This window comes from Prionailurus viverrinus, chromosome A3, assembly GCF_022837055.1.
Source record: "Prionailurus viverrinus isolate Anna chromosome A3, UM_Priviv_1.0, whole genome shotgun sequence".
Lineage (NCBI taxonomy): Eukaryota > Metazoa > Chordata > Mammalia > Carnivora > Felidae > Prionailurus > Prionailurus viverrinus.
Window position 1 is genome coordinate 57,917,916 of NC_062563.1, and position 126,773 is coordinate 58,044,688.

General features: G+C 41.9%; 2 protein-coding genes across 4 annotated transcripts; both read right to left on the reverse strand.

Annotated features, from left to right (window-relative positions):
- Positions 1–1,077: 1,077 nt before the first annotated feature.
- On the reverse strand, positions 1,078–68,242 carry SLC9A4 (solute carrier family 9 member A4). The gene is made up of 12 exons (XM_047851147.1): positions 67,509–68,242; positions 61,862–62,325; positions 33,970–34,229; positions 32,576–32,793; positions 29,415–29,617; positions 28,722–28,808; positions 25,185–25,255; positions 21,015–21,176; positions 15,464–15,560; positions 10,042–10,173; positions 8,225–8,312; positions 1,078–1,711 (listed from the first exon to the last, which is right to left on the reverse strand). The coding sequence occupies exons 1-12, from the start codon at positions 67,792–67,794 to the stop codon at positions 1,356–1,358; spliced, it is 2,424 nt and encodes an 807-aa protein (XP_047707103.1). The 5' UTR covers positions 67,795–68,242; the 3' UTR covers positions 1,078–1,355.
- A 23,692-nt stretch (positions 68,243–91,934) lies between these two features.
- Positions 91,935–125,670, reverse strand: IL18RAP (interleukin 18 receptor accessory protein). Of its 3 annotated transcripts, XM_047853923.1 has the most exons (13): positions 125,621–125,667; positions 125,328–125,529; positions 123,720–123,823; positions 117,432–117,601; positions 114,816–115,134; positions 114,530–114,719; positions 106,887–107,037; positions 102,580–102,645; positions 100,998–101,121; positions 98,347–98,498; positions 97,064–97,201; positions 94,288–94,461; positions 91,935–92,712 (listed from the first exon to the last, which is right to left on the reverse strand). In XM_047853923.1, the coding sequence occupies exons 4-13, from the start codon at positions 117,502–117,504 to the stop codon at positions 92,339–92,341; spliced, it is 1,761 nt and encodes a 586-aa protein (XP_047709879.1). In that variant the 5' UTR covers positions 117,505–117,601; positions 123,720–123,823; positions 125,328–125,529; positions 125,621–125,667; the 3' UTR covers positions 91,935–92,338. The 3 variants fall into 3 exon arrangements, with proteins under 3 accessions (XP_047709879.1, XP_047709881.1, XP_047709880.1); XM_047853925.1 differs by lacking the exon at positions 97,064–97,201 and having other exon boundaries at positions 125,621–125,670; XM_047853924.1 differs by lacking the exon at positions 102,580–102,645 and having other exon boundaries at positions 125,621–125,668.
- Positions 125,671–126,773: the final 1,103 nt, after the last annotated feature.

Below are 126,773 nucleotides of genomic sequence, written 5' to 3' on the forward strand. Positions count from 1 at the left end.
AAAAAAAACTGCAAAAAAACAAAAAACAAAACTTGAAAAAGGGTAAGGCCAAGAGCTAAGAAACACAACTGATGAATGGATAAAGTTTAAAATGGACAGACTATCCTCCCTGTCCTGCAGACCTGGGTAGTTACACACACGTGTATAAGTGTAATTACCAGATAAGTTCTGTGACACACCCAGTGCGGTGTGGGCACAGCCAGGAGGAAGGGGATCACTTCATTGCTTCTGATTAAGGGGATCAAAGCCGGTCTAGGCAGCCAGGTGCATTGGAAAACAACCTTTAAAGATGCATGGGATTGAATCAGTTGGGGATGGCTAGAGAAGTCAAAAATAGTAATGATAAAGGATATTATGGTTAATTGTTATAGATCAGCCATTTGGCATAATAAATAGCACTTAATAAATATGTGTTCATCTATAGGTGGCCACCAGAGAGAAAAGAGGAAGAGAGGGCAAGAAGGGAAGAAAGATAAAGTCATCTAGCAAAGTCAGTGAGCTGGAGTGTGAGAGGTTCAAGGTCAAGTCTGGGGGAATGATTTAATTTCCTGATGGAAATTAAACTGGGAAAGAGTTTCAAACTCTAGGGCACAGTACCGCAGCCTACAAATGCACATTTAATAAATACCTGTTGTTCGTGTCGTTGCTATTACATCCTGTTTATGGCTATTTTGTTTTTAAAATAAATATTCCAGTTATAAAATAGATTACAAGCCCATTGTTCACAAATTAATCCACTACTACATATCACATCTATTAGTTCTACTGATTAAATATAGCATTGTTATGGCAAATTTTACCTTTCCCCAGAAAAATAATTATCGCATAGTGCATATCAAAATCAAAACTGCATACATTCTCTTGGGAGGGAGGACAACCAGCTTGTGAAAGCAGCAACTCACCACATGACCTTGGGAAGGGTGTCCTTAGGTCCTTATTTGTAAACACGGAGGGTTGGGCCAGATGATTTCCCAGGCATTTCCCAGTTATAACTTTGATTATAAGCTGCACAGGCATACAGTTAAGGTGAATTACTGACCAATCATGCTTTTATCACAATACAGTTCATGGATCACAGACTTTTAGGAATTTTAGTAATAATTCCTGTGATGATTAACATTTATCACCCTTGGGGACTTCATCTACAAAGTACACCAGCTAAGAATACAGCAGAGCCTGCAAGTTTGTTCCACGTTTTTCTCCAAAAAAATATCCGTGCCTCTTACAGATGTATGGCTCACAGGCTCCAAAAAATAAACTCAGTAGCTCTCTTCATAACTCTGAAACTCCTTCTTCCACAACAATAGGAAAATGGACTCTTGAAATACATGGAGACTACTGTGTGGATATTGAAACTATTTTCTTTGGAGTAAAGGACTGTGGGACCTGTGATGTTGCCTAGTGGGTCTGTGCTCCCCTGACCATCTGGATCTGATTGCTGAGGTCTCCTCTCCACTCTCCTCTCCAGATTCAAACTCCTCATCTACCGCGTGGAACAGCGGTTTGGGCCGTAGCGCCTCCCTTCTGCCCCTGCCATCATGCTCTTCTTGGCTGGTGTTTCTCTGATAACCGAAGTGGGATGGTTTCCCTCCTCTAGGTAAGCTCTTCATTGGGATTATCTCTTGCGTCAGCCGTCTTTCCTGAAGTATCCCTGCTCGAGAGTGTGCTTTGAACATGATGGATGGGAGTTCTGAATCGCTGCTGTCATTGTCTAGGAAAATATGACAAGAGGAGGAAAGAACACAACTTAAGATCAGAGAGAAGACTTCATATCTGCATGGCAAGAACTCAGAGTGAAGAAGAGTCCTTCTTGATGTTCTAACTCTTACATTCACCTGGCTGATTTTCTCTGCCCCAAGGAGGGCAGCCACTAGAAGCCCTGTTATGGGCCGTGTTATAAATAAATAGAAATGCCTGGAAACCTGTGTATTGGGCTAGACTCCTGCAGGTAAGTAAGAGAGGTTTTTTTTTGTTTTGTTTTGTTTTGTTTTACAAAAGCAGATCAAGTGGCCAGTAGGCGCAAAGATGCATTGCACTGTCAAAGACCAACACTAAACCGAAGGTTCCATGGTTAACAATGATATGAAAATTTTTTTAAGTTTATTTATTTATTTCTAGAGAGAGAGAGAGAGAGAGTGAGAGATCGAGCAGGGGCAGGGGCAGGGAGAGAGAGAATCCCAACCAGGCTCTGCACTGTCAGCACGGAGGCTCAAACTCATGAACCATGAGATCATGATCTGAGCCCAAACCAAGAGACAGCCACCTAACCGAGTCACCCATGAGCTTCTAAACGGTTGGTTTGTTTTTTAATCAGTGCTTACCAGAAAGCATGAGATCTGAGTTTCATCCCTTTGACCTTGAAGTAGCCAGTCATGGAACAGGGAGAGGAGAGAGCCGCAGCAGAGAGTCATGTGTGGCAAAACAAGAGTGATTACATGTCCTCCTTTCAAGGGAGGTAAAAGGGTGCACAGATTTCCACTGGCACGTGACAGCAACGACAGTGGTAGAAATGTCCATGTATTGAGAACTCACCATGCACCTGTCATTGTGCTAACCACTTTATATCTGTTGTGCCATTTAGTCCTTATCGTATTCGTTGGAGATGAGTGAAATTAGCATCCTTATTTCAGAGGTAAAGCGGCTGAGGTTTCGAGATGTTAAATGACTTTCAGTATCACACAGTGAAGAAGATGGGACTGCAGTGTGCACAGAGTCTGTCCCACTGTGCATCTGCTCTCTGCCAGGCTGTGCCTGGCTCCCTGATACATGCCCTATGTGGGTCGGAAGGGTACACCAAGAGCGGAGGGAAACCATTGGGTATCTACATGACATCCCCTCTCAGATGACCTTCCGAAGGGCCTCCTTGATGCCTAGGACATTGCCTTTTTCCTATTTCCCTGTGCACCCATCTTCAAGGGAGTATTTTTCACAAATCTCGTTGATTCTCATTTCCTCAAGTTGTAACCTTATAAACTTGTCTTTCCTTTAAATATTCTCTCGAGACTCTAAGTATTTTAAGAACTTTAAATCTGAAAGCAGGGCTCTTTGTCCCACTCTCCATTCCCTCCTAAAAAACAAAACACAACACAAAAGAAGAACCCCACAGTAATACGCTCAGAGGTTTACACATGACAAAAGGTATTTAGTCATCAGAAAAATTTTAAAAAACCTGTTCAATGATGCTTTTCTAAATGTGATCGAATTATCCTGAGAAGGTAGCCTGGAAGTTGAGGGGGATAGGGGACAGGAATCAACTGCTTTGAATTAAAAAAAAAAATAGTTAAGTGTATTTGTCCATTTTTTTTATTACTTCCCTTTAATTTGTGCTCTACCATCTGGCCTGGAACACGAGTTCCTCTTGATTCTTTGCTGCTTGGAATATTACTTAAGAAAACAATGGCCTGGATGCTTCTGCCCTCAAGAGCAGTCCTTTGGCTCACTTTCCTCTGCCCTGTCCTGGTTTCCAACCCCTCCTTCTGAGTGTATGCTCCCCTCAGCCCAAAGATCATAGCCGATGTTTCCTAACCACCTCTGCTTATTGAAAAGTGGGTTCCAAGAACTCAGAAGGGTCTTGAGCAGGTGACTTGCAAGATTCCACTCATCTCAAGTCAGTAGATCTGTCCAAAAGGGGAGGAAGAGGGCAGCTGAAAGTGGAAGAGGAAGGAGGAAGAGTGGGGGCTGGGCTCTGTCCCAACTGCACAACCTCCCGCAGGTCAGCACTCAGGCTGGCAGTTCCAGGGAGAGATCAATGGAGACCTTGCAGCAAAATCTGAATATCTGTTATTTTATCTTGCATTTTAACACTTGGACTTGGGCACCCGGGGGCAAGGTGAAGGAGAAGCAGAACAGTGCTTCTGCATAGGGCAAGGCAGAGCCTGATACCCAGGGGTTGACAATGGACTACCTCATACATTGTGTGCTCTTTAGAGACCCAGATCTGGGGTATAGCCCCCTCTTTTGCCTCTCCTCATGGTTTTGTTTTAATTCTGTTTAATTAATAATGGTACTTTACAATTTACCATTTTAATCTTTTCCCCCCATTGTAACCATTTTGAAGCATCCAGTTCTGTGGCATTAAGTATATTCACAGAGTTATGCAGTCAATACCACCGTCTTCATTTTTTCCCAATCCACATGGATTGTAAGCCGTCTCAGAGCAGAGGAGGGGTGTCTAGGAAGGCCATCTCTGCTTATAACACCAAGTGAGCCCCGGCTCCTTGAAAAAGAGCATTGAAAGAGTATTTGGAGCCCCCAGACATTTAGAGTAAGGAATGCTCCAACACTAGAGAGCAGGGGACAGTGAGGAAGGCAAATGCTCCCCAAGTCACAACCTGGTTAGTCAGGGACTGCCTGCTGGATGCCAACACTCCCTCCGTGTTCTCCCCTAGAGGCCCTCTGGCCATTCCTTGGCTTGTCCAGGTGCAGAAAGACTTCAAATTTGGGGAGAATGTGGATTCAAGTAATTGTGCCCGGAGACACATTGAGAACTATCTCAGTCTAACCCTGATTATTATAATTCTTGAAAACTTATTAGGGATAAGTGATCAAATAAGTGCCACTTTTAAAGGATGTACGCACCCCTATGTTTACTGCAACATTGTTTACAATAGCCAAACTACGGAAGCAGCCCAAGTGACCATCGATTGATGAATGGATAAAGAAGATGTGGTGTATATACACGCAATGGACTATTCAAATCCTTTATGATTCATTCGTATGTGGAAACTGAGAAAAAAACAAATTAACAAAGGAAAAAAAGAGAGAGAAACCAAGAAGCAGACTCTTAGTTATAGAGAACAAACTGATGGGTACCAGAAGGGAGGTGGGTGGAAGAATGGGTGAAAAAGGTGAAAAGGATTAAGAGTACACATATCTTAAAGAGCACTGAGTCATGTATAGACTTATTGAATCACTATATCATGCACTTGAAACTAATAATAGTGTATGTTAGTTATACTGGAATTAAAATTAAAAACTTAATGACATAAAAAAATAAGTTTGACTTCATTACTTACCCTTCTCATATCTCTAGGTGAACAACTATTTAAAAAAAATTTTTTTTAATCTTTATTATTTATTTTTGAGAGAGAGACAGCGTGTGAGAGAGGGAGACACAGAATCTGAAGCAGGCTCCAGGCTCCAAGATGTCAGCACAGATCCCGACGCGGGGCCCGAACCCATGAACCGTGAGATCATGACCTGAGCTGAAGTCGGATGCTTAACCGACTGAGCCACCCAGGCACCCCTGTTAACGACTATTTTTTGATAACCTAATAAAATTTTGAACCAGTTATGCACATTTGAAAGAAAAAACGTGCATTGAGGACTAAGACTTCATTCCATGCCTAGTTTAATTCATGTAGAACCAGCATTTCAGAAGTGTTGTCTTTTCTTTCCAAGAACACCTCTATCTACCCATGTCAAGCCTTCTTTGATGTTCTTCAATAGTATTAATTGTCAATGGCTAATATTTCTTGCATATTTACTTGGTTCCAGGCACTGTTCTAAGAGTTTTGGATGCATTGCCTGGCTTCAGCTTGAAACAGAACTGTTGTATGTGGGAGGTACCAATATTCACCCCTTTACAGAGAGGAAATGGAGAAGTGGACTTTTATGTTTTCTTCATATAAGTCCTATATATATTTTCCTAGGGTTTTATTATGTTTACAGAAAATAAGAGTGAGATGCCTTTTAAGGCATATATCTGAAGAATACAATCCTTTGCCCTAGTCATTTGATGAGTAACGTAAACACATTTCCAAATGTTAGACAACCTCCACTTCTGGAATAAATCCCACTTTGTAAGGTGTAGTATTTCTTTAATGTCCTGCCATATTTTATTTATAATGCTTTATTTAAGATTTGCACATGTGTGCTCTTGTGAGTTTGCTATGTGGTAATCTCCTGCTACGGGAGCATGTGATATTGAAACGACACCATAAGAAATGACCATGAGAATTTCACATTTTATATTCATTCAAACAATGTAAATAGCAACAGATTACTTGTAGCAGGAAGGTTTTTAGAAATTAATTATTATAAACCCTACAACGGTGCTCTTTTGTTTGTTCATTTGCTTTGGTTTGTGGATTAGCTCTTTTATGACATAAAATGACACTAGTTCCAAGAGTGTGATCTAGGAATAGATGGCTAGATCAATGAAACACAACTGAGAGTCCAAAACTCTCTCAAGATAAATGACTGTAGCACAGCAAAGGTAGCATCTCCTCTTGGAGGAAAAGATGGGTTTGGGAGAGGTGCATGGCCATTGAAAAACAATCTGAAGTGTGTGTGTGTCTAAATCTATGCAAAGAGAAGTCTCAGGGGGTTTGAGATATAAAGGGGGATAATTAAACTATTAAAGTTCTAGGGAAAAACATTGGGTAAATCATATTCTAATTTTTCTGTGGAAGACTGAGCAGACTTGACTAATCAGAATGTATATCTGATGGCAAGTATATCTGAAAACTAAAAGATAAATGTGAAACTGGAAGAGAAACCATTAGCAACAAATATGAGACAATGGATGATATCCTTGTTATACAGTGTTCTTCCAGTTCATTGTAAGAAAACAAACAACGGAATAGACCAAAAAAAAAAAAAAAAAAGTGGCCAAAGGCAGAAACAGAAACTTCCCAAGAAGTAATAGTTGCTTCCAAGAATGTGAAAGATGTTCAACCTCACTAAAAATCAGACTCAGATTAAAATTAATATGATATAAAAATGTTATCTTATTCCATCATAGATTACTCAAAAGTTTAACAATAGCCCAGTGATGGTTAAAATGATTGAAAGCAACCTTTCTCAGAGACTGTTGTGAGAGTAAATTTAAATGTATTTCATTTTTGACCCCCAAATCTTGGTTCCAAGAAAACACACTAAGGGAATAATTATTTGTGCAAAAATCACAAAGTGATTCACAAGTGAGCCAAGGTGCTTCTTAAATAAATATCATTGCTTACATTCTATAAAAAGTCATAATACCTTAATATTTGTCAATAAGCAGTTAGCAAAATAAGCTAGGATTATTTTATATAATTAGCTATTATTCAACCATAAAAGTGATTATTAACATTATATATATTGACATGGAAATATGTCCACAGTAGATGGTTGAATAAACTAGACAATTTATAAAAATTCCAAAACAATGATGATACTATGATTTTGATGATGCTGGTTTTTTTTTTCTTTCTTATATCAGATACAGGTGGGATAGGGATTAGGATAGTGCAGAGAGAATTATAGAAGAATGTTTACCAAAATGTTCTATGGTAATTATATCTTGGTATTGGGGTTTCACGTGCTTTTAAACTTTCTTATTTTATGCTTTTTATCTTCTGATTAGTTTTTATTTTATATCTAATATTAGTTTTTATTTTATTTTATTTTATATCTACTGATTTAGTTTTTATTTTATTTTATTAGTTTTTATTTTATTTTATTTTTACATTTTTAAATCAGAAGTAAATAAAGTTCCATTTTAAAGAATAATTATAGTCACTCTCCAAAGATTTAATTCCAAAATCCTGAGTTTAGTTTATTTGAATTTCCAATGTGTTTTTGTCTTAAAAATTTGAAAAAAATTAAAATAGATAATATGGCATAGTATATATTACATATCACCTTTTGCTAATAGAAAAATTATTTTGTATATACATTTGAAAAATAATAATGGCTTTTACTAGAACAAAAGGCAGTTTCAATAAATCTAAGAATTCTACTTAAGAATTAGATATTAAATTGGAAACATTTAATCAGTAAATTTGGTAAATCATTTTATTTATTTATTTATTTATGAAATCATTTTAGTAAAATCTAACCAACTTTGGAGAATCTTGCTAACTTTTAAACCTTGGGTGAACCCCAAATATTGCAAAAAAGTGCCCATTTTACATCAGCAAATTATGATCCCTAAGCTATACCCAGCCTGTGCCTCTTTTCCTATAGCCTGTGAGCTAAGAATAGTTGCTACATTTTTAAATGGCTGAAAAAAAATTAAAAGAATATATTATGTCAGGGAAAAATTACGTGAAATTCAAATTTCAAAGTTCATACATCAAGTTCTGAATTAGATTTAATGAAAACGTTGTTTTCTCTTTTTCTTGTCATGTAAGTACCTACATGATATTCTCGGGTTTGCCTTTTGGCCCACAAGCCCCCAAATATCTGCCCTCTGACCCTTTACAGGAAAAGAGGAAGAAGAGCCAGGCAGGCAGATTACCTGTGACATCAGCAACCCTCGTGTCTCTTCCTGCCGGCTGAGGGTGGCCATAGGGAAAGGAGAGGTAACGAATGTTTTTGGTACCAGCCTGTGGGCAGCAAGTGGAAAGAAAAAGCAGAATTAGGCCTGTGGTCCCGAGTGTCACGTGGAAAACAAAGTAATGGGTGCAGATTCACACCGGGCACCTCATTTGGATCACAGGTTCTCCTGTACTCCTATTACTCTGGTTTAAACAACGTAGAATGCTATAGCCTTCAATATGTGTTTCCTTCACCTCTCATGATCAAAGAGACCATTATGAACCCCTCAAAGTGACTTTTTGTTTTGAGAAAAGCATTTGGTTTTTTTCTTTTTTTCTTTTTTAGTTTACATGTTTATTTTTTTATTTTATTTTATTTTATTTTTTTTTTAATTTTTTTTTTCAACGTTTATTTATTTTTGGGACAGAGAGAGACAGAGCATGAACGGGGGAGGGGCAGAGAGAGAGGGAGACACAGAATCGGAAACAGGCTCCAGGCTCTGAGCCATCAGCCCAGAGCCCGACGCGGGGCTCGAACTCCCGGACCGCGAGATCGTGACCTGGCTGAAGTCGGACGCTTAACCGACTACGCCACCCAGGCGCCCCTACATGTTTATTTTTTTAGGGCAAGAGAGAGAGAGGGAGAGACAGAATTCCAAGCAGGCTCTGCCCCATCAATGCAGAGCCCGATGTGGAGCTTGAACCCACAGACCACGAGATCACGACCGGAGCCGAAAAGACGCTTAATCGACTGAGCCACCCAGGCCCCTAAGCATTTGTTTTTTAATAAGGAATCCAGAAATATGGATTGTTGACATATATATTTTTACAGGAAAAAAAAAAGTCCATGGTCAGGAGATGGTCTGCGTTCTATTCACTGATAACGGGGATAATTATAATTAAGGGGGATAAGCCAATTAGCCTTTTTGTGTGAGTTTCACTGTCTAGAAAAAGGGGATAAAATGCCTGTGCTACACTGTTCACAGGAATAGTTTGAGGACAAAGTAAAACACTAGAGAGCACTTTTATTCTTTGAAAACACGATATGAATGCTATGCCATGATATTGTTAATAATTTCCCAGGTACCTTTTAATGTGACCCAGTCAGATGCATACCTGAGGTGAAGTGAGGTAGGCTTCACTACAAGATCACAGGTCGACTATTTAGTTTGATTTTATTTTGAAAATAACAAATCGCAAAACTAAAATGTTTGAACAAGTTCACTTAACCCATCTCCTCAGGTGGTTGTTTACTATTATTACTATCGGCATCGTTATTATTACATTTGAGCCACTGAGGTTAGGGTAGAAATTAGAATCTGCTCCAGACCTACCCTTCGTCCAGACGTTCCAGTGAGATTGGTGGGATATGGCCTCAAAGAGAATAGTTCAGATGCACAGTGGGTGATATGAAAGATGAGGCCCACGCGTCTTGGCAAGAACATATTCTTCCCTACATCTTCCTGGGAGAGAGGTAAGCTTCCTAGAGCCCGGTGTCCCAGTCCAGGGAGGTTTCCCCTGGACTGCTCAGTACCTGGCCGCCATGGCATCTGGTCTAGACGCACAGTCCAGTGAGCGTGTTCCAGTCACTGACCCATCCTGGAGGCTCAACCTGACCAACCGACCCCGAGGCTCTGGCCCCAGAGTCAGGTTGTCTAGTGTCCGACAGCCTCTTAGTTTTGTATTCCTCTGGCCACAAGGTGGTGGTTTTGTCTCACTGCCGCTGGCAGTCACCCGAGGAGGAGGCCCTGTGAGGGGCTGGCCCAGCTCCCAGAGCGATTCTACAGACCCCACTTACCGGCTTTCCCCATGGCAGGCTGTGGCCTTTCCTCATGCTCTCCCTTAAGGTATTCTGGCGGCGGATCAGAATCTCTTTAGCTTGCTTCTCGCTCGTTTGGGGTTTGAGGTTGTATTTGTTGTAGGACAAGGTCTGCAGAGAGAAGGGCATGTCAAATACACAAGGACATCTGCGCACAACCTTCAGCTTTAGGAGGCCATGGAAATATTGCAGAATGAGATGACCCAAAAAAGAAGACACCGAAGATGCCACCTGAGCATCCGCCTCAATTACAGAGGAGCGAGCTGTGGCCCCGAGAAGAAAGGTCTGTGACCAAGGCCACCCCCATCAGGACGGAACTGTGGTTGGAGCCTGTGCTTTCCCAGCTCGCGGAGCATTGTCCACCTGCACTGCCCCTCTGGTGTCCTTGCAGGAGTCCCGCCCCGACGGGCTCATGGACTTTGGCTGCTCCATACCCACCCTCTTTCACAGGTTGTGTTCTTTATGCTCGGGCGGTGGTGTCTGCGTGTTTGGATCGAAGGGATCAGAAAAATGTCAAAACTCCATTGGAAATCTCATTAAGGTTGCTATTCTTAAATTTTGCCGATGGAAGATACATTCAAGATGTCAGCCAATGACTATCACCATTACCAGTTCAGAAAGGAAGAGGTCTTTTAACCAAACTGTAGGAAGGACATAATCCATAAGCTCCGATAAAGAGCAGTCCTTTAAATGGAATCAATTATCTTTATAAAAAATTTCTTCCTTATTGCTTTTTTTTTTTCGAGAAAGAGAGAGAGCTCTCTCAAGTGAGTGAGTGAGAGGCAGAGAGAGAGAGAGAGAGAGAGAATCCTATGAGGGGGAGAGAGAGAGAGAGAAGAGAAGCAGGGCTCACCCGTAACAGGGATCCTGTTTTTAACCTAAGCGGGGCCCATGTTCAACTGAAGAGGGGCTCGAGCTCACCCCAAGCAGGGCATGAGCTCCCCCAAAGCAGAGCATGAGCTCACCCAAAGTGGGCCTGTGCTCACCAGACGCAGGGCTCGAACTCACCAACCTTGAGATCATGACCTGAGCCAAAGTCAGATGCTTAACCGACCCAGCCACCCAGACACCTCATCTTCTTTACTGTTATCAGGCCACTGAAAACCTGTCTTGAACCACAGACCAACCTTGGTCCTCAGATGTTTACAAAGTGCTTTGCTGGAGTTTCGTCTCTCCTTTCTTTTCAGTCAAAGTGCAGCAGTGAATATACTGTTTCCCTTGGGTCAGTGGGTCCCACTGGATAACAGAGTCAGGACTACAGGCATTACCACTCCCAGTTAATGGATGCTGTAATAAGCATTTTCAGTTCAACAGCAAAACAGCAGATGCTCTACGTGCCAGGTGCCATGGTAGGTGCAGGGTTTTAAAAAAAATGGATACATTTGAATTATGGTCTTCAAAAGGCTCATGGTCTACTTGGGGAGTCCGACAAGCATATACTGTTTTGTGCTCAGGAAGTAAGATTTTGGAGTCTGCGGGGACTTAAAGAGTATAGGCAAAGGACACTCATCCAGTCTTGGGGGGGGGAAGGTGCATTGCACTGAGCTGTGTCTTGAAAGACGAGTGGATGTTTCCTCCAAGAAGAGGGAACACATGAAACAATACATAGCTATAAAAAATATGTGACGGGAGGTAGGAGGACTTGCTGGAGACAAGCTGGGAATTTATTTTCTACCTCAAGAGAATTTAGTATTTTATTCAAAGTATGGTGAGAAGTGAGACAGGTACAGGAAGGGGCTGGGGACAATTTGCCAAGGAAGGAGATTCTGTCCTCTAGGCCAAAGGTCCCTTAGGTTAGGTGCATCCATTCCAAGAGTTACAACAAGATGATCCCCAGTGTGAGAAAAAACAAGGAAACAAATAAAACAAACAAACAAAAAAACCCTAATACTTATGTTTCCACTCATTTTTATAAAAAATACAAAAGAAATTAAGCCTTATTAGTGCTTTTCACGCAGGTTTATAACAGATCCCTGCATGGTCAGTACATGAGATGGTCCGCTTTCCTGTTACAACAGAAGGGGGTGTTTGTAACAAGGAGGGGTTGACAACAGTGTCCTCATTGGTTCACTGGCTTTTAGTTTATTGTTTGTGTTTTAGTGTATATACAGCCAGTGAAGTAGATTTGTGGCTGTCATTATCTACTAACTAATCCTCACAAAATAGACACTTGTCTAAAAGTAGATTTGCAAAGAAGGCATAGGTTGGAGGCCAAGGGAACAATGAGGAATCAGCAAAGCCAGCTTTCACTGTCTCCTTTTTTTTTTTTTTTAATATTTTAATGCTTTTTATTTATTTTTGAGAGAGAGAGAGAACACAAGCGGGGAAGGGGCAGAGAGAGAGGGAGACACAGAATCCAAAGCAGGCTCCAGGCTCCGAGCTGTCATCACAGAGCCAACGTGGGGCTGGAACCCAACAATCATGAGATCATGACCTGAGCCGAAGTAGGACACTTCGGCTGAAGTGAGCCTGAGCCACCCAGACACCCTTCACCATCTGCTGATAGGAGATCTTCACCAGCCACTCTTGACAAATTAACCAACCTGATAAACACTTGGCTTAAAAAATTAAGTTTTGAAGACAGTTTGAAATACGGACTCTTATCCACTATCACTAATGATGGACCTCAACCTAAGTGCTATTTATACACGGAGATATTAAAGAATGACATACGACACTATCAAAACATATTTTAAAATTAGACATCTAGAACACCAAGACAGACTTACAATTTTTCATCAATGTTAACTTTATGCAAAAGTGAATTCGGGATGCATGGATGTTTGTATACACACACTCATATACATGTATCTGTACATATATATGTATATGTATACGTTGCTGTTAGGAATTTCCCACACCTTGACTTGAGGGCTGTACTTTAAGGAACATTTGGACACTTTTTGTTCTATTTTGTCTCATATCACATCACCCATGTGCTTATTCTTGCCTATCTGCAGGGAGCGTAGTTGGTCCTATGCATATAATGTATATGCAAGCTTCTTCCCTCTGTTCCTTCCATTTCAGCCTTTTAATGAAGGAGTTGGTGATTGTTTAAAGACCGTATTTCCCTCTAAAACTTGAGCTCTATGGGACAAAGTGCTAGAAGTGCATTAAATATTTGCGGAAGGGAACTCAAGTTGCATAAATGGTTTTCCTCCTTTGAAAGTGTGTGGGAATTCTGCGTGTGACCTGATCATTTAGGCCACATCAGGGGACTGCCCATCAATCTCTAAGTTATCTTTAGAGTCTGAGCTGAGGTCAGTCTCTTCCCTTGTAGGTTTAAAGAGAACTTTTCTCAATTCCCATCCCCACTGTGTTCCAGAGAACTTCTGTGTCCCAGAGGGCTGTCTCACTGGAAACCTCTAGAAGCTAGTTCTTCAGCTTGCTCAGCAGTGACAATCTGCTGAGGGGAGTGGCTTCAAACAGGAGTGGCCGGAGCCCTCCCAGGTGCAATAGACCCGGCAGGACCAGCTCAGCTTCAGATCAACTATATATCAGGATCCCCCTAGAGTCAAAATGTGCACTCATTCTAGCCTTGCTCTGAAATGACTCCTGACTCCCAAGATGGCCTCTTTTGAGGTGTGGACTGTGAGAAATGTTCCAGCCACCAGCCCCACACCACATGAGGCCCACTGACCTATCACCCAGGCTAGAGACTACAGCCGTCGCCTTTTGTGACAATCTTCAAAACCGTAGATTGCCCACTAGAAACAAAGGAGACAGACAGCTGTCCTGCATTGCATCTCTAGACCAGTTTTTCCTTCAAGAGGGCAAGAGGACCACAGGGAAAAGAGGAGTCACATGACCTACGTAAAAGATGGTGAAGAAAGGAGACAGGAAGGGGAAGGACTGGTGAATTTCCCTCTCTCAAAGGAACAAAAGTGGAGGCAAAAGCCATCTCAGGAGCTTGAAACTCCCTTCCATTTATTATTTACATTCTCCCCATGTAACCTTCATGACCTATCTGCTTATTTTGGGGCAACAAGAAAGGAGGATGCTACGTGGCTTAGAAGGGAGAAGCCTGAAGACAGACTGAAGAAGCACCGTTATAAAAGAAGAAAGGTGGCTATCTGGGAACCTGCATAAAAGGGAATAAAGACAGAATGGGTATTTGGCCTCATTTTAAGCTGGGTTGGAGTCCCAGGATCTCCATCTCCATTTCTGGGCCTTTCCTTAAATCCAACCTTCATAAACACGGAGAAAAGGCTATGCTTTCGTCAGCCTTCATCGAGCTCTGGCCCTCACTAAGCTAGCCGACCTTCTTCAAACCAGGAAGTTCTTAACAATTTATCTAACTATTTATCAGAATGTGATAGTCTTACTGAAACAGTTTCACTTGGAATGATTTGAAAGCTCTTGCATTTACTCTAAGCTTGCTATGATTGATGCTGACCTATATTCCTTCAGCAGGTGCAGAGTCTTTGCTGACACATTCCCCTTAATCACTGACCTTTCCAAAACGGGAAGCCAGAAAACATTCCCTTTAACTGGATCGCATAAGTCAGGAGTCATGGAAAGAGCACTGGGTAGACTGCTGGAAGACCTAGCTTCTTAACTCGGATTTTGTGTGTGTGACCTTCAACAGGTCAGATAAACAACTCTCCTAACCTCAGCATCTTCTACTTGAAAACGAGGGGCTTTCACCTGATGGCTTTTTTGGTCCCATCAAGACTATGATCTATAACCAAGGGCCTCACAATGAATTTACTTATAATCATATCGTAAGAATTGGGATAGTCAAACTTAAAAAAAAATTAAAAACAAACAAACAACAACAACAACTCCTAAGTAGAGTTCACAGGCTTAAATGTCATTTGACTAAATCAAAATTTCAGAAGGACTCACCCACCGCCCCCGGGAATGTTCTGACTATACACTTGGCACCAGTTCCCAAGTGGTAGTATAGACTCCATACCTTTATCCAGAATTGAAAAATAATATGCCGAGTACATCTCCTTTGATGTAGGCGTTCAGCATTGTAGTTGCAACAACCACCTCAATTTTCTAAGCTCTATTACAGTCAATCACATCAGGACAACTTGACTGCCATTGGCATCCCGCTGCCATCTTTCTCTGTGAGGTGGTGAGTGAGAGCCACTGCTTGTTCATCTCCGGAGGCAGAGGGAGGCCTGTTGCTTCTGGAAAGTACCAGGCTGCAGGGCTAGGGCAGCCTGACCCCTAGGGCCAGCAATTGGATTTGCATTCTTTTCTACACCACACGTGCCAATTTTTTTTTTTAGCAGAAAAGTAACAATTAACTTTCTGTTCTTGCAATTAAGCAGAAAGAAGTCGTTTAGCAAGAAGGCTGCTGCAGAGGAGATAATGTGAATAAGAACTGATTCTTGAATGACCGGTTCCAAGGACAGGCCCGGGAACAAGGCAGATAGTTTATACACACCCTTTGTCGAACTTGGTACATATTGCGTGTCAGGATGCCCCTCATGGATTCCACGTCTTCAGGGGAAAGCCTTTTGATTCTGTGTATCCTCTGGGCCCTGCAAACATCATTGGAGGGAAGCCAAGCATTATTCTTGCATCTTGGCAAGAGTGCCACAGAAGTATCAACATACGTGTGGGCATTCTAAGTTCCAGAACCCCTATTTTTACATCATTTTTTTCTGTTGTTTTAGTCAATTCATGTGAAATGTCGGTACGTGTGTCATGACTTACATTTTGAAGATAAGGTTTCCTCCCTATAGCTTTTATGTGGGAATTATTCTAATCCCTTTATTTAAAAGGGGTTTAAGGTGGTTACAAATCTGTTATTTTTTCCTCCATATTCATTACAAAGAGATATGTTGGTTAAATACAACAGTCAATTGTTAGAATATAAATTTTTAAAAAGATACTATAAAATTAAAATCGAATGTTTTACGGTTAGAGTCCACGGCAATAAGATTACTCAGTCAAGGCTGTACTTCTCTCATTTCAAACAGGTGACAAACAGCTCACGGACATCATCTGCCCACCACGTTTTGGATAGCTCTGATCTAAGGGAGTGTTAAAATTTTGGAATTGGCCCTTCAGAGATTTTATATTTGGTTAAAGAACAGTTGTAAGAAACTAGAATCATATTTAGGCCATTTATATTCTGAAAGCCAGGCGAGCTCTGAGACACTGGGCACTCTGTGAGACTCTAGAAGCAGTTGACCGCTCCCGGCCTCCGCATGAACAGCTCCCCAGGGCTTCCTTCACCATGAGCCCTCCCCCTGCCGCACCCCCGAAAGGATTTAAAAATCAAGTCATGTCCAGGTTATCAGTCAATGCACAATTGTCTTCTGAGGATGTCAAAGGCATGACATCGCTATGTGCGGAATTCTCATGTGACAAATATATTTGATTTCAATCATTTCAATCCGCTGGCAGGAATTTCTAAAAAATGTTTCAGCGAATAAATAATGTATGTTCACTATAGAAAGTAAGAACAAAAAAGAGAAAACTGAGGAAAATTAAATCTGTCTTTTAATACTATCCCTTCCATTAATATCTTGGTATAAAACCTTACAGACTATTGATTTCTTTTTCGTTCCTTACCGCAGCTCTTCTCAGTGCATAAGGGCGCTGAGATGCCACTATCACCATGCAGAGGTCTTAGGATAATTGATCATGAAGATAAGTAGTTATTGGTTATAATACAAGCCACTTTTAAAGTATTTTTTCCCAAACGTTAGTAGCAATAGAGCCATAAATAGCAAGGACATTTTGCAAGTAAGTATTTTGGTACACTTTGTAAGTACATTTTGTAAGAACATTTTAAAAGTACAATTGGTAAAATGTCTTTAAGGACTTGGATACCAGATATCACAGTATGCCAGAATTTATTTAGCAATACTATTTGTAGACTGACTAATGCCCTTTCTACAAAATCCTTGAAATCAGAGTTTCTGTATCTCAGAGCTGCAAATGTCAACACTATTGATATTCGGTTACCACCCTTGGTGATCTAAACAGTCTTATCAGGGCATTTCAACCTAACTGTTTAAAAGTCCTTGAAATAAAATCTATTCTGATTGAGGTACACCTACACATTCCCACAATCTGAGCACATTCTTTTGTTATAATGGAAGCAATCTCTTGCCAAGCAGAAACAACAGCTAATCAAAAAGTTACATTCCTATGTTCATAATGAGATTCACAACCAACTAGGAAAAAGTCATAAGATGGTCAAATTAAATTTGAGATAGCAGGAGATCTAACTTGGCACTCTCCCCAGTTTGTAATTGCCCACTTTGGGAAAGACCAGACTTAATTAAGGTCCATTCAGGCTGTTGGCTGGATGTGTAATACAGGTATCCCAAAACCACTATCTTTCATTGACCCACACTGGGAAGCTACAGATATGAAATTATACAGAGGAATTATTAATTTAGGCAAGGGGATACCTGGAGTTTTCTACATGCCACTCATTAGCAAAATCATCCCTGAAATGATCTTATTATCCGGAAAGGTACAATCCTTAGAAAAACAGAATGTTAATAATCTCTAGATCAAATAAGTTAAATTGTAAGTTGAAAGACTTGTCACTGGAACATTTATTCATTATCCATAAAGGAAATTTCCATCACCTTAAATGAAAGCCCCGTGGTAATTTCATAGCTATTGAATCAAACTGGGAAAATCTGAACCTAAGTGTATTTCAATAAAAGCTTCATAATTCTCTTAACTTTTAAGTTTATTTATTTATTTTGAGAAAGAGTGTATGTGCGCATGCAGGAGAGGGGCAGAGAGAGAGAGAGAGAGGGAGAGCGAGAATCCCAGGCAGGCTCTACGCTCAGCTTGGAGCCTGACACGGGGCTAAATCCCATGACCATGAGATCACGACGTGGGCCAAAATCAGAGTCGGACGCTCAACCAACTGGGCCACCCAGGCACCCTTCTCTTAACTTTTCTAAATCAGATGCTATAATAATGTAAAAAGAGGCTTCAGTTCTAAACACAGCAATATAGATATGAACTTGTAGATGTTTTTATTCATGCCATAATATGAATTCGTAAAAGATCAAATATTATCCCCTGATTCATTTGTAAGAACCCATTCTCTTGTGATAGCTTTACACGTGAAATCCATGAGAAACATATGCTAAGGTGACTGGAGAATGTGCCCACTGATCAACTAATGGCACCTAACTGCTCTTCTCTAGTGTGGGTTCCTTGTGTCTTTGTAGAAAGGTCACGAAGATGACCAACATTTAGAATGAGTGAAGAGTGGCACAGAGGAGGGCCCAGCTCTGCACAACACCATGTTCCATTATGGAGGTGAAAATGGCACCATTATCGTCATCCCAGAATCTTTGGTATAAGAACGCAGAAATGCAAACCTACACCTGTCAGCGTGTGATCGATTCAAAAATCCTTAAACTACAATAAATTAATTTGTGCTTTTTTGCAAACGACATGTTAGAATTATTTGGGAGTTTTTAAGTATGATGTTTTGAAGTTGTACAGTTGTAGTTTGCTATGCCTATAAATGTATTTACTTTAATATCTCTTTAATATTGACCACATATTTTTGAAAGCTTTGACACTTTCAAGAGGTTGAGCCTTTATCGTCTGATATTTCTAAAAGCTTACCACTCCTTGGTAAAACGAGGTGCCTTGTATTGAAGCCAATAATCCCAGTACATACTCTACCAATCCCGTGGGGTTGTTTTGAGGGTCAAATAACATAATGCACGTAAAAGTAAGGGCATTTCGTAGAGTTAACACCATCTGCACCATGCTATTGACAGCTTCTGGTGGCGGTGTTCTCCTGAAGACTTTGCAAAGCTAAACCTCTTGCAGAACAATTGCTTCAACTTCTAAAGACACAAATGTATCTGCATTTTGTTGTTATCGTCTCATACAGAATAATAAAAAGTGAGCTGGGTACACACTTCTTTTTCCTATTATTGTACGAAGGTTTGTTTTGAAGAAATTGGCTGCTTTGATCTCAGGAGAGGAATTCCTTCTGCTTGATGTCGTCCAGATTTCTGATGAGATCAAATAAATGCGATTTAAATACAGTTTAACTTGCATTAAATATCAGTTAAAAGAATCTCCTCTCCTATCCTAGTTTACTAACTGGTTTGGGCTACAGGAGGAAAAAAAAAGTCTCTAACTTATAAGTCTCTCTTACTAATCTTGAATCAGTGTCTAAAAAATAAGTGACTCGACAGACAGGATCCCTCCCAATAAAACTGGCTTGAAAACTGTCTTGAGGTTAGAAACAGGGGCAATTGCTTGCAACCGGTGCAGTGTAATACAGAGATTCAAAATATGGTTTAACACATGATAGATTGCATTTGAGATAAGTGCCCCTACATTCTTAGACCGAGAGCTCACATAACTAGTAAGCAAACCAACTGAGGAAGTTCCTAATGGTCTAAAGCACCTGAACTTATCCAGGCCTCCTGCAATGCATTAACTCCCATTAGAGCAAGCCAAATGCCTGGACACCAGAGGGTCACCTCTTATACTCTCATAGCTTCCTAGATTTTATGATTATGTGTTTGTAAGGCCTTTAAAAGAAAAAAAGTTTATTTATTTATTTTGAGAGAGAGAGAAAGCACACTCGGGGGAGGGGCAGAGAGCAAGACGGACAGAGGACCCTATGTAAGGCTGCCAAGAGATGTCATGACCTGTGAAATCATGACCTGGGCCCAAATCAAGAATCGGATGCTTAACCAACTGAGCTACCCAGGTGGCCCAGACCTTTTTTTATTAATGCCATGACCCTGCTAGGGTATGAGCTCGTGACGTGTTTGTTTTACAGTCCCTGGCCCATAATAAGTGCCCAAGGAACAGGTTTGGGCCTAAGGTGATGCCAAAAATGTTCAGTCAAGTTAAGTAGGATTCAAATGCAATAATTTAGAAAACAAAGGTCAATGCAGAGAAGAAAAAAGCCACGATGAATTAAATATCAGCACTTTAAATAAAGACAGAATCAATATTCCTGATTTTTTCCTCTGCCTTAGGCTCTAATATGGCTCCGCATAGCATTGCCGATAAATATTTGTTAGCTCACTGCCGTTTTAATATCAGAAGTTTCCTTAAAGCAAGCCATGCAGTGGGCAGCACCGAAACCAACCAACCAACCATAAAAAGTCTCACTGAGAAATAAGGCAGAAAGCTTTCTGTTCATACCAAGATGCCCTCTAGGATGCTACTTTAGATTTTTTCCAGGCCATGGAAGAAAGGTGAGGGTGTTTCTGATTCATTAGCAAGTAAGGGATGTGAGATAACACTCAGGCATGAGTGAAAATTTTATTGCTACCTGTTCTTCACCTGCTTTTCAAACATGAAGATACAGTTGAAGCTCACGATCAAGTGACTTTACCTACAGAAGATGACAGAATGCAGGTGTTCCTTATCTTAAATATGTTGTGAGTAGTTTGCTCAATTCATAAACTGCTTCTTGGAAGAAACCTGGAGATCCTTGATGGGGTGAGGGAGGGTGGTAAATTTAAGTAGCCCACCAACCACCACACCTCCGGTTTCCACCACTCATCCCTGAATCCCAGCTAGCGTCACAAGGTGCTGACCAGGTCTCTCCTCATATGAGGATGGAAGAGAAATGACTTATGGGAGAAATGCATATAATTTTTACTATAGGATTAGCAGAATCAAAAGAACAGCGGTTAAAGGGTAGCAATTAATCAAAAAGAGAAAGAAAGAGTCTTGTAAACCATGCCATAATTCTGTAAGTTCACTTGCCCCTCCTTCCCAAAGAAAGGTGTCATACAACTGTCGCACACAACTTTTGCTAGAAAGTACTTTTCAAAAACTGGGTGACGTAGGTTGAGCGTGGGCCAGACTACAAGCTGCCAAGACTCAGGTCATCCCTTTTTCACAATTCCTTTCTTTCAATATCTGCCTCTCTGATCCTAGTATTATCTCTCAGTTGAACAATGAATGTGTGCCCTTGGAATTCTGACATGTAAAGTCCAGATCAAAGGGCATAGAGAACTTACTGGCACGGTACGGAAAAGGCTGCGGTACTGAGGATCCCAGTTTCTACCATCTCAATAGCTTGCTTCATTTCCAGCTTCTTGTACAAAGAGACAATGCTTGACTTGGGCTGGTTCTTTCGGATTAGGATTTTCCGTAAATATCTGTGATCAAACTTCTTAAACCTAAAAACAAAGACCAACGGTTTGACAATCTTTGATCTCTGTATGTGTTATGGAAGTATATATTTTTCTTAAAACAGACTAACTGTATTCTGAACTCGAGGACAGGGCTGAGAATTCAGTCTTTGGACACATTAAAAAAAATCATAGAATATATATATATGTATATATATATATATATATATTTTTTTTTTTTTTTAAGTAAAGGAAGAATAGCCTACTGGCCTGAATACATTGAAAATCAACTAAACAAAAGGAGGGGACAAGCTGCAATCAGGGCAGAAAAGTATGCATAAGTGGGGAGCGGGGGAGGCCCAGCCCAGCCCAGCTCCAATTGTAAAAGAAGAAATGAGGGGTTGAGGCTTTTGAACAAATGTTTCATTCTAATAGCCTCCTAACAGTGGCAGCTGCTCTTACAGTAATACTGGCCTATTCAACCAGAACCCAATAAATTTAAATGGCCTGGTAGTTACAGTAGTTTTGCCCATTATGCTGCAGATCATTTTGAATCCTGACAATTAAGGAGGGGCTGGGGGGAGACCCCACATCTATCCTGACAGTCTGAATGATGGAGAATCTGAATAGGCTAGGCGCTGATGGCCGCCGACTATTGTAGCAAACCTCTGGCTGGCCCATTAGACTGAGCTGCACGTATGCATATGGTGCCTTCAGAGTTGGCCATTTGTTTGGGGTAGACATTGTCAACACTTCCAATCATTTTACATTCAAAGAGTAATTTGTCTGCCTGCTTTATTTTCTGGAGGGGAACATAACTCCCTGAGCTGCTGGCTTATTATCTGGTGATTGGTTTCCTGGCCTGTGAGGCGGATGGATGCTTTATCACTCAAGTCTCCTCCGGGGTTAGCAGGCTGTGATACCTTATGATCTGTGTTTAGCTCGTGCCTGCTCTTGCTCCAAATGGGTCAAACCCTCAGCCTTCTTGTTTTCTCTCTTTCTTCACAAGAGGCTGTTGTTCCTATTTATTGCTCAATCTACCGACATTGCTCGCCACCCATCAGGACTTCTCTGACACTCTTCACACTGAGCTCACCTTGACCTTTACAGTTCAATGCTAGTGATGTGCCACGGGGTCATTTCCTCTGTGCCTTCCACTTCCTGATTCACACATGCTTCCCTTCCAGCCTCCCTAAAGACTTCTTCCAAATCTCTTCCTCTTCCTTACCTGCTCCAGAGGAATGGAAACTTCTCAGAGTCCTGTCCTCAGCTTCCCCTCTTCACACCCATGTCGTTACCTCACCTAGCTATTATTTAATTAAACATTCTTCTATAGTCTATACATTTAACCATGGCATTGTTAGTCCCCTAGACTCGCTATCTGGAAATCTGAAAGTCATTATTATTGCCTCTTTCTTAGCCCTCCTGGTTATGTCCATAGCCAGTCACCATTTCCACCTCAGAAATATTTCAGTGCTCTTTCTGCTAATTCCTCATCCTTATGATTCTGAAAGCTCTATGGTTCATTGAAATCAGAAGAGGTCCTAAAGCCAGACCTGAATTCAATCAAGGTTCCACTGTAGAATAGGTTAGTTGATCTCTTGGAGTTGGTTTCTTTATCTTCAAGGAGAAAAATAGCGCTAACTCAGGAGATTCAGGATGTCAGGTAAGATACCATATATGAAACAGATAGCACAGTACCTGAGGCTTATTTTATGCTTGCAAGATGAAACTCTTACATCCATGTGAACATCCCTTACAGGTCTCCCTCCCCACAGTATCTGTTTCAAACCCAGCTTCCATATCTCTGTTGTTGTTTGCCTCCCCAAAGCCAAGTATGGTCATGTTATTCTCATATTTAAAAGCCTTTTGATCTGACTATTAAAGGTCAAATGGAATTTTATAGGATTAATGGCTCTCTAGGACTCCTTAGCATTGTGCCACAGAAGCGTATCTCTGCCTTTCCAAACTCTTGTCTTACTATGTTCCTTTTTCGGACTGTGTCCAAACCATGCTATGCTCTTTGTTGCCTTTACATTTGGAAATACTCTGCTGTTACTGCTATTGCTTGGCATGTTTTCCATTCTTCTTTGCCTGTAGAACACCTCATTTATTTTCAAAATGCACTCTTGTTTCTGTATTATAGCAGTTCCGTGCATTTACCTCCGTTATAGTGTTTCTTATACAGATCATCAGTATCTGTTGGAGCTCTTTCTCTCTTTGTTCCCCCAGAATCCTGTCTACCAAATTGTGAGAATCTTGAGTGCATTGGGTGCATCTTACTGCTCTCAATATCTGCCTTGGGGTCTAGAAAATTTGGTACCGATTTGGCTAAATAGAATAATATTAAATGATTTTTCACTGGAAGAACTATAGGATTTAAACTTAAAAAATCCATGACCTAGGTTCTAGATTGGTGAACATTCCCATGACTTAAGTTCTATTTTAACACTAGGAGGACTGCTAAAACTATAGTTTTTATCTCATAAAGAAAGCCCACTCAGAATGCAAACTGGTGCAGCCACTGTGGAAAACAGCATGGAGGTTCCTTTAAAAGTTAAAAATAGAACTATGCTCTGATCGCAGAATTGCACTACCTTACCCCCAAAACACAAAAACACTAATTCAAAGGGATACATGCACTCTGGTTTATAGCAGCATTATTTGCAATAGTCAAACTATAGAAGCAGCCCCAGTGTCTATCGAATGATGAATGGATAAAGAAGGTGTGGCATATATACGTGTATATATAATGGAATATTCGTCAGCCATAAAAAAGAAAGAAATCTTTCCATTTGAAACAACATCGATGGAGCTAGAGAGTATAATGCTAAGCGAAATAAAAAAGAGAAAGACAAATATCCTATGATTTCACTCATATGTGGAATTTAAGAAACAAAACAAATGAGCAAAGGAAAAAAAAAAGAGAAAGAGAGACAAACCAAGAGACTCTTAACTATAGAGAACTAACAGATGGTTACCAGAGAGTTGTGGGGGGGGGGGGAATGGGCGAAATTGGTGATGGTCATTAAGGAGTATACTTGTGATGAGCACAGGGTATTATTGTATGGAAGTGTTGAAATCACTATATTGTGCACCTGAAACTAATAATAACACTGTATGCTAACTAACTGGAATTAAAATTAAAAAGTAGATTAACCACACACACACACACACATACATACACACACACACACACATACACACACACACACACACACACACACACAATAAATAAATAAATAAATAAATAATAAAATAAAATGTAAAAAGCCCACCCATAAGCTCCCAGTTTCTCATGTAGGTGCCACTACTCCTTGACAGCCAGAACTTTCAAGGTCTAGTTTCTCTTGGAATCACCAACATTAATATGTTGGCAATCCCTAGAAAGAAGACATCTACCATTCGGTTAATTCAACTACTGCTAACTCCTACGTTTGCTAAATAGCTATGTTTAACTTACAAACTCTTATCTTCCTTATCCTTAGTGAAATTCTCCTCGGGGCCACAGAAGAAATACGCTGTAGACTAAATCCAGGGAGAGAATGTGTTCTGAAATGTGAGATGGTGGCAGAGGAGAGGGACATTTAACATTCTTACGGAATCATATGTGGAAAGGACCCTTGAAGGTCTTCCTCCACAACCTCCCTCCCCAGGGGAGGACTCTCCTTCCCAGGATCCTAACGATTCACCAAACTCCCTTTATAGCCTTATGAAGTCATGGTTGAGCTTCTCTTCTCACTGGGGAACTTCTTGTTTTAAAGTTAGATTCGACTTGTCTCCTTTCAATCTGAAAGTTGTTCTCTAGTCTAGTTCTGACACAGCCTCAGCTAAGTCAGCAGCCCCTTCCCCCTGAGCGCTCTCCTTTTTACAGGCTGGGCATTCCCAGTGCTCCCACCTGCCCCTTCCGTGCCATGGCTCCCAGGCCCTTCATATTCTTGGTCCCGTTCCTCTGGATTCTTTCTAGTCAACTGCTCAGTTTTCAGTGTAACGTTTTGAGGTTCCCCAGGCCACAAATAATCTTTCCTAAGTCAGCGAAACTGTCAGCCTCCTTACTTGTCTCTCACTTGGTAGTGGCTCCAGTGCCCACACACATCTTCAATTCCAGCTTTCAGGTGATCCATCAGCTGCCAAGCCAAATACAGGAAAATGATTGCTAGTGAAACGTTAACCCTAAAAGACACACAAGGAAAGCTAATACACTTTGGAAAACAAAGGAGGCTTTAATTTCCTGGAGTGTAGCCTCTTTTCTATCACCCCATTCATGTAACTGAAACTTATAGTGCCTTCCATCGTAATTCAACTGAGTTTCAGGATTCACAGATCCCGTCGATAAGCTCCTTAATAATGTGCCTAACTTTCAATGAAAACAGGATACCTGCCATTTGCTTTGAATAATATTTTTCTAGAATGATTTAGAAAATGTCTCATTACTGAAATCAAATGGATGTCATAACTAATTGTTCCTTTTAATTTCACTGCAAACATTGTCAGTATCCAATTTATAGTTTCTGAAGATATAATTCTACAGATATCTTATAATAATAAAAATAATAATAATAATATATAACAACAAAATTTATCTATCTGCCTCATTTTTACCTGATTATTTTGTCTCAGTATTTATATTTCACCATGCAAGCCAATTGTACTAAATTTGCTTTACCCAAATTGCTTATAGGAATTTCATAAAAAAACGATAATCTCTGGGGCGCCTGGGTGGCGCAGTCGGTTAAGCGTCCGACTTCAGCCAGGTCACGATCTCGCGGTCCCGGAGTTCGAGCCCCGCGTCAGGCTCTGGGCTGATGGCTCAGAGCCTGGAGCCTGTTTCCGATTCTGTGTCTCCCTCTCTCTCTGCCCCTCCCCCGTTCATGCTCTGTCTCTCTCTGTCCCAAAAATAAATAAACGTTGAAAAAAAAATTTTTAAAAAAAACGATAATCTCTTCAAAACTTATGAATTAGTCTTTATAATTTAAATTTGCAATCAATGAAATTTATGCTGACTTCTAAAATTTGTTTTGCAAAGTACATTAAAATACTAAATTAATTCTGAAATACTTAATTGATGTATTCTCAACCAATGATTGTAACTTTATTTGAGAAAAAATAAGAAAAGAGGGAATATCTATGTTCTATTGTCTTAGGTATACTATTTAATTTCTAAAAATAATGAACAGAGGGGATAAAGACAGAAACAAAAATCTTCAATCAAGTTAAATCATTTCTTATTTTTAAACACTCACTCCCTATCCCTTCTGTCGAGTATTTTCAAATGGTCTTGAAAATTTTGGGTTTAGATTTGGATGACTTTGGCCATAAAATTCAGGGCTGATTTTGAAAGGCTTCATCAGTTTCTCCAGCGTTAGAACCATGAACTTTCAGGGATAAAAGAAACCTAAAGATTATCTGGGTCAATAATCCCCCAAAAGCCTGAATCTCCTGTTCAGCAGCTATGCCAAGCGTTCCCAGTCATCGTTTGTACACATCCATTTCACCTTTGGGTACGCCATAGTTATTTCCAGAATGCTCTTCATTAACTGAGCTGAAGTCTCTTTCCTTCTGTCTTCCATGTATTCGCTCTCATTTTTATTCCCTGGAGCCATACAAAATGGCATCCCTCCAACATTGTGTTGAACTTAAACCAACAGGTAGAAGCCGTGCCCAACTTCATTTTCATCTTTGTCAGGGTTGAATGTTTTCACTGAAAACTGCCACTAGGCTGTTCCTGCAGAAGTAGTAGAAGCCTTTACCCTTTCGTAATTAAAAATTCCGAAAGAGCAGAGGATCCCATATTCCATTGGAACAATTATTTCAGAAGTACATAGGACAATTCATAATATTAGTCACCATGATAGTTTTTTGAGGTGTCACTTTGGCAAGGCTTGTCCCCAAGTATTATTAACAGTAATCTAGATGTTGGTGTAACAGTATTTAGTAGATATGATTAAAGTCCATAATCAGTTATCTAAAAGTGAGGAAGGGTGGGTCTAATTTGCTCAGTTATAGGGCCTGAAGAGTAGAGCTGAAGCTTCTCCGATAAAGAACATTCACAACTGCATAGCAGTTGTGGCTCATGCCTGAAGGTTCTGGTCTACCCTCCTTGAAGACTTGTCCTACAGATTCTGGACTTGCCTAGTGAGCCAATTCCTTACAACAAAGCTCTTAATATCTATATCTATATCTATATCTATATCTATATCTATGTATATGTATATTGATATCTATATCTATATAATCTATCTACATCTACATGTATGTGTATATGTATATGTATATGTATATGTATATGTGTATCTATATCTATATCTATATCTATATCTATATCTATATCTATCTCCTACTTGTTCTGCTTCCCTGTTGAAACCGGACAGAAACACCGCTAACTTGGACAAAAAGGGACAGAGAAAAGACAAAATGAAAGGGGATGGTTGGACCCCAACATTCTGCAGGCAAGAAACAAGCTGATCAAAGGAATGAGCTGAAAACATAGGCTACAGGCTATAGGGTGGAAGCTGAGAACCCAAAGAGTGGAACCCAGATTGGACTTCTAATCTGGTGGAACAGAGGTTATTCCTAGCCCTTGAAACCAAGTGGACTTAGAAATTTGGATATGAATCCTTTTTCCCTTTTATTTCCCCCTTTTTTTGAAAAGGAATATCTATAACCATTACCCTGTGAGTGCTCAACCAGTGTATTTTGGGAGCAGACAACTTGTTTCTCGAGTTCCACAGGTTTGGCATTAAAGAGGAGCTGTGCTTCCGGATGGATTATACCCAGAGGATCACTCCTCTTCCCTCATTTAGATGACTGGGATGCTGAGATTTGGGGCTTTTGAACCTGATAAAATTTAGATGAGATTGTGGCCTTTGAGTTGACACTATAATGGGTTGAGACTTTGGGGATGTCAGGATAGAGTTCATGTATTTTGCATGTGGAATAGATGTGAATCTTTGAGGGGCAGCAGATGTGATAGGCAGAATAATGGTTCCCAAAGATGTCCATGTTCTAATCCCCAGAACCTGTGAATATGTTAGTTTATATGCAAAGAAAAATTAAGATAGTAGGTGGATTAAGGGTTGCTAACCTTAAGACAGAAAGAATATCCTAAATTATCCACATGGGCCTAATATAATCATAAAGGTCTTTAATGTGGGTATGGAAGGCAGAAAAGTCAGTATCAGAGTGATGCAGCATGAAAAAAGACCTGACCAGCCATTGCTAGCTTTGAAGATGGAAGGAGTCCACAAACCAAGGAATTCTAGAAGCTTCTAGAAGCTGGAAGATGCAAGAAAACAGATTCTTGCCTAAGACTTCCAGAAAGACATGCAGCCCTGCAACATCTTGATTTTAGCCTACTGAGACCATTTTGAACTTGTGATCTCCAGAACTATAAGATAATAACTTTGTGGGGTTTTTTTAAGCCACTAAATTTATGGTAATTTCCTACAGCAGCAATCAGAAACTAGCACAAGCAAGGAAAGAGGCTATGTTCAGCGACATGGACACACAAAACTGCACCAAAGCTCTAGATTACTCCTACCAGTGGCAAAGGAAAACATCCTATTAACTTGCTAATTATGATAGAAAACTTACGCGAATATGAAGCTCTTCGTTGATGGATTCTTTTTTATTGGTCTTTTTAACATCCAGGTACCTGACCAGTGGGCCAATTGTAATTCCCTAGATCACAAATGGCAAAATAAACAATATTATTGTAGTGAAGATTCTCATTAAAGAGAGCAAATCTATTAGCAAAACTATTAGAGCTTCTAATGTTCATCTTTGTTTTGTACTACCTGCTACTAGATAAATGCTCCACTGTTTACTTTAATTCTTATTTAATTAGTTCTGATTTAATTTTTTCAGTGAAGCAATAAAAAAAGCAATGAAAATGGGCATTGCTTTAAAACAGGAATTTAGTGCCATCCCTTAAAATAACCTCTCGCTAGTTTACTCAGAGATATCTCCACCTAAAACAAAAACTTGTACTATCTAGTACTAATTGGAATCTTATTTCCAGCAAAATACAGTAGAATAACTATCATTTGCCCATTACCCAGGAATACTTTGATTAATATGTTTTATTGATTAAAAAGAAACATATTTTAGAGGTTAAAAGATGAACAAACATGATCTAGAAATATTTAAGAATTTAGCTGGAGTAATTGAGCACACGTTGAAAAATCAGAGTGTCCCTTTTTTGGGACACTATACTATTACTATACTAATTTAATGCATAATCCTGAAAGAATCTACTTATTTCAAATATGAAAGAAGTCTACCAACCTGAATAAATACAGTAAAATATATAACTACAAGAGTAGCAGTGACAAACATTTTCTTCCTAGGAAAAAGAGACAGAGGCAGCAAAAATGCAAGTGAAAAACTTCCAGCTCCTCGGACACCACTGTAGAAAATTATGCACTGGTCCTTGATGGAGAAGGGGAAAGTCCGAAACTGGTTACTGACATAGAAGAGAGCAAATACGCCTAGAAAGGGAGAAATATATATTAGAGCAGAAGGTTATGAATACATAGATATTCAGTACTAGGGAACCCAAGTCTTGCACGTGCGCCCACAAAACAAGGCAACCTAATTCCATCATACCCATGACTGTCCATCCCAAATAGAATATCTTACAAAAGTTTTCACTTTTTGAGTAGTTGTGAACAATAGTGCTTCAGATTGTTACTTTCCTACCTTGTGTGTGTGTGTGTGTGTGTGTGTGTGTGTGTTTAACGAAATAAAATCTTGATACTTTCTCATATAAGAAATATCATATATTTTCTAATCTATACTCATAGATTTTGCTCTGCCTTTCAAAACTAGGTAAAGCAAGGGTATTGCTTTGGGGAAAGAAACATTTTTATCATCTCGTGTTCTCAATGAGTAACCAAAGGAGGTGTATAATTTTAAACATAAGAGGACTCTCTTAGTGATTGTGGTCTCTTCCGGGTAAGCAAAACTTTTGTGGTTGGTTTGGTTCTTCCTGAGGTTCAGTGCAAACAAGAAAGTTGGCAAGGGCTGAAAGGGGGGTTCTCACTGTCATTAAGTGGAAGGTGGAGGATGGCAGAGCTTGTTTAAAACACAGAGGTGTTTTCTACCACACTGACTTTCCATCCCCTTGTGGCCACATGTCCTAGCTTCCCACCAACACAGCGCTTCCTGGTGGGAAAGGTCCCTTCACTAAAGCTCTGGCTAAAGAGGAGGTTTTACTGTGGAACAAAGCTCTTGGCATCCTCCCATGACTTCTAATCACACATGCCTCACAGCAAGCAAAACTTTTTGAATTTTTTAAAAAATTCATTTATTATTTGAGAGAGAGAATGAGCAGGGGAAGGGCTGGGGAGGGGGGCAGGGGCGAAGGGGAGAGAGAGAATCCCAAGCAGCCTCCTTGCTGTCAGCATGGAGCCCAACGGGGGCTCAATCTCACGAACCCTGAGATCATGACCAGAGCCGAAATCAAGAGTCAGACGCTTAAGTGACTGAGCCACCCAGGTGCCCCACAACAAGCAACCTGTGATACCCAGCACTTGGACAGTGTGAGAGACAGTAGAATTTAACATCTTTCACTGTGTTTTGTTTGTCCAAGCTCCTCCACAGACTTACTAGTCATGTGACCTTGGCTAAGGTTCTTATCTTTTGATGTGCTGAGTGTCTTTATCTGCTCAATGGAGGTAATGGTAGTATTCCTCTCAGAAGATAGATGGAAGATTTAGATAAATTTACTATCTGTAAACCATAGAAAACAGGGACTTACAATGTTATAAGCTTTCCTGAGTGTGAACTACTATTAGCCACAAGGAGTCAGGCTGGGATGCTGGGAGGGGGAACTAGGTTCTGACAGCTGGCTTTGTCCCTCACTATGTCATGGCCAAGTCAGCCATTCTCTCGATGACTCTTCCACCAGCTAGAACATGAAGGAATTGGGTTGGATTGTCACCAATGGCCAACAATATTGAGGTATCCATAATATGAACACTCTCTCAGATGGTTTATATTCCTGTAGGCTGGGCTGAAGCTTGGTGGTGTTACTTCTCTTGACATTAGAGAGTATTAGAGTATTAGAACTGAAGGGAACTCAAGAAATTTGTTCATGCCTACCATTTTTGTGGCTGAGGAGGAAGATTTGGAGCAGTTAAATGTCCATCCAAGGTCAAATAGCTAGTTAGTAACAGTGCCATGATTTGATTTGAAATTATAAGTTTACCTAATTACATAACATAGTTTTCTTAATTCTTTCTCCCCTGGCACCCTAACAGGCATATATATTCAGAGTAAGTTTTATGACTATTTTAATATTTCTTCATTCTTGTTATTCTTTCCTAGATTCTAAAACCCACTTGGGATTAATTTAAAATTGACATGTTCAAGGTAAGTTCTCAGTCATTTCCCATAATTTATCTTTCATTATAATTGGTTTGAAAATGTTAGTCAAAGTCAATTAAGAAAATGCTTCAAATCCTGGTCAAAATCATTTTAAAATCAAACTGCTTCTAATCAAAAGGCAGCACATATAATGTGGTCCCATACTTAATGTTCTTGCTAGCCCCAGAAACATGAATGTTCAAGGTAAATAAGTAGCTTTTGGTCAAGATATCTCATTTTGGGGGGCACCTGGGTGGCTCAGTTGGTTAAGCATCTCATTTTGGCTCAGGTCATTATCTCATGGGTGGTGAGTTCGAGCCCCACATCAGGCTCCACACTGACAGCACAGAGACTGCTTGGGATTCTCTCCCTCCCCCTTTTTCTCTGCCTCTCCCCACTCATGCTTTCTTTCTCTCTCAAAATAAATAAATAAACTTAAAAAAAGATATCTCATTTTTTTAAATTAGGCATATTTCATAGGGGTGATGCCAGTTACATGATAGAGTTGCCTTCATTAGTTAAAGTAAGCACTTTTAAAAATAAAGATTTACTTTCTGATCCTTGTGTTTTTCTACATCAAACACAACCTTCAACCAAAACCACCTGTATTATTTAGGGGAAGGTTTCCTAACAGTACCTGCCTTCCATAAAATACACGTAGTGAGATTCCACTTTTCCTGTAATAAAAGTGTAAATGCTCACAGTTTATAATCTATATCTGATTGAAGGTGCAAGAGGGGAAAATTGACAAAGCAGTGAAGAGCAAGGGAGAAATTCATTGAGTTATATTTAAACGTGTAGATGTGAAAGTTCTCTCCTCAAATAAGCAAGAAAAACAAACTCCTTGCTCCAGCCTTGCTGCAGTGAACAACCTTATCAGCCACTAATTGCTCTAAACTGATTGAGGGAGCAAACAGACACCATTCCAGGTCCCTACAAGGTGCCTATACTCCCTTAACCAGTAAAACCAGTTCGCTTCACCTCACTCCTTAGGCCATTCATTACACTGCATAAAGGAAGAAGAGAAATAAACAAAAAGCAGCAGGCAGGAGCCCCTTGGGGGCCCTATTGCCTCTTACTAATGGCTCTCCAGATCTGGCAGAAGACCAGGGTGAAACAGATGAAGGCCCAGTTCCACTCGTGGTTCTTTCCAACGGTGGATACGCCCATGAAGATGAAGATCAGGGTCTCGCTGACGCTGCTCAGCATCTTCATGAAATACTTGATGGTCGTGTAGGACGTCTGAGACACGTTTTCCTCTACATACTTCTTCATTGTTACCGCGCAGGCCGTGATCCTGCAGAAGGAGCAGAGTCTTAGGAGCAGCCACAAGATTTTGCCCCTCCACGAATAACTCCCTACTGGTAATGCCACAGATACACTCTTCCCGTTTTTACCCAGAGAAAGCATCTTCTCCATTCCCCTTTCTGGGTGCATTTTCCCCATGGGGTTTTCTTTCTTACTCTTCTCCCTCCCCAAGGGGCTTGCGCAAGTGAGGGGTGTTGGGGAAGGTGGGCGTGGCACGACTTCCTCACAAGAACACGGCATCAACCATGCACCAACCCGAAGCAGAACTGTTTCTGGTATAAGAAATGATCCAGCGAGGCTCTCGTTTCCTCCACCTGAGCAACGTTTCTTACAAGAATTTAATGAGAAATTTTTCATTTAAAATGTTTTTGTTCTAGAGCCACTAAGAAGTCCGGGGTGGGCGGCAGTTGGGGGCGGGAGAGGAGATACAACTTTGCCTTGTCTAAGTAGTAGGTGGGACAATAGTGAATCTAGATTTTACACTATTATATTTAATTGAAATAGATATTTCTATACACTAAAATTAAATATTTCTGCCTGAGTAGCTGGGTATGAGGATAATGCCATAGAGAAAACAACATGACCAGATGTGGTGAGCCAAGTTAAGAAGCCTCATTCCGACATCTACGGAAGGATAAACATTTACAAATATTTTCATTAGGAAAAAGAAATCTGGACTTCTGGTCTTATCCCATCTACCTAGTTTCATTCCACACTGATAAGTCCTGGAGCTGTGGTGTGATTTAAGGGAAATAGCAGAAGGCAGAGCTCAGGAATGACAGTCCTTCATGGCATGCTTCCCTCTACCCTTTAAAATAATGAAATTTTCAAGGAAAAAAATAAAGAACTATTGAAATAAGACTTTAACCTTGAACTTCTAGTTGTTCCCTGGATCAGCTCTTCTGAGCCTTTGAAATTGACCTTATAATTGCCATGCTCTGCTATGCTAAGGTAATTCAGGAAAAGAGCAAGTACAAATGCTCAGAGAACATATTTGTTTGGCAAAGGACCTGAATCCAATTGTACAAAAGCTAAGAAAGCCTGAATCCAGCAATACCTTTAAGGATTGGTGCCCAAAGCCCTGCCTTTTCAGATGCAAGTGCACACAATGTGGTCCTAAATTCTCTTTTATTGCTGTGAGAGTTGGTCCTTGGTTTATACTCACGCCAGGATGCCAGAGAGGTAGAGTGTCTCGGCGGCTAAGTAAGACAGGTAGCTGAACATGAAGACGATGAGTGGTTCGATTGCAGAGATATTCTGAGTGAAACGTGTGATAAACGCAGAAATGAACCCAAAAATGACGCCAAAAAAGACTCCCCCAACCCCCACAATAACGAATCGGGCACATCCAGCCAAAATGTCGACAGGCTCAATGTCTTCAAATTTATGCATCTTTGTGAAGGCAATTAATATATTGTATAAGACCTAGGCAAAAAGAAAATTAAAGAAAAGAAACAAATTAGAAATGAGAAATACTTGACACAGATTCTTAACTTCGTGTCTACTTAAATAACACATAGCAATGAGTTACACAGCCATGAATATTAACAGGACTAAAAGCTAACTTTTAAATGTATTCCAAATAATTTAAATGTATTCGGTGACACTGGATAATTGTCTAACACAGCTTTCAATCACTGAACACCCACTCTGTGCCAGTCTCTTGGCTCAACACTCTGTGTCAGTTACCAGTTTATTCCCTCCCCGCTCCGAGGGCACCTTTCTATACGGGCTCTGTTACAAACAATGGAATTCCTTCAGCAAAATTTCTTTCTCCTTTCAAGAGAGCACCATGTCACAGGTTTCTCAGTAGAGGGCGCTGAAGAGACCCTGCAGGAGGTAGGAGCTTCCAGCAACTTCCGGTGGGAGGGCCAAGAGTCCATCATGTGACTGGGAGGACTTCCTGTGGGTCCTGTCGGGGCCAAAGGGCATGGAAGCGGCTCCTCTGTCATCTTACGCCGCTGGCTGAAGACAATCTGGCATGGCCCTCCTGCGGCATGGCTGTGGTCACGGGTCCGTGTGAGCAGCCCTCTGTCTGTAAACCCTCTCCCGTTTCCCTGTCCACACAGACTGCTCCTCTGACCTCCCTGTGCCCTGGCCTGAGCCCAGCTCGCACTGCATGCCGTGCACCACCCACTGCTGATGCCTGCTCCCTGCCTGCCCTCCTGATGGTGACTTGTTGTTTGCCCAGCAGCTCCATACCACCTCCTCTGGCAAAACCAGCCAGCTTCTCTGCTGCCCAGTGGCCCATCCACACCTTCCCCGGTGAGAACTGAACCCCTTCCGAGTCTGTCCTTCTTTAGGGGAGCCATCTCTCAGTCCTAGCATGCCAGGGAGCGTCCCCTTATATCTTACAGCTATTCCTTTATTAGCGTTAACAATTTGGAGGATTCAGTGAGATATTAAAATCTCTGTCTAACCTACTGTGTGGTTTCTATTTCTCAGTCGCCCCTCACCTGCTACACTTTCCGTACATGGCGTCTCACTGAATCCTCCAAAGGACTTGAGCCCCCATGTGATACACGCTTCCAGTTTGCCTGCTAGGTCTCTACTCACGTCAACACTTATTTGAAATTACAGTGATCTAGGGATCACTAATTCATGTACTTGACAGCCCAGAAGTTAGACTGAGCTTCTGAAAAGAGGTGGCTGCCACACAGTTAATGAAACACACAGAACAGGTAAAGTAAGATCTCTGCAGAAAACGAAGGCCTTTGAGACTATCAGGCCCTGAAGAGTCCTGATAAACCATAGCACCTACCTACACTAGAAAAAAAAAATATATATATATACGTGTATATATATATATATATACATGTATATATATGTATATATATATACATGTATATATATATATGTGTATATATATATATATGTATATCAGAGCAGGAGCAGAAGCTATAACTCCAGGAAACAGGGTCAGTGATTATATTCTGTGTGCAGAATCACAGGAGTGGGCAGTCCCTCAGTCTATATCCCATTCATTTCCCCAGCTCACACTCTGTTCTAGCCTGACCTCTGGAATGATCCCCCACTCTGCAAATTGCAAGACTTGCCCAAGCCTGTGCCTTCCGCTTCACTCTGACCTGTTCATCCCCCCAATTGGTCTTGGTCTGTCCTTACTAAAACACTCAGTGTCCTTCAAGATTCCCCGACAGCTTTTGCATTCTGGCTTTGGCTTCACCCACAGGGCTTACCAGAACTCCTGGCTGCTTTGTGTACACGCTGACCCCCTGCCCGTGGTCTTCAATCTGCCATTCCTTCCCCAGCCCTTTTCCCAGTCCCGGCCCTTCCAGGTCTGCTTTGCCCCCCACCCCAGTGACATCACCTTTATGATAAAAGATTGTTGTTATCTGACAGAGATGGGCAATGAAGAAGCCTAGGCTGGCTTCTTGTTAGGTTCAAAATCATAAACCATCAAGATATATTTAAAGCAAAGCCCCATTTCATCTTATTTGCATTTTTTTTTTCTAAGGAGTGCCTCACATTTGTTTGAGTGAGGTCATTCTCCAGTAGCAGAAACAGAACGAGCGGCTGGACTATAACGAGTATCTCTGTCCATGGGCACCCTAGGGTCACCATGTAAACTGTTAATACATTTTGTTGTCCATTTCTGTGTGGAGATAAAACATCTTATCCAGATTTACTTGACGGTATATGTCAATTATATCTCAATAAAGTTGGAAGGAGAAAGAAAAAATATGGGATCGACAAACAGGTTTTTTTTTCAATTTTTTTTTTTAACATTTATTTATTTTTGAGAGAGAGAGAGACAGAGCATGAACAGGGGAGGGGCAGAGAGAGAGGGAGACACAGAAGCTGAAACAGGCTCCAGGCTGTCAGTACAGAGCTGTCAGTACAGAGCCCGACTCGGGGCTCGAACTCACCGACCGTGAGATCATGACCTGAGCTGAAGTCAGACACTTAACCGACCAAGCCACCCAGGCACCCCGACAAACAGGTTTTAAATTTCGGTTGATATATCTGAAAACTTTTGCAGCAGAATTGTTTAAAAATGTGTGGCCTGTGGGGCACCTGGGTGGCTCAGTCGGTTAAGCATCCGACTCAGTTTTTGGCTCAGGTCATGATTTCACGGTTCGTGGGTTTCGGCCCTGAGTCGGGCTCTGCAATGGCAGCACAGAGCCTGCTTGGGATTCTCTCTCTCTCCCTCTCTCTCTGCCCCTCCCCAGTTTGCATACATGCTCTCTCTTTCTTTCTTTTTTTTTTTTTTAAATTTTTTCAACGTTTATTTATTTTTGGGACAGAGAGAGACAGAGCATGAACGGGGTAGGGGCAGAGAGAGAGGGAGACACAGAATCGGAAACAGGCTCCAGGCTCTGAGCCATCAGCCCAGAGCCCGACGCGGGGCTCGAACTCCCGGACCGCGAGATCGTGACCTGGCTGAAGTCGGACGCTTAACCGACTGCGCCACCCAGGCGCCCCGTTGCTCTCTCTTCCAAAATGGTGTAGACACTATTCTTCTCTGGAGTCCAGTTGTTAACAAGTAATTTCTCCTACTTTTATACTTAAGTCTATTTCTTGAGATAAGAGGTAGGAGTTGGGGCAGGAGCCAGTGACACCTGGGGTAGGGTGGGTCCTTATGCCCATATCATGTCCTTTCCTGGCAGTCTATAAAATGTACCATTGTACTACATCTCTGAATGGTGAATTGGTGTTCTTTATCTAGGAAGAGTTTATTCCATTCTTTCAAGTTTTACATATTTAGCTGATTACTGCGATAACTATGGGCATTCCACAGAACACCACACAACTTGCTTATGCTGTAACCAGTACTTAAATACTGTTCTCTGGATGCTGCCCATCCCCCCTTCCAGGTCCTCTCCCCTGACAAAAAAAAAAAAACCACACACAGGGTGCACCTCATTGGGCCAAGTGTGGAGAGATTCCTTCCTACAATGATACCTCAGATCTTACTCCCAGCCTACTTCTCTTGGAAATCCATTCCATTCTTCCTTAACCTGGTTTGGATCTTTGGGTGCCAAATATAGCTGTTCACTGGGAAAATGCTCTTGTCTGGCCCTACTTTTTCCCTACAGAATCTCTGGACTTGAATTTCCTTTCTGAACCACAGACTGTATATTACCTTCTTTAAGATAAGAGGGTTTTGCTACAAGATATTGCAGGAGTGGTGACTTTACACATTTAGTCTTTGTATACTGAGTTATGAAGAAGGAGAGTTAAACAGAAAAAAAATCAATTCAAAAGATAATAAATGGAAAAAACCCACAAGTAGTTCTCTGTTTTTTCTGGAAATTTGTGAGTTGAAAGCTGAAAGTCATTTGTTGTTTTGGGGTTTTCCTAATAATGGGTCTTAAAATATGATGGTACTTTTGTGTATAAGGAATTCTCATGCACTCTGCCATTTTACAGCCTCCAATTTTGTTCCATTTAATCTTCCCTTAAAGATCCTTTTGGACCTTTTTTTTTTTTTTTTTTTTGACTCTTTTATACTGCCCTGATGTTACGGAAATGACAATGGGTTGTGTGGTTTCCTGTTCCTGCATGGCCCTCACAGCTGTGAGCACTTACCTTTAAATAGAAATTTCAGCCTCGACATCCTCTAGCCCTGGGAACAATAATACCTTTAATAAAGAGAATTTCAAGAAGAAAACAATATTATCCAGTACAGAATGGCTTTTGGCTTTGGAATGTGAGTTGGCAGAGAGGACAGTCCTCAAAGTAGCTCTGTCGTCACTAATCCTCACATAGGGTGCTAGATATAGCACTAATGGACTTCGTTGAATGGGGACAAGGGACACGAGGAGGGTGTGCAGTGTCCCCTCTGCTCACAGGTTCACAGGCACCTTCCCTTCCCAGTACAGCTTTGACATATCCCCCCGAGTAAGAGTTTCCTAGAGTGGCTGCACCAAAATACCACAAGCTTGGATGGCTTCCGTCAACAGAAACTTATTCTGTTGAATAAGATTAAGTGCCCCGGAGGCCAGAAGTCTGCCGTCAAGGTGTTGACAGGGCCACACTCCTTGTCAAGGCTCTAGGAGAAGATATGTCTTTGCTTCTTCTTGGTTTCTGGTGGGTTGTTGGCAAGCTCGGTGTTCCTTGACTTGTGGAAACACCATTCCAGTCTCTGCCATTGTCTACCTATGGCCTTCCCTTCTCCTCCATGCCTTCACATTGTCTTCTTATGAGGAGACTAGTCACTGGACTTAGGGCCTCCCTTAGCCCAGTGTAGCTCATCTTTACTAATTGTATCTGCAAAGAACTATTTCCAGATAAGATCCCATCTTGGGATTCTGGGTGGAACATGAATTTTGGGGGGGCACTATTCAATCCAGTACAGCTTCTATAAGCAAAATGACCTTCCAATGAAATTAACTTGTGTTATGGACTAGCAGATTTTCATTGTAAATCTCTCAGGGCGCAACTTCATTTTGAATTTCATGAGGTCTTAATCTGTGGCCTGTCTTCTCTTGATCCACTCTATTTCTTTAGAGAGCTTAGGGCACACGTTTTCAGGGTCTGGATTAGTTCCTGCCTTTTAATGCAATTAGTAGCCAGTAACCGACAAGCTTGCTTAGATATTGGAGTGTGGGCAGAAGATTATAAATAGGCTTGCTTCCTCTCCCAAAGAGATGCTTCTAGTGTATCATCTGCTAGAAGAGAAGAAGATGGGGAAGGTGAAAGAGAAGAAGCAAAAAGCTTGGTGCAAATTGGCTCAAGCGAGGACACACATACCCACCACGAGCCCTGTACATCTCTGCAATTAGGAAAGGAATTGCCTTAAAAAGAGAGAGGGAGAGTCTTGCTCAAATTTCAAACTAGATTTGCTTAAGAATACGCATGCTGCTGGGGCACCTGGGTAGTGCAGTCAGTTAAGCATCTGACTCTTGATCTCAGCTCAGGTCATGATCTCGAGGTTTGTTAGTTCGAGCCTCACATCGCGCTCTGCACTGATGGTGCAGAGCCTACTTGGGGTTCTGTCTCTCTTTCTCTCTGCCCCTCCCCCGCTTGTGCATGTGCACTTTCTCTCTCTCTGTCTCAAAATAAATAAATAAACTTAAAAAAAAAGAATATGCATGCTGATGTGCAGAAATTTTAGAAAATATAAAAGTTCAGAGGAAAATCCCCACAAACCCAGTCCTTCCCAGAGAAAGCCACTCTAAATATTACATATATATATTATAGTGTATATGTAAATATATTTATAAATACATATGTAAATGTGTAACATTATATAAACACACATGTATATATCCTTTCTAATCCTGCTTGTCTGTCTGCCTATCTATCTATCTATCATCTGTCTATCCATCCAACCATCTGTCCATCCATTCATCCATCCATCTATCCATCCATCGTCTATCTGTCTGCCTGGCATCTACCATCTACTTCTCTATTTTGGGCAGTCAGGACCCCTCAGGTGTCTGACTTCAGGGAATGAAACTGAGCAACCAGCCACTGTACCTTGATTTCCCCTGCTGCCCTTAGCCAAGGACCTGGCGTGGCAGGGCACTGTGGCAGACTTAATCTTGGAAGGTGCAGGATTCCTCTGATGGGTGTTCTTAGCCCTGAAGACTCCCACTGGGCTTGATAAACTCTCTCAGAAATACAGTCAGATATTCCCACCCGGTTTCCTGGGGTCATTCTGCACGGTGGTCTGAGGCTCCCTGTCTCTCCAAGCTCTGTCCCCATCTTCTCTTACGGGAGTTTCCCCTATAAATCTTTTGTGCATCTAATGCCCTTTGAATGTCCGGTATGTGGCTGACCTGGACAATATCTAGCGATCTGTTTGTGTAACCACCATGTTTTTACCAAACAGTTATAATATTGGTCTCTTTTATTTAAGCGAAGGGAAGCCAGGTTCTAAGAAAAATCCTGGCTGAGTGAAAGAAAATTGTAACTTAAGTTCTCAAAATGCATGCAAAAGAAGCTTAGTGGTTGTATCCCAACTCAGTGAGTTTATTTAGTCCAGCTTTACCTTCTGTTTGACCTTGGAGCAACCCACGTGCAGGTCCTAGAAGCCCTGCATGTTGCACTTTGGAAATGTGCTCACATCCCAAGAAGTGGAGCCAAGATGAGGAACCAGACATTCCACAAGGCCCCCAAAAGGCAGGTTTGAATGCGTGTTAGTGGGACTTGGGAGTTAATTTGACTCTCAAATCCAGAGGAAACACAGGGGATATGATTAAGACTCAAAGATTTGCATGTTGTTGCCACAAACAAAACTCCTCTGCATAGCTCTCCAGGTTATAAGTAGCTACCCAGTCTGTTGCAAGGGTCTGGGAAAGTCAGTTGGGCCAGCCCTGTCTCTGGACACCAGTATGCCCTGCCAGAAAGATGCCATGGTAGTTTCAGAAGCTAAAGTAGTACATATAATTTAAGAAGACTACATTTACAGACACAATCCATATGACTACATGAAAAACAATTCTTATCTTTCAAATTACACGGCTCTGGATGTCATTACAGTCGTAAAAGATTGTCTTTGGACTCATTTCAATCACAGTCGTGTGTGTATTTTTCACATGTTGGAGAGGAAATCTCGGCCAATGCTAAATCTCAAACGTGCCCATGGCATTCATGGAAACAAGATTAGATTTACCCTCTTCACTCAGGGTGGAGGTGCAATATTGTGATATAACAGGAAAAAAAATATATATATACACATATATATACATGTGTATATATATATATACATATATATATATATATACATGTATATATATACCTATGTATATATGTTTTTGTCCCCAGTACTTGGTACAGAATTCCTAAAAAATCTTGTCATTTTCTTTTTTTTTTTTTTTTAATTTTTTTTTTCAACGTTTATTTATTTTTGGGACAGAGAGAGACAGAGCATGAATGGGGGAGGGGCAGAGAGAGAGGGAGACACAGAATCAGAAACAGGCTCCAGGCTCTGAGCCATCAGCCCAGAGCCTGACGCGGGGCTCGAACTCACGGACCGCGAGATCGTGACCTGGCTGAAGTCGGACGCTTAACCGACTGCGCCACCCAGGCGCCCCTAAAAATCTTGTCATTTTCTGAGTGAGCGGAACATCCTTTGTTATTCATAGTGGACCATTTTCAACGACAGCTGAGTTTATGCTAATGAAGTAACTCTTGCCTGGGTCCCAGATAGGTTCTGGAGGTGGACTGGTTGCCAGAAGAACCAAGCAAGTGTTTAGAAGGCTGTACCTTCCATCCCCACCCCATGACTTACAGGGAGAGGAGAGGGGTTAGTGACTGAGTTCAATAACCAAAGGCCAGTGATTTAATCAACCACGCCTATGTAACGGAACCTCTGGAAAACCCTAAACAACCAGGGTGAGAAAGCGTCCAGGTGGGTCCTGGGAGGGTGGCATGCCTGGAGAGGACATGGAAGCCCTGCACCCCTCCCCCCGTGCTTTGCTCTCTGTCTCTCTTCCATTTGGCTCTCCCTCAGTTACATCCGTTATAATGAACTGGTAACCAAACAAACTGCTTTTCTGAGTTCTGTGAGCTATTCTAGCAAATTACCAAACCTGAGAAGAAGGTTGTGGGAACCCCAATTTTACAGCCAGTCAGAAGTATGGGTGGCCCAGACTTGCAATTGATGTCTGTAATGGGGACAGACATCAATTAGGGGACCGTTGTACGGGACTGAGCCCTTAACCTGTAGGGTCTGTGTTAATTCAGAATTAGTGTCAGAATTGAATTAAATTGTAGAAAACCAGGTTGGTGTCTGGAGAGTTGGAGAATTGACTGGAAGAGGGAAATGCACCCATACATTTGGTGTCAGAAACGATGTTGTAAAACGAAACAGAGAAGGTGGCTCAGGAAATGGTCCTTCTATGTTGCCTTTAAGGAGTTCACCAAACCTCCCAAGGTCATAATTATGACGACCCTTTAACAAATACCACTGCGTAAGTTTGCAAAACCCTTTCAACACACAAAATAATGGCTAAAAGCACGAGCCCACCAACCAAGTCTTAGCAGAGATGGAGAACTATTTTCAAATGTGCTGATGTTTTTTTTTTCTTTGTCAGATTTAATGAGGAGTAATTTATGTATGGTAAATTTCATCTAAAATGAATATATTCTGACCATTGCATATACCTATAACATCACCACCGCGGTCAAGAAATGGAAACAATTCCACGAACCCAGAGAGGTTCTTTATTACTCTTTTGAAGTCCTTCCTTCCCTCTATCCCTGACCCCAGGAAACCACTGATACACTATTGCCACTATAGATTAATTTGCATTTGATATAAATTGAATAACAAAGTATGGTCTCTTATGTGGCTTCTTTAGCTCAGCAAAATGTTTTGGGGAGGTTGTTAGAGGTTTCAGGGGCTCATTCCTTTTTAGTACTGAGAAGTATTCCATTAGATGGTTAAAGTACATTTTGCTCTCCCATTCACCTGTTGAAGGACATTTGTTCCCTGCTTCTCCCACCACCCAGTTCCTACTAATGGAATATATATTGCTGCTATGAACATTTACCTACAAGTCTTTTGTGTAGACTTATGTTTCCATTTCTCTTTGATATATACCTAAGAGTCAAATGACTAGGGAGTGTGGTACATACAAGTTACAATTTTAAGAAACTGCTTAGTCCATACAGTCTGCTGTAATAGAATATCATAATCCGGTGGCTTATAAACAACAGAAGTTTTTTTCTCACAGTTCTGGAGAAATTGGTGAGTCGAAGATCAACGCCCTGGTGTCTTGCAAGAGCTCATTTCCTGGTTCTTACACAGCTTTTCTTCCCTGTGCCCTCACATGGCAGAAAGGACAAGTTAGCTCTCTGGTGTCTCTTTTATAAAGGGCATTAACCCCATTCATGAGGACTCCACACTCATGACCTTGTCACTTTCCAAAGGTCCCACTTTCTAATACTATCAACTTGGGAATTAAATTTCAACATATGAATTTGGGGGAGGGGCATGAACATCCAGTCTAGAGCTACTGCCAAATTGTTTTTCAAAGTCATTGGATCATTTTCCATTCCCACCAGAAATGTATGAGATTTCCAGTTGTTCCATATCCTTGTCAACACTTGATATTGTCAATCTTTATAATTCTAGAGACTCTAATGGGTGTGTAGTATCATTTCATTGTGATTGTAATTTGCATTTTCTTGAGTATGAAAGATGTTGAACAAATTATGTACTTATTGACCACTTATATTTTATGCTTTATGATATATCTTTTCAAATCTTTTACCATTTTTGAGTTATTTATATTCTTACTATTAAGTTAGAAAATTATTTATCTTGGATGTAAGTCTTTTCTGAGATATATGCATAGTGAACACTGACTCCTATTCTGTGGCTTACGTTTTTGTTTACCGAACTGTGTATTTTGAGTATCAAAAATTTTTTTTTTACAAAATCCAATTTATTATCTTTTTACTTCTGTTACTTGTGTTTTTTTCTGCCTTTGTCTACTCCAAGATCATGAAGATTTTTTTTCTTCCATGACATTTATAATTTCAAATTGTACATTTAGTCTACAATACAGTTTGTGCTAATTTTTGAATTTGGTTTGAGGTACAGGGTAATTCTCATATTTTTCTACCTGGATGCCCATAGTATCGGCACAATGTCTTTCTTTTTCATTGGTTCGTTTGCCAAAAATTAATTGATCATATATGTGCAAGTCTATTTCAGGACTCTCTATTTTCCCCCATGATGTCATATCTATTGTTTGATCAATATTGTGATTTTATTGCTTTATTATTATTGTGGCATTATAGTAAACTTCAAATAAATCTTTTGTCTTTGTTCTTCTTTTTAAAAATTGCTTTGTGCATTTAATATCATTTGAACTTGCAGTCAGATTTTAAGATCAGCTTGTCAATTTCTACAAAAAAAATTTTTGGGATTTTGATTGGATTTTATTGAATTTACAGGTCAGTTAAGAGAAAGCTGTCCTCTCTAATAATATTGAATATTCCATTAACAAATATGATATTATTTAGGTCTTCTAAATCGTGCCAGCAATGTTCTATAATATTCAGTGAAAAGTTCTTGTCTTGCACATCTTTGTTGAATCTGCTTCTATGAATTTTCATTTTGACAGTACTTATAAGTGGAATTTTGAAATATCCTTTTGCTGCTAGTATTTAAAGTCATTTGCCACTACTATATTAAAGTGCTGTTGATTTCTGTACATTAGCCCTATGTCCTGTGACCTTGCTAAATTTACCTATTAATTCTAGTAGTTGCTTTCATCTTGAGGATTTCCTACATAAGTCAGCATGTCTGCCACAAATAAAGAAATAACAGTATTCCACAAATACTGCTTCCTTAGTGATCTTGTATTAATGCTTTTTTATTTCTTGCTTAATAAATAGAAGTGTTGAGAGTGAATACCCTTAAGTATGAGGTTAACTCTGGTTTTTCATAAATATGCTTTGTCAGATCGAAGAAGTTACTTACTCTTTCTATCTTGCTAGGAGTTTCTTATCATAAATGGGTGCTGAATTTTTGTCCAGTGGTTTTCTTCATCTAATGATACAATAATTAATCCTGTTTACAGTGTGGATTACATTCATAGATTTTTTTCCAATGTTAAACTTGCATTTTCTGGTCTGGTACATTTGGTCGTCTGGATTTACTATTCTTGTTATATATTGCTGAATTTGATTTGCTAATTTTTTCCTTAAGTATTTTTGGACTATATTCATGATGGATATGGGTGTGTAGTTTCTTTGCATTATCTTTGCCTCATTTTTGTATTAGGGTGGAATCGACCTTGCAATGTGAGTTAGAAAGTGATCACTCCTTGTGATATCTATTTTAGCTGATATTAACATGGCCACACCAGCATTCTTATGCTTACTATTTGCCTGGTGCATCTTTTTCATTCATCTACTTTCAACTTATTTGCATCTTTATAATTATGTTGTGTTTCTTATAAATAGAATACATTTGAATCTTGTTTTATAATCAATTCTGGTAATCTCAGTTTTTCGCTGGAGCATTGGTCCATTAATATTTAATGTAATTATTGTGATGAGAGGAAAAACTCTCTAAAAGCCTGATATACAAGGGAAACCATTTTAGATTTCTTTCTAATTAGTGTAAGCATGACTGTACATAAGCTTTGTTCAAACCAAAAGCCTGATTTATGGCTGGCCATACATGCACTATACACTGGCTTTGTGAATGAGCAGCCTAAAGGAAAACCATCTTGTCTTGAGATATCTGTCAATGTTCTTACTCCCTGCATTCCTTTATGATAAAAAGTGTGATTCTCACTTATATGTTAATCTGTAATCTTTTGAGCTTTTACAAGATGTAAAAAAGTACATAACTCTGTAAAAATGGTTCATTCTCCAGAGTACTTTCTTCCCTGTGAAGAGAGTGTTTCCTGGGCAGCTGTCCTAACTTGGGCTTCAATAAAATTCTTTCTTTTAGAGATTCTAAAAGATTCAGTCAATTTGCATCCACCATTGTTATGATTAGATTTAAATCAACCACTTTATTACTTATTCTCTCTTTCCTTCCTGTTTTTCCCCTTTCCTGCATTCATTTTATTTGAATATTTTCTAGAATTCTATTTTAATTTTATTCTTGTCCATACTTCTTTGCATTATGTTTACTGCTCTACAACATAAATTTCTCACTCTTTTACATGATGCTTTGCATTAACATTATACCACTTCACATAAAATACAAAAATCTTATAACCATGTAGGTCCATTAAATGTACCAACTTTTAACCATCCTTGAGAACGAAAGTGAGAAAGCTATTTGTTTCCACAATAAATCTCTGGATTCCTCTGATGCTGATAGTTGAGGCCTTAATGATCAGTTATTGCATATTTTGTGACTATGAACCCTCCTGGACATGAGAACCATACTCCCGACCATGCTTATGGCTCCTTGTTAGGGTAACTTCTATGACATTGCATCTGAAGAAGAGGTAGCTTCATGTGACTTTCAGCATGAGACTTCCCATTCAAGAACAGGAGTAGACAGACCCCAGAGAAGCCCATTTATAGATGGGGACTGCCAGTGAAACCCTCTCCTAGTTATGAGCTACAGCAACTGCATTTTCTGAGATGTACAGGGAGACTTGACTAGGTGTTGATGAATAGATACCATGAAACTAATTAAGAGATGATAAAGGGCCACAAAGAAGTATGGGTTATGAGGGCCAGAAACTGAATAATGAACACTAAGGATTAGAGTTTGGAGTGAAACTGGAATGATCTATAAAAAGCAGCAGATTCTGAGCAACTGACCGAAGCTGCATTGGTGGTGGGGCTCTGGAATGACAACGTGATAGTTATCAGCACCCCATATTTCTTTTTCTTTTAGGCACCTGATAGGATTGCACTTCCAGCTCCACCATGTGTCTATGCCTGGCCAAGTTTTGAGTTTGAATAAGTTTGGGGAAGAAGTGATTTATATTATTTATGAGATGGGGCACTTGCTTGCCTAGCTGAGATTCCATAAATCTTTTTTGCCTCTGGTGCAGTGCCCAGCAATGCTCAATATGGTGCCTGCTCTTTAAGCCCAAGGTCTTGAGCAACCATGATGCACAGAGCCTTCTTCTGGCAAGTAGTGTAAACAAGAAATACGTCTGTTGTTTTAGGCCAACAAAGGTTTAGAAGGATGTTTATTACCACAGCATAACCTGGCCCTTCCTGACTATCAGAAAAGATCTATGAACTCTTGCTTCTGTTAAAATCAAACACAAATGAAAACCAGACTTGAAAATTTCCTAAGCAGACAAAACCAGTCTAGTCATACTAGCAACACTTAATTTAGCTTATTTTGTAATACTTTCCTGGCTAAACTGACCTGGGTCCCTTTTTGCTTATGCCTCTGAAAATCATTAGCAAAATTTAAATAATTCCCTAAAATTGATATGAAGTAACCACTAACCAATTTCCTTTCAATTTAAGAAAATTCTAATACTGTAACCAATCACTATAAAGAAAAGTATCTGCCTTTATGCTATATAAGCTGCTTTCTAACAACATACTTATGATCTTCATTCCATGTTTTGATTTGGGTGCTCCTGGTTTGCGAACTGTATTTTTGGGTGTATGCACAATAAACTTTTACTAATTACTAATTCAGTGATTCATTGGTTTTATTTCTGATTTTCCCCTCAACTTTGGTGCTTCTGAAATCCTTAAAATGAGCTTGGTTCTAGTTATGGCTTTTATGAGACCTGGTTGTAAAGTAACCAAATTTATGTGTTGAAGTCTTAACTTCCAGTACTGGAGAATGTGACTAGATAAGAAGAGATAGGGTCTGTAAAGAGGGAATTAAGTTAAAATGAGGTCTTAAGAGTGGGGTTCTAATCCATTAGGACTGCTGTCCTTATAAGAAAAGGAAGGGACACCAAGAGGGTGCACAGAGGAGAGACCACCGAAGACACAGCAAGATGGCAGCCAGTTGCTAGTCAGGAGGAGAGGTCTCACCACAAACCAACCCTGCTGCACCTGGACCTCAGACTTCTCCAGGACTGTGAGAAAATACATTTCTTTTGTTTAAGTCTCCCAGTTTGTGCTATTTGTTATCGCAGCCCTAATGGACTAATATGGGATCCGTGTCTCCCTGATTGCCTCGTGTATCTTTTTAATTCATCCTCATTACCTGAGCTTGCTGTAAACTCAGTTTCGTAAAAACAAAAGCCTAACCAATTACTCATTCTACACACATGTGAAAAGCACAGAAAGTTCAGAGCACAACACCGTACAGTAAAAATGATCCTTACTATATGTCAGATACTGGAAAGGTATGGAGAATATCATAAGGAAACGTATCCATTGACCTTAGAGGAAATTAAATAATGAATCCAGCTAACTTTCTATTTTGTTTGAATAATGAATCCAGCTAATTTTCTATTTTGTTTGAAGGGCCATGGGCACATTAAACTCTATCATAGAGCATTTCCTTGACAACCACTTGCTCTGACTGGCAAAGGAAATCAACTAAGAAAACCAGCAATTACCTAGCAGGCACTGCATAATGACAGAAAAGACAGAAAGGAAGCTTTAACGTCACTCCTAAAGAAAAGAAATAGAAGATCTGCAACCATGGACAGGAGATTTAACATGAGATTTACCAACCCTCCTAGGGTTGATATCCCTGAATGTTTGTTACTTAGAACCTCAGAGAACAGAGACCAGGAAGTTGACCTGAATAGACGTCAGAAAATTTAATAGAGAGAAGTACAAGTGGCAGGATTTTACTGATTAAATTAAATTATTATTAAATTAAAAAATGCTTTTCAATGGTTTCTAGGTATCTCAAACTCAGAAGGTCAAAACTAACTTAATAGTAATCACCCAGGCCCCAGCGACACCTGTTCCTCATCCATAATCCCATCGAAGGAAATCCCCAGCCTAGTACCCCTGAGTCAATGTCATCTTGTCTCCCTCACCCTCCCATCAACTTAGAGCAAATGCCCACAGGACTATCTTTCACCAACATTGCAGGAAAAGCAATTTAAAGGCGATTTAGCCTCAAGACTTTTTTTTTTTTAACTATAAATGCAAACATCAGCCTGGCCCAGTAGATTGAATAAGCTGAAGACTAGCTTAGAGACACCGAACTTTCAGAAACTGAAAAATGGTTGCTCAATAATATTTTTTTATGAATGAATGAATGAGTGATGAATAAATGAATGGTTCAGATTCAGGTGAACTCTGGGTCAATCAAATAGGACTGAACTTTTACCTTTAACTTAAAGGAGCTGGATTTTTTTGATCTCTGTTTATTCTCAGGCTCAGTCTCATACTCACTAATGACCAAAGCTGATCCTGGGTGTTAAGGGGTGAAATCTGAATAACCTTCGCCCAGAAACAGAATCACTGGCCTCGTCTCTCCGACCCATCGCCTGGATATAACGTTACAGAGAGGGCCTGTACAACAGGTTCTGCTGGCTACTGTTCACTTTACATAATCATTGAGGAAGCTATAGGGAAACTATTTGCCAACTCATGGGGATTTTCACATGATACTGAGCATATTTTTTCCATACCACAGCCCAACACACCCAACTCGCCCTTGAGAATGCATGCATGCATGCGGTTGAGGAGGGTGGGATCTCTTGAAAACCACCGAGCTAGGAAACTCTCTTGGCTCTTTGTAATTCCAGGATTTTCTCCCAAGTCAGTGATTTCTATTAATGTATTATGTAATCGCCTAAGAAATCTTTGTGGCTTGAAAGGGCAATAAGAAAACACAGAGGAATAGGCAGATCCGTTCTTGTAGGGTAAGAAGAATAATTTACAGACAAAAAGAAATAAGGCCAATGTTGCCGGCTTGGGGCTCCTCAAAGGCAGGGACAAGACTTGTTTGTTTCCGCATCCCCGCATTTAGCACAGTTGGTGCGTGTGGTGCGTGGTTGTTAAGGTTTTGAAAGAACTGCTTTCACATGCTTTTCTGCGATCACTCTGTTCTCTAAAGACTTAGAGTTTGCTTTTCCCCTAAGTGTTTCTTTTCCAAATCCATTTCCATAGCTTCTCAGCCCTACCTCCAGACAAAGGAAAGACAACTTGATAACCAGTGAGGCTTTGTTCTTTTTTTTCCTACCCTTGTGAACTGCAGGGAGTTCTAACCACCCACAAATGGCTCACAGCATAGGCAGGTTGAAAATAAATTTATACAATCCAAACTTCAGTCGTCGTTTCTTCAACCCAAAGAAAATGAACTAAACAGGTGTTTATGAATCGAATTTGAGGAATTCCAATGAAATAATGGTTGAAGTTTCCTTCTCTGACCCTGTCCTGCCTAAGCTACTGAGTTAACACATGGGTCCAGGGAACAGGTTTTTTGTTTTTAAGTTTATTTATTTTTGAGAGAGACAGTGACAGCATGAATGAGGGAGGAGAAGAGAGAGAGGGAGAGAGAGAATCCCAGGCAGGCTCTGTACTGCCAGCACTGAGCCTGATGCAGGGCTTGAACTCACAAAACCATGAGATCATGACCTGATCCGAAACCAAGAGTCAGACACTTAACCAACTGAACCACCCAGGTGCCCTTGGGGGACAGATGTTTCGGGCTGCTTGTTAACAGGAGTCTACAGCTTGGACCCTGGACACGTAGGAGGCAAAGGTATCATCCCTTGGGGGAAACATAGAAGTCTGATTTGCCTCTTTCAGGTTGGTGAATCTCTGACCTCTCCAACATCCTGTTTGCATTGGAGTGTCCTCTGCCCTTCTTTTTTTCCAGTTCTTTCCATCTCCCCAGCCTGGTCAAGCATTATCCCAAGCTATTTGTGTGGTTGCATCACATATTCACATGCGCACACACGCGTACCCTGAAAAAGCCCCCCTGGGTGAGTCCTGGGCTGGGGGAGCACCAGACACTTGCTGTCCCCCTATGGTGCGTTAGAAGCAGTTCTGGGGGGATCTTCCTTATAGCTCAGGTGCACTTGCTGAACGACTGTGGGGAGTGAAGTTCACTCCCCAGGCAACTAAAGCCAACCAGCCTAGTTTGTCTGAGACTTGGGGCTTATCCCCATTTCTATGCCAACAGATGCCAAACAGGTTGCCTTTCCTGTGTGGAACCTCCTCTTGAATACAGGAAGGTCAATAGGAACTTTACTCATCACCTACTATGTGCCAGGCATCTATGTGTATTTTTTCACATCCTCCTCAAAACCACTGTCTGAGGTCAGATTAATCATCCCATTTTATACCTGAGAAAATGGAGACACAAATGGATTGAGTCACTTGCTCAAAAATTGTACAGCTTGTAAGGTTCACCTCCCCCTTACACACAGAGCTCCCTACATTCTTGGCCAGAGGAAACTGTCTACTTGTATCTGAAGCCTCTCACCTCCTATCCTAGGAAGCTGAATGAAATGAAAGGAAATAAAGAGCTCAAAAGAGGACAAGAAAAAGTTGCCTATCGCCGCTCCCCCTGCCCCCAAGAGTTTGTTTAAGTTTGTGCACAGCACTTCTCTGGGAAAAGCTGAGCCTACCAAGTCCAGCCCGATGGACTGCATGATGTGGCATCCCTTAGGATGTGAAGAGAGCTCTGTGGCTCAGAAGCGCTCATGTACGTGGACTTCTATTAATAACACCCGACTCTGATGTGTGTGATTTATCCCACAATACCAAGCAATGAACTCCACTGGAGATAGCGTAAGATCCCATAGATTAAGGACTCAGCCCACAAGAATGTCCTCCCCACCCTCGCTTCAGATGCCAACTACACGTCCTGGTTGTCACCTCTGCCTCCCACAAATAGGCTACAGATCGGAGGTCCTGACACCCCCTCCTCAGATTCTATTAATTTGCTAGAGTGGTTCCCAAAATGCAGAGGAACATTTTACCGACTAGATTACCATCTTGTTACAGAAGGATATAACTCAGGAATAACCAGATGTAAGAGATGCGTAGGTAAGATATGGAGACAGGATATGGAGCTTCCATAAAAATTAAAAATTTATTTTGAGAGAGAGAGAGAGAGACCAAACCCATGAAGGTGCACACATGTGGGGGAGGGGCAGAGACAGAATCTCAAGCAGGCTCCGTGCTCAGTGCAGAACCCAACATGGGGCTTGATCTTACAACTGTGAGATCATGACCTGGGTCAAAACCAAGAGTCTGATGCTCAACCAGCTGGGCCACCCAAGTGCCCCAGTCCTTTTGGTTTTTCATGGAGGGTTCGTCACATAGGCATGCATAATTAAATGATTGGCCATTGGTGGTTGAACTCAATTTCCAGCCCTTCTCTGCTCCCTGGAGGTCTAGGGGTAAGGACTAAGTTTTAACCCTCTAATCACATGGTTGGCTCCCCAGGAGACCAACCCCCAACATTAGGTGAGTAGGGGGTTCCCAAATTTACCTCTTTAACATAAAAAGGCATACCCTGTTGCAAGTGCCATCAATGGAAATTCTAAGGGTTTTATGAACTCCGTGCCCTGAGTGGGGATGGAGACCAAATACATATTTATCATAAGTCACAATATCACACACACCAAACATCCTTTACTTATTCCGTGACAGACCATTTTCATGGTTAGGTGTGTTAACTCACTTTAATTCCCGCACACAACCTGATCTCCATTTTACAGAAAGGAAACTAAGGCCCAGAGGATAACTCACCTAAAGTCACACCGATGCAAGCTGTGCAGCCAGCAACTGAACTAAGGCATATGGCCTTGCTGTCCGTGCTCTTGGCCACACTTTACTGCCTCTTGAATGATGTTATTGGAGCTAAGACCCCTTTAAGGGAGGAAAGTCATAAACCAGAGAGAATCATGAAGGAAAATCCAACCCCACACAAATGTTTTCTCTCAGATCCAATGCAGCTTCCTCTGTCAAGCTGCTCCCTATTGTCCTAGTTTGGTTTAAACCTGTCATCTCGTCCTCACAACCAGCAAGGCTAATGGCTGTCCCTCCTCCATCAAGTGACTGCCCTAAGGGTTACAGGCCCACTGTTCATCTTCTCGTGCCCTGTGCCTAGGCAGCCCCAGCATGGACAGGTGCTCCCTGAAGGTGTGAGAAGGAAGGACACTGGGACTCCTCTTTCCCACTGGTTTCATCCAACCTCTAGCATTTAGGGTCAAGGAGAAATTCTACTGTTAGGTGGTGGCAGCGTGTCAGGAGAACACCCCTGTTTGCTCACAGCTTCTTTGACAAATTGGAATTCAAACTGAGTGTCACTAGGGAGTCAGGGAGGGAGAGCTGTGGTCTCCGGAGATGGCCAGAGCTGCAGGTCCCAGGGCAAGCACAGCCTTTGCACAGTCTCTCCTAGTCCCCATCCTCCATTCATTTATTCACTCTTTGTGCAGCATTCATTCCTGCGCATGACTCAGCACGCCTGCGAGGCTCAGTGCTACATGCTGGTCCTATGATGACTGCAGACGCTGCTAGGAAAGAAATCATGGGGGTCACCCGGCAACTGTTTGGCAAAGTTAGGCTGGCAATGGTGTGACAAGATGAGATGAGATCAGAGGAGGGCAAGGAATTCCAGCATACAGTGTCTGGAAATTTGGGATATAAGGCTAGCAACAAGCATTCGTAATAAATAGAGGGGCTAACTGCATGAAAGGTAAAAGCTCTCCGTGAAAAACTGTTGCTGGGGATGGCTGGCTTGCAAAAACAGCGGGAGGGGAACTTTTCACTCTACCTTTTGGATGCTGAGCCACATAAAATAAGTTGTATTCAGGGGCACCTGGGTGGCTCAGTGGGTTAAGCACCTGACTTGGGCTCAGGTCATGATCTCGCAGACTGCGGGTTCGAGCCCCACGTCGGGCTCTGTGCTGCCAGCTCGGAGCCTGGAGCCTGTTTCTGATTCTGTGTCTCCCTACCTCTCTGCTCCTCCCCTGTTCATGCTGTCTCCCTCAAAAATAAATAAACATTAAAAAAAAAACCTACACCATTCTGAAGGTTGTCCTCAAAACAAGTAACTAAAAAAAAAAAAGGTTGTATTCAATAAATGACTTCCTGACAATCTGTATCTTTGTAATAAAAATGACAATGAAGAACATTAAGCATGTGGAGATCTGATAACTCACCTACAAGTCTCAAAGGAGCAAGAAGAGTCAGTAGGAGATGTGAACCCAGATGTCTGGGTCTGGGGTGTGGCTATCCCTGCTTTTATTTAAATTTTTTGTTTAATGTTTATTTATTTTTGAGACAGAGAGAGACAGAGCATGAACGGGGGAGGGGCAGAGAGAGAGGGAGACACAGAATCGGAAGCAGGCTCCAAGCCATCAGCCCAGAGCCCGATGCGGGGCTCAAACTCACGGACCGCAAGATCGTGACCTGAGCTGAAGTCGGACGCTCAACCGACTGAACCACCCAGGTGCCCCTGCTTTTAAACACTACATACAGCCCTTTCACACCATGAGTGATGACGGAGCATAAGGTAAGCTGAGAGCAAAGTACAAGCTATCCCTCCCCACCCCACCCCCCACCCCCGCCTCCTCAGGTGGGATATGTGTGACATTCCTCAGGCACTCCCGGTTGCCCAAGAAGGAAGGAAAAGACAAAAAACAAATGGCTAAGCTGAGAGTCTCCATCAGTTTGTAAATACCTTGGTAATATTCCAAGAAAAATGCATTCTTATCAATAGCCTAAAGTCCAAGAACTCCTTACTGTCTTAATGTTAATGCTTTGCTAGAAGGAAAAACAACCTTAGCTCGACAATAGCTAGACCTCCAGTGTCCTGTGAGTCTTCTTTAGCATATGAAAACCTCTTTGGAAACTTCCCGTTTGACTTTACCTCCCCCACCCCTGTAATATATAACCAGTCATTCTTCACAACCCCAGTTCAGCTCTTTCTGCCCACAGGTACTGTCCCCGTACTTTAATAAAATCACCTTTTTGTACCAAAGATGTCTTCAAGATTTATTTCTAGGCTGTCACCTCCGAACAACCCCACCTCTCCAAAATCTCATCAACGGGGACAACAACCCCCCTCCACACTAGGCTGTTACGAAGCTTTAATAAGGAAAAGTATGTAAAGCACCATCAATGTGAATGGCCCAAGGTCTGGGCTCAGACATTTTCATTTGCCCCCCTTTACCACTCTCTCATTCACTGTGGTCCTAGAGGACAGACTCTAGCACAGCAAGATGCCAAATGAAGATACCACTAGGGAAAGGAAAGGCAGAGGGAAAGAAAGCTGGAGGGAGAGAGGGAGAGGTGAGGGACAACTTGGAGTAGCAGTCAGGAGCAGACATGCTCTGGGGCCATCTGCCTGGGTTCAGGTCTCAGGCCTGGCTTGTACTAGCCTTTTGGACCTCTCAGATGAGTTGGAGGAGGGGGCCGATGGGGAAAGATGGGACACAAAAGAAACCTTGGCAATATCGCCTTGTTGCTTAGTCAGCAAATCGACCCAGGAGAACCAGGGAGGAACAATCGGCTTGCAGTAAGAACCATCTGCCTACAATAAATGAAGCAGTGCCATGTTTAAAACCAGGTACGTACGAACAGGGAGCCAACTACCATGCCGTGTCCATGAGCTGATATGATATAACAATAACAGCCAGGACTCACGGGGCACTCACTATACAAAAAGCTTAATATGAATTTTCCAGTGACCCTATGAGCTAAGTAATATTATCATCCCAATTTTACAGAAATGAGGCCCAGAGATGATCAGAATCTTTCCTGGAGCCACACCTTGGATTCGGCCAAATAAGGCAATTCTGTTTAGGAGGAAGAATGCTGGCTTCACTGCCAACTGGACCTGAGCCCAGAGTACTCATCGGTAACACATGGATTCTCTCCTATCCCTTCTGGCTCCCTAAGTTGAAAACTCAGAAGGATGGGGCGCCTGGCTGGTTCAGTCCAGTCAGTAGAGCAGGCAGCTCTTGACCTTGGTGTCATGAGTTTGAGCCCCATGTTGGGTGTAGAGATTACTTAAAAACAAAATTGAAAGAAAGAAAGAAAGAAAGAAAGAAAGAAAGAAAGAAAGAAAAAAGGAAGGAAGGAAGGAAGGAAGGAAGGAAGGAAACAAGAAAACTCAAGAGGCAAGAATAAAAAGAAAAAGGTTGGAATGAGACAGTCCTGTGTGTCCATGTCCAGACTGTCCTTGGCCTGGCAGCATGCCCTTGTTCAATTTATTTTAACTTCCTTTGCTTTGTTTTCTTCATCCGTGAAATGTGTTTGTTAATTCATGCCTCATAGTAAAAAGCAACACTTTAATAAAATAGTAAGTGTCAAAGTGACCCCATGCAGGGCCTGGATATAATAGCTGCACCTCTCTTCCTGCTATGGCTTTGGCCCTGAGATTCAACTGGGGATACTAGTTATCATTTTAGAGCTATTTGGGTTTTGGCTCTGCTCCCTTTGCCTATCACGAAGGGTGTGCTCTGGTGAAATATTCAACAAGAGGGAGAAACACATGGGGCAAGAGACCTGGAGAATCAGATTCTTTGGTATTTTGACAGTTCTGGAACAGCTTCTCTTTAGTAAGAAAGCAATTCTTTAGTGAATAAAGATCTGGAGAGTTGTCATATGTAACCCACAAATCACAGATCGTTTTCCAGATGACTCAGACTTTCTGCTGAAAGAGCATGCTTGTGACTGCTGCCCTCAGGAAGGCCCCTTCCTCAATGAAAGGGTGAGTTCAAGGCCCTTAGCTCAAAATACAACTGGACTGCATTAAATACCAGTTGCTTTCAAACTGCTTTCTAAATCTGGCCCTGGAGCTTCTCTGGTTTCACGTAGGGGCACAGAAGTGCCCGAGCACACACTTAATACTCACTGTGCTTTGGGTGACCACAGAGTGACCCAGGAGTGACGTGTGGGCAACCCCCCTGGAGCCAACACAACAGCAGCTTTGCCCATTGGAGGTCACAACAGTGCCCTCAGCAGATACTCTGGTCGGTTGAAAATTATAATTTTATTTTGAAATGATCATTTAAAAAAAAAATGTCCAAGTGGAAACAATTTAACTTTGGGAAAATCAAACAACTGTCGCTGGCCAAGAAACCCCAACCAGAAACCGAGCTGTGATTGGCTTTAGATATAAATTCTAGAGAAATTTCAGGGTGAAGTCAGATTCTCAAGTTCAGAGGCAACACCAAAGAAGCAACAGAGTCCAATGTTAGAAAAGGGTGTCCTGTGAAAATTACAAGAGGTGGGATTTAGAAAGTCATTTGTGGAGGAAAGTTTCCCCGGAATGGACAGTCAAGAGGTAGCTTTGATGTTATTACAGATAAGCGCTCTCAGTGGCTCAGCCAGTGATGGGGGTTACAGTAAGCAAGTAATACCAAATAACTTAGATTTAAATGAAATCAGATGATCTTTAGGAGATGAAGTGTGAAATTAACACATCATGGTTCAGAGGGGCCACCTAGGAGTGGAATAGGGCCACTAACTCCATTATAACAAAACCAGAGGTATGAAAATATCTAAAGACCAAATGGTGGCGAAAGGTGATCTCAGAGCTTCATCCAGCCCAGTCTGAGAAGAGAACCACCCTTGTTCCAAACGTATTATTGTTTTAGGTCAAGATACATCAGCTGCTCTCAACGTAAAGGTGAGAAACCATTAGTTCTCAAACGTTGGTAATCACCTGAGGTGTCTGTTAAAGTACAGATTCCCAAGCTCCATTCCCAGAGAGTCTGAGATGGGGTTTGGACATCTGAATATTCATCAGTCCCACCTAAGTGATTCTGAAGCACATGGCAGGAGGTCATTCCCGTGGCAGTTCCATGGGCAGTCCCAGTCTCTCCTCCCAGTTTCAGACAACTTGGCTTCCTGTGGAACTTGTCCAGAAGGAAAGAATGTGTAGCCCTGATGAGTCTAGCATCTTGCTGAACAGTTAGAGATTCTCATTATGAATAAGTTAATTGATGTCTGACTTCGTGTATGGTTTTTTTCTCCTTCACTTGGTGAACCCATCCTAGATATCTTGGGTTACATTTTAAGAGACTTTTGCTCCCTGCACTATCTATTTTTTGCATAAAGTCCTCACCATAAAATATTGTGTGCCTGATGAATTAAATAACTAATGGTAAAAGGGAAAAAATTTAAAAAAAACAATGTTTGCATGATCTCTGGTTGGGCATAATCTCTGAAAGCAAGATATGAAACCCACAGTCAATAAAAGAGTACATTAGGTTTAAGCTCATAAAAATTTATAACTTTTATAGGATAAAAGATACCATAATCTAAGAAAAAAAAAATTTTAAGTTTATTTATTTTGAGAGAGAGAGAGAGAATGAGTGGAGGATGGGCAGAGACAGAGGGGACAGAGGTTCTGAAGCTGGCCCCATGCTGACAGCAGATAGCCCAATGTGGGGCTTGAACCCACAAACCAGATTGTGATCTGAGCTAAAGTCGAATGTTTAACCCATTGAGCCACCCAGGTGCCCCTAAAAACATTTAAGTGACACAATAAGAGAAAACAGTTGATTTGTATGTAATATTCAAAAGTTTAAAATTTAGGTAATTCAATGAGTTTCTACAAATCACTTGAAAATTAAAAAACAGCAAAGAAAAATGGATGAGATGTGATACTTGCATACAATAACGGGGACATATAAAAAATTCATTATTTAAAAAAAAATTTTTTTTAACGTTTATTTTTGAGACAGGGAGAGACAGAGCATGAACAGGGGAGGGTCAGAGAGAGAGGGAGATGCAGAATCTGAAACAGGCTCCAGTCTCTGAGCTGTCAGCACAGAGCCCGACACAGGGCTCGAACTCATGGACCGCGAGATCATGACCTGAGCTGAAGTCGGATGCTTAACCTACTGAGCCATGAGCCACCCAGGCGCCCCCAAAAATTCATTGTTTATAAGAAATTTCAGTTTAACTGAGCGTCCTTCATGTTTTTAAAGTCTGGCCACCCTAAGAGATTATGAACTTCCAACTTACAGAATGAGAAACACTAATGATCCAAGATCGTTGCAAAGATGCTTCATATCATCATACAAATTAAAACAAACAAGATTAACCCTTTTGTGCTCATTCAATTGGAAAACATTAAGAAGAAATAACTCTTGTAGACATCGATAAAAGAAAACGTGCATTTAATGTACTATGGAAATGTAAGACCATATAGAGTTTCTGGAAAATTCTAGCAGCTATGGTATAACAACTAAAATTAAGGTCCAATATTGTGTACTACCTTGACATTTGGTAAAACGGGGAGGATCCTGAGTGGCATAACTCCAGGTTCTGCTCCTCAGCCTGACCGCTCACTGGCCAAATAGCCCTTCCTATCAATGGGATCAGGCCCTATACTTGCTCATTCCTGAGTATCAGGCATCAGTCTCCTGACAACCTGTGGAATGATTTGAAACAAGCCAATCACATCATCCTGGGGGAACCAGGAGGTACCTCTCTTCTTGTTACCACAAAGCCTTACTCCCATATCCCTGATTGTTCTCTCTGTTCCCAAGTGCAGCACCCACATGGCCTTGCATGGTGTGCAATGTCCTCCTCCCCTGGGCTATGAATGTATGTATCTAACTGTTGTCATCTGTTTATTGTTGGGTGTCACTCCTTATCCCTGGGGGAAGAATCCTTCCCTCACCAACTGGATGAGCAGCATCTTTTAAATTTTTTAAGGTACCCACTTTTTAACCCAGGAATTTCATTTCCAAGAATGTACCCTATAAAAATACTCACGCAGAAACAATAATATTCATCGCAATGTTGTAGTTTTCAAAAGTGAAAACTGGGTCACAACCTGAATTTCTATCATCAGGAAATGGTTAAATAACTTACCATTAATATAATCTGGGAAATACTCCATAATAAACGATATAGAATGAATTGTTATATTTAAGCAATGCATATAATATAACCTCACCCAGTTTATGCAAAATAATATATATCTAGACACACACACATGCACGCATGCACTCACATATGCATATAATAAAGACAGGGAGGGTGCCTGGGTGACTTAGTTGGTTAAGCATCTGTCTCTTGATTTTGGCTCAGGTCACGATCTCACCATTCCTGAGACACGGCATAGGGTTCTGCTCTGACAGCATGGAGACTGCTTGGGATTCTCTCTCTCCTTCTCTTCCTGCCCCTCCCCCCCACCTTGCATCCCATGTGCTTTCTCTCTCAAGATAAATAAGTAAACATTAAAAAAAAGAAAAGACAGGGAAGGAAAATGCCAAACTGATCAAAGGGCTTGCTTAGAGAGTGAAGAGAGGGGAAAGTGGAAGCTTTTGTGTTTTAATGCTGTGTAATTTTGTACTGTCTGGAACTTCTACGATAAAAATGCATTCCTGTATCACTTATGTGGTGTGATGTAAATTTAAAGATAAGAAAAGTCGGGGAGCCTCAGTGGCTCAGTCAGTTGAGCTTCCGACTCTTGATATCTGCTCAGGACATGATCTCAGGGTCTGGCATCAAGCCCCCCATTAGTGCAAAGCCTGCTTAAGATTCTCTCCCTCTGCTCCTCTCCCCCACTCATACAGTCTCTCTAAAATAAGTTTTGGGGCACCTGGGTGGCTCAGTCGGTTGGACGTCCGACTTCTGCTCAGGTCATGATCTCGGGGTTTGTGAGTTCAAGCCCCGCGTCGGGCTCTGTGCTGACAGCTCAGAGCCTGGAGCCTGTTTCAGATTCTGTGTCTCCCTCTCTCTCTGACCCTCCCCGGTTCATGCTCTGACTCTCTCTGTCTCAAAAACAAATAAATGTTAAAAAAAAATTTAAAAAAATAAGTTTTTAAAAAAGATAAGAAAAGCAAATCAAACTATATATAAAAGTTTCACAGTCTAGGGGAACCTGGGTGACTCAGTCGGTTAAGCATCCAACTTCGGCTCAGGTCATGATCTCACAGTTTGTGAGTTCGAGCCCCGCGTCGGGTTCTGTGCTGACAGCTCGGTGCCTGGAGCCTCCTTCAGATTCTGTCTCCCCTTCTCTCTGTCCCTCCCCTGCTCATGCTGTGTCTCTCAAAAATAAATAAACGATTTAAAAAAAGGTTTCACAGTCTAACACCTGGTAAAGGTTTGAGGTAATGTAATGAAACTAAGCAATGGGCTGACTTGCCTGAATATTTCAGCACCAAAGATGTCTTCTGGGCCTCAATGCCCTGTGTTGACAGCCTGTGAAGTTTTTCTCAGCTTCTCCCCAGAAGGAGTCCTTACGCAAAAATGCCTCATTCACATATTCTGTAGGAGTCATGCAATCAAGGCTGCTAACACAATTTTGCAAATCCTTTTCAACTCCCTTCCTACCTCATCTTTTATTTAAATTCATTATTGCATGCAACATGTTAAACACAAAACAAACAAAAAGCATATGAAAGGAATGAGGGTGAGGTCCAGTGAATGAGAGAAAAGAAAAATGGTAAAGTACCGATTATCCTAGTGAAAAGACCAGAAGAACCTTTGACAACAGTTTCTTCTGAGAACCTGATTTTAACTAAAAAATGATCTGTCCTCTCCTTTTCCTCTGTTTAAAGAAGCTATTTGGTTACTGAATGACAAGCAGCATTAGTGAGCAATTATTTATTTGTAGCAGATCCTAAGAGAAGTCACCAGAACTTGGCTATACTCTATTGACCAAAGCCTATTCCTGTCCTGCCCTGACGCAGTCATGCTCAGCCTTCTCCATTTGCCCAGAGGATGGACTGCTGTCTCCAGCTTCACCTGACTCCTCATCTCCCCGGGGACATGCTTTGACATCTCACCACACTAATGCCGTCATTGAGAAGGGCCTCCCCGAAGATCATCATGTAGAGCGGCTCGTTCACACGCGCCTCCTCGAACACAGCCAGCACGGCCACAGGGTCCACAGCCGAGATCAGGCTACCAAACAGCAGGTTCTGAAGCAAGTTGACATCACTGAGGCCAAAGGCTTTGATCTGGCAGATGAGGTAGAGGGAGAGGCCAATGCCAAAAGCATTGATCAGGGCCCCCAGGCCTGCCCACCACAAAATGGAGCCAATGTTCTCAAAGAAGGGCCGGGTGGGCATGAAGTAACCACCCTCCAGGACAATGGGTGGAAGGAGATACAGGAAGTAGATGCTTGAATCCATGACAGGAGGAGATTTATGGTCAGTGCCAAAGATGATGGCGCCCACCAGAGCCCCAACGATGATGAGGAGGCAGCTTTCTGGCATAAGGCCTGGCAGTCTGTGGTAAAGATGGAAGCCTAGGGAAAAGCAGAGAACCACATTTAGATGTTTGCAAATAAGATGGCTCTGGCCACTAAGCTACCAGGAGACTGGTATACAAGAGGCCATCTAAAACCAAGCAGAGGGGACCTTGGGTAGGCTGCTGTGCATCCCTGAGCCTCAGGTCCCCATGCATAGCAGGGACTGGAAGTGTTGTGGGGGCTTTAAACAAGATCCAGTACTTAACATGCCAGGCCCAGAGCAGGTCCCAGAGTGGTCCTCAGCCAGTCGTCCCCTCTCCTGCCCCTCCCTGCTTCCCCACCTTACAGGATCTGGGAGGCCAGTGGGGGAAGAGGAGAGAAGAGAGTGGAGTTCCTTTGCATTCCTGCAAAACCCACCTTCAGGGCTCAGGCAGTCAATCACAGTCACCTAAACATCAGCTTCTTCTGAGCCTCCCTTCCCCAAACCAATAAACAAAAATTCAGTCCTTTATTTTATTTTCCTTATTTAACCTATGACACTGCCAGCCGGTCAGCCACTTAAGTAGGAAATGGAGTCACAATCCCTGAAGCCCTGTCAACTTTGCCCCTCCTACAACCAGCTCCCTATTTCATCAGCTATGTCTCTCAGTCATGCCCCTAAAGACCAGCTCTTCCTCCCCATTTGTACAACCACCGCTTTTTTTTAAAGCCTCCTCATTTCCCATCCTGACTACTGCATTAGCTTCTTCTCCTAGCTCACCCTCGAGTCCCCAGTCCACTCTATTTCCTGCTGCCAGGTGACTTTTCCAAACCACATGTATCTGATCATCTCAGTCCCCACCTAAGTCTCTGAAGGCACATAAAGCAACTCACAGATTTTTAAACTGAGGGCATTTGGGAAGCATCCCGGGGCCAAGACCAACCCACTGGGAAGCACTGTGTATAAAGTGGAGAACCAAACATGTTTATTACGATTCCAGCTGTTGGTGGAATTTCAGAAATAAGACATTAACAAATAAGAAGACAAAAGCAAGGCAATGCATAAGTATACAGCGAAGTGTACATTGACTATTTCCACAAATATAAGAAGAGATCAGGGCACAGCAGTTCACTCTGGGGTTCTCTCCAAGTCAATATCCCTCCCACCCAACGCTATCCTTATATATCCATCCTACATCACAGCCAACTACACATCTTTTCCCTGCGGTACACCTTTCTAGTTTTCGTTTACCATTAATGCTGCCTGGGTTGTCTTTTCTTCAACCTGTTTAGGTCCATCACAGTCTTCAAACCTTTTCCAACCACTTCCCAAGGAAATCATATGTCTTCCTCTGAATTACTGTATTATTTTATCAGTATCTAACAACAATGTTCTCTATCATTTTTTGTGCATGACTTATCTCCCCTGCTCACCTCCAGACTCTTCCAACTCAGACAGAATGACATACATTTCTATATCTCCCCAACGTGCTTAGCAAGGTGTCTTGCCCACAGCAGCTGGTCTATTTGCTGAAAGAATCTACAAGTGTGTAAATGAATGATTGATCAGGTTAAATGTTCACCAAAGAAGCTTTTATATGGGAAGCAGAAGTTGAACAGGCTGTTGGGGTATGACAAGGAGTTACATAGCTGGACAAAAGAATGGGAGAGATTTTAGGTGGGGAGAATTCCAGTGGAAAAGGAACAGAGGTGGGAATGGCCCAGTCAGATATGTCTAACATTTATCGAGGAGGTCACCTGGCTGGAGGAAATTATGAATTGGATGAATATTGGAAGAAGAGTTGGAAGATGATTTTGAGCCATATAATAGGGGGTCTTGAGTTCAAGGCTAAAGAGTGAATATTTCTCCCATAGGCCACAGAGAGCCATTGAATGTCTCCTTAGGAATTTTAAGTCCAGCCATCCAAAGAGCATGTGGGTTTCCTTGATCACAGTTTGAATTTCATTTATTATCAGCAGGCAGGTTATTATGATAGAATGTAATTAGTATCAAGGGACAATCCAAAACCACAAGCCTATCCACTGGCTTCAAGCCAGTGGCTTGAAGTAGGCTTTAAGGCCTCCTTCAAGAGTTTGAGAGTCCTGCTCTCTCCATTTCCTAATGATAACTTTCTCTTCCTCCTTCCCACCCTCCTCCTCCCTGTATTCTTCTTCTCCTTCTCTTTCTCCTCTTCCTCCTTCTTCTCTTCTTCCTCCCCCCTCCCCCTCCTTCCTCCTTCTTCTTGTCCTCCTTCTCTTCCTTCTCCTCTTACCCCTCTTCGTCTCCCTTCTTCTCCTTCCTCTTCTTCTTCATCTTCTTCAGTTAGTGCTTATTTTAACTACACTGAACTTTTTAATATGTAAAAGAGGTGGAAGAGTCTATAGTGTGCTTTTCTCAGTCCCCGTGTCTTCCCAGTTTGGTCTTGCTTCCAGGAATTGAGTTTCCTGAAATGGATCCCACATGCAACTGCCTTAAGCTACACCTACGCAGTGGTAGCAGGAAGAGGTGCCATGCACTGTAAAGTAAGGCATTGTAAAGAGAACCATCATGTGCATTGCACACTGTACAACTCTCCTCCCTTTCATGATGGACAATAGAGTCAGTCACTTTGAGAGAGTTTACAGTTCCAGGGCCCTAAATTTAAATGGCCACAAATAACAAAGTCCTGCCTGAAAGTCAAAGATGGCGCTACAATTCCATTCTGCCCAATGACTCAAGGAACACCCTTCTATAGTGTTCCAAGAGGTGGATCTAAAATAAAAGACAAACAAAAAGTCTGAGGTGATTCTGTATTATCTTTGTTCTCTAATTTTGTTCTTCTATAACACACATAGTTGGATGTTTTAAAAAAGACTGGGGGAGAGCTGTGATATTCTTCTGTCAGAGTGCCTATCAGGCAGTGCTAAATTCATCTGTTTTCCCCATTCAACTAGTCCCTTGAGGCCACGGACCATGGTCATTTCCACATATGGTATGGGCATTTAATAAATGTGTCTTGATAGAATGACTGAATGAAAGAATAAATGATAAATATAATAATTATCAATTATATTTTGATTCTAGTTTTGTAATATAGAATCTAAGAAAATCTATATAGATTTCTTGCATGTTATAGTTCTATGTCATATTTTTTTGCCCCAGACACATGAGCCACCATATATAAAACTACAAGTCCAGTACTTGACATGTAAGAAATAAAAATCAATAAATGTGACCTTCTTTTCTTGTACAGTATAGAAATAGTCTGAATCCTTAAAGACTAACAAGTTTGACATTGAACTTGAATCAGCATGATCCAACTGATAACCTACTGAAGTTATTTTTTTTCCTAAAGTATGTTGCATTCCATCAACATGAAAATCAAGATCATTTAAGCCAGTGAACAATACTGTCTTACCATCCTCTGAACTTCTAGGCATAGTGAGTGTGGACACATGAGATACTCTAAAAAACAATCTATGTTTTATGACAACATAAAACCAAGGTCAAATATATCCTTTCTGCATTGCCCTGTTTAGAGAATGTAAACCTCTTTGCCACTAGAAAATCCTTATTTGCACCCAAAGAGGTCTTAGAAATAATCTCACAGCTGGGCACACAGAGACCTAGAAAGTCAAGGTGACTAGCTGGTCAGTGTCAGCTGTCATTCCTTGATTCCCAGACCGACTTCACCCATTACTGTGAAGAGGAAAGGAGTTGGGGGAGGAGGTGGGGCAGAATCTACAGCATTGTTCACAAAGGAAAACTCAAGATCCACATAAGGTCACTTTGGTTTTTTTTTAATTTTTTTTTTTTTTAACGTTTCATTTATTTTTGAGACATGGAGAGACAGAGCATGAACAGGGGAGGGTCAGAGAGAAGGAGACACAGAATCTGAAACAGGCTCCAGGCTCTGTACTGTCAGCACAGAGCCCGACACGGGGCTCGAACCCACGGACTGCGAGCTCATGACCTGAGCCGAAGTCAGTCGCTTAACCGACTGAGCCACCCAGGCGCCCCAAGGTCACTTTGAATGATCTCAGCGCCCATGTGGTTGCATGAAAGGTAGTAGAACCCTAGCTCTGAACTGAGAATGTTACCCTGTTAGAAAGCCGGTTTTACTTGAGCACTTTTTAGAAATAACATGAGACCCTTTGTGTAAGTTAATGATTTGACAAATCACACAAGAGTTCTTCACACTAGCAATTTCCATTCACTCTTCAGGCTTTACTAGCTCATAATGATAAGCAGTTGTGAAGGAGCATCGAGTGAATACACCAGTACCCCCGTCATCCCCAGGGAGGAAGTTAGATGAATAGATGGAACCCACAGTCCTGATCCCAAGGAGTTAACTGCCAGATCCGGTGGTTCAACCCATATTTCATACCCATGCTAGAAGAAAAGAGTAAATAAGCATCAAAATGTTTCATGGATTCTATCCCAGTAGGACAATGTATCTACCCAAATAACAAAGTTCATAACTGAGGCAAAGGAGATGCTATGCTTAATAAGTGAGATAACTGCATCGGTTTTCCACTTTGGCATAAGCTGGTATTAAGGAGACAAGGGGGTGGAGTTAAGGATTAAATGGTCACAGAGTGTAAAAGATCACTTTGGTTTTTGACACAGATAACCCTGATTAGAAATTAATCCATGAATTCGAATTCCTTTATTTCACAAAGGAAACCAGAGGTGCCCCACCGCCTCCATTTGGCTCAGGCATAAACTTATATCTTGCTGACATGTCATCTTCTATGCCCCCATATCCCACCACGGAGTGTGGTTGTCTTGCTCCTTGCTTTCTGTCAATCTGCAAGGAGCACATGTCACGCTTTAAAGAATAAACAATGGGAGTCATTTATGAAGCCCACAGTTACATGGCCAAGAATGAAGGAAGAGTATTTCACAGAAGAATCATTATGTGCTCCTAAAATTTCTAAGGAGCATCATTCCGAGACCTACAGGCCTTGCTCTATTTTTTAATGCACAGAACTTGAGATTTTCATGTGCCAAATAGTCACATGGTTGTCATCCTGAAACAAGAAGAAATCAAAACAACCCGGAACCCAGAAGTATGCTCAAATTTCAAAGCACAGTCCCGAAGGATGAAATGGCTTTACACAAAGCAGTTATGGCTTCCCCTTGACTCGAAGGAACAGATTTTTTTGATGCAATAGCAGTTAACAGTTAAAATCCACGTAGTTCACCAGGGGCAAGACATTTTCACATACATTATCTCATGGGGAGAACAACTCTCACAGCCAGGTGTGCGGGGACTTACCTATTTTTGCAAGGGATGCTAGAAGTATCCAGAGGGTGACCTCATAAGGAATTTGCACATAGTCATAATCCAGTGCAAAAACAGATATCTTCTCATCTGGCTCTGAGCCTGCAGCAGCAAACCGAACGTTAGGTTCATGCTGGGCCGTGGAATTTGTGGATTCGTTCAAATCAGAAGATGCTTCAGGACACTTGAAGGCCACCAGCAATAGCAACCAGCTCCAGGGATTGAAAGGCACAAACACTTGAAAACCCATGCTGTGGGCTTCCCTGACCCTGTACGTCATGGTGTGCCACACATCTGCAGTGAGGAGGGTTTCTGGAGAGCAGGGGCATCCACCTGGGTCAAGGGTAATATACGTACAGTCCGTGAGTCATTCCAAGAAGAGTCCGAGCATGTCATTGAGTTCTGAGTCCCTTAAAGGATTCGTGTTCAGATAACTCAGCTTCTGGCTCAAGTGTGTCAGTCATTCGGTAGACTCCTTAAAGCCCAGGTCGCCTATGTGACCTTCGTCCGATCATGATCTGAAGAGCAGCTTAGGAAGGGGAAAAACATGTCTTCATTCAAAGCTGTTTCTTCACGTCACTGCACACTGGCTTCATCTTGTGAGTGAAAATTAAAAAAAGACACCAGGGTGTCCATTCCAGATATCACTGGAGCCCTTTGGCTAAGAAAGGAGTCCTTCCCTCTCCACCAGATCCCAGTAAGGAGCTACCTGTCTGTCCTGCACCTGATCCCGCTCTCCTCCCCGAGCTCTCTCACTTGTTTTGAATGGACAGGCTGCAGGTAGCTCCTGCACTACACTTAATTATTTGCTCTGATATGACTTTTGTAATGAAATGCTTTCCTTGAGTGTTTTCCGGGGGTTACACTACTGACACCTAGTGGGCAGCCTCAATATGACACCTCGGAGTGTTTAATGATGAATGTTTAATAAAGGTGGTGGTGAAATTGTCATCCACACCAGGGCATTTCTGAGAATAAAGAAGAGCTATTAATAATTATGCCAGACCATAGACGTCAGCCTGGATTGTCCTGGAGTCATATGGTCTCTATAAATTAGCAATGAGGAAGAGGAGAAGGCAGCATACACATTACTGAACGGATGAGCAGTAATCCAAAAAAAGACAGAAGTTCCAGCTTTCCATGAATTGTATGCAGAAAAAAAAATGAACAGAAGAACAAGTTTCATGAAATACATCTAAAACCTAGTTTTAAAAAACTCCATGGCACATCCAAATTTTTCATTTTAAAGGATTTTTTTTAATGGCCCCCTGGTTCAAAAAAAAGAGATACAACAGACTGTTTGACATTAACCTAATTAGTTACCTCTCAAAGCATCCTTTTCTGAAAATGAGCAAGACAAAAATATCTAACTCATTGATTTCCTAGAACCATTAAATAAGAGAGAACAAGCAAAGTATCTGGCATATTACGGGCACTTAATAAATGTTGGTTTTTATTATTTTTAATCACATTTCTTATTCTATATGGAAGTAAGAACTCTGTTGCAATGAGGAATAGCATTCAATAGAAAATGAGAATTATTGTTCATAAACAGTCTCAACGTGTCTTCCGTATCAGACTGCAGGATGAGTTATATATATTTTTAGTTCATGTTAGTGAGTGTCGATGACTCCCATCCCCCGCCCCATACTCAGCAAAGATCACTGGAAAACGGAGATAGGACATGTCGAGGAAGGCTGGCATCTAGATGCAACATCTCAAGAACGCACATATGTATTTTTTTTTCTCTTTCCTTTGCAGTTTGGCTCTAAAAGAGATCAGATTTAGTCACTAAACTGAGACCATCATGTTGACCACAAGCAGGTCACCATATCGGGTCAATATTTTTTTTCAGAAAAGATGATATGCATAGCCTTGTAACGAAAAACTTCCTTGGAATAGACACCTTATCTTCTTATTCACACTTCTACTTTTGTTTTCTAAAAAAGAAATGGGAGAGGGTTTCCCATGGTGCTCCCTGCCAAGACTGAAACTAAGACTCGAAACACCTCTGTTCCTATTACCTGCTCCACTCTAGGAAAGTCACTGTACTTATTTGAGCCTCAGGTTTTTGTTTTTTTTTCTCATCTATAAGATGAAGATGCACAGGGCACCTGGGTGGCTCAGCCGGTTAAGTGTCCAACTCTTGGTTTGGGCTCAGGTCATGATCTTACAGTTTTTGAGATCGACTCTCTCTCTCTCTCTCTCTCTCTCTTTCTCTCTGTCTGCCCCTCCCCTACTTGCTCTCTCTCTGTCTCACAATAAATAAATAAATAATTTAAAAAATAAAAATAATACATGAAGATGCTGTCCGTATGAGGTGTTTTTTCCTGCTTTTCCTTTCAAGTCTTTGTGAATGTATTAGCACATGTTTAGCCTTACATAGTAGTGGAGAGTGCAAGTACTGTCAGAGAAGTAAGGCCAATGTAGGGGACAGTGAGGGGAAATCTTGAGTCCTAGAGCAGCTGACCACTTTGCCTTCCAGGTCAAGGTTTACTGTCTGCCTTGTCAATCCTTGGCACCACTTCCACCTGTTCAACAGCACTTTCACACAGCGCCCTGGATATTCTTTCTAAAACGCCCTCTTCATCCCGGTCCTCTAGAAAACAGTGTGAGACAAAGCTTGCGTGAGTGGTGCAAACCAAAGGCAGCAAAAGTGCAAGGAAGAGGGACACAAGAGAGAAACGTTTCCAGAATGGCAGTGTGGGGGACTCTCCAGACCCTCTCCCTAGTGGCAGGGAGACGACCATAACTGGGAACAACCAGTGAAAATAAAAATAACAGCCATTCGGGGGTGCCTGGGCGGCAATAGGCTATGCAGCAATAGACTATGCATCCAACCCTTGATTTCAGCTCAGGTCAGATCTCACAGGTTGGGAGATCAAGCCCCACATCCAACTCTGCACTGACAGCGTGGAGCCTGCTTGGGATTCTCTCTCTCCCTCTCTCTCTCTGCCCCTCTCCTGCTCGTGTGTGTGCAAGCACTCTCTCTCTCTCTCTCAAAATAAAGAAATAGACATGAGAAAAAAAAAAAAGAACAACCATTCAGTCTGTGGAAATGGCCTGTGGGCATACAGAAATTAAAGACAACCTTCTAAATATTGGTAAAACCTGGGAGAGTCTGTGGCATGACCTGGTTCCGGCCCCCATTTCCCAGCCGAGTGTCAAGAAAACTCTACTCTGCGTGGGCACAGCCAAGAGGATGGGACTCCCTCTAACCTCAGCTCCCAGTCTAGGGCTACAATTTCTACTCAGAAAGTCAGGCTGTCAGTGTTTGTCATCAGTCTCCAACCTCCACCCCAACGCCCCACGTCTTGTGTTGCACAAGCTGTGTTGCAGGCAAGCGTGCCTGAGAGATCCCTTTTTCTGTACAGGTCCACTCACTTACAGGCTTGAAATTCTACCACAAGTGAGGCAGGCCGCGAGTACTGGCCCCCAGTCACTCTCGCCCTTGCTTACTCAGAGGGCTGAGTTTCCACACCAGGGAAGACAAGCCAAGAAGACTAAGAGCTACTGTCCCTGTCCAGCACCTCCTTTATAAAGCAGGAGTGTCACTCGAAGAGAAGCCGAGTGCTGTCTCCGTGTCCCTTCCCAGAGTATTGGAGCTGAGTTTCTATTAAGGGGGGAGGCAGGCCATAGTAACAAAGAACTCCCTGAGAATCGCTAAGGGAACTGACTACTTGGAACAGAACGTAGGGAAGTTCAAGCCTAAGGGCATGGTCAACAACAATGGAGATGTAGATAGAATGAGTAAGAAGAGCTGGGAGCTCCATGATATCAACATATGAAAAGTAGACGACTTAAAAGATAAGAGAAGAACTCTGGAGGGAAACAGATCAGAAGGCTCATCATAGGGTCAAAGGTCATCATGAGGTCAAAGAAGTGTCAAAGACTGGCTTCAAAGATGATCCTGCAAAGGGACCTGACTTTAATTGGATCCCACTGTGGAGCTAGTTAAGCCATGTTGAACACAATGTTGAACTCACTTGCAATTACAGGGGGCTAGAAGCTAGGTGCAATGTTAATAGAGACAACAGACCAGGTGAAAGCTGAACAGGGAGATCAGCAAAAGAGTCAAAGAGGACCCTCTTCAAGCCACTGTCATCCTGGGTGAGAGAGGAAGAGGTCAGGGGAATTATGAGTATGCCCAAGACCGTATAGACTGAAGGGCGATGTTAAAGTCTGCATAGGGAAATAGACTTTATTGAAATAGTCCAGCGAAGTCGCTAAACAAATAAACAGAAAACCAAACCACAGTAACACCTGGAGTTAGGGGAGGGGGCAGAATCAGTATCAAGTATCACTGTAAGATGTTAAAATGCCCAGTTTTTAACAACAAAAATGTAAGACTCTATGCTGTCCCCAGAAGATCCACCCTTAGATTCGAAGATACAAGCAGATTGAAAGTAAAGGGATGGAAAAAATATACCATATGGCAGTACGGTAAGAAAGCTGGAGTGGCTATACAAATAACAAAACAAAACAGATGTTAAGACACAAAATTTTACTAGAGAGGAAGAGGGATATTTTATAAAAATAAAAGGGCCAGTTTACCAAGAAGACATAACAATTATAAACATATCTAAACCAAGTGGGATTTGTTCCAGGAATTGAAGGCCAGTTAACTATCCAAATGTCATTTAATATAACATCATATCAAAAGAATAAAGGACAAAACCACATGACCTTTTCAGTAGACTGAGAAGAAACATTTAACACAATGTAATACCCCGTCATTTTAAGAACACGCAACAGAGTAGGAATGGACAGGAACTTCCTCAACATGCTGTAGCCCATCTATAAAAGACCTACCGCCACTATCATGCCCAATGGTGAAAGTTAAATGCATTCCCATAAGATCGGGAGCAAGACGAGGATGTTCACTATCGCCATTTCCATTCGACATTTTACTGGAGGTTCTAGTAATGGACAAGAAAATGGACAAGAAAAATAGCAATGGACAAGAAAAATAGAATAAAAGATACATAGATTGGAAGGGGAAAGTAGAACCGTCTGTATTTATGCATGACATGTTCTTTTATGTAGAAAATTCTAAATAATTGAATAAAATACTTTTAGATCTAATAATTTCATCAAATTTGCAGGATATGACACCAACATATACTGACAAATTGTATTTTACTGTAACAACGAATCAACCAAAATGAAATTAATAGCATCAAAAGCTAAATTTCTCAGGAATAAATTGAACCAAGCGGTGTAAAACTTGCATTCTGAAAAACGCAATGTTGAAAGTAGTTAAAGAAGACTTAAATAAATGGAAAGATATCTCTGTTCGTGGATCAAAAGACTTAATACTGTTAAGATGGAAATACTTCCCCAAAATTATCTATAGGTTCAACACAATCTCTATCAAAATCCTGTGCCTTTTTTCTTTTCAGAAATTGACAAACTGGTCCTGAGATTTATATGGAATGTGCCCAGAAATGCCCCTGTCCAAAAATGAACAAACCAAACAAACACATCAATTAATTTATTTATTAATTTATTTATTTGTTTTAGAGAGAGACCGTGTGGGTGTGTGAGCAAGTTGGGGAGGGGCAAAGAGAGACAGAGAGAATCTTATGTGGCCTTGATTTCAAGCCTCTGAGATGATCTGAGCAGAAATCAAGAGTCAGACACCTAACTGATTGAGCCACCCAGGCACCCCACTCAAAAAAAAATCTTGAAACAAGAGAAACAAAGCTGGAAAACTTACACTTCCCAATTTCAAAACTTACTAAAAAGCTATAGTAATCAAACTAATGTAATCCTGGCATCTGAATGGGCATATAGATAAATACAACAGAATTGAGAAATCAGAAATAAACCTTTTCATTTATCATCAATTGATTTCTGACAAGTGTTCCAACTCAATTAATTCAATAGGTGAACAATAACCATTTCAACACATGGTGCTAGGAAATCTGAATATCCACATGCAGAAGAATGAAAATGTACCCATCTTTATACCATACATAAAAGTTAATTCAAAATGGAGGCATCTGGGTGGCTCAGTCGGTTGAGTGTCCAATGTCAGCTCAGGTCATGATCTCACAGCTTATGAGTTCTAGCCCCGCGTTGGGCTCTATGCTGAAAGCTCAGAGCATGGAGCCCACTTCAACGTTTATTTATTTTTGGGACAGAGAGAGACAGAGCATGAACCGGGGAGGGGCAGAGAGAGAGGGAGACACAGAATCGGAAACAGGCTCCAGGCTCTGAGCCATCAGCCCAGAGCCCGACGCGGGGCTCGAACTCGCGGACCGCGAGATCGTGACCTGGCTGAAGTCGGACGCTTAACCGACTGCGCCACCCAGGCGCCCCCATGGAGCCCACTTCAGATTCTATGTCTCCCTCTCTCTCTGCCCCTCCCCTGCTCACACTCTCTCTTTCCTTCAAAAATAAATAAGCATGTAAAAAAAAAGTTAATTCAAAATAGAGTATGCATTAATGTAAGAGCTAAACACCAAAAGTTACCAAAAAAACAGGAGTAAGTTTGGGTGACCTTGAGTTAGGCAAAAATGTTATTACATACACACCCCAAAACCACACCAACAAAAGAAAAAAAAACCCAACAGATTAAACTTCATCAAAATAAAAACGTTGTGCTCCAAACTATTCTATCAAGGAAGTGTAAAAGACCATTCACAGAATGGAAAAAAAATACTTGTAAATCACATATCTGATAAGGGACTTGTATCCTGAATATAAAAAGAGCTCTTACAACTCAATAATAAAAAGATAACTAACCCAATTACAAAATGGGCAAAGGGATCTGAAAAGACATTTCTCCAAAAAAGATATGTAAATGGACAATAAGCACATGAAAAGAGTCCCAATACCATTATTCAAAAGGAAGATACAAATCAAAACCACAATGAGATATCATTTCATACTCACTAGAATGCTAGAATGTCTAAATAATAATAATAATAATAATAATAATAAATAATAATAATTTAACACGTGATAACCAATGCTGCCAAAGCTAGCAAGGATGTGGTGGGAAGGTAAAATGCTAATGGAAATAAAAAATGGGGCTGTTTGGCTGTTTTTCAAAATGTTAAACCCAGGGTTACCACACAACTCAGCAAATGAAAACATATATCCACTCAAAACCTTGTCCATGAATATTTTTAGCAGCATCACTCACAAAAGCCAATAGGTGGAAACACCCCATGTGTCTATCAATTGTTTGAATGGATAAATGAAATGGAGAATATCTATACAAGGGCATGAAGTTCTGACATGTGCTACAAAATGAATGACATCAGAAAAACTATGCTAAGTGAGAGAAGCCAGTCACAAAAGACCACGTATCACAAGGCTCTGTTTATATGATGTGTCCAAGATAGACAAGTCTTTTGGATGCACAGCCAGCACTTAGCTGGATGTGGGGCTCAGGCCCACAAACTGTGGGATCATGACCTCAGCTAAAATCAAGAGTTGGACACTTAACTGACTGAGCCACCCAGGCACCTGAAATTGTACACCTTAAATGGGTGAATTGTACAAAATCTGAATTACATCTCCAAAAACCTGTTTAAAAATCTAGGAAATGAGACAGGGAAGGGAGCTCATTTGTTATTACTCAGCAGCTATAGCATCATAAGAAAACATGATCAGTTGTTTAGTCACATGAGATATCTGCCAGGACCCTTGTGGAATCACCATGCTTTGGAAAAGTCTATGGGACTGGAGGAAATAAGAAAGGATTTATCTGGAGTGTTCTTTTTATCCCCTATCTCTTATCGGTCCACACTTGCCCCATTGGGTATCAATTCCTTATACGTTAGGATGTATTTACAGAGCACCCGTGAGAAAGCCAGACAATACACTTTGTACTGCAGGGCTTCATATTGGCTTGGGATAGGAAAGGGCAAGGTCTGGAGGGTGAGCTACAGGTCATCGTAGCTGCTCATCCCTGGTTGTGAAAGCTGACCTCAAAGCACATAGAAAAGTTTCGGGCATCCTAGCTTCCTGAGACTATGATCCATCTGCTGGGTGAGAAGCTACCATTCCGACAACAACTGCTCATGCACGGGCTCAAAGGGCATCCGCCCAACAAGACCAATCTGATGTGGGACCAGGAGAGCAAATGAGGTTACTGCAGCCAGAACAAGTGGTCGAGACTCATACAGATGGAGCCCAGGAAATCCTGGGGGGTGGGGGGGGGGGGGGAGGAAGGGGGTAGAGGTCGTGGGACATAAACTGGCTCTGGTAAAAAGAAAAAAAAAGCCTCTGTGGTCCATCTATTCCTTAGCATAATGTAAGTGGTTTGCAGGTTCTAACCCATGAGAACATCTCCAGCTCCTCTTATCCGAATTTCTTGCAGTTCCTTGGAGACAAAGCCCTACACTCGCCCTTCACACCTGCATAATTGAAAATGCCCTTTGACTGGGATACCTCAGTTCTACATCCCATCACTGCCCTTAATCTGAACGATGCATTCTGGTCCTTCGGGATTCAAGCCAGGAGCATCTCACTTTCTTCTACTCTGGAAGAGGTTTCTCTTGCGACTTCGTGAACCTGTCTCCTCCCACCAGATGATGAGCTCATCAGAGCAAGTACCTCCGTGTTTATCTTTGAGAGTTTGCGGTGCCCAGTGCCTTGTCTGGCACAAAGGGGCTGCACTTGGTTGACAGATGTTAAAAATCCATGTTGCAATGAAAAGTTTTCCCCACTAATCTCAGTTATTCCACACTCTGATTTTCTCGATAAGGAAAAACTAAACTCTTCCGTCAAAGTTTCAGAGCAAACCCATTTCCTTCTAAAAGTCGCAACTAAGGAAGACAACACTAAGAGGCCTTGCTGGAAAAGCTGCACACTGAGAAAACTTCTTAGCGAAGCAGTACCGTGGGGTGGTTAAGAACACGGGTTCTAGAGTAGATGATTTCAAATCCCAGCTCTCCTCCTTACTGGCTTGGAAAAGTGACCTGGGAAAGTTGCTTCACCATTTTTGTGCCTTGATTTCCTCATCTATAATGTAAGGAGAATACTAAACATAACAGTGGTTTTTTTTTTTTTAAGTTTATTTATTTATTTTGGGAGAGAGAGAGAGAGAACAGGGGAAGGGCAGAGAAAGGGAGAGAGAGAGAATCTGAAGCAGGCTCTGTACTGTCAGAACTCATGAACTGTGAGATCATGACCTGAGCCAAAACCAAGAATCTGATGCTTAACCAACTGGGTCACCCAGGTGCCCCTAAACATAAAAGTGTTTGAGTATTGGAGTGCCTGGGGAGCTCAGTCGGTTAAGCGTCAGACTCTTGGTTTTGGCTCAGGTCATGATCTCACAATTCATGCCGTGAGCACAAAGCCTGCTTGGAATTCTCTCTTTCTTTCTGCCCTTCAGCTGCTTGTGTGCTATCTCTCCCTCTCTCTCTCTCTGTCTCCAAAATAAATAAATAAACTTAAAAAGCGTTTGAGTATTATGTGGGTTGATATTTATAAAGTGCTTAGCACAGTGCTTGGCACATAAGAAACAGTAAGTAAGCTTTGCTTAAGAAAAGGGCAAGAAGAGGAAAGGAGGAGGAGGGCGTTTCTTCATTCAACAAGCATGATGAATTTGTTGTCATATGTCCTGAGGATAAGGGGAAGGAAAAGACGCTGTTTAGGGGAAAGAATATGCGATGTGTCAAGAAACACATTTTGCATTGTGCAGGTTTCTCCAACTAGAACCAAGAGGATGCGGTCATTTAGGAAGGGTCCAGGCAATTGATAAGAAGGAGACTTCAGTTAGATCTGCATTGTTTAGCTGAAACAAATTCTTCTTTAGGAGTCTACATTGTAATGAGATCTACGTGAAAATTACCAGTTAATTTAATTCCTTGAGAAAGATCAATTGAGAAGGCTCAGGGCACTGTAGGGTGCTAGGCACCTATCCATCTTTCCATATATGGAAAGAGAAATTTTAAAGGGAAAGAGAAAAGGACCAGCTTTAACCTGCCAGACAGAGAATTGAAGGAATTATTCTGGAATTTTAGGTCAGCAGCAAGCTACTGAATTATCCGATGCCTTTGGTCTGATTACCCAGATAATTGGATTGGCGGTAGAAACCGGGCCTGCTCTGACCTTCGGTGCCAGGTCCCAAGAATCCCTGTGATCCTTGTCATCTGCTCTTGGAAACCCATCTACTCATATGGCCCAGTGGTAGGGAAGGAATGACCTGATGTCCTCTCCCCAGTGGATCCCTTATAATTTAAGTGACCATATCCGGTCCACCCTCATGGGACTAATTAAGGGTGGTGCACCCAGAAGAAGGATTGCCCTTCACCCAGGGCTCCAGCTGCACACAGCTGGAAGCAGAGTTTTGGGAGTTTGGTCTTCTTCCCTTTTCACCCTCACTTTCCCCAAGGCAACCTTTGTTTTAGGAGAAGATCCAAAAGAAACAAGGGTAAGACTGACACCATATTCTGTGCCTGCACACGATGAGTTAGAAAATCCCTTCTCTCCAAGAGCAGTTTTAAACGAAATGATCAGCACATCTTTTCTTCCTTCCCAGTGTCTGGCAGTAATTGACTTTACCAGAAAGTATTTGTGCAGCACTTTTGGGACTGAAGGATATGTTGCTTGCTCCTGATCTCTTATTACCTTCTTATGGCTAAACTTTGTATTTTTTTTTTAAGAGAAGAAGAAGAAGAAAGCAGTGATAGACAACTGGTCAGTGCTGTCCAGAAACATGATTTTCTTTCCAAGCCCCTAGCTAGCAATTAAGCTGGATGGCCTTGGCTGGAGTTCTGGCGTGTCATACCCCTAAATTGAAAGCCTGCATCCCACACTGGAGTGAAGTCAAGAGCTTTGACCCTGCTTTCAGGACAAGAGAGCTGAGCTCTGTCCCTGCTCACCAAAGTCGACCTACGACTGCTCAGAGAAACAGAGGGGGCTGCCTAAAGGTTTAATCAACTCTGGGAGATTCCCAAACACAATTCCCTCTTGAAAGCTGTAAGACAGGACCGTGTTTCTGGGATATTTATGAAACACCTAGCTCAGGTATAAGAGAAAGGCTCTTACAGCTTTTTGATAATTGAAGCAATTTGAATGGTGTTACGTCTTTTTTTAAAAATTTATTTTGTTTTGGGGCGCCTGGGTGGCGCAGTCGGTTAAGCGTCCGACTTCAGCCAGGTCACGATCTCGAGGTCCGTGAGTTCGAGCCCCGCGTCGGGCTCTGGGCTGATGGCTCAGAGCCTGGAGCCTGTTTCCTATTCTGTGTCTCCCTCTCTCTCTGCCCCTCCCCCGTTCATGCTCTATCTCTCTCTGTCCCAAAAAATAAATAAACGTTGAAAAAAAAATTTAAAAATTTATTTTGTTTTATTGAGATATAATGAATGTATAATTAATTAAACATTATATTATTTCAGGTGTATAATGTAATGATCGAGATTTGTGTATATTGCAAATGATCACCACGATGTCTAGTTAGTATCCATCCATACATATAATTACAATTTTTTTCTTGTGATGATAATTTTTAAGATTTCCTTTTTTAGCAACTTTCACATATATAATACAGTATTATTAACTACAGTCACTGGGATGTACATCACATCCCTAGAACTTATTTATTTTATAACTGGAAGTTTATACCTTTTGACCATCTTCACTCATTTGTCCAGTCCCTGCCCTTTAACTGTGACAACCACAATCTATTCTCTGTATCTATGAGTTCATGTTTTTATTTTTGATTTTATATATAAGTGAGATTATACCGTATTTCTTTCTCTAAGTTATTTCACTTGGCACAATGTCCTCAACATGCATCTATATTGTTACAAATGGCGAGATTTACTTCTTTCTTATGACTGAATAATCCTTCCTGCATGTGTGTGTGTGTGTGTGTGTGTGTGTGTGTGTGCATGTATGTGTGTGTGTGTGTGAACACACTACATCTCTCCATCCATGTATTGATGGACACTTAGGTTGCTTCCTAAGCAACAGCTCAGAGCCTGCAGCCTGCTTCAGATTCTGTGTCTCCCTCTCTCTCTGTCCCTCCCACACCCTCTGTCTCTCTCTCTCTCTGTCAAAAAGAAATAAACATTAAAAAAATTTTAAACAACAATGTTGCAATAAATTAGGGGGCATATACCTTTTTGAGTTAGCATTTTCATTTCTTTCAGATAAATACCCAGAGTGGGATTGCTGGAGCATATGGTAGTTTTCTTTTTAAGTTTTTAAAGGAATCTCCATACTGTTTTCTGTAGTAGCTGTAACCAATTTATAGTCCCATCACCAGGGTACAGAAGTTCCCTGTTCTCCACCTTCTTGCCAACACTTGTTGGTTCTTGTCTTTCGGACAATACACATTTTAATAGGTGTGAGGTAATATCTCATTGTAGTTTTGATTTGCATTTTCCTGGTGATTAGTGATATACAATGTATCTTCATGTTCCTGTTGGTCATAAGTATGTCTTCTTTGGAAAAATGTCTGTTTGGATCTTCTGCCCATTTTTTTCATTGAATTGCTTTTGTGGTTTTTTTTGTTTGTTTATTTTTTGTTTTTGTTTTTGTTTTTTTCTGTTTTTTTGCTATTGAGTTGTATGAGTTCTCTCTCTATTTTGGATATTAACCCTTGGCAGATAGATGCCTTGAAAATATTTTCTCACATTCAGTGGGTTGTTTTTTCGTTTTGTTGATGGTTTCCTTTGCTGTACAGAAGATTTTGATTTTAGTATAGTCCCACCTATTTATTTTTGCTTCTGTTACCTTTTCTTATGGTGTTAAATCCAAAATATCATCACTGAGACTGATGTCAAGGAGCTTATCATCTATGTTTTTTTCTAGAAGTTTTATGGTGTCAATTTTTATGATCAAGTCTTTGGGATCATGTCTTATTGTGGGCAAATAAATTTGTACACAGGATTCTCAGTACAAAGTCATTACAGAACCACCCAGGTAAGAGAGATTTTAATCAGAGTCAGGATGTTCTCTGTGAGAGAAAAGGCATCTGGGACACAAAAAAACACAGGGCAGTGGTAAATTCAAGGGCCCAGGCATTATCTCTACCTTCTCCCCACTCATGGATGTGGCCTAACCAATGTTGAATTTGGTGTGAGAGCTCAAGACGCATAAGGTTTCTAAATCCCTTAAGCCGAAGTCGCGGATCATTAGGACAACTTCATGTAAGGTCTGAGGACCAAGACTAGTGGGGTCCCAAGAATGGTGTCGAGTACTACTTTCTACTCTGCCAGGAATCTCATTGGATGGAGAAAGTGACTGGCTTCTCGTGATCAATAGAAAGCTAAAATTCTGGGGAAATCAGGCGCATTTTAGGCTGCACCTGCTCCTTCTGGGGCAGCCAACTTCTTTCCACTGAGTTCAGTGTTCATGTGCAAGTACACACCGTGTGTGTGTGTGTGTGTGTGTGTGTGTGTGTGTGTTGCAAAAGAAAAAGACTGGAGATGTGACCTTTTCCCACCAATTAAACCCACTTGCAATGGAGCACCCATATCCACACAATCATAGTGGATCCCATTTTACTGAGAAATATGCTAATTGATGTGATTCTGGTGTATTTGGATCCCTCTCAGGAATCTCTACGTTCTGCTTCCCCAACAAAAGAGAAGAGCCATTTAGTTAATTTTAAGAGGAGGAAAAAAGACAGGCATGGGAAAATTAAAAAGAGCTCCTGTCAGAATAAGTTGTAAATATCTCTGGGGCTAACGGCCATGGATTTCTTCATTAGCAGTGCATAAAGTAGAACCCCAGGGCTCAGTTTGATTCAATAATTACTGACTGACCTACTCCATCACAGGCACATTGTCCAGAACAAGAAGGCAAAAGGAAGAGGTCATAGAGAAGAAATGAAGTGAAAGAACATGGAGGGACATGATGATCCTCCCCACCAAAATAGAACTGTTTCCATATTATTTTCTTTAACTCTGAAGATCACTACAGTTTCAAATGGCAAAGCCTAGGGCAAGTTCTTTGAGATATTAAGAAGGCAAACAGAAAAGTCTTTGCCTTATATTAGTCAGGACAGTTTAGGCTCTGCTGTGGTAGTAAATAATCCTGGAATTTCAGGGGCTCAACATAGCAAGTCTATGTCCCACTTACACTGCAGTTCAAAGTGGGTTGGGAAGCCCTTCTTTTTTTTTAAGTTTATTTATTTATTTTGAGAGAGAGAGTGGGGGGAGAGGCAGAGAGAGAGAGAGAGAGAGAGAGAGAGAGAGAGAGAGAATCCCAAGCAGTCTCCACATTGACAACGCGGAATCTGATTCAGGGTTCAATCTCACAACCGTAAGATCATGGCCTGAGTTGAAATCAAGAGTCTGACGCTTAAGTGACTGAACCCCCCAGGCGCCCCAGGAAACCCTTCTTTATCACAAGGAAATGCCATCTTAGGCTGTGGACTCCAAAGTCACAATGGCAGGGGGAGAGAGTATGGAAACATGATACCTGCACTTACCTGCCTCAGTCTAGAGACCGCATATCATTCCATTCACCTTCTAGAAAAAAATTGTCATGTGTCCTCATCCAACTGCAAAGGAGGCTGGACAAAGTGACCATCCCGTATATTCAAAAAAATGAAATGATCTCGGTGAACACATAGCAACGTTTACTACACCCCTGCAGTGGCTCTAATTAGACTCAAGGTGCAATTATGTAAGTGATCATCCACCCACAACTGAATGGTGATTTGTAAATATATTCCTTTGGAATCTGAGCAGGGGAAGTGAAAGGGACTCTAGGGAATACGGTCAGGCACCGGTCAGAGAAGAATAAAGACATTTCCTGCAGATATCTTAGTAAATTCAACCTGTTCAACAATCCACATATAGTCGGAGAGGTTGTGAAAAACTTCCAGACATGAAATGAGCCAGATTCGAAAGGTAAGAATAGCCAGTATGTGGTATTTAAATGTGCTGTGGTCAGAAACTTGCTTTTGTATAGTTTTATGTTTTTAAATATTTATTTATTTATTTATTTATTTATTTATTTATTTATTTTGAGAGAGGGTCAGTGAGGGAGGGGCAGAGAGAGAGAAGCCCAAGCAGGCTCCACTCTGTCAGCACAGAGCCCAACACAGAACTCATTTCCACGACCACAAGATCACGACCTCAGCCGGTATCAGGGGTTGGATGCTCAACCAACTGAGCCACCCAGGTGTCCCTGTAGTTGGTTTTAAAGAGGTCACAGAAACTCGCCCAGGGGTGGGTACAAGGAAATGTTAGATGGGGCTTTTGCCCTGGACTTTGAATTTTGGCAGACATCACAAATTTAAGGACTGTGAGTGACAGGTGCCTTCCTGGTCCACACAGAGGTGTTAGACAAAGGTGTTAGCAAGTCCCCTGCAGGACTTTCTGAGGGCAGCGGAATTGCCAGATCATAACCCTCAGCCACCAACAGAAGGGGAGCCTCAGCCCTCCTGATGGGGTTCTTGAGCAAGCAGCTAAGAAAAAAATCTTGAGAATTCTTTGGTGCAGAAGGTGATTTTATTAGAGCATGGGGACAGGACCCGTGGGCAGAAAGAGCTGCACTGGGGTTGTGAGGAGTGACTGATTATATACTTCTAAATTAGTGGGAGTTAGGGAGAGTGTAAGTCTCTAAGGAATTTGGAAGCAAGGCTTTCAGGACCTTGAGGGGCTAGCTACTGTTAAGACAAGGTTGCTTTTCGTCTGTAATAAAACAAAAACGTTAAGGAAGTAAGGCGGCCATGAGTTCCTTGAGCAAGGCCACACTCTGCATGATAGGTGTCTATCATCAGGTTGCAAACTGTAAGGAGATTTCATTTAAGCTACATTTCTCTTGCCTTTGTTTCCCTCATCGCTATCACCAGGGAGAGAGCCTCTAAGAGAAAACCAGAGGTGGGGCTTATCTGCCAGCTGGAAGACTGACATCTGACAATTCACCCCTACCACTCCTAGCTGAAGGTATGCAGAGCTGAAGAATTATCATTCTCACAGCATCCTTGGGGTTTGGATGTAGAAGAGTTCAAAACAATCTTGGGAGAATGTGGCATTTTTCCTTTGGGATTCAAAGATCAGGCGGGTGCCTGACCCCTCAGCAGAATATCACTGGCAGTAAGACATCAGCTGGAAGAACCATGGTGGTGGGGAAAGTGGGCATCTGATTCCTCCCAAGCCAGGTGAATCACGCTGAAAGAATTGGCCATTAGGGGCCATCAGGGGCCATCAGGGGCCAGTGTATGGGGCAGGAGATGAAGGGGATCCCGAGAAGGCATCACCTGCTGCAGGTGCACCACAAGCAGTGGGGGTCCTGGTGGGGCTGCGGGGGAGGGGAGGTTGTCCAAACAATTCACCAGAATGCCTCACCCAGAAGGAGCCTGCAGTTTGGCATCGGGTAGAGGGAGCAGCATTCTACTGTTCAGAGAGCATTTCAAAGAACACCATCTGAGTTCAGATTTTTTCCTCCTCCTCTACTTCCTCCCCCATCATAACCCAATGAGGAAAAAGACAGAACAGGCAGGAGGGAAAAGTAGATTTCATTCCTCTGTTGCATCGCCGGTCTACAGACTCACAGGTTGGGTCTCAGCCAGGGGAAAGGGAGAAGTTTGAGCTGGATTCAAAACTAAAGCTTTGATATTAGGTTGGACTAGACTTTTAAACTTTTTGTTTTAAAATGAAATAGAATACAATTAAAATAATAGAATACAATGGAAGAAAAATAAGATATAATAAAGTACAGCCATCTGAGTGTTAACACACATGTAGGTTGACGTAATCCCCAAGACAAGCAGGTTCTCGCCTTTCATGTGTCCCTTTGTCACACCCTTCTTCACCTCCAACCCCTGGAAACCCCAGATCTCTCCTCTGCCACATTCTTGGCTTTTTGAACATGTCAGATCAATGACAAAAAAATGTAATCATTTGGGATTAGCTTTTTTGCGACGCTTTAAGATTCGTTCAAGTTATTGCATCTCGGTAGTGAACTCTTTTTTACTGCCGAGAAGTATTTAATCTTTCTCATGTACAGCTATTATTGACTTGGCCTGTGCCAGTTATCACTTTGTTAGCTGTCAGTCCCAGATTCACCATTCAGTATCTGCTCTGCGTGATGGACTAGACAGTTGTGGAGAATTTATCCTTTACGGTGAGTGCAATGTTGAGCTCAGTCAGTAGAGGGCGCTGGAGGGGCATTGCATGAGGGTCTTCCTGAGTCCAGGCGCTGAAGGCCGCATTTTTCTTGCTTAAGCTGTATGGACCATCAGTCAGCAGCGTGGGTGTGTGAGACATCTATGGGGCCCTACCCAAGCCGTGCACCCAGAGGAAGCAGTCTCTCTTGGTCTAAGTCAGGTGGCCACCTGCCCACGGCCTCCTGACATGGACACCACCCTCCAATTCTTCATGCCCAAGGTGGCACTCCACATGCCCCTGTGCAACCCCACACCAGCTGCAGCTCTCCTTTGTTCTCCAAAGCTCCCGACACTGTGTGTTCCAGACCTCATTCCCCCAGCCATGTCCATGTCTCAGGTCTGTCCGCCAGCCACGGTTTGCCATGTCCCAGAGGTCTACTTGCTGTCTTCCAGCAACCATGGACCAGCTCTGACACAGGCAACCAAGAGAACTTTGCCATTCAGTGGGCAGTACCACACTTTCTCTAACAACATCTGAACCCCAGATGGGAGAAGGCCCCCCCCCCCAAGTCTGTCTTCCTAGTCTCTTTTGGCCCTGATACAGTCTGGAGTTCTATTCACGTTTTTTACTCTCTTATAGCCAAATAATTCTTTATATTAAAACTTCCCTTTTAAGACTACTGTGTGGTTTCTGTCTTCTGATTGGACCCAAACGGATACACTAGTTGAAGGTCATTGAGTTTTTTCCAGATATGAATGATGATGAATAGAACTGCTATAAATATCCATGTACAGCTTTTGTGTGTGTGTGAACATAAGTTTTTATTTCTCTGGGGTAGGTTATCTAGGAATGGGATTTCTGGGATATATAATTAAGTGGATTTTCACTTTATAAGGAATTGTTAAGCTTTTCTCAGGGTGTCTTCACTATTTTTCATTCTCACCAGGAGTGCATGAGAGTTCCAGTTGTTCCAAATCATCACCTGAATTTGGGATTGTCAGATTTCTTTTCTTTTTCTTTTCTTTTCTTTTCTTTTCTTTTCTTTTCTTTCTTTTCTTTTCTCTTCTCTTCTCTTCTCTTCTTTCCTTTCCTCCTTTTTTTTCCTTTTTTTAATTTTTATTTTTTGGCCATTTTAGTTTGTCATTTTAATTTGTGTTTTTCTTTTTTTTCAACGTTTTTTTGTTTTTTTTTGTTTTTTTTTTTTTTTTTTGGGACAGAGAGAGACAGAGCATGAACGGGGGAGGGGCAGAGAGAGAGGGAGACACAGAATCGGAAACAGGCTCCAGGCTCTGAGCCATCAGCCCAGAGCCTGACGCGGGGCTCGAACTCACGGACCGCGAGATCCTGACCTGGCTGATGTCGGACGCTTAACCGACTGTGCCACCCAGGCGCCCCTATTTTGTGTTTTTCTAATAGATGATGGGTTTTTTTCATGTGTTTTTTGCCATTTGTATATCCTTTTCAATGAATTGTCTAAGTTTTTTGCTTCTCTTTAATTAAGTGGTTTGCTTTTTATTATTGAATTTAGAGAGATCTTTATATACTCTGGATCAAAGTCTTTTGTTGGATGTGTGATTTTTCAAATATTTTCTACCAGTTTAAAGCTTGTGCTCTCATTTGTTTAATAGCATTTTTCTCAAAAGTTTTTAATTTTGTCAAAGTCCAATTTATCAGTCTTTTTCTTATAGATCATCTTTTGGTGACATATCTAAGAACTCTTTGCCTAATCTCAGGTCATGTTTTCTTCTAAATGTTTTATAGGTTTAGGTTTTACATTTAGACACATGGTCTATTTTTGAGTTAATGTCTGCATGAGGTATGAAGTTCATCTCATCACATATCTATGCCCAATTATCCAACACCATTTGTTTAAAACTCTGTCTTTCATCATTACCTCGGAAACTTTATCAAAATTCAACAAGCCATATTTGTGTGGGTATATTTTTACAATTTTGACTCTGTTCCATTTTATCACTTTGCCAATATCACACTGTCTTAATTGCTGTAATTGTATATTGATTTATAAAATTGAGTAATGTAACTCCTCCAACTTTCTTTTTCAAATTGCTTTGGTTATTCCAGATGATTTACCTTTTCATATAATTTTCTAATCAGTTTGCCTGTATCTATAAAAAAAAATCTTGCTTGGATATTGATTGAAATTGTATTAAATTTCTAAATCAGTTTGGGGAGAATTGCTGATTTGAGAATATGTTGAGTTTTTATGTAAATGCACATGCTATGCCTCTCCATTTATTCAACTGTTCTTTGATTTCTTTCATAAGAATTTTGTATTTTTCAGTGTACAGAACATCCACACATTCTGTGGATTTATCTCTTAAGTAATTCTTTTTGGAGGTAACTGTAGTAAATGATAATGCTTTTTAATTTTAGGTTTTGAATGGTTTATTTCTAAAGATAGAAATATATTTGATTTGGGGCACCTGAGTGACTCAGTTGGTTGAATGTACGACTCTGGCTTAGGTCATGATCTCACGGTTCATGGGTTCGAGCCCTGAGTCCAGCTTTGTGCTAACAGCTCAGAGCCTAGAGCTTGCTTCAGATTCTGTGTTTCTCTCTTCTCTCTGCCCCCCCCCCTCTTTCTCAAAAATAAATAAACATTAAAAAAAAAATAATAATAATAATAAATAAATATATTTGGTTTCTTCATTTTCATCTTGTATCCTGAGATCTTGCTAAACTCACCCATTAGTCCCAGATTTTTTTTTTTTTTGTAGCTTTCTTTCTACGTAAAAATTCCTGTGTCAGGAATGAGGACAGTTTTATCTCTTCCTTTCCAAATTGCATGCATCTTATTTCTTTTTCTTGCATTATTGCACTGGTGAGGACTTTCAGTACAAGTTTGAATAGGTTGTGAGAGCAAACATCCTTGTTTTTTTCCCCAATGTTATGAAGAAAGCAAACAGTGTGTCACCATCAATAATGATCTTAGCTATAGTTTGTGTGTGTGTGTGTGTGTGTTTGTAGAGTCCTTTATCATAGTGAGAAAGTTTGTTGAGAGTTTTCATGATGAAAGGGTGGTAAATTTTGTCAGATGCTTTTTTGGAATTGGTTGATATGATTATGTGAAGTTTCTTCTCCAGGCTGTTAATATGGAGGGTTATATTGAAAGATTTTTCCATATTAGACCAGTTTTGTACACGTAGGATAAACTCTATTTGGCTATGGTATATTGTTATAGTTATATATTGCTGGATTCACTTTGCTAATATTTTCTTGAATACTTTTGTGTCAGTGTTCGTAAAGGACTTTGGTTGGTAGTTTTTTAATACTTTGTTTGATTTGGTATTAAGAAAATTCAGGCCACATAACATGATTTTGGAAGTGCTCCCTCATTCTCTATTTTCTGGAAGAAATTGTGTAAAATTGGTGGGGTTTTTTCCCCCTCCTTTTTAAGTGTTTGGCAGAATTAGGCAGTGAAAACACTTGGTTCTGGAGATTTTGCTTTTGGAAATTTTAAACTGAGAATTTAATTTATGTAATAGCTATGTGAAATTCAGTTTATCTAGCGTGTTTTGATAGCTTTTAGGGTTGTTGTTTTTTTTTGGAGAATTTGTTCATTTCATTTAGGTTGCCAAACACATGTCCATTGCCCATATGGTTACCTATAGTGTTCCCTTCTTATCCCCTTAGGGTGGGCAGGGTCTGTCATGTTACCATTCATTTCATTCCTGATATTGGTAATCTGTGTCTTCTCTCTTTTTTTCTTGATCAGCGTTGCTAGGGATTTATCAATTTTATTGATCTTTTCAAAGATCCAGCTTTTAGTGTTGTTAATTTTCTTATTGTTTTGTGGTATTCAATATGATGAATATAATCAATTTATATCCTTATCTTCATTATTTCCCTTCTCTCTCGCTAAAGTGGAAATTTAGCTTATTAATTTGACATACTTTCCTTTCCTAATGTAAGTACTTGCCACTTTAAAAATTTTTTTAATGTTTATTTTTGAGAGAGAGAGAGAGAGAGCACGAGCAGGGGAGGAGCAAAGAGAGGGGAAGACTTAGAATCAGAAGCAGGCTCCAGGCTCTGAGCGGCCAGCACAGAGCCTGATGTGGGGCTCGAACTCGTGAACTGTGAGATCATGACCTGAGCCAAAGTCAGACACTTAACTGACCAAGCCACTTAGGTGCCCCCAAAATTTCATTATTCTAATTAAAATTTTTTCTTTGTTTGCTTTAGTTGTTTCCCAAGGCATTAAAATATAACATACTTATGTTTTCATTTTCAATTTAGAATGAATATTTTACCACTTCAAGAGATACGTAGATAACCTTACCACCATATAAGCTCCCCTACCCTCTCTCCTTTATGTTATAGTTAACTTACATATTACCTTAACTTACATCGAAAACCCAATCAGAAGATGTAATTTTTTGCTTTCAATGGATTATATCCTGAACATTTTAAATATTCTGTTATGCGACTTTGGATCTTGCTGAAATCCTATGTAGAATGCTATTTTTGTTTAGCAAGCAATTGACCCAGTTGGATTCAAGCCCCAAATTCTAACCAGCCTTGTGGTTTCAATGTCTGTTCTATTTCACTGTCTTTCAGTTCTATTTAGACTTATTCCATATATACACCTTTCAGTGGTCAGTCTGGAGCTCAGGAAGTAGTCTATCCTATAGTTTAATTCTCAGAGTTTATGGTATTCTATTTTTGGTCAGATTCACGCATATGCAGCTTAGGGATGAGCCCGGGAATTTGCAAGGAACTTCATGGGTTTGCTTTCCTGACCACCTTTCTGTCTGCAATCTCCATGGCACTTTCTGGTTCTAGAGGCCTCTTAGCCTTTTTATGCAGTTCTCTGGCCAGAGTGTTGGTGTGTGTATACCCTACTCTGCAATGCACTTCCCCGACTGCTTCTGTCTCCACACCTAAATGGTAAGAGGACAGAGAGACCAAAAAATCAAAATCAAAAAAGATTTACCACACTCTCTTAGTATCAAAGTGGACCGTTCTCCTTCCACAGAGATGTAGGCTCTCAAGGGCCCCCTTCCCTCTGTTTTTGTTGGTGCCACTAAGAATATAAAAAGGAAAAAGTACGCGAGTGTTAGGAAACTCCTTTCTCAGTCTTCAAGGTGGGACAAGAGGGCTCCTTCTGGAACCTTCTGTCATTACTAATGTCCATTTGTGGGATTCACAGTGCACTGAGTCCAAGCCAAGGGATATTGGAGGAAAATAAAGTCATGGAACTTTGAACTCTTGTCTTATCATTCTGCTTTGATTTAGCTTCGGAAATCCTCAAACTGATTTCGCAAGCATTTTATTCAGGTTTTATAGCTGCGATGAGTGGGAGAGAGGGGGTGGTGTCCTTCCTACTCCATCTTACCTGGAACTGTGATCTGGAAATAATATAAATAGAAAATGTAGATATTGAAACCCAGAAGAGACCAGGACAGCTGTGAGATCTGCCTGAGGAATCATCCAGGGTTACTAAGGAGTACTCTCCAGTGTGTGTTAGAGGTAGGGTGACCATCATTCAAACGAGGACACGTTTTCATTATAGTTAGACACCAGGTGTAAACCAGAAACAAGTCACCTTATCTAGAAAATGTAGGGGCGCCTGGGTGGCTCAGTCGGTTAATCGGCCGACTTCGGCTCAGGTCACGATCTCGCGGTCCGTGAGTTCGAGCTTCGCGTGGGGCTCTGTGCTGAAAGCTCGGAGCCTGGAGCCTGTTTCAGATTCTGTGTCTCCCTCTCTCTGACCCTCCCCCTGTCTCTCTCTGTCTCAAAAATAAATAAACGTTAAAAAAAAAATTAAAAAAAAAAAAAGAAAATGTAGAGAGAGAGTTATACTCTTTTCTCATTGTATTTCACTGAGTTCAGTTGTTTGATTACCATTAGTCTCCTATGTAGAGAAAATGTGCTTCTGTTGCCCACTTTGTTTTGATTGATTTGCATGTAAGAAATGTAAATAAACCTTTGTCCTAAATGCTAATTTGTCATCTTCAGTGGATCTACTAACCTGGAAAGAGTGCATTCTGTAAATGTTAGGCCTAGAGAAGTGCTTTTTTTTTTCTTTTATTTTGAGTATATATACAAACCTGAGGCTCAGTTTGAGTTTCTGTTAAGCTTAGAACAAAATTCTGGACTACTGGATAGATCGGTTATAAAAAAATTTATTTTAGAATAAAATAAACCCGGGTAAACTGGCCCAAAGAGGTTTCTGAGTCTTAGATCTCAGAGAGCGGCTGGCAGGAAAACCAGGGATTCTGACCATCACCATAGCACAATGGCACAATGACAGTGTGGATTCTTCCCCACTGAGACCCTACAATGAGCCTTCCCACAAGAAACTTCCTCCAGGAATAATTTATACCTTTTAACTCATCTTTAACTTTATCACTGAAATTCCCAACAAGGATGTTTCTCGGTGCCAAGGCCGCAGTGGTTTTTATGATGTGGGAGCCTTTGCGGAAAAAGAGGTCAAGACCATTTCATACAGGCTCCAAGCGGTAGCCAGATGACAATGACTTTTAGCCACTCTGAACTTGGATCGCGTTCGTCCCAGTGACGGTGACACATTACATCTGAATGAGTCCAGAAGTTGCTAGTCTTTAGGCTCAAATGAATCATCCCAGTCAGGCGAGGAGGACAGAGCATGAAGGTTTTATAACCCTACGTGACTAGAACACTGTTTTAACTCTAGCTGGAACTGGAACCCTCATAAGGAAAACAGACTATGAGAGTGAAATCCACCTTTTCTCTCCTGGTACTCCAGCATCCTGCCTTGTTACCTAGGACTCCACTGAGATCATTCGGTCAGGAAGCACATACAAGGAGTGCCAGCCTTGATGGGCAAAGAGCTCAGACTAAAGCTCTGTTCAAGCTCCATTCTTGCTGTCTTTTAACCAGTTTCTACATTTACTTACCAAACTCTTACCTTGGCTGCTAGCTCTTGTCACTGTCTTTCTACTTTGTAAGTAAGTGCTGGGCCATTCCTTGCCTCCTCACGGGCCTGAGCATTTTGGCCTAGTTCGTTCCTACTTTCAGCGGCCCAGGGTAAGGTTGGGGACCTCCTGCCCTGCACCAAGGCCAAGAGGATGAGGAGATGCTGAGGTCAGCCCTACTCTGCTCTCCAAGCCTTGTGTCTGGCACAGGCTGCACTGCCCACCAGAAGGGTCTCCTTCCTCTATTTCACCTGCTTACAGGGGCTGCTTCTGGCAGGGACAGAGTAGAGATTGACTGGGGCCCTGTCTGCCCCTTGCCCCCCACCCCCGCCCCTCCCGCCCCAGTGTCTGCCTTTCCTACTTGCTTTCTGTGCTCCAGAGTTCACGGGTGGACATTGAATAAAAATTGTTTTGTTTTGCTTTGTTTTTACAGGGAAGCTTTAGGTAAAGTTCAAATCAATCGCTCCTAATAAAATAATATTTATTTGATTGCAAATATATATAATTTATATGTACAATCCATAGTAGACATGACAGCCAATAGGTAGCCCAACGCAGAAGCGGCTATCTCTGCCACTTCTGCTCAGACCCCTTGGCAAATCTTAAGAGCGTTGTGTGCTGAACGTGTGCATGCGTCTGCAGAATTTACTCTTCCTCTGTCCAGAGGAAATCAGAAGCTCTAACCACAGTTTCGGGGTCATTGCTTTGCCCGTCAGGCTTGCTCGGGGTCGGCAAAACACTCTCCATTTTATATCAGCCCGATTCATGCTCTGTGCTCTGTCCATCAACGTCTCTACTTGCCAGGGACTGAGGGCAGGTGGTTCAGGGTCTGCTTTACCATTCCGTAGGCTGGGAGCTCCTCCCAGTGGCTTCTGTTTTACGGAGTCATTTCCAGTGAAAAAAAATCAGGCATAATTCTGAGATGGTTCCACCTGAATCCTTTGGAGTTTTTCACTGGCATGTGGTAGCGCATCTGAGTCCAGAACCTGGAATTGGGAGGGACCGATTTTAAGCCTCTCCAAGTGACGGTGGGCAAAACCCGGAGAGCTTTTTTCACCAGATGAGGTAGAGACTCTGGCTCTTGGAAGGAACAGAACTTAATTAAAATTAGTTTCAGTGTTTGGTCATCCAAGGCAAGATTCACTGCTGCTTGTAGTTCAAAGACACTGGGTCCGTTGACATAGTTGGGGCTCAAGATAAATATTCCTCTTCTACTTTTCTTAATAATGTTTACGATGTCTTCTGCATATGCTGGAAATAAGGAATTGAATCATTTGCTATTGTATTGCTGAACCCGGAGTCTCGATAACCCCAAATCTCCCAGACCTACCCAGAGGGTTCCCTGCAAAGGTTTTTAGGGAAGGAGGAAAGGAAGGAGGAAACCATAGCTTGGTTTGCTATGTCGCTTTCCCTGTATCAACTCTATGGACAGTTGAAGATACACTCAAGTATCCGGGGACTCTCTACTCTACATTCCTCTCTTTGTGTTCTGTCTCTTCAAACTGTCACTCCCACTAGGAGAAGAGCTTGTTGGCATCAGTCAGGCTGGGATAACAGAGGGGCATGGGATGTCCCAGGCTCCCTGGTGGGGTGTCCGAGGCAGAGGAAATGGGGGGAAGGAATGATGTCTGTACATCCGGTGAGTGGCAAGAACTGCGCCCCGCCTCACCCAATGCTGACATTTGTGGCCAGCAGAGTCCTTTTTTTTTTTTTAAATAGATTTATTTATTTATTTATTTATTTTCAAATTATATACACTATTTTTTATTTTTTTTATTTTTTTATATATGAAGTTTATTGTCAAATTGGTTTCCATACAACACCCAGTGCTCATCCCAAAAGGTGCCCTCCTCCATACCCATCACCCACCCTCCCCTTCCTCCCACCCCCATCAACCCTCAGTTTGTTCTCAGTTTTTAATAGATAATGCTTTGGCTTATGCCAAAATGCTTATGCTTTGGCTCTCTCCCACTCTAACCTCTTTTTTTTTTTTCCTTCCCCTCCCCCATGGGTTTCTGTTAAGTTTCTCAGGATCCACATAAGAGTGAAACCATATGGTATCTGTCTTTCTCTGTATGGCTTATTTCACTTAGCATAACACTCTCCAGCTCCATCCATGTTGCTACAAAAGGCCAGATTTCATTCTTTCTCATTGCCTCATAGTACTCCATTGTGTATATAAACCACAATTTCTTTATCCATTCATCAGTTGATGGACATTTAGGCTCTTTCCATAATTTGGCTATTGTTGAGAGTGCTGCTATAAACATTGGGGTACAAGTGCCCCTATGCATCAGTACTCCTGTATCCCTTGGGTAAATTCCTAGCAGTGCTATTGCTGGGTCATAGGGTAGGTCTATTTTTAATTTTTTGAGGAACCTCCACACTGTTTTCCAGAGTGGCTGTACCAGTTTGCATTCCCACCAACAGTGCAAGAGGGTTCCCGTTTCTCCACATCCTCTCCAGCATCTATAGTCTCCTGATTTGTTCATTTTTGTGGCCAGCAGAGTCCTACAAAGCAGGGAGACCACCTGTTCAGGATGACAGAGGTGACTTCCTACAGAGGACCCAGGAGCAATATCTTGTTCTGGAAGGTGTCCCTAGGGCCCAATATTTTTTTTTTTTTCTGAAGATGGCTTATTCTTGGATGATGCAGCACATCTCTGCAATGCATGTTTTTCTGTGCTGTTGCCCAACACATTCTAAGCTCATGAAACATTCCAGAGGGTGTATATCCCAACAGAAGGAATAGCAGGGAAGCCCATAAAGCACTTGCATTCAACTGTTCTTTTTGTTCTATATCTTCTCTTGGCTTATAGGACCTACCTCCTCCTGGGGCCACATCTCTTTCAAGCAAACACAAGTTGTATCCATATTTGTTTTCCAAAACTTCAGGGAATAGATTCAGGGCCAAGTATTCCTCATGCAGAGATGAAGTGGCCTCACCCTCAAAAGAGCTCCATTTCGCATAGGATACGAAAGCATCAAATATCTTTTTATCTGAGGAAGAGAAATGTTAGGAAAAAAAAGTCAGCCATTTACGTTTTTCTCACTATCGTGGCATATCTACACGTGCTTGAGTCATATGGCAAATGGGCAAGAATTAAGTGCCGGGCTCCTTACTGAATTGATTTAACAATAAAAAGCAGCAGCTGCGTCCAATTCAGAATCACACTGCTGAGCCGTATCGATTGCCCAACCAAATTCGAATTCTGATTTATGACGCGGTCCTGCATTTTCACTGAGGTCAGATCAAACAGTTGCGGCTTCTGTGATTAAATCACATTAGTCAGGGGTTCCTCTGGGTTTTTTGGTTTTTTTTTTTTGTTTTTTTTTTTGCACTGCAGTGCTGCTGTCTCATGAGTTACACATCAAAGAAGAGTCTGTTCCATCAAAGCATGATAATATCCAGCAAGCGGAGCACGGCCAAGACCCAGCACCTTGCACGTGAATGAGAGAGCTGACGGCACATGTACCTCTATTAGAATCTCCGCCGTGTAAAATGAGATCATAGTAACTCCCTGGCGGACTGTCTTCAGGGTTGCATGATATAACGTATATAAAGTGCGTGGCGTCTGGCTCACAGCCGGGCACAAGATAAATATCCCCTCCCCCCTGCCTTCCAGATGGGAAACTCTATTTATGAAACTTGTTTTAGGATATTTGTAAAGTCTCATGTGCCTCTGTTGAGTCGATTAGTACATATGCATGTTGATTACTGGGATGTGCTACCGAACTAACCAAGAGAGGCAGAAAATCTCAAAAGTTCGCTCACTGGCTTCAGAGTCTGGACATACCCATTCGGTGTCATATTCTAGTGCTTTGCACAATGGCTGGCAAACAGTGTTACAAAATAGCAAACAATAGCGCCGGTGGCTGATGTGATGGGCAGAACGCTTGCTTAATGTGGACGGAAGAAGAGGCCTTCCTGGATGGAAATGCCAACAAAAGAAGAAGAAGAGGGAGTGGAGGAGGTCCAGGAGACAAGAAAGACACCCAGGAGGCTCATCTGGGAAGCGCCTCATTGCCCAGGGGGGAAGGAGGAGGCTCATGGGGCATGGCCGGCAGGAAGTGCTGTGCAGTTTAAATGTGTGAGACACCACAGTCACCTCGGATTCCTTCCACGTCCCTGTGAAATTCCAACAGGCTTGGATTTTTCTATCATCTGGAGACATTTACATTTCTTTAGTAAGAAAATTAACAAATGGGAGTATTAGAGCTTTCTTAGGTCCTCTGCAACTCTGACATTCTGCATCTCTCTAAAATTTTGGATATTCGGCATTAACTTCAAAGGACACAGCCGTTTTGCTGTAAAACATTAGATTAGCTACAGAGGGCACTGCATCACCGTGCTTGAAAACCGGCGTCTGCGTCCTCATCAGGGTAGTGTCTTGTGCAAAGTAAAAAGAGAAAGGGCAGATTTAAAAGTGTCACAGTTGATTGGCTCTTTTGTACAAGCTCTAGAATCTTAAGGTAAATAACATTTTAGTAAAGGAAATATAAATCATTTAGGGGGATGATTGAGGCATTGGCTAAATAATTTGTTCAATTCAAAACCGCTAAGAAGCTAATTTAAAAAATAAATCTCAAAAAACACTCTTGGCTGAGGGATTTCTAGCGTGAATTCTCAATAATTAGTTGAAAGGAAGGTATGATTGATGCATCTCTTGACTTCTCCTTCTCCTGTGAATCTGACAGCTTTTCACTGCATTCCCGGCGTGGGAGGAGCAGTGGCGTGGGAATTAATTATTCCAGGCAGGTAAGTAATTATCCCCGGATTCCAGCAGAATGGATGCTGCCCTTTGCAAGCAAGAGAACCATCCAGTAAAACAGTACACCTAATCTTAGAGACCTCCAGGGCTGGAAAAACACACCAGCAGCTCTTCTATTCTAAAGAAGCACTATCATCCTGTCTCCTGGGGAAATGGGCAGACAGCTCCATTCATTGTAATAGTGCTTGCCTTTTACAGAGTGTCACATGTTTGGGGACATTGCCACCATCTTCAAGCCCCTCATTTTACAGATGAGGCTGAGGTAATAGCTAATGGGGGCTCTGAGCCAAATCACCTGGGTCCAAATCCTGAGTTCTAACACCATCTTGCAGTTCGGTTTTGGGCACGCGATTTTACATCTCTCTGTCTGATTGCAGGATTCAAGTGACAAAGTCGCTAATACACCTGACTGGCATGGACTGTTTACCACGTGCTAGATGCTGTTCTAAATGATAAATATTTCTTAACCCAATGGGTCCTCATAGATTTCATTGTGGTTGTGATCATAATCCCTTTTTCCGGAAGAGGAAACTAAGTCATGGAGATGTTAGCTCATCTGTCATAGTGCGTCAGGTTGGTGAGCAGAGAGATTGTTTTCGAGCCCAACATGCTCTGCAATAGCATCGTTGATCAGCAAGATTCCTGGAAACTGGAATGAAAAGAAATTTTTTCTCCACCTGTTCCCACTTCTCCCAGGTTGAGCCACCACACCTGGAAGAAGGTTTAAAAGGCTGAGGGGCATGACTTTATCCATCAGGGAACATCCATTTCTTGAGCTTCTCCCTCTAAGTCTGAGAAGAAATGTCAGAGGCAGGTCGGGGTCACCTTACCCCCAAGTGTCTCATCCTTGTTCTGGTAGGTTCGGTACAGCAGCACTATTTCAATCCAGTACATGTAGAGCAGAGCACCTGTGGTCAGCACGCCTGCCAGGCTCATGACGGTACCAAGTAGGATGTAGATGAACACCACTGGGGGAAACACGGTAGCCATGAACAAATGTCTCTGCGAGACCACATTTGGGCTGACGCTGTGGGCCCGCCCAGCGCCTTCTCAGGCTCTATTATTTTCTCAAAATCACTGCTCTTGGGAGCATTCCTCTTGACTCTGGAAACACTTAAAATCATATCTTGAGGGAACTGTCTTACAATGAACTGGAGAGAACCCACGGGAATGGCACGTTCCTGAACAGGAAACGGATGGGGAAACTAATAATCATGGTCACTTTTAGTTATTTTTCCCCCATAAACCTCCACAAAACCCATTCGCATCCTTCTCATCGCATATTATAAATTATCTTCATGCCCTATCTTCCCTACAAAAGTCTAAACTTCCTGAGGCCAGGAGGCACGCGTGGCTCGGTTTCACACTCTTCACGGTACCTAATGCGCGAAAACTTTCACACGCCTCTCCTGACGGAAGCCCCGCTACAGAGCATCCACAACACCGAGCACAAGTTTTGTCTTATTTAAGCCTCACTAGCTGTCAAAACTTGCTTGTTCTGTAATCGGTTCTTAATTGAATGAATGAATGATATCAACTCCATCACGGAGTATCTTCTTAAGGAAATTTCAAAGCTATTCTTTATCAGGAATTTCCACTCCGTCTGTCAAAGACTGTGGTCTGTGATACACACATATCACTCTGAGCAGTGAGCAAGATGACTCTTCTCTCCTCCACTCTCCAGTACCCTACCATCATGGTCTCTGGATACAGAAGACTGGAAAAGAAAACCCTGAAAGGGAGCTAGGTCCTAGCACAATACCTGTTACACAAGACATGCCCTTTAGGTGTTTGTAGAATAATGGATGAGTGAATGAATGAATGAATGAATGGATGGATGGATGGCAGGATTTTCCAACACAGGTTCCGTACAAAGAGTATTAGTCAAGAGGACCAGTTCTGGATCACTGTGATGTGATTGTGATTACTAGTGATGTGTCCTCGGTCAAAGTATTAAATGGTTTAATATGAGCAAAGTGCATAATGTCTGGCTTCTCACAAATGTTAATTGCTATCATCATCAACATCATCAGCAGGATATTTCTTTAGGAAAATTCCTCTCCTCTCAGATAAAAGCAGTTGTGTGCCTTCTGCGGCCACCTTCCAGGCTTACCTCCTTTCTTTTCTCTCAGCTGGATGGACTGGGTCGTGTTCCCGATGGAGTTCTGGGCAAAGCAAACAAACTTCCGGTGAAGATCCCTCTGAGTGACTTCTTTCAAGTGGACAACACGCTCTATAACGTCATCCTTTTTGGTGTATTTAACTCTAGGAAAGAAGGGGAAATACCCCACTCATTCACCAGCATAAATTGACCACTTTTGCAGTATTTGGAATTCTTATTCGTGGCCAACAGTTTGGATTTCGGGAGAGCTATCGGATCAAAGCATAGAAGGAGATGCCAGAAGACCATAAGATGGTCAGAGGGAGTTCCTTTTTGATTATTGAATCTTCTGGGCATCGTTTTATGCATCACCAGCATTTAATTTACTGTGGGCCTCATCTGACCTCCGTTACTGGAAGCATTCTCCTTGAAAACAGACTATAATAAAAATTTAAGAATAATGTTGAACATGATGCACTTCCACCAAGGGCTGACCGTGTTTCTCTGCTCACTCATTTTTTTAATGTTTATTTATTTATTTGAGAGAGAGAGCGAGAGAGAACAAGTGGGGGAGGGGTAGAAAGAGAGGGAGACACAGAATCTAAAGCAGGCTCAATGCTCCAAGCTATCAGCACAGAGCCTGACGCAGGGCTTGAACCCATGAGCTGTGAGATCGTGACCCGAACTGAAGTGGGAAACTTAACCAACTGAGCCACCCAGGCTCCCCATGTCACTCTTTTTTTTAATGTTTATTTATTTTGAAAGAGAGGGAGGGAGTAGGGGAGGGGCAGAGAGAAAGGGAGAGAGAGAGAATCCCAATAGGCTCCACGCTCAGCATGGAGCCGGATGTAAGGCTTGATCCCACGAACTGTGAGATCATGACCTGAGCTAAAATCAAGAGTTAGACGCTTAACCAACTGAGCCACCCAGGTGCCTTTGTGCTCACCCTTTTTAACACTAAATGTAGACTATCAAGTCTCCTTCATTCCTCACAGGAACCCCCACAAGGTAAGAGTATGATTGTCCTAACTTGGCCAGCAATACAGACCAGGCATAGAAGGTAGGTGACCGTGCATGGTCACTCTGCTTGGAAGTGGCAGCCTATGCCCTGGGTCTGGGCCATTCTGCCCCATCCAGCAAGTTGTAAGTCTCAGTATTTATGCACAATTTGTGTTCTCTAAGGTTACCAATCTACAGTCTCTCTTTACTAACTAAGGCATCTTGCCTGGGTGGATGATATTTTAGGCTGTGTTGCTTGGAGCCCTACAATACCAACACTTATTCACTGAATATTTCCTACCAATCAGGAACTGTGATGACCGTATCACCTCTACTGTATCTACTCCATACAGGGACCTAGTAAAGTGGACGTAAGTGTCCACAGATTACAGATGGTGCAGTGGAAGCTTACAGGGGTCAAGTGTCACATTGCCAGGGGGGTGGAAAACAGAAATCCAAACCCAAAGAAGTTGTGTGACTTCCCTTGTCTTAGAAGCTCCTGCTAACTTTTATTGCTGTTCTCAAATTCATCCTTTATTTTTTCGTAATGACATAAACTTTTCAAAATGATATTACATTTGTTCATTGAAATCTTTTTAAAATCCAGAAGGACGTGCTTAATACATAGTCTATTACTGTGGAACGGATCTTGGAAAGATGAGGGACTCTGTTTTTTAGTGACAGGCCTGACCAATCGGATTGAAACCTGTAATCCCGCCAGTGGCCGGAGTCCAGTTTTGTGAGGCACTGGATAGCTCTGAATAACAGAGTTTTCCTTCCTATTGAGCCCAGCTGTCTTCCCCGTAAATTCCATCCACTAATCTGGACAACAAACTAAGCCTCATTTCCATAAAACACTGTGGTTTCCAAGTACTTCAAGATATCTCACCTCTGCATTTCCTTTTCCAGGTTGGATTTCTTCAACTATTCCTCACTTCACATATTTTTGGTCAGAATCCTTATTGTTGTGCATTTTCCTCTCCATACATTCCAGACTGTTAAAATGACTCTGCATATTTGGATTCCTGAACTCACCACTACTCTAAATGAATGTCACTGGGAAAAATGGGGTGTGGGCAGAGGGCAGCATTCTTTCCCATTGGTTGGACGTGCTACTTCTCTTCTGCCATCCTGGCTCGGTATGTCTGTCTTCTTGTCAGCTTGATGTTTAAACGTCAAACTATTGCTATAAACTCAGCTTTAGGGGCACCTTGGTGGCTCCGTTTGGTTGAGCGTCCAACTTTTGATTTCCACTCAGGTCATAACTCTCCGTTGGTGGGATGGTTCGTGAGATCCAACACGGCTTGGGTCCCGTGCTGACAGTGTGGAGCACACTTGGAATTCTCTCTCCCTCTCTCTCTGTCCCTACCTCCCTCCCCCCTCAAGATAAATAAATAAACATTTTTAAAAAACCCTGGGCTTTCAAACAGCTTAAATATTTCATTTTATGGCCCTATTAAGAAACTGCTTCTGATCTCAGGGTTGAAAAGGATCCTGCACTTTGCATTTCTGTCCTTTTCTATTCACCACTAGTTGGCGCCAGTGGCCACCATCAACTGCGCGCTTGTTCATCTCGGTGAGTCCATTTTAGAGGTTTCCAAAGGTGTTTTAAAAAGTGTTCAGTGTAGGTTGCGAAGAATATGGTCTGCTAATTTCCTTCTTACCTTTTCTGCTCGGGTGTTGGAACTTCCCACTCCTGGTCAGAATCTTTAATGTACCATTTTATTACAGGTTTAAAATCTCTTTGGTAGCCAAATCGTGCCGTGCAGTTAAGAGTTAAAGGCTTTCCTAAAAATGAGAGAGACACACAAAATAGGAAGGAAGTCCGTGAGGACACTTTGTCCTGTTCAGGAGGAAGATGCCATCCGAACACTGTTCACTGCTGCAATCACGTTTGCAGGATAAATAGGCGTGCCAGAAATAACCAAACATCTACCGGTCTCTCATTCACAAGCAAATAAGACCAGGTATGTTTCTCTCCATTGAGCAACACTTAACATCTCAGACTTGTGACTCTTTGGTCACAGCGCTAAGAATTCTGATGTGGTTTGAGGGCAGACACCAGGAAAATGAGGAGTCCCCTCAGTGACCAGCCTGGTCTTCTAATGCTGCTATTGAGTACATAATGTGTCAATAAAGAACATTTTACTACTAACCGACATTTGCATATTAACTTAAAATCGTGAGGTTACTGTCATGTAGTTTAAAGAAGGAATTATTTAGATATTCAGCAGTTTCTTGAACAATGCACTATGGGTGGGCATGCATGTGATGACACTACCCTCTTCCTACCCACTTTTTCTACAAGGGGTCTCCAGATACACTCTGCCTCAAATTCAATATTTTCACCATGAAATGGTTAAGGACTCCATTAAAAAATCATCTTCGCACCTTAATAATGTCCCACCCTGCCCTTTAGGGTTTTCAAATTCATTGAAGCTGTAGGTAACTTGGCTATTTTTGAATTATTAATGTTTTTTTCTTTCCTCCTTCCTTGCATTCTTGCAATGCTGTGGGTATTGCTAATGCTATACCCTGATACCGCCACCTAGTGGTCTTTTACCATAGTATCTATGTTGACATTTATTTCTATAAGTATAGATGTGTTAGCATTTAAAAGAACCACTTATTTTCTTGGAACAACCAGCACTTGGTTTTAAATAGAGAAGTTCTTATTTGGCTGTGTGGGGAAAATGTAGATGTTACTGAAGTGGATAAAATAAAAGGGGACCAGAGAAAGGTCACTTTGCCCCTCAACACAAAAAAGACATCACTTGGGAGTACAAATTACTTGGGCAGGAGATGTAGTGTTCCTCCATAGGTATCTTAAAGCCCACACCGAACACCAAGTTTTTAAAGGTTAATGCTCTTCCAGGTGGTAAATCGGTTACATTTACAGATTTAATCAATGGATAATATACATAACCACCTGTTTCTGGGATGAGTAAGGAGAAATCTAAAATCTATTGAACATGACCAGTTCACTAGCCACTTAACATACATTATCCTACATCTCACTGAAACCAGATGAGGTCAGTTTTTCTTTGTCTATTTACAGATTTAAAACCTGAGGCTTAGAAAGATTAAATAACTCTCTAAGGTCAACAAACTAGCCAGTGGCTGAGTCAAGATTCACACGGAATTCTGTTTGACTTAAAATCCCAATACTTTTTTCCTTAATACGACACTTAGACCTGCTCCCAGAAGCACAATGTCATTCAATGGTGATAATACAACCCACCTTACCAAGTTCTACTTCCAGTGTGTCCTTGATGGGGTCCAGAATATCTGGCTTGAAAATAGTGTCTTTCACTAAAAGATGAAAATAGTGATTATTATTTGCATTGGGAAATCGGAAGGCCTGCTTGCTGAAGATGTGCGTGCAAAGTAGCACTTTGATCTAAATGCTTTGGCGCTCCCTCTTCGATTTTGGTGCATTGTCTACAAAGTTAGTAGGAACTCAGGTTTCCACGTGAAAAGCAAGCCTCCAAAGATGAGCATGACATCACGTTGCAGGTGCTAGTGAAACATTCGTCCCTGATAAATCCTTGTCCACCCGGGTGCGTTTTCTTCCACACCAGCCCTGCTCAACTGCTACAGACCTGAGCGCCCATTCCTGTCTTCTACAACATTGCTTTTTGGTACCATCTGGCTGAGTAGTCCGGAAGAAGAATGCACTTGAGAAAATGCCCACATCAGCCAGACCGGAGGCCACTCCTCCATCCTTAAGTTCATGGTTTATTTCAAGATAAAAGTGAGTCTGACCCTCCATTACTCATTTTTGCCTGAGTTTCCGGCCACAAACTGTCAAATAGGGCTCTGTGGTCAGACTTCCTCCTGAATATGGCCCATCTCCTGATCAAGGAAAATTCATCACCTCTGCTCTGGACATTGTCCTCTTACTTCTTGGGGACCTCCTTCCTTCAATGACTCCATTATCTTCCCTGTATATTTCTCTCTCTCTCACACACACACTCTCTCTCTCTCTCTTTCTCTGGGTTTCTGCCCATTGGCATTTATCCATGCTCAGTCTCTTCATTTTAAAAGAGAGAACATTCCCTACACCTTATGTCCTTGCCACATTCATGCTCCTTCCTTCCAAGCCAAATTCTTAAAGGAGCGATATGTGCTCATCTCCTCCATTCCCATGGAGTTCAATTCCTGCCCCCATCACTCCACGGAAACTGCTTCGGCTAAAGTCCCCAGTGACGTCCTTGCCCCTAAATCCACTGGACACAACTGAGTTTTTCTTCTGCTTTATTTCTCAGCAGCTTCGGACACTGTTGGGCATGGCCTCTTAGAATCCTCTCGTTTTTCGTTCCCTGCTTCCCTACTTTCCTGTTTACCTTCTGCCTCTCTGTTCACTTCCCTGTGTGTTTGGGGGCTCTTCTGGGCTTCTCGTGAACATCAGTTCTCTCCCTTGTTCTCTGCTAGTGGTCTTTTGTTCTATCTACTCTCGCTGGGTGGTACCGTTCATTCTCTAGAACTGTTCCCTACTAAAGATCTTGAACCTTTCAATGATCTCTCTCCTCCATCATCAGTTTCACTTCCTTTACAGCTCCTATCCCCACTCTCCCACTGGTACTCACTAACTTATGTAAATAATGACCTCCGTTGCCCTTCCCAAACCCAGCGGTGAGTTCTCAGACCTCACCCCTGAGGCAGAGCGTTACTCCCTCTGCCCGGAGATACTTTAGCCACCATGCCCTGGGACAGTTTCCCTCTGTTCTCACACCCTTGCTCCACCCCCTTTGGGGATCCCTTCCCTTCTCCCAACCTCTCCAAGTGTTGTAATGCTACAGTCCTCGGTTCCAGGCCTTCTTCTCTCTTCTTCTTCACTCCCCAGATGAGCTCATTCAGTGTTTTTGCTTTAGTTATTTATTTTTTTAATGTTTTTATTTATTTTTGAGACAGAGAGAGACAGAGCATGAGCAGGGGAGGGGCAGAGAGAGAGGGAGACACAGAATCTGAAGCAGGCTCCAGGCTCTGAGCTGTCAGCACAGAACCCCACGTGGGGCTCGAACTCACGGACTGTGAGATCATGACCTGAGCTGAACTCGGATGCTTAACCGACCGAGCCACCCAGGCACCCCCAGTCTTTTTGCCTTAGCTATCATGTTGACCACCCTCGAATTTACACCTCTGGCCCTATCATCTCCGGACTGGTTTGTCCAAATTCCTCCTTGTCATTGTGATTTGGATCACCGAAAGTCCTTTCGGACGTAATGTGTAATTTCTTCCTTAGACCCTCTTCTCTTGCAGCCTTTCCTGTTTCATGAAATAGTGTCACCATTTACCATCTTATCCAGGCCAGAAAACAAAAACATCCTTGGTTTCCCTCTTCACGCATTAAGTCCATCATCAAGTTCTGTGGATGCACAAACAAAGCGGCTCCTCACCTCCTTTGCTAAGTCTGTGCAGTGAGCCATCAGAGATATCTTCCAAGAATGTGCATCAGACCTGCTGTGTAAGTTCTTATGTATGCCGTGCAAGGCCATCCTCCATCAGTGTCCAACAGAAAATCCACCTAGTTGCCCAACCTAAAACCCAACTCTCTCTCATCCTGGATCCCTCCTTTTTCCTCTTCCTCACTCCCAATTTCCAAGTCCTTTCAGCTGTACCCTCTCCGTAGTCTCTGAGTCTGTCCACCTCTGTCCATCCCCACTGCAGCTCTCTGCCCGCAACGGCATTTTCCCACCTTCCTTGGGCTGGTTGGTCCTCACCCTTCTGTTCTTGCTTGAGCGTGGTATGTCCAGGTTTGGGCTTAGTGGGCCTCTCGTATGCCCCACTGCTTCCCTTTCTCCCCACTCATCATACTGTCTAGTGACAGCCTGTGTGCCCACAAAGTGGGAAGTTCCGGGTGATCACAGACAATGTGTCCAGGTATTCGTTCTTACAGCCTGAGCACCAAGCCCAATGCCTGATACCTATTAGATGTCCCACAAATATTTGTGTGAAAATGAATATGTGAAAAAGTGAATGAGTGAGGAAGACAGGAATGATGGCAGAGAAGGCTTGGTCGAAAGAGACGCAATCAATGTTGCGGGGAATCCCTCGGGTGAGGGAGAAAAGCAGACTCAGCCCCTGAAAACTTGATGGGCTGAGTGGCATGTCCGAGGGAAGAGGAATCACACATCCCTTGGAGGGGGCTAGTGGCGCAAGTGGGGTGCTTGTGTTCTAACTTCTCCTCCAAGGAAAAGTCTAATGTAAATGTTCATTGCTGAAGTCCAGGAAAGTAGGCAGAAGTGGTTACCTTGGCCTCAAGGTGTTTAACGTAATTTGTATCCTACACTAAAAGAAGAGGTAAAAATAATCGATATGTTTACTAAGAGCTAGGTCAACCATTCTGTAGCTCTTTAATACAAAGCATGGATGACTGACCCTGTTGTGTTTTGACAAGAACCATGTTTAAATTAATGACGTTGTATAATTTATTCATGTGGATACTTATAAATCTGGGAAGAACGGCTCAGTGAAAAGACTGGGCCAAAATAGAGCACGAAAGAACAAACCCAACAGACCACCAAACATATAACAAGGTATTAAACTTCATTAGTACTCAGAGAGATGTAAATTGGGATTTAAAAAGGGGGAGAGAGAAAGAGGTCCCACTTGACACCAGTCAAAAAGTCTGTAAACATCAAATATTATTTGGTAATAATGAGAATCTGTTCTTCACTAAGGGGGGTATAAACTGGCAAAATGATAGAACAGTACTGTGTGTTTTTAACACAAAACACATTTTGTAATATAAGACGATATTCTATTTTATTTTTTTAAGTTTATTTATTTATTTGAGAGAGACACAGACAGCATGAGTAGAGGAGGGACAAAGAGAGAGGGGGAGAGAGAGAGAGAGAGAGAGAGAGAGAGAGAGAATCCCAAGCAGGCTCCATGCTGTCAGCACAGAGCCCGATGCAGGGCTTGAACCCACGAAACCAGGAGATCAAGACCTGAGCCAAAACCAAGAGTTGGATGCTTAACCCACTGAGCCACCCAGGCACCCCCAGTATTCTATTTTATTAATGGATATATACTTTTGTCGAAAAGCATAAAGACATAAATGGAAAGCATATAGGGTACATGATTGGACTACAGCTGAGAAGAGAAGGAGCAGGAAGGGGTAAGAGCACAGGCCTCAATCTGTCTCTGCAATGTCTCATTTCTTTAAAGAAAAAGCAAGATTCTAAGTGTGCAGAGAAACAGTAATATGTGTTAAACCTGATAGGTTCATGGTGCCACTTCTGTGTGTGAAATACTTAAAATCATTTTTTTAAAATTATTACAAAAACTTAGCAGGATTCATCACTGCATGGAAAACCCAACTTGTGACAACATGAATATGATCCAGAATGAGGCCTTCCTTGGGGGACAGAATCTAGATTTATGGGGAAATTAATGTTTTCCCACATTTAAGGCTTCACGTGACTACCAGTATATGATTATCTCTTTTCTTTCCCAAAAAGGAAACCATTACTAAACCGAAGGAAGATAGCTTTAATTGGGTAATAGGGGTTCAAATCCCAAATCTTGAAATGAAAAATCTCACTTACCGATGGTTGTCACTTGGACAACAGCTCTGACTGTCCATGAACTTGTGTTATCTGAATCAGTGTAATCACATACATATATGCCCTGGTCGTGGTCATAAACTTCATCCACTAGGATTGAGTTGCTCCTTTCTTCAGAGAGTAGTTTTCCATTCTAATCCAAGGGACAAAAAAGTGAATAACTTTCTCTAACCAGAGAATTGTTATTAGTATATTAGTATATATATTGTATATTAGTCAAACTTACAGAAAAACTTCACAAATAAGGGCATCACCCAAGTATGAAGGGCTTCTGTTCAAAAACTGTATTGGTAAGAGTCTTATTTGTTAATGAAAGGCATTTTCACATACAATTACATTATCTTTTAAGATCAAGGCACCAAATCTGACTAATCTTCCAAGAGTTACGTGGCCTAGTATTTCCCAAAACATGACTCAGGACCCTGAAGAATATTCTAGAAAACTCATAGTACTCTAAATAACTGACACCTCAATGAATTTTTTGAAAACATGTATATTTATGGTTATAGAAATTGACATAGTTTTGTGGCGGGGAGGGGCTAATATAAAACTTCCTGTTTAAATAAATTTCACTCTTGGGGCACCTGGGTGGCTCAGTTGGTTAAGAATCTGACTTTGACTCAGGTCATGATCTCATGGTTCATGGGTTCGAGCCCCACATTTGGTGAGCACGAGCCCTGCTTTGGATGAGCCCCACCTCTCTCTTTCTCTGCCCCTCTCTCACTTGCGCCCTCTCTCTCTCAAAAAAATAAGTAAATTTCACTCTAAAAAAAGGTGAAATTTATTTTTTTAAAGGTGAAGTGTAAATTTAAAATATTAAGTAAATAACTAAACAGGTGTGCATAAACAGGTGTATATGACAAGGAATGACTAGTGAGTGAGACACAATGAACTCATGGCGGACTCAAAGTCACATGAGAACTAAAATGCAATTATGAACATTTCTCTCCCTTACTCAGCATATCCTTCAGGGATGCTCTTCTAAGGTCTGAAGTTCTCCCCCGGCTGCAGTTGCCATTCCTTCCTGGTCTCCTTTCCTGCTACTGCCCCTCCACTCACTTGCCATTCCCGAAATAACCATATTCCTTCATCAGCCACCCGTTTGTAAGTGTCTCCCAGCACTCTCTCCCCCTGGGTAGGCTGCAGCTCAGTCTTTAACTCCAACTCAAAAGGATGATTCTCACAGAGAGAAGAGGGTGATCACACACTCCCTGAGCAGAACCAGTCCCTTCGTGCTCCCAGACCTCCATGATTGCGCATAGCCCTTGGATCATAACGATGTGTATAGTTACCTCCTTCTCCGAAGTTGTGAAGACCAGCCTTTGTGCCAAGACACATAACTGCTCCTGCACACACTGGCAGGAATAAACACAGATCCCTCCTTGCAGAGAGCATTCAGTCTAAGAAGGCAGGTCCCAAGCAATAAGCCGGAGTGTGATGCACTTGGGCGACCTTGCCTCAACTCACAGGAAGCAGGGCTACTCCCTCCAGGCCAATCAGACCTTAAGGAGTATGTAGGAATCACTCCATTAAGCTAAGTGCCTTCTCAGAAATATTTGAAACGGAGAATATATGTAGGAAAGAGGGCCAAGGTGAAGAGGCTGATGCATGTAGACGGATTTGGTCTTTGTGTCTCTACTATATGGCAAGCAGGCCAGGAATCGTAAGCTCTTTGTAAATGATGCGTGAATAAGGTATATAAAATTGAAACGTTTTGAATCGTGAGAATCATGTAAGTTATCAGTAGGGGCTAGGACCTAGTAGGGGCTCAAAAAATCCTTGTTGAATGGCTGAGTATCCCTTTGCCAATAATTCTGTAGCCCCTAACCTCCATGTAGCCCATGGCCTTCCAATCTCCAGCAAATAGCACCTGGAGTGTGTGTCTTACCACACAGTCCAAAGCAAAGACATACACAGCGAAATCACCTAGTATCTATACAGATTATAAAATGCTTTCTCGTGTATTATCTCATATGACTCATTCCAAGGACTCTCTGACTTGGGTTGCACAGGCTTTGGGAGGAAACTGAGGCTCTGGCGTTTGTGTGTTGTTCTGTATCACAGAGCTAGCGAGTGAGAGGGCTGAGGGTCAATCTGAATTTCTCTGACTCTGAGTTTCATGTTCTCATTGAGGAGTTTCCCTTCCGTTTCCCTGCTGACTGGTAGGAGCAGGGTTTCCCACTCCAAGTCTCTGGTGTGGTTCCTGTGGCCCAAGAAGGAACTTCCAGTAGACTGGCAGGGAGACCAAGGTGGGGGGTCAGAACTGATCAGAGAGGGGCAGTTGCAGGCTGCAGGAAGTAAAAGGAAGCGAAGAAATGGGGCAGATAAGGTTAAATATCTATCAGCTGATCTCAGGGGTCAAGAACCCCTTTTCAGAGCATGGGGTAAAATTCAGAGCTAAAACCCTAGACAACATACATACAAAGAGCAGAAATTGGAGTGGAGGTGTTTCATGAGTCCCATGAGAAAGTAATGGGGAGAAGATGCAGTCGTGACCAAGACCTCAGCTAAGCTGCAGGGAGGATGGGTCAAAACAAAGTCAACCTGGGGCTCCTGGGTGGCGCAGTCGGTTGAGCGTCCGACTTCAGCCAGGTCACGATCTCGCGGTCCGTGAGTTCGAGCCCTGCGTCGGGCTCTGGGCTGATGGCTCAGAGCCTGGAGCCTGTTTCCGATTCTGTGTCTCCCTCTCTCTCTGCCCCTCCCCCGTTCATGCTCTGTCTCTCTCTGTCCCAAAAATAAATAAACGTTGAAAACAAAAAAATTAAAACAAAAAAAACAAAAAAAAAACCAAAAAAAAACCCAAAGTCAACCTGATTTTTTTTTCCATAAAAAGAAAAGTATGGCTTCATATGTATTATTAAGGCTTAACAAATGGGGCGCCTGGGTGGCTCAGTCAGTTAAGCGTCCGACTCTTGATTTCGGCTCAGGTCATGATCTCATGGTTTGTGAGTTCGAGCCCCGCACTGGGCTCCATGATGTCAGTGCGGAGGCTGCTTGGGATTCTCTCTCTCTCTCTCTCTCTCTCTCTCTCTCTCTGTCCCTCCCTCACATGTACGCTTCTCTCTCTCTCAAAATAAATAAATAAACTTAAAAAAAAACTTAATAAGATGGAACTAAAAGGAAACATCAAAGAAAACAGATAAGGGAGAGGCAATTTGTGTCAAGAATGATGGGAGACCCATTCTGGTAAGACAATCACAAATGATTCCAACAGAAAAGAGGGGTACTAATAGGCCTGTTTTGCTCAGCCGTGAACAGTCTTGAACAAAATATGGAAGGAGGAGCATCTCCAGCGTGAACCTGTATGAATTGGGTCAGTAAGTCCGAGACAGAACTGAGGCATGCAGAAAAGAGGAACACATGAAAATAGAACTTTTAAAGGCATGTGTGAAGCCAGAAAAACAAAGGAAATGTATTCTAGTAGGACTGTTCTTGTAATATTACCCTTTAATATCACTAAGCTCTAATACTACTGGGCAGTGCAGCCACTCCAGGGAGTACCATGCATATGGTGCTGCCTGGAGTTGGGTGACACAGTCGAGCTCCTGCTGGGGCTTTCACTACCTAGTCTGGGAGGACTCTCGGCATGTACATCTTCAGCCCTATCCTCCCTGATGCACTTGACATTTTCACATCTGTTTTAAGGATTCATTATGTCCAGATCTGTGTCTGTGACCTCTTCTCACCCCTCATTGAATTTACTTCTATTTGGTCAACTTCCTAAATGCTGTGAGTATATTTGAGCCAGAAAGACCCAACATATGAGTCATCTCTTTCACGTTTCCCTAAATATTTAATCTTGTATTTAATTCTGAAGATATCACTGGCACCCACCACCTTCTTTCTGTTCCCACTGCTAGTTCCCTAGATCAGGATTTACCCTTACAAAGTTCAATCACACCAACAGGAACCCCCCAATAACCATACCACATAACCAACCTACAGCCTCTGTTTCCAGCTCTAACCCTAACTACACCTCTCGGGAACTCTCCGCTCCCACCATGCTGAGCCACTCACCATTCACAGAATGTGCCCCTCGTGTTTCTGTTTTCCATTGCCCATGTGCCTGTTCTTGCAGCTTCCCGGTCTCTTGCCCCAGTCATCAACTGATAACATTCTACTCAGACATAAATTTTGTACTAGTGCTTACCTCTTAATTGGAAATCTTGAATGGGTTATTTGAACAGATGCCTATGAACCCTTAAAAAGGAAACGTTGGTTAACAGCCAGCTCGCACTCACTGTCAACATTCAGGCCATGGCATGCTGTCTGATCATTTCCTTCCACGATAGAATGAATAGACCAGAGCCTCAGAGGAATACAGGACTATAGTAGATGTTCTGTCTCCACTGTAGTGACTGACTCATTTGGAAAATACTTTGACGGTGTCTTTGTTAAATAAAATGTATACACATGGGCTGAATGAGTCAACATTTAGGTGCCTTTTTTCAGTTAGTTGAGTAGTAATACCTCCCAAGTTGTGGATTAAGGGACCACGTATAACTAAAAGGATCGTGCTAGAATCAATAGCTGAGTCGACGGGTTGTTCAGTGCCAGTCTTTTCAGTATTTTTGCTAAGACCTGTCAGGCCTGCCTCTCATCTACAAGTCACGCAAATCTAGGAGTGATGGCTAGTATGGTGGATTTCAAACTCAGAATTCCACCCTCTTGATATGCTGCTAAAACCAACAAATTTGAATTTAACAGCAACAAATGTGAAGTCATGAAGATGAGTTACAAATTCCACCCAGCACAAAATTGCATTGGCCTGATCGCAGTGCTTGTGAGAAAACAACAACAGCAATAACAAAAAAACACAAAAAACTGCTTACCTGCCAACTAAGAATGAATCAACCACATAATGGAGCTGTCCCAAGGCTAATGCCATCCAGACCACATTGATACACTATTCAAAATAAGGAAGAAAGTAGCCTCTGTTTTCACTATGGGTTAGGCCACATGGGGGTTATAGTACTGAACAGATGTTAGGAAGTTGTGCAGGATTTTGAGCATTCTGAAATACCATAGCGAGAACAACAAAAGGGGCCACTGTAGGGACTTTGAAGATACTTTCCAAAAATCAAATCGAAATGATGTTTACTTCTTTCCTATCGGGAATCACATCGATCTTGGGTTCAGCCAGTCTCAAATACTCACCAGTTCTCAGAATGCCAGGCAGCACTAGTGACTACAAGAAAACTAGGCCAAAAGGAAATGGGAAGGAGAAGTGGCCGGTCTGCGTGCGCACATTCCATTAAATGCCCGGCCAGAGACGACGCAGCAGCCACGTCATCATTGTGGCGAGTGAATGTGGCATATGAGGGAGATTGTCTTAAACCACCAATGGAAAGGGTACTCAGGGCACAAGTCTAACTGACAAGAGGCCCCCAGTGGTGTCACTGACACCTGTATCTCGGTGCCAGTGCAGAAAGACCTCTCCCAAGGCCCTGTTATATAATTTCTCCCACGTCACATATTTCCTTAGCTGAAGAGCAAAAAATGCCTTCTCGTTCAATGTCATTGTCATTTATTTCAGATAAAGTCTGTTGAGGCCATTTTTTATCATATTTTTAGAAATTAGCAAAATTCAGAGGAAATGTTCTTTGAGTAAATACCAGATAATTCACTTTAATCCTGACTTCTTGGTCACTTAATATTTCAGTGAGGAATCTCCAAGCTTAAATTTTTTGATGTGTCTATTAAACATATTTTGAAAGCTCCTAGAGCCTCCACCCTGTTGGATATGCATCTGGCAGGTGCATCCCTGATCAGGAGTTTCGTCTGAATTCAATAACGCCATGTTCTCCTCTGCTCAGCCAGTGTTTAGCATCTGTCATCTATTCTGAGGTGGCTTAAGTATGACCTGCCCACCACATGAGCACCTGGGGCTTAGCATGAAGAAAAGGAGCATTGCATATTATTTGCTGCCTAATGTCACCAGTTCTAGTGATACACTCCTTCTGTGAGGTCTGTGACTTTTCAGGTTACTGCGTGTGTGTGCACGTGCCAGTGTAGGTACGTGTGTGCGTATGTGCATATATAACGTGCGCGCACGCGTGCAATTAGGAAACATGACTTGAATGATAACCTACCCAAATTTGCATCAGAAAGTACAATTTTAAGGAGCGCCATTGCTGGCCCACTTTTTGGCGGATGCCTATTCACCACCGAACACACCCTGAAATTTGCTGTCAAGATCTGGGAGAAGGGAAATAAAGCTTCTTTCTGGAATGCCATATGCCTTTCGGGTTTAGTTTACAAGTACAATATATGCAGAAAGCTAGCAACTACTGTGTGGCTTATGTTTACCTGAAAGTGAAAATAGCTTTCACTTCAGGGATACTAATCATTGAAAATTCAAATGCAATTTCATCTGAAATAACTAGGGGTAAGCCTTCTTTACTGGCCTAGGAACAAGCCCACCTTGCCATAGTCAGATTTGTCTTCCTGGATCGCAAATACTTTTGAACCATGGGAAGTTTTATTCTGAAGAGAACTGAAAAGAATAAGCAGAACCGTGGTCTCTCCTGGCTACCCTCATTTTAGAGATGATGAAATTAAGGTGTTTCTTAAAATTATGATTTTACTGAGGCCGGCATATTTTCATTGTCCCTTCAAAATACAAATGTGAGACCTAGAGCACACCACTTTTCCTCCTTGTGTACTTATTTCCCCAGTGGACACGATAACACCTGTCTACCCATCGTCACCAAGTCGCCGGAGAATCAAGTGATGAAATGTCTTCCACACCATGGTACCTGTGCCGCCATGACCCTGATTGCTGAGCCTTGGAACGCATAGAGCCAACAGGTAAACATGAACCACTTTCTTGACTGATCACTGGCAATTTAAAACGACATTTTTATACTAACAGATGTATTTTGAAGTCTAATTTAAAGCTTTGCAGGATGTTTGAAGGCAAAGTATTGGACTTCCAACAAGAAGGAGACACCTATGCAGCATTTATATATCTGTTAGCACTTGGAAAAACTGTAAGATGTAATGATAATGTGAAGTGTTTTTGTTATGAAGCTTACTCACATGTGGTTCATAACCCGAAATGATTAGGAAACTTGCCTCTTCCTTCCCCCTCCTCCCTCTTCATCCTCACATTGCACTCCCCACCCCCACCCCCATCTCACCTGCGCAAGACACTTGTTACCCCGGCCTCCTGTGTTTGCTGTAACTGCCCTCTCGGATATGCTCTCTTTAGAAAGTGTTCCAGTCTGCGATTTCATTCAGAAACCCTCCAGGATTCACTTGTTGGGGTCTCCCTTCCCCCGAGGAATGCCCACTGCTTTCCAAAGACAGTACAAACGAACCCACTTGGCTTCTGTATTGGCAGATGGCCCTAAGGTTATGTCTCACCTCATGTGTAATACACTGGTATTCTAGAAATTTTTCTGGCACTGATCAAAAAGACGGTTCTTACGATGATAATATCAGACTCTGGCTACCTAGGAGAAAGACCACTTTAGGGACCCAGGCCTTCTCTGTAAGCACAAGGTCAGTATTCACAAAGCTCTAGACCTCAGGTTCTCAAACCCACGTTTCCATAAAGTACCTATGGAGATGTTACCATGAAAACCATATTCTCACATCGGTTTTGGAGGAGTCGCTCTTACCTTATACCAGGTCACCTCTGAACTTTGGGCATCACTTTGGCAGTTGAAGCTGGGGCAATTAATATAGGCAGTGCTGCCAATAAGAAGCTGTTGCTCGTGTGACACGAAGTTATTTGGTACACATGATACATTGGTCTTAGGCTTAACTTCTAAGATGGTCTTGACACAACAGGCCTCACCCTGAGGGCTCCTAGGAGAGTTAACAAGGTCTTGTGAACGTAGAGGTTATATCCAGGTAATATAAGATTTGGGAACGTTTTCTCATAAGAATGCATGCGGGACATACCGAATCCTGGCTCTACAGATATACGACCCAGCATTATGCATTCCTATGGTCGAAAAGTGTAGGATGCTCTTGTCCTGGATGATGTGATGATGGTTGTTAGTTATTTCCCCTAATGGATTTCCATTTTGAGGTTGAAAGTACCACTGGACATCAGCTAGATCCTTACTACCACTGCAGGGCAAGTTTTCAGGGGCTTGGGTTGGTGAGAGTTGACTTCTGTGGTGAAAATGGGATTTCTGTGACTCTGTTAAGTCACAAAATAAGACAAACTTCTCACTCCCTGAAGAATATTCCCAAAGAAGTTTTTTGGTGATGCAATCTGAAAACCACAAGGAACAAAACAACAAAGAGATTCATTAGAAGATGAAACTCTCCCTTGGCAATGATCTTTTTGGATATGACATCTAAAGCACAAGTAACAGAATAAAAAATAAACAAATAGAACTACATCAAACTAAAAAGCTTCTGCACAGCAAAAGAAATGATCAAAAAAAATGAAAAGACAACCTATGAAGTGGAAAAAATATTTGCAAACACTATGTTTAATAAGATATATCTGATTAACATCTAAAATGCATAAAGAATGCATACAACTCAAAAGCAAAACCAACAAAAACAAAGAAACAAACAAACAATAAACACCCAAATAAGCCACTTAAAAATGGGCAATGAATCTGAATAAGCGTTTTCCAAAGAACATATACAATTAGCCAACAGGTACATGAAAGGCTGTTCAACATCGCTAATCATCAGGGGAATGGTCTTGACATAACAATCACTATCACAGTGAAATATCATCTCACACCTGGGAGGATGGCTTATCAACGAAAAGACAAGAGATAAATGCTGGTGAGGAGACGGAGAAAATGGGACCCTTGTGCACTGTTGGGATTATAAATTGGTACACCCACTGTGGAAAACAGTACGGAGGTTCCTCAAAAAGTAAAAAATAGAACAATGATATGACCCAGAAATTTCATTTATTGGAAATGTATCTGAAGGATAGAAATGCTCTGTTGAGATGTTCTGCACCCCTATGTTCATAGCAGCATAATTCATGATCATCAAGATATGGAAACAACCTAAATGTTCATCAAATGAATGGATACAGAAGTTGTGCCCACACACATATACAATAGGATATTATTCAGCCATAAAAAAAGAAGGAAATCCTGCCATTTGTATCAACATGGATGGACCTTGAGGGCATTATGCTAAGTGAAAGAAGTCAGACAGAGAGACAAATACCATATGATGTCACTTATACGTGGAGACTAACAACAGAAACAAAACAAAAACCAAGCTCATAAAAAAAGAGATCAGATTTGTGGTTACCTGAGGCTGGGATGAGGAGTGGGAGAATTAGATGAGGTGGTCAGAAGGTACAAGCTTCCAGTTATAAGATACATGAGTGGTGGGAATACAGTGACCACAGTAAACACTTCTGTATGATTTATCTGAGAGTTGTTAAGAAAATGGATTCTGGGGGGTGCCTGGGTGGCTCAGTCGGTTAAGTGTCTGACTCTTGAATTCAGTTCAGGTCATGATCCCAGGATCGTGGGATCAAGCCCCATGTTGGGCTCTGTGCTGCGTGTGGAGCCTGCTTGGTATTCTCTCTGTGTGTGTATCTCTCTCTCTCTCTCTCTCTCTCTTTCTCTTCTCTCTCTCTCTCTGTCTCTTCCCCCTCTCCCTCACTCACATGCTCTCGAAGAAGAAGAAGAAGAAGAAGAAGGGGGAGAAAATGGATTTTGGGAGTCCTCATTACAACTGAAAAACAAGGAAATTTATTTTTCTTTTTTTGGTAGCTATATGAGATCATGGGTATTAACTAAACTTGTTGTGGTAATCATTTCACAATATATGTAAGTCAAGTTATTTTGCTACATATCTTAAATTTACGCAGTGCTATATATCGCTTATATCTCAACAAAACTGAAGGAAGAAAAGATCAAACTCTAACTTACATTTATAAACAGTGCTGGATTTAACAAGGGATTAAGCTCTTTTGTGTGTCTGTCCTCTTCACTGTTTCCATTTATTTATTTTTTTTTTTTTTAAATTTTTTTTTTTTTCTCAACGTTTATTTATTTTGGGGACAGAGAGAGACAGAGCATGAACAGGGGAGGGGCAGAGAGAGAGGGAGACACAGAATGGGAAACAGGCTCCAGGCTCCGAGCCATCAGCCCAGAGCCTGACGCGGGGCTCGAACTCACAGACCGCGAGATCGTGACCTGGCTGAAGTCGGACGCTTAACCGACTGCGCCACCCAGGCGCCCCAACTGTTTCCATTTAGAAGTTCATGTTCTAACTCCCTCTTCATGAACTTGAGGGGCCACTAGCCATAGCAGTTTCCTATTAGAGAAGGCTGAACCACCCCTCGTTCATCTTCAGCTGCTCCCACCGAACACCCAGCTATTGTAACTGGGTTCCTCACTGATGTGTGGTATAAGCTGAAAGCTGTTCACCCCAGTCATTTCTCTCCCTCTGCACCCGTCTTAACAATAAGAAGCAAATGCTCTGTATTAACAGGTCAAGTTGCTGATATATCAGAATATCTGTCACTTTATACTTTGACCACAAGACACACAGTGTTAACATGAAAAGTGAAATCCCTACCTGAAATATTCAGTCCTTTAGTTCTCTCTCCTGTGACAAGCCAGAGAAATATCCAGCCCAAATAAAGCGTCATTCTCCCTGGGTCCTGTCATCACTTGAATGAATTTGTTCCCTTGCCAGGCTGTGGTACGTTGTGTTTCAGAGCTCTTCCCTGAGAACCCTCTTCATTTCTGTAAGTCAAGAGGTGAGAAAAGGAGAAATCAGAACCAGTTATCAAAATGCAAGTCACACAGGAAGCTTTGAAAGGGCAGGTCACACCCAAGCAAGCCTTCCCGTGCCCACAATAGTGTGTGGCAGGCTTGTTGAACGTGTCATTTCTTGTACATCTAAAGGAGGAAGAGCAGCGTCTCAAACTCATGGCAACCACTTGGACCTCTGCACCATACCATGTGTTCTTTTGGTGCCATTTCTTCATGGAATTCTCCTTCTGTCCCTCCCCCTCCCCCTTCCCTTTCCCTTTCCCCTCCCTCTTCTTCCTCTTCTTCCTCCTCCTCCTCTTATCCTCCTCTTTCTTCTTCTTCTTCTTCTTCTTCTTCTTCTTCTTCTTCTCTTTCTTCTTCTTCTTCTTCTTCTTCTTCTTCTTCTTCTTCTCCTTCATGTTATCACCTAGCATGCATGTTTCCATGAGTATCTTGGAAAAAGTTAAGTGAAACTTTTCCAGAAAAGGGGACCCAAATTGATTGAAAATGTCAAGTTCTCCACAGTTAGGAAGCCTGTACTATAGCTCATATGTATAAAATTTGAGAATGTCCACATGTCTGTTTTATTTGCTTTTATTAGTAGTTGTAATAGCTGTTAGAGAATAGACTCTTTTCTCCCCAAATAAGAAAGGAAAAATGGTCACTGGGTATCAATATTATTGTCTTACTCTGTGTATTACTCCTTGGGGTTGTTAGAATAAGGAAACTTTCTCCCGAACTTTGCCTAAAAATTTGTCCTAAAACATTCCCATACTGTCTTAGGCTCTTTAAAGTGAAAGTGGGGGTTGGGGCATCTGGGTGGCTCAGGCAAGAGTCCGACTTCGGCTCAGGTCATGATCTCACGGCTTGTGAGTTCGAGCTCTGCATCAGGCTCTGTGATGACAGCTCGGAACCTTGAGCCTGTTTCAGATTCTGTGTCTCTCTCTCTCTCTCTCTGCCCCTCCCCCACTCTTTTTTTGTCTCTCTCTTCTCAAACATAAATAAGTGTTAAAAATAAATTTTAACAAGTGAAGGTGGGAGGTTGAAGGGGTGGGAGGAATGGGTGATGGACATTGAGGACAGCACTTGTTGGGATGAGCACTGGGTGTTGTATGTAAGTGATGAATCATGGGAGTCTACTCCTGAAGCCAGGAGCACACTTGTATACACTGTATGTTAGCTAACTTGACAATAAATTCTATTTAAACAATTAATTTAAAAGTAAAAAAAACAGTACTAAACATAAAAAAAGAGTTAAAGTAAAGGTGGGGTGGGGAACAAAATAATCCTCTGAAATAGAAAAAGTAAAGGAGCAGATCATGTCGAGACAGAATGAGAGCCCTGCCCTGCGTTCATGGCACTTTTAACTCCCTTGTTGATAGGGTGGCCATTGCAACTTTCAAATGAATTATAAGAGATGAGAAATAAGGATATTGGGTGTGGGTCTTAGTCCAATGGGCTGCTATAATAAATTACCACATAGTGGGTGGCTTATAAACAATGGAAATCTTTTGCTCACAATTCTGGGGGCTGGGAAGTCCAAGATCAGGTCATCAGCATGGTCGTATTATCCTGAAGGCCCTCTACCTAGTTCGTAGTGCCTTCTCACGGTGTCCTCGGGTGATAAAAGGTGCTAGTGATCTCTCTGGAGTCTCTTTTATAAAACACTAATCCTGGGGCACCTGGGTGGCTCAGTCGGTTAAGCGACCGACTTCAACTCAGGTCACGATCTCGCGGTCTGTGAGTTCGAGCCCCGCGCCGGGCTCTGGGCTGATGGCTCAGAGCCTGGAGCTGCTTCAGATTCTGTGTCTCCCTCTCTCTCTGCCCCTCCCCCATTCATGCTCTGTCTCTCTCTGTCTCAAAAATAAATAAACGTTAAAAAAATTTTTTTAAAAATAAAAAAATAAAACACTAATCCTATTTATGAAGGCTCCACCCTTATGACCTAAGCACCTTCCAAAGGCCCTACCTCCTAATACTCATTATTAGTGATATCATCTTTAGAGGTTAAAATGCCAACATATGAATTTGGGGAAGAACACATTCAGACAAGAATAGTGTGTGTAATATTTGATTGTTGTTTAATGTTGTTTTGAGCAGAAAATAAAAGTAAATTTTTTAATATGACTGTTTTCATCTGTCCTTTTAGAGTCCTGAACTATTATCACTAATGTGAAAATTACTCTGTATTACTCTGTGGGTTACTCTTGGGGTGGTAGGTATAAGAAAACTTATCCCTGAGTTTTGTCTAAGAATTCCCCCTAAGACACTCCCATACTTTAGGCTCCCAAAGAGCCTAAGGTCTTAGGCTCTTTAAAGTTGGGAGAGGGGGTGGACAAAATAAACAGTAAAGTCCCTGCCCTCAAGGATCTGTCACAATGTGAAAAACAATGTTGTTGTTGTTTTTTCATTTTGAATTCTTTGTTTTATTTTTTAAATTTCATTGACACTTTTATTTCACGTCAAAAACATGTTTTTGTGAGAACAATGTTAAATAAAAAAATTTTACTGACACTTACTGAAACAGTAAGAAATACTTTTATTCAAAACTATTGCAATAGGGGAGAGAAATCAAGTTCAACTCAGAATACAGCAAGGACGAAGGTGAATTTATAGTCAAAGAGCAAGGTGAGGGGGTCAGGGGATGGAAAGTTACTAAAGAGACATCAAGGGCAGAGAGATTCTTACTAAATGGATCTAACGGAGTTCTTGCTCAAGGTGAATCAAGGGCTTAGATATCAAGGATGGGAGAAGAGGACTTTGATCAGATATCAAGTGTAGAAGGATGATTTAGCAAGACGCTTTGCTAAGGCTGGTCTGGGTAGACCAAACATATGACTGGGGCCAGGGTGGAGGCCTAGTGGAGAAGAGGTCTCAGAGGAGCTTGACTAAAGTTTGGTCAAGAAGAGACCCTTTGTCAAGATGCCCATGTGACTTAATAAGTTAAGCATCTAACTTCAGCTCAGGTCATGATCTCACGGTTCATGAGCGAGTTTGAGTCCCAAGTCGGGCTCTGTGCTGACAATGCAGAGCCTGCTTCAGATTCTGTCTCCCTGTGTCTCTCTCTGCCCCTCCCCCTGCTCATGTTTTTTCTCTCTTTCTCTCTCTCTCTTTCTCTCTCTCTCTCTCTCTGTAAAATAAATATACAGTTAAAAAAGAAAGAGAAGAGTGTCTTTGTCAACATAAACATGCAAATAAGCAATACAGAAGAATGCATTACAGAAATAAATACAGTGATGACAGAAAAGAAAAAGTAAAAAGGAAGGAAGAAGAAAGAAAGAAAGAAAGAAAGAAAGAAAGGGAGAGAGAGAGAGGAAGGAAGGAAGGAAGAGAAAGGAAAGAAAGGTTACATGAAATGTCACTTGGCCCCTTTAAAAGTCTCCCCTCAATATCCATATTCTTTAGGAAACTGACAAAATCAATCTCTTTCTCTTTCAACATCTAACCAGCCAACCAAGGTCCTCTCCTCACCCCTCCCTGCCTTGCTGTCCTTCCTGCAACCTCTGCCTCCACTCCCCAACTTGCCCAGGACCTTTCTTTCCAGGTATTCCCATGTTGTCTCATAAATAAATGCTTGACTTTCCTCATCTTATAAAATTCTTCATTTCAACCGGTTTCCAACACACACACACACACACACACACGAACACATGGCATATCTCCAACATCTTCAGATGCAGGAGGAGAAAGTGATTTTAATATCTATAATTTTTTGTCAATAATTACTGTTTCCCTAACAGAAATAGTGAGCTTGAGCTGTCTTTGAGGATCCAGTTGGAGCATTGCGAAGACAGCTGGGTAGGACTCAGAAATGCTTCTGTGGGGTGCCTGGGTGGCTAAGTTGGTTAAGCGTCCCACCTTGGCTCAGGTCAAGATCTCAGGGTTTGTGAGTTCAAGCCCTGCATCAGGCTCTTCCCTGACTGTGTGGAAACTGCTTGGGATTCTCTCTTTCTTCCCCTTCCCCCCTCAAAATAAACAATTAAACTTAAAAAATGCTTCTGGGGGTCAGCAGCATGGGGAAGCATTCAAGCCAGGAGCATCTGTAAGCTGCCAGGAAAGGGCAGACAGATTTCCCTAAAGAACAGCGGCCTGGCAAGGGTGGGTCAGGGCTAAGGATGAAACGAAATAAGCTGAAGAAGGAAGAGAAGAAACAGAACACAGAGACCATCTTCATCCTAAGCACAGAGAGAGTCTGCAAGGAAGATGGGATGTTAGTGTCAGAAGCTACCGAGTAGGCACAAAATGGACTGAGAAATGTCCTCTGGCCTTGGCTCCAATAGATCGGATCAGCTTGGGCAGGGGCCGGGGCTGAGTTGACAGAGAGCAGGACAAGAAAAAGAAGTAGTGGGAGGAATGTGAGGGGTGGGGACAAGCCGTGAAGTCCACAGGCTGCACACAATGCGCAGAGAAGCCAGAGGTGGTGTTTGAGCGCTTGTGGACAAGGGCAGAGCGTATACGCCATTTAGGGGAATGAGTTTGCTGGCTAGCAGGTCAGAGTGAGGAATTAGGAAGCGATAGAATCCCCAAACCATGGAGAAATCAGGACTGGGTAGGAGGCACGTGGCCATGCATAGCAGTAAGGTCCATTCAGACCAGTTTGCCCAGGTGGGGACCAGAGCACAGGATGTTTCCACCTGGCCACTGACTTGCCGAGAAGAGAGTGTGCTCAGGGGGCAAGAGGCTTCATGAGACGGTGGAGCACCTTGAAGGGAGCCAGGCACAGGGACTAGAGTCACTGCTTTGTTTATCCCCATTGGTGGCTCTTTTTCTAAAGACTGTGGTCGAGGAAAAAGGCAAGATCAGCAACTGCCTTTTAAGATGTGGCCTCCCCTTCGCCTTTCTTCCCTTTGCCTCATAGAATAATCTCTCCATCTCCAACTTCTAGAGACATCTTCCTAAAAAGCAAACCTGAGCATGCCCTTTTCATGCTATAGACTTCACCAGCTCCACTGTATGTGAGACACCAAATTCATCCCAGCCACCATTTATAAAACCCTGTGGGACTTGATTTGGCTCTCTCATGTCTTATCTTGCATTTCTTCTCCAGAGAGACCCTCTCTGGCCATTGGCATAATAAGCTCATCCCTCCCTCCTCACCACTGTACTGGCCAGCAACCATCTTTTATTACTCATTTTATATTTGTCTTAGTTCACGTTACTGTCTCAAAATATGTTGTTTTAAAAATTTCTTCCCCGGGGCACCTGGGTGGCTCAATCGGTTAAGTGTCCAACTCTTGACTTTGGCTTGGGTCATGATCTCACAGTTCAGTATTTGAGCCCCGTGTTGGGCTCTGGGCTGACAGCACAGAGCCTTCTTGGGATCTCTCTCTCTCTCTCTCTCTCTCTCTCTGCCTCTTCCCTGCTCATGCATGCTCTCTCCCTTTCTCTCTCTCAAAATAAATAAACTTAAAAAAAAAAAAGTTCTCCCTCAACTAGAATCAAAACTCCATGCCAGTGGGAACTGAGTCTGTCTTTTCCAGCCTTCATGCTCTCTCCAGGAATAGTGGCTGGCCAACAACAGGACCTTAGTAACTCCTTGTTGGTAAGTTATCCACACCACACTGTAATTGTTATTTCATATACTGTGTTCTCCCACTAGACTGGGAGCTCCTTAAGAACAGGGATCCTGTTTCAGAAATCTTATCTTCAAATCCTTGGACAAAGCTTTGTGTATAAATCACGATCAGTTCTGTCATCCAGATAAATACAGAATACTTCGAGAGGAGTCAGAACAAATGCACATCAATCTACGTTTGACCATTAACTTGCTGTGTGACTCCAGTTAAGATACTTAGCCTCTCTCTGTACTTCAGTTTTCTTATCTGCAAAATGAATTATTTGGACTGTGTCAGTAGTTCCTTCACCTTAGAGCTAGAGAATCAGAACTTCTGGGGTCTAAGATAGGAAATGTGTATTGTTTTTAAGCTCCTTGGCTAGAGAACCATGAGAACATGATTGCCAATATCGTTTCAGCTTTAACATTTCTGTGATTCCATGTTTGAATATCCAAAGCCTATAGCAAATTAATTACCACACCTAGCAGTCTCCAGACCTCAGAAATTTCCATCCCAACCAGAGCCAACAGAAGCTCTCTCCATGATGCACTCACCTGCTGGTCTAGGACTTCAGGTTGCCTGGAGCTCTTTCCATGCTACAGCTCTCTCTGGGACATCGTTTTTCAAATTTTCTTGATTTCAAGAGTCACCTGGAATACTGATTACAAATGCAGATTTCTGGACTCTCCAAATCATATTAAATCAGATTCACCAGGATAACATTGGAATCTACCTTATAAACGAGTGTCAGGACCATCCCTATGGTCCAGGGAGCATCCTCGGGAAGCCCTGCTCAAGAAATAATAGAGCTTGGGGAGGTGGGTCCGGGCTGAGTTATAACAGCTGTTGTCAGCACTGGTGGCAACTGAACAACACAAAGACAAGCCTATTCTGGAAACCCCATTTATGTGGGTTAACACACTGTGTGGCTTGTCAATGTCTGCTTTTGAAGACTATTTAACATCTATGTGATGACTCTCATTCCACCATCACCAAAACACTTTCACATGGAATCATATGGAATCACACAAGAGGCATAGTATATGCTTTATTGGGCAAGGACAACTTAATCTAAAACAGTCTGTAGAGTCTCTGTTGATGGGAGTTAAAACCATGGACAGGTGTCACTGAATATACTGCACTGCTCTCATTTATTTTCTGGTCACAGATGGGAAGATGATTGTCCTTCACGTTTTACTGATGGACCACCAAAGCTCACATTGTTTGAAATAGAAGTCCCCAATATTAATGATAATCACACATCTGGTAAGTATTAGAAGAATATTATTCCAGATTAATATTTCCAGATTCAGAGGTCTCAAAGCCTCTGACTATCCCATCACTACATGCTATCCTGTCACAGAAGAAGACAGGAGGCCAACAGGACATCTTCAAGTATCTGACGTGTCTCTTCTCCAAAACATCTCATACCTGCTTCTTGAGAGCCACAATTCTTTTGTTAGAAGTTGAAGATTCCTCCGCCTCCATTGGTCAAAGCTACACCTTCAATTATCTTTGGTTGACAATGAACTAAAATTTTTGCTGGCCTAAGTTTTTGATGAGATAAGGTGAAAGAGAGGAAAATGCTAGAGAAGGTAAGTGTCAACAGAGCTTTAGGAAGGAAAATCTTACTGCCAAAGATAAACAAAGTACTTTATAATTGCTCACAGGATCAGCAGTGACTCTACACTGAGAACACAGGTACACAGAGAGATATGGTCTAGGACAATAGTAACTGCTGAATTCAATTAATGTTAATATGATTATCACATGGTCCATGTTAGCTTTATACCTGATTGGCTGGGAATTACAGAAAATCCAGCGTGTAGTGCCTGCTCTCACTCACTTGACCTTATGATCTTATGATCAAGCCAAGATAAGGATTAGAATTTGACAAACATCTTGAGTCCTTTTACTCTGAACCTGTCCCACAAAATGCTCAAATCATGGTACATAGGTATATTTCATAACCATCATGTTTTTATAAAGTGAAGACTCCATAGATAGGAAGATCTCAATTTTCTTAGATGGCAATCTGTTATTTAAAAATCTCATGAAAAGGAATTGTGTGAGAAATTCACTTTGAAAATTATTTAAGTTCTTTTCTCAACTTATGTTTTCTGGTTAGGAAATCTAGTGGGAAAAAATGTACCAATTCTTACCTTATTTTCTGTGTTGAAGACAGAAAAAAAGAGGAAGGAACTTCAAGTCCTTATTTCAGTAACTGCTGGCTTTTGCATCCGAAGAACGTGTAAATAATATCCATTTTCAAAGGATTCTACTATTATTTCTTCCTAGCCAGAGAACATGGAGAGCATGCAACAGCCGTTTGACTCACACATGCTTGGAAATAATGAGTTATACCTGGAGGACAAAAGAAAACTTTTATTAGTTTGCAAATGACCATCGTCTTTGCCAAATCCGTGATCACACAGAGAAAAATCAAATTAACTACCTGTATCAGTAGAAGGAAATGTACTGAAGATGAAACATCTGAAACTCTTCTCTGACCCACCTCCTCGACTAGATAAGGTTTGTGGTCAGGTTTAGTTCAAAGAATGAGTAAGCCTGTTTCCTTTACAGGGATTTCCTGTAAAGAATATAGCACTCAATTTCTCAACTTTGTTGGTTTTTTTTTTTTTTCGTCTTGTAACACTAACCTCTGAAAGTGTAACCCTTAAGACATAAACTTAGGCCTTTCTTATGACTAACTTATTAACCCTGGAAAAGGAAAAAAATAGTATCTCTCTGACGCTCTTTACATAAAGCAATAATTTATTGACAGAGAGGAAATAAATTTAAAGTTTAAAATCACCAAGGTTTTCGGTACCTGTTCATTAATATAGAAAGCTTCAAAATATAACATATAATTAAGAGCACCACTATTCCTTTGATAGAACAACTAAAATCACTTTTGTAAGGATCCTGAGACCACACGGTCCGAAAGAGCTCTGCCTAGAAAGCATGTTGGTTAAGCCTTGATATTGGCTTCCCTTAAGAGTCTCATATTCTTTTTTTTTTCTTAAGTTTATGTATTTTGAGTGAGGGAGAGAATGAGCCAGGGAGGGGCAGAGAGAGAGAAGGAGAGAGAGAATCCCAAGCAGGCTCTGTGCTGGCAGTGCTGAGCCTGATGTGGGGCTTGATCTCAAGAATCGTGAGATCATGACCTGAGCTGAAATCAAGGGTTGGACGCCCGACTGACTGAGCCACCCAGGTGCCCTAAGAGTCTCATATTCTAAGAAAGATAAGGCTGATTCATCTGAGCGCAACAGAGCCCCACGACCACCTCTACACATAACTGGGGGAGAACACAAAACACAAGTAAAGACTAAGTTCACTTTGGGATGAAGGCAAAACAAGTGTTTACCTGCGGTTAGGGTAGAAGAGGGTATTAGCAATTATAGCCAGGAATGAGCCCTCAAATGTACCCGCCACTAATCATAAATCTGTGTGGGATTCCAAGAGAATGTGACTGTTTATTTTTCAGACCTATTGCAGGAGAGGTCATAGGAAGCAGCTGAAAGGCATGTAGAACTCCAGGCTCCCAGTGTCCTATGGGGGCAACACACTGATGAGAAGAAAGGCAGGAGACCTGGAGGCTGGGGAAA

Bases quoted from the DNA above. Each gene is read 5' to 3' on its own strand.
- SLC9A4 (XM_047851147.1), bottom strand. From the start codon at position 67,794: ATGACGTACAGGGTCAGGGAAGCCCACAGCATGGGTTTTCAAGTGTTT. The intron at 34,230-61,861 runs GTGAGATGTCAA...CTTTTTGCCTAG, and splicing joins TCAATGACGGCATTAGTGTG to GTCTTATACAATATATTAAT. The intron at 15,561-21,014 runs GTAAGTTCTCTA...TGATGTTTGCAG, and splicing joins GCCTTTTCCGTACCGTGCCA to GGCCCAGAGGATACACAGAA.
- IL18RAP (XM_047853923.1), bottom strand. From the start codon at position 117,504: ATGACGCTTTATTTGGGCTGGATATTTCTCTGGCTTGTCACAGGAGAG. The intron at 115,135-117,431 runs GTAGGGATTTCA...TGTGGTTTTCAG, and splicing joins TAAAGGACTGAATATTTCAG to ATTGCATCACCAAAAAACTT. The intron at 94,462-97,063 runs GTAAGGTGACCC...TCTCTTCCTCAG, and splicing joins CAAGGATGAGACACTTGGGG to ATAAAAAGATATTTGATGCT.